Below are 144179 nucleotides of genomic sequence, written 5' to 3'. Positions count from 1 at the left end.
GTCTAGTTTTAAAAAATGTCTGGGTTTGGTAGGTTTCCCTAGATGAAGTCCGCACCCAGGACCAAAAACATAGGTGCCCCCCCCCAAACACAGGTAGTTTTGTAATATATCATTTTGATGTGTCCACATACGTCTGTGATGTGCCAAACACTAAAATTGTGAAAAGAAACGCACTTAGGTTATGTGAAAAAGACCCCTCATCCACCAACCAAGTTGGTGGCATGCTTCATCATCGGGGTCCCACCCGAAGCACCTAGCGTGTCACAGGTGTGCTGCGACGCCTGATTACAGCGGAGCAGGTTTTGTCATTTTTACCACACATACTGGTTGGATTTAGCACGAGGGTGAGTGATGGTTCAGTGGATCAAATTTTATTAACAAGAGATTTCACAAAAATGAAATGCACTGTTAATAACTGAAAGGCAAAAAATGGAACCAATGACTCACAGCTCGTGAGCTGTAAAGCCGCGACAAGACACCAACCGCTTTACAGTCCATTTACACACCTTTCATACATGACACGCACAAGACCATTCACACCGCCAGCCACGGACCCAGCACATTACAACACTCACACCGACAGACAGCGCCACTCAAGAGCCCATCACTTGCATACGTCCACATGCCTGATACAACAATCACACCAGCTGATGGGAGTGTGTGGACTGGTGTTTGGCTGGCAGTGTGTTGCAGTAGCCAACAGCAAGTCAATATGTACACTATGTACACCCTCAGCCAAGCCCCACTCCACACACAATGGCATCATTTTTTATTTATTTTTAAACAGAGGAACCCCTAACTAAGCAGAAATAATTACAAAACTACAAACACAAAAGCTCTAACTAAGTACATGACAGAAATGCTAACCATTAAACTGAACACTTGAAAATACAAAACAGACATGAGTTTACACTCATGGTTGTTCCCAGTAATTCTTCTGGGTGTGGTAATTCTTAAAACAACCATCCACACACAGCCCAGGCTTTGAAGCATAATCTGGGCAGTACATTCGAGTCTCCCTCCGGATACCTCTTCGAAAACACACTCTACATTCCTTAGCTGGAAAGTCTTTTTTGGGTGTGGGAGGAATGTGGTCAGCAAAGTGGCGATCTTTCAATCAAGCCACATCCTCCACCACTACTTCTCTAGGAACTCTGGCCTGTTCCACCACAATAAGGCTCTCTATCACTGACTCCTGAAATTTCACAAATGTCATCTTTGACTCTGGAGAGCTATCCTTAAACACAATAAACACATTAAAGGTTGCTAAGTGGAAGAGGTGAATTGCTAACTTCTTATACCAAACGTAAGACTTACAAATAGCAGTATAAGGTTCCAACCTCTGATCAACTCTATCTACACCTCCCATGTTCTTATTATAATCTAAAATGCGCACAGGTTTGCGCACTTCAGCAGCCTGGCCCCAAACAGTCACGGGGGAAGTACTCTCATCATGGATGGTACTTAGCATGTAGACATCCCTCTTGTCTGAAAATTTCAAAGCTAGCAGCTCATCATTCCGCAAGGCACAGCACTGTCCCCTCTCAGGTTTTTTACAAACAAGCTCCCTTGGATAGCCTTTCCGGTTACAACGAATTGTGCCTCAAGCAACAGTGTCCACTTTAAACAATTCCTTGAACAACTGCACTCCAGTGTAGAAGTTATCTACATACAAATGGTGATCTTTGTTGAACAGTCGTCTACCAAGATCCCACACAATTTTCTCAGTGGCTCCAAAAGTGGGAGGACAACCAGGGGGGTCAATATTGGAATCCCTACCAGTGTAGACACGGAAACTATACACATATCCTGTACTACTTTCAGACAGCATATACAATTTAATTCCATATTGTGCCCTTTTGCTAGGGATGTACTGCCTAAAAACCAAACGACCCTTGAAGAGGACCAAAGACTCGTCCACACTTATCTCTTTGCTTGGAACATAGACCTCCGAAAACCGATCTACAAAATGATCAAGGACAGGCCTAATCTTAAAAAGACGGTCAGAATCAGGGTGATCTCATTGCAAGGCTAATGCTTTGTCAACAAAATGCAGCATCCTAAGAAGAAGCAAATACCGATTATGATTCATGGTCGCAGGAAATATAGCTGTTGCCATCAAGGGACTAGTAGACCAATAAGAAGCCAGTGACGGCTTCCTTATCAACCCCATCAAAAAAGTCAAACCCAAAACTTTTTCATCTCCTCCAAATTTGTGGGAATCCACTGGGCAGCTCTAGAGTGTGGCCTGAGTCTAGCAGCGTTGTCCTTCAAATGCTGCTCCACATACAAATTAGTCTGCTCAACAATCTCTTCCAAAAACACATCATCCATGAATAACTCAAAGAAATTGACAGGCAAAAAGTTCTCTGTATTGGCGCTACACCCCGGGAGACCAGTAAAGGCAGGCAACTCTGGCTGCTCCATGTTTGGGGCAACCCAGAGATCAGGTCTTATAACGGGAAACCTTTCAGCCCCAGGTTGCTGCACTAATGGCACATCAGTGTCTTCATCTAAAACAGGCCCTTCATCTGCACTGAGTGTGGCTTCCTCATCAGAAGATTCCTCTCCAACAGAAACATCACTGCCAGAATCTCTCACTTCCTCCTCTGCCTCAGATGCAGAGTCCGTCTCATAATCATGATCAGACAATGACTCAAAAAGCATACCAACCACCTGCTGAGCAGTCATCCTGCGGCTAGCCATGATCTTTCCTACTAAAATTAACTGGACAAATTCACCACCAACAACCAGCACTGTGTAAGATAAGTAATAAAGTGTAGCTTTATTATTAAGAGTTATAAACTCAAAACCTATACCGCTCACTTGCCTGAAAAAGCTTGAATCACCAGCAACTACTCTGCACAGACACAGCAATCACCAATGATATCCCACTAAAAAGAAAGAAAGAAAAGCAAATTAGAAATAAGACAAAACAAATATCATTGTGCACAAATCTAAGGACAATTTCACACACAATCCTACATTTAGTACACCCCCTACAAACATGTCATTCATGCATGGCAACAATACTCCTTTGGAGTAAATTGTTTTTACTTACCTAAAACATGCAACTATGCAAACCACAGGTCAACCACTGCCAAAACTGCAAGGAGCCACAGCAAATAAAGCAAAAGCTTTGAACTAGAACAAAAAGGAGGAAAACATTTTTTATCACAAATGCAAATACTTCATCAGTTGACAAACACCCCACCATCAAACATTTAGAAATTGGTGCCTAAGTGGATTCTGCCATAGGGGCAGATGGGCCTACTAAATAAATAGGCCTATCTGCCCCAAGGAGGGCAGAAAATACCTTTAGTAGTGTGTCCCCATGGGGAGCGACCCTTGCCCAAGGGGACAGCCCCCAAACAAAACAAACAAAAAAACACACACACACTATTCCTGGTGCCTAAGTGGCTTCGGCCTAAAACAATAGGCCCACCTGCCCCCAAGGGGGGCAGAAATGGCCAACAGGTCAATGCCCCCCACAAAAATAAACATTTAAAAAATCCCTGGGGGTGCAGAAATGGCCTTGGTACATGTACCCCCAAAGGGGGGGTGACCCTTGCCCAAGGGCCCCCCCATCCACACACACACACTATCCCTGGTGTTTAAGCGGCTTCTGTCCCCCTTGGGGGCCGATGGGCCTAAAAAAATAGGCCCATCTGCCCCCAAGGGGGGTAGAAATGGCCAACAGGTCAATGCCAGCCTTGGGGGGTGGGGGGGCGCCCCTTGCCCAAGGGGATGCCCCCCACAAAAATAAACATATAAAAAAAATCCCTGGCGTTCTAGTGGTTTCTGCCCCCCTTGGTGGTGGATCAGCCTAAAAATAATAGGCCGATCTGTCCCCAAGGGGTGCAGAAATGGCCTTGGTACATGTGCCCCCAAAGGGGGGGGTGACCCTTAAGCAAGGGGCCGCCCCCCCCATCCACTAACACACACACACACACACACACTATCCCTGGTGTCTAAGTGGCTTCTGCCCCCCTTGGGGGCAGATGGGCCTAAAAAAATAGGCCCATGCCCAAGGGGACGCCCCCCACATAAATAAACAAATAAAAAAACATCCCTGCCGTTCCTGTGGTTTCTGCCCACTTGGGGGCAGATCAGCCTAAAAATAATAGGCTGATCTGCCCCCAAGGGGGGCAGAAATGGCCCTAAAAGACATGCCCCCCAAAGGGGAGTGACCCTTGCCCAAGGGCCCCCCCCATCCACTAAACACACAATCCCTGGTGCCTAAGTGGCTTCTGCCCTGGGCAGATGGACCTAAAAAAAATAGGCCAATCTGTCCCCAAGGGGGGCAGAAATGGCCATTAATAACTTGCCCCCAAAAGGGGAGCGACCCTTGCCCAAGGAGCCGCTCCCCGACACTCAACAAACACATCAAAATAAAAAAATAAAAAAATAAAAATCCCTGGCGTCTAGTGGCGGGCAGCAGGAATGCTCAACGAAACACCGGGGGAAAGGAAAACCCCTTTCCTTTCCCTCGGTGCCTCTTTCTTTCAAACCCCCTACCCACCGGGAAGAGAAACTCCCTCTTCTTCCGATCGCGTACAGGAAGCAAATGGTTTCCTGCGCGACCGGCACCCTGTACTGAAGTCAGCGCGAGGGCTTCCCCTTCCATCCCGGCCTTTAGGGGGTGGGGGGAAGCACACAGAGGGAGCGAGAGCGCTCCCTCTGAGCTGTGTGCCAAAGACATAATACTTATGTCCTCGGCACAGCAGCACTGTGCCGCAGGACGTAACCGTTACGTCTGCGGCACAGAACCGGTTAAGTTAGACGTTTAGAATGCTGCAACAACCTTAGCAAAACAGATGTAGCTAATTTTGACTCCACAAAATATTTAGTGTTATACAAATTCCTAATAGCATGGTTGTAGCTCTCCTATTAACATTATGCAATATGTATAGTCAGATTGTGCGTAATTCTGCATGGATCATACCTTGCATTGGCTCTACCCATTATTTTCTACCAATGTATGTTGTTGTTCTTCCAAAAACAGGTCCAAAACTACATCCATTTTCATGGGAAAGTATAGTGTTTCTAAGTGGTATTTTCTCCTAGTTACATTATATCCATATGTGTGTACATATCACAAATGTGTGTTGGATTTCTCAGCGGTGCCAGTAACCATGGTTGGTTAGGATACGCTGAGTCTCTTTCATGGAAGCAACAGATGAACGAGTTACTCACATATCAAGCCATTGTTCCTTCCTAAACTAGGATCCAGGCAAAAGATCATCAAGTCATATTGTACTTACCATCAAACCAGGCCCTTTCCGGTCTAAGTTGTGACATCTGCATGGGCATGTTGCTGTTCTATAGTGTGAATAAATCATGTGTTGACCCAAGGTAGAGGACACACACACTTGAGATGTATAAGCAGGCAACTTACACATGTTGATGGAATGGAAGTTCTTCCAACTGTGTTAGACCTGTTCTCTGTTGTGTGGTGGCACCAAGGCAATATGCGTGCCATCTGTTGTTTCACCCACTTGTGTTTTTCCACCCAAAGCATAAAATTCTCCCTTCACAGAGGACAAATCCTGTGGGCATGGAAATTGGATAGAGTTGTTTCCATCAAGGAAGCAAGGACTTCTATAGCACACCACTGAAAGTTGGCTGTGACATGCCCCCACATACTGCCACAGTGTCTTGAAAAGAGCCAGTGGGTACAAAGTGAAGTCCTGCCATGAGTTTTACTATTGGTGTTATGGGTGTTGGGTACATATTATGTGATCTGGCTCCAACTACTAGCACAAATCCAGAATAGTTTGCCTATTTAGATGATATTGCTTGATGACCTCACTTTCCTCAATGGTGGCAATGTATGTAAAGGACTGGAACAGTTGAGGGTGTTGCCCCCTACCCATGGCTTGGTTCAGACGTCTGTGTGTATGGAAAAGAAAATATCAAATTACATTTTCACACCATACATTTAATGTCAATACACATCTGGCTTCTTGGTAACAGTAGAAATGTCACTGGGTAATACATGTACACAAAATAACATCAAATACTTGGACTTCAACATTATAAATATTATTTTTATTTGTTTTGTATTTATGTGCAAATCATACATTCGACATTTAGAAATGCACTAGCCTCCATTCTGAGTACTGGTGACGCACTAACACTTGTAAAATGCATAACTTCACACCCTAAAATGGTGTCTGCTTGACCTGCCAAACTGATTGCCGTCAGGACATTGGCTTCCCGTCGGCCTTCAATGGAAATTGACCGAGTAGTAGGTGGTACCCTCCTTGACGTACCCTGCCATAGGCTAACGTGTGTGATGGCTACGCACAAAAGCCAATGATTTTGTCCTTCTCTGTCACAGATTGCATCTGCCGTGTACTTGTATGCCATGTTGTGAAAAATCACTTGCTTGCCTCTTAAAATGCAGAAATCAATACCACCTCGTTTTTGCTGCTGTTACCGGCCTCTGGGAGCCAGGAAGCCAGGCACAGCAGCTGGAGCTCCTTGTCAGGGATTTTCTGTCCTTGTACAGCCAACTCTGTGAGACCCCAGAGGAACAGGTAACTATTTGACTGGGGAATGTCTAACCTCTTCCTTTCAGTTCCAGAGGCTATTTTCTTCCTTTCTGGTAATGTGAGTAGTATTGTGCTGGAGTTGACAGAATGATGTAGCTGGGACAGATTGTTCCTGTCTACTGTCTGAACTGTCTTTGCATGGCAATGTTAAGTCACCTAAAAGTTGAAGCTGTACTGTGTCCATGTGTCCATGTAACACACAAATCCTATTTATTAACACACTAATCCTATTTCATCACACAAACAGCAGGCCACTGACTATCAGTGGCCAATAGACTGTGAATCAGCAGTATGACTGACAACATACAGCCAATGTTGTAATGATGTTGGGCTAGAAATGTAGGGGGCCTGGAGATGTCTGATGCTGCTCTGTCATGTGGGATTCCAGCAAATAATGTGTATTAGGTTGCTTTGTAAAGTTTAAACCTGTCATTGAGCTATGTATAGGTGAAGTTAGTTTGGATGCAGCAAGTTCAGATGACACTGGCTCACAATCATCCATCCCTGTCGGTCCCATTCCAAAACACGGTTGTTCAAACAACCCACAAATCCCTGCTCTCACTGACACATAGCAGCCCTTCTATCTTTTCCTCAGTCACAGAATGTGATGCAGCCCATAGTTTCTGACTCTTGGGAGTTGAGGCAGGAAGCAATGTTTGATTATGTGCAAGGATTGTAAGGTTGGTTTTGCTTTTAGTAGCTCACAATGATTGTGAGTTATCAGGGTTGGATCTCACAACAGGATAGTTTGCATAGCTCCTGCCAAGATGGTGTTATAAGCCTGATTAGGAAACATGAGAAGCTAGCAAGTATTGATGGTGCACATGAGATCAATGCAAATCAGTATTTTCGTTCTAGCTGTAACAATTTACTGGTAAAATAATCTAGTAGCTGTTTGGTGAATGTATGTGTGAATATCCAAAATGAAATGTCACAGCAGTACAGCCAAACAGTAACAATGAATTTTCTTTTCTTGTTCTTTTTTGTCATCTAAACAGGTCAGTGCCCATCAGAAGTGGGAAATCTGGGAGGCCATCTAAAAGAAGGTGCGGCCCATGGGTTCCACAAGCTGCACAACCTGCACTGTCAGATGAGGTTGGAGGACTTGCGTCAGGCAACATGAAAATCTGCTGAGAGCCAGGTCGGGCAGTCCTATCAGCGATCCAGGTAGGTGTGCTGCACCCTGACCCCCCTAATGACCTGAATCTTTGCAGTGGCTTACCCGGAGTTTGATGGGCAGTTGAGGGCCCAACAGGAGCAACACAGGAGTAAGCCATTGCCTGTAGATATTGTTGTGTTTTGACCTCTTTACTTTCCAGCTATGTTGTATGTCATCAACAATGAGGATGACACACATCCAAAGCCCATGGGAATTTCTGGAGATGTAAGTTGATTAAACAGTGTCTGATGCTGTCCGTGGTGCGCTGCTTTGTGCTGAAGGATGCCACTATGCTCCTCCTCACAAGGCAAATACTGTTGTGGGCAGACACTGTATTGATTGGGTGACTTGTGGGGCTCTGACCAGGTTCTGTTACCCAGAATCCTTTGCAAACCTCAAAATTTGGCAAAAAAAACACTTTTACCTGTCATTTCGGTGACAGAAAGTTCTGTAATCTGAGAGGAGCCACAAATTTCCTTCCACCCAGCGTTCCCCCTAGTCTCCCGGTACAAAATGGTACCTCACTTGTGTGGGTAGGCCTAGCGCCCGCGACAGGATATGCCCCAAAACACGACGTGGACACATCACATTTTCAGAAAGAAAACAGAGCTGTTTTTTACTAAGTCCCTAGCTGTGGATTTTGGCCTCTAGCTCAGACGGCATCTGGGGAAACCTAGCAAACCTGCGCAGTTTTGAAAACTAGACACCTAGGGGAATCCAAGATGGGGTGACTTGTGGGGCTCTGACCAGGTTCTGTTACCCAGAATCCTTTGCAAACCTCAAAATTTGGCTAACAAAACACATTTTCCTCACATTTCGGTGACAGAAAGTTCTGGAATCTGCGAGGAGCCACAAATTTCCTTCCACCCAGCGTTCCCCTAAGTCTCCCGATAAAAATGATACCTTACTTGTTTGGGTAGGCCTAGCGCCCGCAACAGGAAATGCCCCAAAACACAACATGGACACATCCCATTTTTTGACAGAAAACAGAGGTGTTTTTTCCAACGTGCCTACCTGTAGATTTTGGCCTCTAGCTCAGCCGGCACCTAGGGAAACCTACCACACCTGTGCATTTTTGAAAACTAGAGACCTAGGGGAATCCAAGATGGGGTGACTTGTGGGGCTCTGACCAGGTTCTGTTACCCACAATCCTTTGCAAACCTCAAAATTTGGCAAACAAAACACTTTTTCCTGTCATTTCGGTGACAGAAAGTTCTGTAATCTGAGAGGAGCCACAAATTTCCTTCCACCCAGCGTTCCCCCAAGTCTCCCGATAAAAATGGTACCTCACTTGTGTGGGTAGGCCTTGCACCTGCGACAGGATATGCCCCAAAACATGACGTGGACACATCACATTTTCAGAAAGAAAACAGAGCTGTTTTTTTCCTAAATGCCTAGCTGTGGATTTTGGCCTCCAGCACCTGGGGAAACCTAGCAAGCCTGCGCATTTTTGAAAACTAGACACCTAGGGGAATCCAAGATGGGGTGACTTGTGGGGCTCTGACCAGGTTCTGTTACCCAGAATCCTTTGCAAACCTCAAACTTTGGCTAACAAAAGACATTTTCCTCACATTTCGGTGCCAGAAAGTTCTGGAATCTGAGGGGAGCCACAAATTTCCTTCCACCCAGCGTTCCCCAAAGTCTCCCGATAAAAATGATACCTCACTTGTGTGGGTAGGCCTAGCGCCCGCAACAGGAAATGCCCCAAAGCACAACGTGGACACATCCCATTTTTTGACAGAAAACAGAGGTGTTTTTTTCCAAAGTGCCTACCTGTAGATTTTGGCCTCTATCTCAGCCGGCACCTAGGGAAACCTACCAAACCTGTGCATTTTTGAAAACTAGAGACCTAGGGGATTCCAAGATGGGGTGACTTGTGGGGCTCTGACCAGGTTCTGTTACCCAGAATCCTTTGCAAACCTCAAAATTTGGCATAAAAAACACTTTTTCCTGTTATTTCGGTGACAGAAAGTTCTGTAATCTGAGAGGAGCCACAAATTTCCTTCCACCCAGCGTTCCCCCTAGTCTCCCGATACAAAATGGTACCTCACTTGTGTGGGTAGGCCTAGCGCCCGCGACAGGATATGCCCCAAAACACGATGTGGACACATCACATTTTCAGAAAGAAAACAGAGCTGTTTTTTACTAAGTCCCTAGCTGTGGATTTTGGCCTCTAGCTCAGATGGCATCTGGGGAAACCTAGCAAACCTTCGCATTTTTGAAAACTAGACACCTAGGGGAATCCAAGATGGGGTGACTTGTGGGGCTCTGACCAGGTTCTATTACCCAGAATCCTTTGCAAACCTCAAACTTTGGCTAACAAAAGACATTTTCCTCACATTTCGGTGACAGAAAGTTCTGGAATCTGAGAGGAGCCACAAATTTCCTTCCACCCAGCGTTCCCCCAAGTCTCCCGATAAAAATGATTCCTCACTTGTGTGGGTAGGCCTAGCGCCCGCAACAGGAAATGCCCCAAAGCACAACGTGGACACATCCCATTTTTTGACAGAAAACAGAGGTGTTTTTTCCATGGTGCCTACCTGTAGATTTTGGCCTCTAGCTCAGCCGGCACCTAGGGAAACCTAGCAAACCTGCGCATTTTTGAAAACTAGACACCTACGGGAATCCAAGATGGGGTGACTTGTGGGGCTCTGACCAGGTTCTGTTACCCAGAATCCTTTGCAAACCTCAAAATATGGCTAAAAAAACACATTTTCCTCACATTTCGGTGACAGAAAGTTCTGGAATCTGAGAGGAGCCACAAATTTCCTTCCACCCAGCGTTCCCCAAAGTCTCCCGATAAACATGATACCTCACTTGTGTGGGTAGGCCTAGCGACTGCGACAGGAAATGCCCTAAAACACAACGTGGACACATCCCATTTTTTGACAGAAAACAGAGGTGTTTTTTACAAAGTGGCTACCTGTAGATTTTGGCCTCTAGCTCAGCCGGCACCTAGAGAAACCTACCAAACCTGTGCATGTTTGAACACTAGAGACCTAGGGGAATCCAGGATGGGGTGACTTGTGGGGCTCTGACCTGATTCTGTTACCCACAATCCTTTGCAAACTTCACACTTTGGCTAAAAAAACACATTTTCCTCACATTTCGGTGACAGAAAGTTCTGGGATCTGAGAGGAGCCACAAATTTCCTTCCACCCAGCGTTCCCCCAAGTCTCCCGATAAAAATGGTACCTCACTTGAGTGGGTAGGTCTAGCGCCCGCGACAGGATATGCCCCAAAACACGACGTGGACACATCACATTTTCAGAAAGAAAACAGAGCTGTTTTTTACTAAGTCCCTAGCTGTGGATTTTGGCCTCTAGCTCAGACGGCATCTGGGGAAACCTAGCAAACCTGCGCAGTTATGAAAACTAGACACCTAGGGAAATCCAAGATGGGGTGACTTGTGGGGCTCTGACCAGGTTCTGTTACCCAGAATCCTTTGCAAACCTCAAACTTTGGCTAAAAAAACATATTTTCCTCACATTTCGGTGACAGAAAGTTCTGGAATCTGAGAGGAGCCACACATTTCCTTCCACCCAGCGTTCCTCCAAGTCTCCCGGTAAAAATGATACCTCACTTGTGTGGGTTGGCCAGGTGCCTGGAACAGAATAAGGCCCAAAACTTGTAGAGATAGAGGGGATAGCACAGCGAGTTTATAAGGACATATTCTTCTTTTATACATCTTTAGGCTGACTCTGCTTTGGGGACCCACATAAGTGAGGTGTCATTTTACTTAGGAGACTGAGGGGAACACTGGGGAGTAGGAATTTTGTGCTGGAGCGGTGATCGTACAAACGAAAGTCAGGAAAATATGCTTTTTTAAGCAAATTTTGAGGTTTGCTGAGGAGTCTGGGTAAGAAAATGTTGGGGGATTCACGCAAGCCAGACCTCCCTGGACTCCTTGGGGTGTCTAGTTTTAAAAAATGTCTGGGTTTGGTAGGTTTCCCTAGATGAAGTCCGCACCCAGGACCAAAAACATAGGTGCCCCCCCCCAAACACAGGTAGTTTTGTAATATATCATTTTGATGTGTCCACATACGTCTGTGATGTGCCAAACACTAAAATTGTGAAAAGAAACGCACTTAGGTTATGTGAAAAAGACCCCTCATCCACCAACCAAGTTGGTGGCATGCTTCATCATCGGGGTCCCACCCGAAGCACCTAGCGTGTCACAGGTGTGCTGCGACGCCTGATTACAGCGGAGCAGGTTTTGTCATTTTTACCACACATACTGGTTGGATTTAGCACGAGGGTGAGTGATGGTTCAGTGGATCAAATTTTATTAACAAGAGATTTCACAAAAATGAAATGCACTGTTAATAACTGAAAGGCAAAAAATGGAACCAATGACTCACAGCTCGTGAGCTGTAAAGCCGCGACAAGACACCAACCGCTTTACAGTCCATTTACACACCTTTCATACATGACACGCACAAGACCATTCACACCGCCAGCCACGGGCCCAGCACATTACAACACTCACACCGACAGACAGCGCCACTCAAGAGCCCATCACTTGCATACGTCCACATGCCTGATACAACAATCACACCAGCTGATGGGAGTGTGTGGACTGGTGTTTGGCTGGCAGTGTGTTGCAGTAGCCAACAGCAAGTCAATATGTACACTATGTACACCCTCAGCCAAGCCCCACTCCACACACAATGGCATCATTTTTTATTTATTTTTAAACAGAGGAACCCCTAACTAAGCAGAAATAATTACAAAACTACAAACACAAAAGCTCTAACTAAGTACATGACAGAAATGCTAACCATTAAACTGAACACTTGAAAATACAAAACAGACATGAGTTTACACTCATGGTTGTTCCCAGTAATTCTTCTGGGTGTGGTAATTCTTAAAACAACCATCCACACACAGCCCAGGCTTTGAAGCATAATCTGGGCAGTACATTTGAGTCTCCCTCCGGATACCTCTTCGAAAACACACTCTACATTCCTTAGCTGGAAAGTCTTTTTTGGGTGTGGGAGGAATGTGGTCAGCAAAGTGGCGATCTTTCAATCTAGCCACATCCTCCACCACTACTTCTCTAGGAACTCTGGCCTGTTCCACCACAATAAGGCTCTCTATCACTGACTCCTGAAATTTCACAAATGTCATCTTTGACTCTGGAGAGCTATCCTTAAACACAATAAACACATTAAAGGTTGCTAAGTGGAAGAGGTGAATTGCTAACTTCTTATACCAAACGTAAGACTTACAAATAGCAGTATAAGGTTCCAACCTCTGATCAACTCTATCTACACCTCCCATGTTCTTATTATAATCTAAAATGCGCACAGGTTTGCGCACTTCAGCAGCCTGGCCCCAAACAGTCACGGGGGAAGTACTCTCATCATGGATGGTACTTAGCATGTAGACATCCCTCTTGTCTGAAAATTTCAAAGCTAGCAGCTCATCATTCCGCAAGGCACAGCACTGTCCCCTCTCAGGTTTTTTACAAACAAGCTCCCTTGGATAGCCTTTCCGGTTACAACGAATTGTGCCTCAAGCAACAGTGTCCACTTTAAACAATTCCTTGAACAACTGCACTCCAGTGTAGAAGTTATCTACATACAAATGGTGATCTTTGTTGAACAGTCGTCTACCAAGATCCCACACAATTTTCTCAGTGGCTCCAAAAGTGGGAGGACAACCAGGGGGGTCAATATTGGAATCCCTACCAGTGTAGACACGGAAACTATACACATATCCTGTACTACTTTCAGACAGCATATACAATTTAATTCCATATTGTGCCCTTTTGCTAGGGATGTACTGCCTAAAAACCAAACGACCCTTGAAGAGGACCAAAGACTCGTCCACACTTATCTCTTTGCTTGGAACATAGACCTCCGAAAACCGATCTACAAAATGATCAAGGACAGGCCTAATCTTAAAAAGACGGTCAGAATCAGGGTGATCTCATTGCAAGGCTAATGCTTTGTCAACAAAATGCAGCATCCTAAGAAGAAGCAAATACCGATTATGATTCATGGTCGCAGGAAATATAGCTGTTGCCATCAAGGGACTAGTAGACCAATAAGAAGCCAGTGACGGCTTCCTTATCAACCCCATCAAAAAAGTCAAACCCAAAACTTTTTCATCTCCTCCAAATTTGTGGGAATCCACTGGGCAGCTCTAGAGTGTGGCCTAAGTCTAGCAGCGTTGTCCTTCAAATGCTGCTCCACATACAAATTAGTCTGCTCAACAATCTCTTCCAAAAACACATCATCCATGAATAACTCATAGAAATTGACAGGCAAAAAGTTCTCTGTATTGGCGCTACACCCCGGGAGACCAGTAAAGGCAGGCAACTCTGGCTGCTCCATGTTTGGGGCAACCCAGAGATCAGGTCTTATAACGGGAAACCTTTCAGCCCCAGGTTGCTGCACTAATGGCACATCAGTGTCTTCATCTAAAACAGGCCCTTCATCTGCACTGAGTGTGGCTTCCTCATCAGAAGATTCCTCTCCAACAGAAACATCACTGCCAGAATCTCTCACTTCCTCCTCTGCCTCAGATGCAGAGTCCGTCTCATAATCATGATCAGACAATGACTCAAAAAGCATACCAACCACCTGCTGAGCAGTCATCCTGCGGCTAGCCATGATCTTTCCTACTAAAATTAACTGGACAAATTCACCACCAACAACCAGCACTGTGTAAGATAAGTAATAAAGTGTAGCTTTATTATTAAGAGTTATAAACTCAAAACCTATACCGCTCACTTGCCTGAAAAAGCTTGAATCACCAGCAACTACTCTGCACAGACACAGCAATCACCAATGATATCCCACTAAAAAGAAAGAAAGAAAAGCAAATTAGAAATAAGACAAAACAAATATCATTGTGCACAAATCTAAGGACAATTTCACACACAATCCTACATTTAGTACACCCCCTACAAACATGTCATTCATGCATGGCAACAATACTCCTTTGGAGTAAATTGTTTTTACTTACCTAAAACATGCAACTATGCAAACCACAGGTCAACCACTGCCAAAACTGCAAGGAGCCACAGCAAATAAAGCAAAAGCTTTGAACTAGAACAAAAAGGAGGAAAACATTTTTTATCACAAATGCAAATACTTCATCAGTTGACAAACACCCCACCATCAAACATTTAGAAATTGGTGCCTAAGTGGATTCTGCCATAGGGGCAGATGGGCCTACTAAATAAATAGGCCTATCTGCCCCAAGGAGGGCAGAAAATACCTTTAGTAGTGTGTCCCCATGGGGAGCGACCCTTGCCCAAGGGGACAGCCCCCAAACAAAACAAACAAAAAAACACACACACACTATTCCTGGTGCCTAAGTGGCTTCGGCCTAAAACAATAGGCCCACCTGCCCCCAAGGGGGGCAGAAATGGCCAACAGGTCAATGCCCCCCACAAAAATAAACATTTAAAAAATCCCTGGGGGTGCAGAAATGGCCTTGGTACATGTACCCCCAAAGGGGGGGTGACCCTTGCCCAAGGGCCCCCCCATCCACACACACACACTATCCCTGGTGTTTAAGCGGCTTCTGTCCCCCTTGGGGGCCGATGGGCCTAAAAAAATAGGCCCATCTGCCCCCAAGGGGGGTAGAAATGGCCAACAGGTCAATGCCAGCCTTGGGGGGTGGGGGGGCGCCCCTTGCCCAAGGGGATGCCCCCCACAAAAATAAACATATAAAAAAAATCCCTGGCGTTCTAGTGGTTTCTGCCCCCCTTGGTGGTGGATCAGCCTAAAAATAATAGGCCGATCTGTCCCCAAGGGGTGCAGAAATGGCCTTGGTACATGTGCCCCCAAAGGGGGGGGTGACCCTTAAGCAAGGGGCCGCTCCCCCATCCACTAACACACACACACACACACACACACTCTCCCTGGTGTCTAAGTGGCTTCTGCCCCCCTTGGGGGCAGATGGGCCTAAAAAAATAGGCCCATGCCCAAGGGGACGCCCCCCACATAAATAAACAAATAAAAAAACATCCCTGCCGTTCCTGTGGTTTCTGCCCACTTGGGGGCAGATCAGCCTAAAAATAATAGGCTGATCTGCCCCCAAGGGGGGCAGAAATGGCCCTAAAAGACATGCCCCCCAAAGGGGAGTGACCCTTGCCCAAGGGCCCCCCCCATCCACTAAACACACAATCCCTGGTGCCTAAGTGGCTTCTGCCCCGGGCAGATGGACCTAAAAAAAATAGGCCAATCTGTCCCCAAGGGGGGCAGAAATGGCCGTTAATAACTTGCCCCCAAAAGGGGAGTGACCCTTGCCCAAGGAGCCGCTCCCCGACACTCAACAAACACATCAAAATAAAAAAATAAAAAAATAAAAATCCCTGGCGTCTAGTGGCGGGCAGCAGGAATGCTCAAAGAAACACCGGGGGAAAGGAAAACCCCTTTCCTTTCCCTCGATGCCTCTTTCTTTCAAACCCCCTACCCACCGGGAAGAGAAACTCCCTCTTCTTCCGATCGCGTACAGGAAGCAAATGGTTTCCTGCGCGACCGGCACCCTGTAATGAAGTCAGCGCGAGGGCTTCCCCTTCCATCCCGGCCTTTAGGGGGTGGGGGGAAGCACACAGAGGGAGCGAGAGCGCTCCCTCTGAGCTGTGTGCCAAAGACGTAATACTTATGTCCTCGGCACAGCAGCACTGTGCCGCAGGACGTAACCGTTACGTCTGCGGCACAGAACCGGTTAAGTTAGACGTTTAGAATGCTGCAACAACCTTAGCAAAACAGATGTAGCTAATTTTGACTCCACAAAATATTTAGTGTTATACAAATTCCTAATAGCATGGTTGTAGCTCTCCTATTAACATTATGCAATATGTATAGTCAGATTGTGCGTAATTCTGCATGGATCATACCTTGCATTGGCTCTACCCATTATTTTCTACCAATGTATGTTGTTGTTCTTCCAAAAACAGGTCCAAAACTACATCCATTTTCATGGGAAAGTATAGTGTTTCTAAGTGGTATTTTCTCCTAGTTACATTATATCCATATGTGTGTACATATCACAAATGTGTGTTGGATTTCTCAGCGGTGCCAGTAACCATGGTTGGTTAGGATACGCTGAGTCTCTTTCATGGAAGCAACAGATGAACGAGTTACTCACATATCAAGCCATTGTTCCTTCCTAAACTAGGATCCAGGCAAAAGATCATCAAGTCATATTGTACTTACCATCAAACCAGGCCCTTTCCGGTCCAAGTTGTGACATCTGCATGGGCATGTTGCTGTTCTATAGTGTGAATAAATCATGTGTTGACCCAAGGTAGAGGACACACACACTTGAGATGTATAAGCAGGCAACTTACACATGTTGATGGAATGGAAGTTCTTCCAACTGTGTTAGACCTGTTCTCTGTTGTGTGGTGGCACCAAGGCAATATGCGTGCCATCTGTTGTTTCACCCACTTGTGTTTTTCCACCCAAAGCATAAAATTCTCCCTTCACAGAGGACAAATCCTGTGGGCATGGAAATTGGATAGAGTTGTTTCCATCAAGGAAGCAAGGACTTCTATAGCACACCACTGAAAGTTGGCTGGGACATGCCCCCACATACTGCCACAGTGTCTTGAAAAGAGCCAGTGGGTACAAAATGAAGTCCTGCGATGAGTTTTACTATTGGTGTTATGGGTGTTGGGTACATATTATGTGATCTGGCTCCAACTGCTAGCACAAATCCAGAATAGTTTGCCTATTTAGATGATATTGCTTGATGACCTCACTTTCCTCAATGGTGGCAATGTATGTAAAGGACTGGAACAGTTGAGGGTGTTGCCCCCTACCCATGGCTTGGTTCAGACGTCTGTGTGTATGGAAAAGAAAATATCAAATTACATTTTCACACCATACATTTAATGTCAATACACATCTGGCTTCTTGGTAACAGTAGAAATGTCACTGGGTAATACATGTACACAAAATAACATCAAATACTTGGACTTCAACATTATAAATATTATTTTTATTTGTTTTGTATTTATGTGCAAATCATACATTCGACATTTAGAAATGCACTAGCCTCCATTCTGAGTACTGGTGACGCACTAACACTTGTAAAATGCATAACTTCACACCCTAAAATGGTGTCTGCTTGACCTGCCAAACTGATTGCCGTCAGGACATTGGCTTCCCGTCGGCCTTCAATGGAAATTGACCGAGTAGTAGGTGGTACCCTCCTTGACGTACCCTGCCATAGGCTAACGTGTGTGATGGCTACGCACAAAAGCCAATGATTTTGTCCTTCTCTGTCACAGATTGCATCTGCCGTGTACTTGTATGCCATGTTGTGAAAAATCACTTGCTTGCCTCTTAAAATGCAGAAATCAATACCACCTCGTTTTTGCTGCTGTTACCGGCCTCTGGGAGCCAGGAAGCCAGGCACAGCAGCTGGAGCTCCTTGTCAGGGATTTTCTGTCCTTGTACAGCCAACTCTGTGAGACCCCAGAGGAACAGGTAACTATTTGACTGGGGAATGTCTAACCTCTTCCTTTCAGTTCCAGAGGCTATTTTCTTCCTTTCTGGTAATGTGAGTAGTATTGTGCTGGAGTTGACAGAATGATGTAGCTGGGACAGATTGTTCCTGTCTACTGTCTGAACTGTCTTTGCATGGCAATGTTAAGTCACCTAAAAGTTGAAGCTGTACTGTGTCCATGTGTCCATGTAACACACAAATCCTATTTATTAACACACTAATCCTATTTCATCACACAAACAGCAGGCCACTGACTATCAGTGGCCAATAGACTGTGAATCAGCAGTATGACTGACAACATACAGCCAATGTTGTAATGATGTTGGGCTAGAAATGTAGGGGGCCTGGAGATGTCTGATGCTGCTCTGTCATGTGGGATTCCAGCAAATAAAGTGTATTAGGTTGCTTTGTAAAGTTTAAACCTGTCATTGAGCTATGTATAGGTGAAGTTAGTTTGGATGCAGCAAGTTCAGATGACACTGGCTCACAATCATCCATCCCTGTCGGTCCCATTCCAAAACACGGTTGTTCAAACAACCCACAAATCCCTGCTCTCACTGACAAATAGCAGCCCTTCTATCTTTTCCTCAGTCACAGAATGTGATGCAGCCCATAGTTTCTGACTCTTGGGAGTTGAGGCAGGAAGCAATGTTTGATTATGTGCAAGGATTGTAAGGTTGGTTTTGCTTTTAGTAGCTCACAATGATTGTGAGTTATCAGGGTTGGATCTCACAACAGGATAGTTTGCATAGCTCCTGCCAAGATGGTGTTATAAGCCTGATTAGGAAACATGAGAAGCTAGCAAGTATTGATGGTGCACATGAGATCAATGCAAATCAGTATTTTCGTTCTAGCTGTAACAATTTACTGGTAAAATAATCTAGTAGCTGTTTGGTGAATGTATGTGTGAATATCCAAAATGAAATGTCACAGCAGTACAGCCAAACAGTAACAATGAATTTTCTTTTCTTGTTCTTTTTTGTCATCTAAACAGGTCAGTGCCCATCAGAAGTGGGAAATCTGGGAGGCCATCTAAAAGAAGGTGCGGACCATGGGGTTCCACAAGCTGCACAACCTGCACTGTCAGATGAGGTTGGAGGACTTGCGTCAGGCAACATGAAAATCTGCTGAGAGCCAGGTCGGGCAGTCCTATCAGCGATCCAGGTAGGTGTGCTGCACCCTGACCCCCCTAATGACCTGAATCTTTGCAGTGGCTTACCCGGAGTTTGATGGGCAGTTGAGGGCCCAACAGGAGCAACACAGGAGTAAGCCATTGCCTGTAGATATTGTTGTGTTTTGACCTCTTTACTTTCCAGCTATGTTGTATGTCATCAACAATGAGGATGACACACATCCAAAGCCCATGGGAATTTCTGGAGATGTAAGTTGATTAAACAGTGTCTGATGCTGTCCGTGGTGCGCTGCTTTGTGCTGAAGGATGCCACTATGCTCCTCCTCACAAGGCAAATACTGTTGTGGGCAGACACTGAATTGATTGCAACAGACAGGAATGTGTTCACATTGATGAGAGAGCTGTACGCCCCACAGACAACATTTATGTGTCTTTAGTTCTGCCCAAAGGCAGAGGAGAAGTTGATGATGGAGAGCAATGTGATACTGCAAGACACATTTCATACGCAGGGCCACATCAGATAGATGTTGTGGTGTCCCATCTGGAGCAGCCAATTTCCATTCAAAAATATTACCCTTTGGGAGAAGTGATTCATTTTAGCACTGTACTGTGGTGTTTCACAGCTGTAGCCATTCCTAATTGTTTACTCATGCTGTTGAAATCCTTTGTAATGCAGTGAACTTCAAGTGTATAAGTGACAAAGGCATATATGATATCAGAGCTGAGATGGATATTACTGAACTTTTTGCAAATGTTGTGTGATGTACATTGATGCCCAATTGTATTCTCACAGAGACAACAGTTGTACCTGTTTTTTTCAGCACCAACTGGGCAAGGTTAAGGTGAAAGCGGCCACATCAGTGGGGATGAAGCTGTCCACTGGGGATCAGGTATGGACATCACAGACACTGAGAGACCCATTGGCAAGGAAGGGGAGGGGACCGGCCAGGTGGCCATGAGTGATTCAACATCTTCCTTGGAGACTAGTTCTTACTGGGGGCGGACCCTGGAGAGACTGTGACACCTGCATCTTTGTCTGCCAGCCCCCATTCCAGGCTTCACCCTACTTCTTGGTCCCCCTCAGTTGGCCATAGCTGCCCCCCTAAAAAGGTTGGTGTCACAGTTGCTGCAGGCACCTCTGCCCCTTCCCCAGTGTTTCAGGCTGTGCTCAGTCAGGAGGCTGTTGATCTTTTGAGAACAATTGCTATAGACCAGACTGCACTTCTGAATGCCATCCAGGGGCTGGCTGGCCCAGACCGCCCAGATGCTGGCTTACCTGGATGGCATTCAGTGTGCCCTGACTGGCCTACAGCGGTCATTCCAGGGTCTGGCCTCCTAATTGGACACAGCCTTCCACCCACCCCATAGTTGTGCCCAGAACCCCACCCCACCCCTTCCCCATCCCAAATCCCTCAACCCAGTCCTATCCAAAGCACACACAAACATACACACTCACCCATAACAACAAATACAAGCAGCACATACAGGCACAGCAAAAAACACAAGCACAGGCATGCACCACACACACACCACCACAAGCATACCCACAGGCATCACACCCACCACAACCACACCCCCACCACAACCACACCCACAGACAAAACGCGCACTACTACACCAAACCCACACATGCCACAAGCACACCCCCAGTCAGTGCACCCACCATGACACAACCACACACCCATACCACCGAACCACACAAAACACCCACAGCCACAATACCCACCAAACCCCAGCACCCACACACAACAGGAGCACACCCCCAGTTAGTGCACCCACCATGACACATCCACACCCCCAACACCACACCCACAGATACTACACCAACCACTACACCAGCACCTATACACAACACAAACACACACTCAGTCAGCTCACCCACCACCACACACACATGCACCAGCAGAACCATAGACACCACACCAACACATACCACATCCACTACACACACATCCACATTCACGCACACATACTTGACACATACGCCCACAGGCAATCAGTAAAAGACACAAATCTAAAGACACAGCACATACACCAGACCCTCAGGCACCCACACTTCCAACACACACATGCACAACCGATGCAGCCACTCCTTCTACCTCCCAAACCCAACTCCCTCCCAAACACTCTGCCCACTTTTCTAAGGAGAGCCTACTTTTTTCCCTGGCTCTGACCTCTATCAAAACCCAAACCACCCCCCCAAATGTCTTTTCAGCCCTGCCACCTCCCAAACCACCCCTTCCACATCCCACCTCACCCCACCCCTTCCAAATACCAAACTACCCCTACCAAACCCACCCCGCCCCTCCCTAATCCACCACTCCCAAACCATCCACTCCCAAACCCAAGAACAGCCCCCCCAATAACAACATTGAGGTGCCTGCTCACTGCCCCTTCGATGTCCCGTCCAGAGGAGATTTATTCTGGCAGTGAATGTAGGAGGCAAGTAATGGGCCTGGCCGCTGTTCTGGCCCACATGGACTAATGCCTTTGTCTACTACTCATGATTGACTTTACATCCTTATCATTGAGAGACATCTCATGAACATATAAAGAACTTTAGTTTGAGAATACCTTTGTCTTGACCTTATTTTATAGTTGTATCTAATTGTTTGCTGATGATGTTATTTCTGCTAATGTGTGAGCCACGCACTTACTCTCATTTGTGACAGTAACAAACACTGGTTGTATATTTCAGTTTTTTTTTAAAATGCATAGATTATTGTTGTACATCAGTGATGCACATATTAATTTTGGTGCAAGCATTTGTGTTGTTACTGAACACTTACACCATAATTATATGTGTTTCTATTATTGTAACTTGAAAATACATGTGTGTTTATTTTTACACTATGTGGCAATATTATGCACAAATGCATTACACAGGGAACCCACACTTTACAGTTAACTGGGATTTTATGTTTACGATATGTTGCACACACCAAAAGGACATTTGACCTTCATACATCTCTGACATGTTTGCAGTTCACCAGTAAAAACTTGCAGTACAATCTGTGTACACCCACCTGTAGCATGTTGTAGTATAATTGCTACATTATCATGGGATTGTTTGGTTCCGATTGGGTGTACTGTTTCAGCTTATACTTTTGATATTTTGGGGACATTTTTGCACACACCTGTGCAGAGACATTTCTATTTGTGATTTTTGAGACTTTTTGTGTAGGTGTCCATTGCCATGAAGGCAGTTTGTGGGTGCTACTTATATCTCAAGGTCTGTTCTGATACATTTTCTGACTACAACATTACACACTTCAGCATTGCGCAACATTATGGTGGTGTTTACACAAATTAATGAGGCATGCATGAGTCCAGAATTAATGCTACAACTCTAAGGGTAAAAGGAATGCCTGTGACTTACCTTCTGTTCCGGCAACGCCAGGGTTGATTACCATCTTGGACCTGACCCAGAAGCAATGGGAGGACTGGTAGCAGCGGGTTCATGGCGGAAAGAAATGTGGAAACCATGGAAAGGCTGAGTTTCATGTTTATATAGCTCCCAATATGCCAACTCAGGTGTGGAGGTTTAGCTGCACAGTTGCGTCAGTGGGACTGCACATTGTGATTGGCTTGGCGGGAAAAGGGTCTGGAGTCCTGATGCCAGCCACTTTTGCATACTGGGCTGTCGACGCTGGTGAAGTTTCTTGGCAGTGATTGGGGACCATTGGCGGTCTTTTGCCTATGCTCGCACTGACATCTAAATACGACGGGGGACCATTACAGTGGCGGGCGGGTTTCCCATTAAAAAGTTGATGGTGAGACCATTACCGTCAACATCTTAATCAGGCCCTTAGTTTCTTCACTCCACTGGACAGCTCCATTAATTGCAGAGAAATCTAGGTTTCCAAGACTGTGGCTTGTTAGAAAGCAACATGACTGACAGTTGATTTTTAAAGTTCCAAAGTTTACTTCTACAATCTTCAATAAAACTACTTGACTTTTCATCATACAACCATGTTCCATATCCACGTAGTCTTTCTTTCTCCTCTCTAGATGTGTGCCCTCTTGCACTATCTAACTGTATACGCTCATTCTACCTTAGGCCAAACTGTTAATACCATGTGTTTTTTTCTGAATGATGTTCAGACAAGCCTTGGTCCAATTGCACCACTAACTCTATGAGCTCTTAACACTTAGCAGGATTAACCTTTTGTGCACAGGCATCCTTCAATTCACTTAGCAACCCTTTATGGAATAAAGATACCTTTTCTTTTTGTCTCTTGCTAAAACGTTTCATGTTCTAAGCGATTAAATGTGGTGTAATGTAATAGATCTTAATGGCCCTGTTTCAAAGTTAACAACTAATTATGCACATCTGTGTGTTTTCCTGTCAAACACTTTCTGCATCTGAACTCAGAAAATGGAAAAATATAAAGCAAATCATAATGTTTCTCTTACAATCCAGTGTTCCTGTTTACAGAATTCCCTGCTACATACTACAATAAAAACACACCAGGAACCATCGTAGATTAAAAGGGAAACTGATACTGATAAGGGAATAATGCAATGGTGATTGGAGGAAGTGGAATTAGGCATTCCAAGGCGTGACGTGCCTTCTGATATTGGAAAAGTCCACAAACATGTACATTTGTGGTCATTCAAGTCAAGTCAAAGGAAATTTATTTCGGCTACAAGAGCCATAAAAGCGCAGAACACCAATAAATAGAAATAAATACACAATGTAATAAATGTAATAATTCATATAATGATAAAACGGAATAAAGATAAAATACAGTCACACAGTGTGATGGAACAGTCTTGTTGGAATCATTAAACAGATAAAACTTTCCCTCTAGCAATCCAGCTAGCTCTGAGGAACTTGGCAACGGCGATCACTAGCGTTGGCCTAGTGTCTGATCTGAGGATTCGCAGGGCTATTTCAGAGCTGCAGACTCCCAGCAGTCTGCATGCCGCGACCAGCCATTTCCTACGTTAGGAGGTGTACGCGGGGCAGGCAAATAGGATGTGAGGGATGTTCTCAATGGGGGCTTTGCAGGCTGGACAAGCGGTTGATTCTTTGTATGACCAGCGGCTGGTAAAAAGTCTTAGTGGGAGCGTTCCAATGCGGAGCTGAAAGTACAGTTTCCTTTCCCTTGGGACTGGGATTATGTCCCAAAAAGCCTCATATTTGCATGTCTCTTTTAAGTTAACAAAGTCACAAGATAATGTAGTGTGAAGTGCGGCCCCTAGATCTTCGTGATCTACCATTTGCCAATATAGTTTCTTTAGTTAGCTTTTCGAGGGAAAGGAGGAGGTGGTTGGTGAATTCCAGAGTTCACTGAGCCTGAGTGAGTAAAGTGACCCCTTGATGTATCGTAGCCAGGGGATGCTGTGAAGATGATCAGCTTTTAAAATAACCTGCAGGGCTACAGTAAAGGTTTCAAGCTCTGGGGTAGTCCAGAGACACCGCCAGTACATGAGAGGGCGTAGGCGGGCTTTATGACCGATGCGGTTTATACCAAGATCCTTAAAAAGGGGGAACAGTGGAGTGCTTGGCGGAAGGGACACAAGGTTTCTTAGGAAGTTGTTTTCAGTGATGGTTAGGTCTTGGATTTTGGCATAACCCCATAGTTCAGCCCCGTAAAGTGCTGAGGTCACAGCCTGGGCTTCGTATATCTGTATTGCTGGGCGAATTGGTTTTGTGTGTGAGAGGTGAAAGTTTTTTAATAGTACCCCTGTTTGCTTTAGTTTTAAAGCTTGCTTTCCTATGTGTGATTTCAAAGACATGTTGTCAGTCAATGCAATACCCAGGTAGCTGAAAGTGCCCACCTTCTCAAGTGTGATGCCCTCTTGTGTAAACTTCCCTCTAAAAGATCTATAGGGATTGAGGGTCATTAGTTTTGTTTTAGAGGCATTGATTTCAAGTCCCCGCGTTGAGCAGAATTTCTCAAAGCACGTGAGGAGTTTCCTTAGTCCACTAGGGGTCTTGGATATCAGGAGAGTATTATCTGCAAAGAGCATGACAGGGATTTTTTGTGTGCCAAGTAATGGTGCATCAGCCTCCACTCTAAGCAGGGAGGGGACGATTTCATTGATATACAGAGAGAAGAGGGTCGGGGCAAGGACACACCCTTTCCGCACACCCCTTGATACATGGATTCTATCAGTTAGTTGCCCCTTGTTCTCCCATCTGACTGGTGCGTAGTTGCCCTCATGGAGCCGTATCAATAGTGCTAGGATATGCTCCGGGATTCCCATTCGGGAGAGAGTGTCCCATAGTTTGTTGCGAGGTACTAGGTCAAAAGCAGACTTTAGATCCACAAAAGCTACATATAGGCTCCCTTTACCAATGAGCACTGTTTTCCAGTATAAAAATAGGAACCTGAGGGCTTGGTCAGTGGTAGATATTTTTTTCCGGAAACAGGCTTGGAGGGGACTAAGGATATCATGTTCAGTCATCCAGTCTTCGATCTTTCCCAAGAGGCAGTGGAAGAAACCTTTTTGCACACAGTCAATTAGACTAATTAGTTTGTAGTTGCAGGGGAGTGATCTGTAGCCCCTTTCCAGGACTCAGGGATAGGCGCCCCAGATGCTATTGCGTTCGCTATGATGGTGAGGTATCTTGACAAGGATGCAATGTCGGTTGAGAACAGGTCTGCTGGAACACCATCCGAGCCGGGGGCCCTGCCGCATTTTATGGTGCCTAGGGAATATATTATGTCACTTTGAGAGAACAGCTGGGGCACTTCGGTGGTGGGTGCTAAAGAAGTGTTTAGGCAGGGGTCCATGTGAACAGGAGTGGGGCTATCATGGTCATGGGAGTACAGCCTACTAAAATGGTCTACCCAGTCTTTCGGGGCTATGTTGGTTGTAATATTCAATCCACTGCTTTCTGGGCCTCGTGCTGCCAGGGACCAGAACAGACTACAATTCCTCTTGCGCACAGAGTCGCTAAGTGCTGTCCACCACTTATCATCTTGGTCTCACTTGGCTTTGCGTATGGCTGACTTGTAGGACTTCCTAGCTAAGCGGATGGCGTTGGCATCCTTGGATTTAATGGCTTGGAATAAATGCTTATTTAAGGACCGACACATTTTATTGAACCAGCGGTGCCTACCTTTGGGTCTCTTGCCCTCATGGGCTGTGGATACTGAGAAGTGGGCTGCGATATCCCTGAAGCATGAGGTGTGGATTAAACTTAGGGCCAGATGTAGGTAGCCTTTTGCGCCTCGCAAATGGCGAAAAACACCGTTCGCGAGGCGCAAAAGGCCTCACGCGATGCAGAAACACATTTTGCGAGTCGGTACCGACTCGCAAAATGTGTTTCCGACTCTCAAATAGGAAGGGGTGTTCCCTTCCTATTTGCGATTCACACTGTGATGTAGAGTTGATTTGTTACCGCGAAAGCGGTCGCAAATAAACTCGCAGTTACCATCCACTTGAAGTAGATGGTAACTCATTCGCAAACGGGAAGGGGTCCTTTCCCCTTTGTGAATGCTCACAAAATTCTTTTTTCAGAGCAGGCCACTGCCTACTCTGAAAAAAACGAAACAAAAAGGTTTCCGTATTTTTTCTGTTTGCAGCTCGTTTTCCTTTAAGAAAAACGGGCTGCAAAGAGAAAAAAAAACTGCTTTATTTAAAAGCAGTCACGGACATGGTGGTCTGCTGTCTCCAGCAGGCCACCATCCCAGTGAGTGCCTAGACTCGCTATGGGGTCGCAAACTGCGACCCACCTCATAAATATTTATGAGGTGGGTCTTTGCAACCCCATAGCGAGTCGCAGAAGGTGTCTAAGACACCTTTCTGCATCGCAAATTGCGAGTTGCAATTTGCGAGTCACAATGACTCGCAAATTGCAAGTCGCTATGACTCGCAAATTGCAAGTCGCAATTTGTGACTTACCTACATATGGCCCTTATTTCCTTGTAGGGGATTGCGGGACCCACCTCTAGGTCCATTAATGTAGTGTTTAGGGTGTTATTAGCTGCGTTGATGAGTGCGGGCCGAGCCGCAACCTTGTCCCACTTTAGGTGTCGTTTGTCGTTAACCAGGCTAATGCCCTCTGGTGCTGCTACTGAGGAGTTAATCGTGGGCGAGTGGTTGCCCAAAGCTAACATATGGACAGAGAGAGGATTATGATCACTTTCAGTTCTTTCAATGATCGTCATGTCGATGACTAGGGGCCATAATCTTATGTCGAATAGACAGTAGTCGATTCTGCTGGTGTGGTTGGTTTTGTTGAATGTGTGACGGCCTTTGGCTTCTGATTTGGTTCTGCCATTTAATGCCCTGAGCCCAAATTCCATGGTCAGTGACTTTACTTGGACAGCGACCTCCGTCCATTTCTTGGTGGGTGGAATGGACAGGGCGGGAACCGACCAACCTCGATCCTCGTTTGTCTGTGGATTGAGATCATCCCAGTCTAGAGGTTCGAATGTGACATTAAGGTCACCTGCCACAATGGTTTTATGATGGCGGGGACAGTTTTACAGGAGGGCCGCCAGGACACAAAGGGGTTTGAAGACTTGACCCCCCCCCCTGACCCCTCGAGTATAGATATTGAAGATGTTCACAACAGTGTCAGGCCCGAATGATAGGCGAAGACCTAACAGGTAGGGAGAATCGGTGGGTAGCTGTGATATACGACAGTTAAGTGATGTTCTGATCCAGATGGTCAAGCCCCCAGAAGGCCTACCTCTAGTACTGGGCATGGCAGGGATGTGGAAGTTTGAATAGCTTGTTCGAAAAAGTGGATCAGTTGAGCATGTCTCTTGAAGAAGGCATATGTCGTGTTCTTCAATAAAAGAGGTAAAGGATGGAAGAGGGAGAATAGATTGCAAACCTGCCACGTTCCATGAGACAAGTCGTACCCCAGTAAGTGGAGGAGCTGTCCTGTCTAGTGGCCTGGTATTTGCATAATTAGCTGCCAGAGGTTGGTTTGGCAGGTGAGGTTGAGTGGGAGGAAGTGGATCAATACCAATGTTGGTCAGTGAGACCTGGGGTGAGTGGTGATGTTCCTCTAATGGAGTTGACCTGGCCCTGGTGAGGGAAGTGCTTCCAGGCTTAGCTATCGGTTCTTGATTTGGTGGACAATATTCCTGCAAGGTGAGAGATGCAATATTGTCATGTTTGCACAGTATGTCATGAGAGGGAAAATAAGTACTTGCACTGACAGTGTTAGGGATTGCAGCAGGCCCGGAGGTGATTGATATATGTTGGTTGCGTGGTTTTTCAGCATAGATTTTAGATGAAGCTTTAAGTCAATCGTTCTCACCAAGGGTAGATAAATTGTTTGCAAGGCAGTAGCTCAGGTAATCCCCGTAGAGCGCGGGTGGCCTAGGGCATTTGAACTGGATGCGCAAGTGTGCTGGTGGGCTTGTTCTTGGATCTAGGCCACCAAATTTCCACCATGGTCCCGCCCTTGAGTGTCAGTTTTAAAATGTCAAAATGTGTTCCCGGGTCAGGCCATCTTGCTACATTAATTATGTCCTCACATATTACAGAGCGACAGCCTCTTACATGGCGAATCCAGAGAATTGCCTTGTTTCCGATAGAGTCTGCCCTTTACTTTTGTGTTATGGGTTTTTTAACTTGGGAATGTTGACCATTAGAACTACATTTCCTGATTGAGACCAATCAATGGCATGCTGTACAGAGTATTTTGGGGCAGTATTGCTCATGAGTTTGGGGATTTTGTGATGGTCGTCTAGTGCATTTCCTGAGCCTAAGCTGTTATGCAAAGGAGGCTGGTGGAAGTTCTTGGTCTTAACACTGGCTGAGAGGAGGCCATCACAACTGGGTGCTGAAAAAATGGGCAGATTTGTTGCGGTGCCTGCTAGGGTTGGGCTTTGGGTAAAGTTCATGATGGCCGTTTCATCTGAAAGAGTTAACTGTTTTACTATTGCAATTAAGGAGTTAACCGTAAGCTTAAGTTCTAATACTTCCTTTTTTAATTCTTGTATGGATTGAATGTGCTGTGGGTTTATGTGAGTTGAGTGTGTGTTTGCGGCTACTAGCCCATCCACCCTGGTACCTGGGTCGCGGTCATCATGTGATTCTAGGGCATTAATTAACATGTTAAAGCAGTTGCTGCACTGAATGGAATCGTTAGAGCCCAGTGGTGGCTTGTTCACTAGAGATGGAGCAGTGTGGGTGATAACATTCCTGCCCTCTCCCTGGCCTGTAGTGGCTGTGTCCTGTTGCCCACGTTTCACAAAAATCTCAGCAATTTTCTTTGCGCCAGCCCTCCTTTTGGTTGGGGAGCGCTCCCCCCCAGTACCGTTAAAGTTATTTCCCTGAGGAGTAATTAAAATTACCTCACATTCACCCAAAAGAGTGTCAATTCTGTCCATAACGCAATTACTAGCTGCATGCTGGTGCCTTTTCCGCTTAGCTTTTAGCACTGCCCCTGCCCCAGCCTCTACTGCTTTCCTTTTACCCATCTGGGACTGTTATTGGTGATAAAATGTTCTATAGAGTATCAATATAACGATGCAACCTACGGGATGGTACAGTATTAGCAATAACGCATAGAGCTAAGATCAATGATGCTACTTGAATGGTCAATGTTAGGGGCGGTGGCCCAGCCCGGCCTCTCCCGGGCTCCGATGGGCGTGGACAGGCCAGCCCTTGGCCAGGGCGCGGCCCGGGGGCGGCCCACGCATGTCCCGCGAATGAGGTGCCCCCACGCGTTTTATAGCGCTCGTTGGTGTCAAGTGGGTGCAGGTGAAAATGGCCATCTCCTGGGGCCTCAAAGCAGCTTGGGATATGTAGTCCCTCTCAAGTCTTTAGCGCGTCCCACGCAGCGAGGTGCCCCACGCGCTTTATAGCACTCGTTGGTGTCAAGTGGGTGCAGGTGCAGGTGAAAATGGCCGCCTCCTGGGGGCTCAAAGCAGCTTGGGATATGTAGTCCCTCTCAAGTCTTTAGCACGTCCCGCGCAGCGAGGTGCCCCCACACGCTTTATAGCGCTCGTTGGTGTCAAGTGGGTGCAGATGCAGGTGAAAATGGCCCCCTCCTGGGGCCTCAAAGCAGCTTGGGATATGTAGTCCCTCTCAAGTCTTTAGCGCGTCCCACACAGCGAGGTGCCCCCACGCGCTTTATAGCACTCGTTGGTGTCAATTGGGTGCAGGTGAAAATGGCCGCCTCCTGGGGCCTCAAAGCAGCTTGGCATATGCAGTCCCTCTCAAGTCTTTAGCGCGTCCCGCGCAGCGAGGTGCCCCACGCGCTTTATAGCGCTCGTTGGTGTCAAGTGGGTGCAGGTGCAGGTGAAAATGGCCACCTCCTGGGGGCTCAAAGCAGCTTGGGATATGTAGTCCCTCTCAAGTCTTTAGTGCGTCCCGCGCAGCGAGGTGCCCCCACACCTTTTATAGCGCTCATTGGTGTCAAGTGGGTGCAGGTGCAGGTGAAAATGGCCACCTCCTGGGGCCTCAAAGCAGCTTGGGATATGTAGTCCCTCTCAAGTCTTTAGCGCGTCCCGCGCAGAGAGGTGCCCCCACGCGCTTTATAGCGCTCGTTGGTGTCAAGTGGGTGCAGGTGAAAATGGCCGCCTCCTGGGGCCTCAAAGCAGCTTGGGATATGCAGTCCCTCTCAAGTCTTTAGCGCGTCCCGCGCAGCGAGGTGCCCCACGCGCTTTATAGCGCTCGTTGGTGTCAAGTGGGTGCAGGTGCAGGTGAAAATGGCCACCTCCTGGGGGCTCAAAGCAGCTTGGGATATGTAGTCCCTCTCAAGTCTTTAGTGCGTCCCGTGCAGCGAGGTGCCCCCACACCTTTTATAGCGCTCATTGGTGTCAAGTGGGTGCAGGTGCAGGTGAAAATGGCCACCTCCTGGGGCCTCAAAGCAGCTTGGGATATGTAGTCCCTCTCAAGTCTTTAGCGCGTCCCGCGCAGAGAGGTGCCCCCACGCGCTTTATAGCGCTCGTTGGTGTCAAGTGGGTGCAGGTGAAAATGGCCGCCTCCTGGGGCCTCAAAGTAGCTTGGGATATGTAGTCCCTCTCAAGTCTTTAGCGCGTCCCACGCAGCGAGGTGCCCCCACGCGCTTTATAGCGCTCATTGGTGTCAAGTGGGTGCAGGTGAAAATGGCCGCCTCCTGGGGCCTCGAAGCAGCTTGGGATATGTAGTCCCTCTCAAGTCTTTAGCGCGTCCCGCGCAGCGAGGTGCCCCCACGCGCTTTATAACGCTCGTTGGTGTCAAGTGGGTGCAGGTGAAAATGGCCGCCTCCTGGGGCCTCAAAGTAGCTTGGGATATGTAGTCCCTCTCAAGTCTTTAGCGCGTCCCACACAGCGAGGTGCCCCCACGCGCTTTATAGCGCTCGTTGGTGTCAAGTGGGTGCAGGTGAAAATGGCCGCCTCCTGGGGCCTCAAAGTAGCTTGGGATATGTAGACCCTCTCAAGTCTTTAGCGCGTCCCACACAGCGAGGTGCCCCCACGCGCTTTATAGCGCTCGTTGGTGTCAAGTGGGTGCAGGTGAAAATGGCCGCCTCCTGGGGCCTCAAAGCAGCTTGGGATATGCAGTCCCTCTCAAGTCTTTAGCGCGTCCCGCGCAGCGAGGTGCCCCACGCGCTTTATAGCGCTCGTTGGTGTCAAGTGGGTGCAGGTGAAAATGGCCGCCTCCTGGGGGCTCAAAGCAGCTTGGGATATGTAGTCCCTCTCAAGTCTTTAGCGCGTCCTGCGCAGCGAGGTGCCCCCACACCTTTTATAGCGCTCATTGGTGTCAAGTGGGTGCAGGTGCAGGTGAAAATGGCCACCTCCTGGGGCCTCAAAGCAGCTTGGGATATGTAGTCCCTCTCAAGTCTTTAGCGCGTCCCGCGCAGAGAGGTGCCCCCACGCGCTTTATAGCGCTCGTTGGTGTCAAGTGGGTGCAGGTGAAAATGGCCGCCTCCCGGGGCCTCAAAGTAGCTTGGGATATGTAGTCCCTCTCAAGTATTTAGCGCGTCCCGCGCAGCGAGGTGCCCCCACGCGCTTTATAGCGCTCATTGGTGTCAAGTGGGTGCAGGTGAAAATGGCCGCCTCCTGGGGCCTCGAAGCAGCTTGGGATATGTAGTCCCTCTCAAGTCTTTAGCGCATCCCGCGCAGCGAGGTGCCCCCACGCGCTTTATAGCGCTCGTTGGTGTCAAGTGGGTGCAGGTGAAAATGGCCGCCTCCTGGGCCTCAATGTAGCTTGGGATATGTAGTCCCTCTCAAGTCTTTAGCGCGTCCCACACAGCGAGGTGCCCCCACGCGCTTTATAGCACTCGTTGGTGTCAAGTGGGTGCAGGTGAAAATGGCCGCCTCCTGGGGCCTCAAAGCAGCTTGGGATATGCAGTCCTTCTCAAGTCTTTAGCGCGTCCCGCACAGCGAGGTACCCCACGCGCTTTATAGCGCTCGTTGGTGTCAAGTGGGTGCAGGTGAAAATGGCGACCTCCTGGGGGCTCAAAGCAGCTTGGGATATGTAGTCCCTCTCAAGTCTTTAGTGCGTCCCGCGCAGCGAGGTGCCCCCACACCTTTTATAGCGCTCATTGGTGTCAAGTGGGTGCAGGTGAAAATGGCCACCTCCTGGGGCCTCAAAGCAGCTTGGGATATGTAGTCCCTCTCAAGTCTTTAGCGCGTCCCGCGCAGAGAGGTGCCCCCACGCGCTTTATAGCGCTCATTGGTGTCAAGTGGGTGCAGGTGAAAATGGCCGCCTCCTGGGGCCTCAAAGTAGCTTGGGATATGTAGTCCCTCTCAAGTCTTTAGCGCGTCCCGCGCAGCGAGGTGCCCCCACGCGCTTTATAGCGCTCATTGGTGTCAAGTGGGTGCAGGTGAAAATGGCCGCCTCCTGGGGCCTCGAAGCAGCTTGGGATATGTAGTACCTCTCAAGTCTTTAGCGCGTCCCACGCAGCGAGGTGCCCCCACGCGCTTTATAGCGCTCGTTGGTGTCAAGTGGGTGCAGGTGAAAATGGCCGCCTCCTGGGGCCTCAAAGTAGCTTGGGATATGTAGTCCCTCTCAAGTCTTTAGCGCGTCCCACACAGCGAGGTGCCCCCACGCGCTTTATAGCGCTCGTTGGTGTCAAGTGGGTGCAGGTGAAAATGGCCGCCTCCTGGGGCCTCAAAGTAGCTTGGGATATGTAGTCCCTCTCAAGTCTTTAGTGCGTCCCACACAGCGAGGTGCCCCCACGCGCTTTATAGCGCTCGTTGGTGTCAAGTGGGTGCAGGTGAAAATGGCCGCCTCCTGGGGCCTCAAAGCAGCTTGGGATATGCAGTCCCTCTCAAGTCTTTAGCGCGTCCCGCGCAGCGAGGTGCCCCACGCGCTTTATAGCGCTCGTTGGTGTCAAGTGGGTGCAGGTGAAAATGGCCGCCTCCTGGGGGCTCAAAGCAGCTTGGGATATGTAGTCCCTCTCAAGTCTTTAGCGCGTCCCGCGCAGCGAGGTGCCCCCACACCTTTTATAGCGCTCATTGGTGTCAAGTGGGTGCAGGTGCAGGTGAAAATGGCCACCTCCTGGGGCCTCAAAGCAGCTTGGGATATGTAGTCCCTCTCAAGTCTTTAGCGCGTCCCGCGCAGAGAGGTGCCCCCACGCGCTTTATAGCGCTCGTTGGTGTCAAGTGGGTGCAGGTGAAAATGGCCGCCTCCTGGGGCCTCAAAGCAGCTTGGGATATGTAGTCCCTCTCAAGTCTTTAGCGCATCCCGCGCAGCGAGGTGCCCCCACGCGCTTTATAGCGCTCGTTGGTGTCAAGTGGGTGCAGGTGAAAATGGCCCCCTCCTGGGGCCTCAAAGCAGCTTGGGATATGTAGTCCCTCTCAAGTCTTTAGCGCGTCCCGCTCAGCGAGGTGTCCCCACGCGTTTTATAGCGCTTGTTGGTGTCAAGTGGGTGCAGGTGAAAATGGCCCCCTCCTGGGGTCTCAAAGCAGCTTGGAATATGTAGTCCCTCTTAAGTCTTTAGCGTGTCCCGCGCAGCGAGGTGCCCCCACGCGCTTTATAGCGCTCGTTGGTGTCAAGTGGGTGCAGGTGAAAATGGCCGCCTCCTGGGGCCTCAAAACAGCTTGGGATATGTAGTCCCTCTCAAGTCTTTAGCGCGTCCCGCGCAGCGAGGTGCCCCCACGCGCTTTATAGCGCTTGTTGGTGTCAAGTGGGTACAGGTGCAGGTGAAAATGGCCACCTCCTGGGGCCTCAAAGCAGCTTGGGATATGTAGTCCCTCTCAAGTCTTTAGCGCGTGGTCATTCATTGACTTCAATCTGATCTTTTCCCTCTTTGGAAATGGTTTGAGATTTACCCTCACCAAGGGATGGAGGAACTGCACTTCCAGGATGAGAAGAAGAAAGGATCACTCTCAGGTTTCTCAACCGTGTAGAGGAAAAATGTTTTCCCCCTGGAGAAAGAGAAATGTGCATCTGCATAGAAGAACATGCCACCCAACCAACACTCTCCAAATGCCAAATCCTCAACCATGTCTACTCAACAGCACCAACAGCAAGTCTCCCATAACCTGAGACTGGACAAACTACATTACATCTCCTTCACTCAAACAATTGTCCAACCATCACACAAGATCAACACAAAAAAGAATAACAAACATTTAGGTACTTCATATACTTTTTCATCAACTACCTAATACTGATTCCTGTCCTCCCCATAACAGCTATACACTTACGTTTAACATACTTTAAAAAAACATGTACATGATTCTGGACAATCATATGTACACTCATATTCCAACTAAAACACACAAGTGCACACTGGACCATTTGGCACCTGGGCATTTTAGAAGTTTCACCAACAGCAAACGTCCCACCGCCAGACAGAAAAGCAAAGTAAAACCTCTGATAGCCTCACACCATTAAAGTCCTTCTGCTCAACCTGCAAAGATCTCATTACATGAGCCAATGCCAACCACTATACCAACACCATAAATGAAGTTGATAATAAAACCAGAGAACCCTCAAGGCAGTCAAGCACTGAATCAGCCTCTTGCCTTACCTTCCATTCTCAAACTCCACTGACAAGGGCACTACAATTAACCTCTTTGTTACTGAAAAATGCAAAGGATCCAACATCATATTCACAACACTGAGCTTGGTCTCCTTTGACATCCACCTTTCCCACCCACCTCTCCAGGCTGCATCCACAAGAGTCTTTCTTCATATTCCTATCAGTCCCGGACTCACTTACATCCTCAAATCCCTTAAAGCCATCTCCTATATAGGTGATGTTTTAGCCTAATTCTTCAATAAAAACCCTATCCTGACAATCTCTATCCTACCCACTAACTATTGTTAATGCCTCCTCACTCCTCATTATGACATCCTCCAAAAAGTTCTCAAGATAGGCAAGATCCAACCATTCATAATTACACCAACAAAAGGCATGAAGATGCTTCCAACTGCAAGTCCATCATTCACTTACCTTTTGTAGGCAAATATCAAAAAGCAGTCTAGCATAACTCCAAAACCACAGTGACACTAAGCATCTACTTTCTGCAGCCTTCACTGGTGTCCTATTCATGGGTTTGAGATGGCATGATCTGCTGCATCAAGGGCAGTCAACAAGCCTTACAAAACTCACATAGACAATTAGTCCCTTTCTGCTGTGTATAAGACCCTTAGGTGCCTAAAACATGATGACAAAAACTACCAATCCCTTTTGCCTAAACCACAGGGTACCTTCGTGTAGGTTTACATCCCAATGCAATACCATCCTATCGTCATGAAGTTTTGGACTCAGAATGAACAATAGCAACAGAATCTGGTGTTTGCACACTGTTTTCAGCTTGCTATCTTCATATTTGGAGTGTTGTTCACTATTCACTTTTCTCCAGGTGCAAGTTTTACTAGGCAAACAGGATGAGAAATCACCTAATGGGATATTGTTGCGTAGAAACACTTTTAATACAAATATAGGTAGAAATAGAAGTTTCCATCCAAACTAATAATAACTCAAAATGTATTATGGGGTATTAGTGCATAACCCTACTGCGGCAAGTTTACAAAGAAAGATAGATTCCACGGTGCCAAAAATCCCACTGTCTTCTGTGAAGTTTTACTACTTCATTCCAAAGAGGGTGCTACTTACTGATTGCTCCCCAACTGCTTGCGTTCCGGGTGCCTGCATGATTGTTTTGTAGGTAAAGCCTGACACAGAGCCTGTAGGCAAGTAGTGCATGAGTGCTCATCTCAGAATAGAGAATAACAAGACCTGCACATCTCAGAATAGAGAATAACATGAATTGCTAATGTGTTACCCCCAATCTGATGTGCATAATTTAGAATGTGGCACATACTTACACCTGGTATATACCAAACTCTATGCAATTGATGATTGCAATTGGTAATTTGCAAATTACACCCTGGGTAAAAGCATAATTTACAGGACTCGGACAATGAGATTTTACTCTCTTTTCAACATTCTCTACACTCACTGGTTGGTTGCATTTCGGGAACTTACTTAAGGCAGCCATTTTTCAGGGGGTGTATTGGATTTACAATAATGAGAGCATTTTGTCATGGTTGGGGAGTGGACAGAAAGCTCATTTTATAACTAGACATTCATTATTGTTCAATCAATGTTATCCCTACACTCATTGAAATAGGCTTGGAGTTAAAATATAAGGGTCAGCAGATGAGCACAGAGATTTATTTCAGAAAGAAATTGCAAGCATGGTGGACACTCTTTAGAGGAACTCCGATGCAATAACCTAATTGCTCAGCCATCCGTCTACCTTCCAGCCTTACCCCCACCTATCAATGCCAGACACTGCAGAGGACAGTGCCTGGCTCTGTTGTGACACCCTCCTGAGAACTCTCCACGCCGAATCCTTGCCACAGATGCTGGGAAATACCTGGGGGCAGCAGACACTAGGGACCTGCCTGCACCGGCTAAGAACCTCACGGCTGGGTGTGGTGCTGGTGTGCAGAAGCCTCCTCCCTGTGAGATCGTGAGTCAAAGAGGATGGCCTGGAACAGATGAATAGGGCATCGTGCCCTCGGGCTGCTTGGACCCTCTGGCTGAGAGTGTTGAGTGTGATACCGGCTCTGTGAATATTCTGGGGGCAAGGAGGCCGTACATCCCTGGGCCTAATGCAACGGAGGACGGGAACAGAGAGCACAAGAGGAAACAAGGAGGACTGCACAACAAAGGCTGCAACTGCACCTCACAGGGGAGCAGGGGAGGGGTTGAGACACTGACACATGGTGGAGAGCCCCACTCAGCGACTGACGGGATTTGCAGAGACATCCTCACAGCCTATAAACCCATAACGCCATAGGAAGCGACCGTCATCACTCGATGAAGGTTTGGGCACTGGAACCAACTATTTGGCCTGCTCTGGCACCACAAAATAGGATAGCTTTGAATCTGCAATGAGGAAAAAATCTACGTGTGAACACTAAAAGGCTGCAGGTATGGGTTGGGTTCCCTCTTCTCCCCAGACAGGCAGCGGTGAGTAGCGCCCCATCGTGCACAACCTACAAGCCCTGCTGGAGTGAACATGCTGCCCGGTCATAGAACTCAACATGGTGGGTAGCAAAAGGAGTAAAATGACCCAACAGAATAAAACTGGACAAATGTGCTATCCTAGCAGCCTTGTTGTGTGAGCCTGAAACTGCCCCACAAGAAACTAAACTAGACTCCGCCACTTTAGTGCCAAAGCCCACCCTTAAAGAGATAATGGCAGCCATCCGGGGAATAAAAAGCAACTTAGGAAAGAAAATAGACTTCTTTGTAATATTGTGATAAGGTTAAACGTACTGCAACCACAGTGGTGAAACTTGAAGGCTCCACTGCCGAGCTCATACAGCAGATAGATCACCTGCAAAAAGACAATGCCCTGATGCAGGCCAAACTGGACAATATAGAAGGGAGGTCTAGGAGGAACAACCTGCGCAAAGTTGGGGTGCCAGGTAGGACAGAGGGGCCCAGGGTCAACCTATCTGTGGAGGACTTAATCTTTAACACACTGCAACCTCGGGCCTATAAAAGTTATTTTCTGTTGAGAGAGCCCACAGGGCAACCATGCCTCCACTCAAACTGGAGGCACCCCCAAGAACAATTATCACTCATATGTTCAACTATAGGAACAGTGAGTCTACACCAGGTGTTCAGACTGAAGCCGGCTCTAAAATTCTAGAACACTACTGTCAGCGTCTACCCGATTTTACTCTCAAATTCCAGCAGCAAATGTGTAACTTCATGAAGGTAAAGAAGGCTCTCAGTGCAAAAGAATTTAAACATATGATGACCTTTTGAGCCAAGCTGTGTGTCATTGCAAAGGGCAAGACTTGGCACTTCACTTTCCCTGAGGAGGTCTTGGGGTGGTTGTTCGGTTGGCACCCATCAACCCACAAGCAGACATGGATAGACTCTGAGGGTGCAGGCAGAGGCAACAGCTGGGAGGCTAGGCACAAAAAGAACCACATATCCGGTGAGTCTGGAATGGGACCGCATCGAGGATGCTTTGGACCAAACTGATGAAGGAGAAGAATTAGAGGCCTGTATGGGGTCACGGACCAACCTAACACATGTCTAATTAAATTTGGGGGGAGCAGCTTCTTTAAGCTGCATCATGGACTGTTTGGTAACGCCTGTGTGGGGGCACAAACAAATGTACAATATTCTGTGGCTGAGACACACTGGTGACTTCGTCCGAATGGCTGAGCGCTCTCCCCCAGTTAAGAGTTACACTACCAGGTTTTTAGGGGTGACAGGTACTGCAAGAGTCTCATCTCCTGAGTAAGTCATGCAAGACCATGTCCAGGTGTGGCTACAAGATATCGGCCCATGAGGGCTTCACTTCGGACTACCAGGGAGTGGGTATACTACTTAAGAACACTGCCCTGTTCTTCACTGCATGAGACCTGGGCTGACCCTCAGGGCAACTATGTGGGCCAATCAGGCTCCTGGGTTGGCTTAGCTACTAACATATGTTCACTGTATGTTCCACCAAGGCACCAACAGGTGGCTCTCCCAGCACTTAGTGCCTTGAGGATGCAGTTACAGGTAGGCATTTTAATAATGGGGGAGACTTCAATGCAGTAATGTTGGAAGACATGGACATACACTCGACAGTACAACGGGCCAGGTCGGATACCACTCTTGCCACCTTTGCAAGGGCTCTCGTCTTGTTGATATTTGGTGATTCCACCATCCGGAGGACTGTCAATACACATTTCTGTCTGGAGCACACATCAGCTGCGCCTGTCTTGACTACATATTTACAAAACAATCTCATATGGCCCAAAAAGTAGCAGTTAACGACTTAATGAGCGGCATTTCTGACCACTCACCAGTATGACTTGAGCTTCGGGGGGACTCAGGGGTGATGTGAGATCATGGCCCATCTGTGTGTGGCAACTGAAAGACCGAACAATCATGACAGCACTAGGGAAAATGACAGATACATACTTCGAAGCGAACATAGGGTCGGTACCTTCAGACATGAGGCTGTGGGAAGCCTTCAAAACAGTGATTAGGGGCCACACCTACCCACTCATTGCAGGGAAGAAAAATGAGACAAGGGAGGAGCTATATCAGTTAGATGGTGAGCCGAAGAAAGTACAAGAATGTCCTACATAATGTCTCAAAGGAGACTGTATGATATATGAAACAAGGCCAGGAAATTATTAGCATGGTTGGAAAAGCGCAACCAAGATTGGAACTGGGTGCTTAAGATAACAAATGACAAGGGGGTGACAAAAACAAACCCTGACGAGGTAACAGAAGAATTTGCCAGCTATTATATGAATCTGCACTCAGTGAAAGGACGCCACACCATAAACTACATCTGAACTTTCCCACATTAAGGCCTCTAGGCTCTTGGAAGAGCACAAACAAATGCTAGACAAGGACTTCCAGCCCAATAAGATTGAGCAGACTCTCTGGTCACTCAACTCAGGAAAGACAATGGGGCCCAACTGGCTCCCCATTGAACTCTACAAGGACTGGCCCCCAGACTGGGACCCCGGACTCCTGAATACATCGCAGGAAGCCAAGGCCATGGGTCAACTCCGAGCTGACCAGAACAGTAGTAATCAATAAAGAGAGTAAGCCCCCTGCCAGCTGAGGCTCCTACCGACAGATATCCCACCTTAACGCAGAAATAAAAATCTTATCACAATATGCCAAATTATTTACTAATAGACTCAGACATGTATTTACAACCCTGATCCATTTGGATCAATTAGCCTTTGTACCCAACAGGGGACCAGGCTCAGCCTCCATCATCTTTTTGAAATGATGGCCGGTGCAGTGGTTGATTCAGTGTTCACAGTGGTTTTGGTCAAGCAATCAACACCCAGCTCCGACAACACATAGTGGACAACAATATACTGGACATCTTCCAATTAGAATTCAGAATGAATCACAGGACCAAAACCACCCTGCTTGCCTCCACAGATGACATCCGCTCTCTCCTCGACCGTGGCCAAACAGCAGCCCTTGTCCTACTAGACCTATAGGCTACCTTCAATACAGTGTCCCACCACACTCCATGCACCAGACATCACACAGCAGGAAGACACGGCACGGCAATGGATACACTCCTTCCTGACAGGCAGAATGCAGAGAGTCAGGCTCCCGCCACACCTTTCAGAACCTACAGAAATCAGCTGTGGAGTATCCCAAGGATCCTTGTTAAGCTCCATGCTGTTCAACATCTTCATGACCCCACTTGCCCCAGTAGTCAGGAACTATGGTCTGAACATCATCTCCTACTCTGATGACACCCAGCTGATCATCTCCCTGACTGAAAACCCCTCAACCGCCAAGAAGAACTTCAAAGACGGGATGGAAGCAGTGGCCAACTGGATGAAGGAGTTCTGCCTTAAGCTGAACTCTGACAAGACCAAGATCCTCATCCTTGGACATCAACTGATGTACCTCAACGTTTGGCTGACCCCCCACCCCCACAGGCCACACAGGAAACCTGGGCTCAGCACTCACCATGACAAGACAGGTCAATTCCGTCACCTCCACCTGCTTCCACATCCTCAGACTCCTACAGAAGATCTTCAGATGGATCCCTAGCAACGTCAAAACCATGACACATGTCCTGATCACAAGCAGACTTGACTGCGGCAATGTCCTCTATGCCAGAACCACCAAGAAGAACCTGAGCAAGCTGCAACAAATCCAGAACACCGCCGCCAGACTTATCCTGAACATCCCCTACCGAGAACACATCACAGAACACCTGAGAGACCTCCACTGGCTCTCCGTCAAGAAGAGGATTAATTTCAAACTCCGAGTACAAGCCTACAAAGTCCTCCGCAAACTTGGACCCAGCTGCCTCAACCACTGCATCACCTGGTACTCCCCTGTCAGATCTCTCCGCTCCTCTCAGCAGTCGTACCCCACGTAAAGAAGTCCTCGGCTGGAGGAAGATCGTTCACCTACCTCACACAGAAATGTTGGAACACCTTACCTCTCCACCTTAGACAGTCACCATTGCTACCTCAGGAAGGACCTCAAAACCTGGCTCTTCGACTAAACCCTGAGGACATACCCCACAGCGCCTTCAGACCCTATGGGTGAGTAGCGCACTCTAAAAATGACTGATTGATTGATTGATAAATTACTCGAGCTCAGAGCTGAAGTTTGTCTAGCACCACACATTGCCAACCATTGCTATTCAAATCCTCCCATTGAAAATAATGGTGGTACAGACTTTAAATAAGACCCCGTAGGAAATAATGCTAAATTACATTCAATTATTTAAACTAATTAAAAATATACATAAATATAATATAATGCTAAATAAATATATAAATATATTTTAACCTTTTTGGAATTCAAAAAACTTGATGTAAGTTTACACTTAATACATTACTTTTAAGTAATAGTTTACATAGCTATTAATAATTGTTAATACATAATAAAAAATGTAAAGTTTTACTTTAGCTGAACATTTGTTTTTTGTTTAAACTTTTGAAAAAATCATTTCAATTTAATTTAATAGATTTTAATTAATTGAAGGTTTAATTCAAATAGTGCCGCATTTGCTTATTTTATTCTCTTTTAAAATAAATATATACAATTATTTTACAATACTATTTAATACAAAAATATATTTACAAATGTTTCTTCAATACCACCTATTTACTTTTCCCTCTACTTTACAACAGGGAGACTCCACTGTGTATGCAAAGTGTAGGGAAAACTAATTAAATTCAATACACATTTTTTGAAAAGCTAAAAGTAGTAAAGTTACTCAAACGGGTAAGAGTAAATTATGCATGTGAGCTACTCACAAGTGTAAGTTATCATTGTGAATAGCCTCAATTGTGCTTATTTTTCTGGGACTTGATGTATCATATGTAAACAGACGTTGATGCCCCTGCTGTTTAACAAATTTTACTCTTCCTGCAGCTTCATGTGAGAAGAAAAGGAGAAAGATTCATACATGCTTAGACGAGGATCGTTGGGGACATTAAACTACAGAGGTTCTGACTTGAAATCTTAAAAGAATCCTTCATGTTTATTTTTGAGAGGACAGATGTATAGTTTAATTGAAAGCTAAACTAAAAATATCACTTTGTTTAACTTGGAAAAGACTACTACTACATGTGTTTACATTTTGGTTTTTTTTTGAAGATTTTATTGGCTTCATTTCTAAAGCATCTGTTACAGTTTTTAGGGTCTTGACCTCTGTCGAGATTCAGTGGGTGCTGGCTTTTCCTTTTACTGTTTTTGCGAGAATACCCATGAGCAATGGTGAGATGTAGGCAGCAATGATATTAACAGATGTTTTGTAAATAGTCCCAGTTCACTAAAATGTAACAGCACTCATAACACACTCACATCAAACTCTCAAATCAATACACTCATTTTCATTGGTTTCAGAAGACCAAAAGTTGGAGCTGCTCATGCCAGTATTAGAGTGTTTGGTCTGAAGGCTATTGCACACGGCATATATTTTCCTATAGACTATATAAGCAGTAAATGTGAAAAATGATTAATGGAAGAGTAAATCTTTTCATTTGTAGGATTACTGTATATATATATATATAGATAGATATATAGATATATAGATATATATAGATATATCTATATATATCTATATATCTATATATCTATCTATATATATATATATATATATATATATACATATATATATATGTGTGTGTGTGTATATATATATATATATATATATATATATATATATGTATGTATATATATATATATATATATATATATATATATATATATATATATATAGGGAGACAGCCCTGTGGAAGGAATTTGGAGGCAAAAATGCACAATCCAAGTAATCACAAAATTTACCAAACAGTGATCCTTCCTCTAGAGCTTAAGATAAGCATGGGTCGTTCAGTGTCGAAAGTAAGATCTGTGTTTCACAGAGTGGGAAATGGAAAGAGGGCATAGAGCAATTTGAAGAGAACACACTCTCCCTCACATTATTGTTTCAGATTAATCATTGGATTTTGTTGTGAGTTTCCGAAGGATGTGTATGTCAGGGCATTGTCGTGTGCCCTGTGTCTACCTCTATATTCTGTTTCTTTTGCCTGGGAAAATCCAGACCAATCTGCTACACAGGACTCCTCTGATAGCAATACAAGTAACCCAAAACTAAATCAGGCCTTGATGAGCCTCATCAAGGAGGTGCAGCTTAAGTATTAAAGTACAGCAAACTTGGGACCTTGGTCAGCACTCCCTTAGAAAGGACGAAAAATTATTGATACAATGGTTGAATTAATCACAGTTCAACTTTGCAAATCATGCTTGGCCAAGAACAAAAAGGAACAGTCCATATCATACTGATAGACCTGGCACCATCTATACAGAATGACAAGGAATCCCACACTGGGTTCACCTATATTGGGACTCATCATTGGGGTAGCGCTTAAGTCCTATAGCATAGCATGCTCAAGAGCCATATCTAGGTGTACCCCTCCTGCTTACAGAGATGGAAGGCTTCAATTAATCGTAGCCACTGGTACTTACCTTGGAACTTATTCTTGTCTAAGGTGGATGTGCTTAAAAACCCACGAGGAAGCCGGCTCCGAATGGAGCCGGAGGAGTGGGTATGTGCGACGGGTGCAGTTTGCACCCGTCGCGTATTTCAGTGTCTGCGTTGCAGACACTGAAATACACAGTGGGGCCCTCTTACGGGGGCCCCTGCAGTGCCCATGCCATTGGCATGGGCACTGCAGGGACCCCCAGGGGCCCCGCAGCACCCCCTACCGCCATCCTGTTCCTGGCGGGAGACCCGCCAGGAACAGGATGGCGGTAGGGGGTGTCAGAATCCCCATGGCGGCGGAGCGCGCTCCGCCGCCATGGAGGATTCCCCCGAGCAGCGGGAAGTCGGCGTGAGACCGCCGACTTTCCGCTTCTGACCGCGGCTGAACCGCCGCGGTCAGAATGCTCGTGGGAGCACCGCCAGCCTGTTGGCGGTGCTCCCGTGGTCGGTGGCCCTGGCGGCCACCGGCCGCCAGGGTCAGAATGACCCCCTATGTCTGTTGTTTTACCTTTTTTTCCAGGGATGAGGTGCTACGGCCACAGATGCCGACTTCGGAATCGAGGAACCAGCTTTGAGTCTTAGCGTCAGCTCAAAATATTCTGATTCTGGACAATTCACTTAATCTCCCGGTGCCAAAAAAAATAATAAAGAAATTAATGTATCCTTGTGTAATGTAACTGGTGCTCATGTAAAGCATTTCAATACCTTTGGGTTGAGCTTGCTCTATATAAAACTGCAAAAAAACATCACTTGTTGATAAGGTTACCAGATGATCCATTGTCACCAGGAGCACTATTTCCAGGCTTTTGCTTTAAAATAACAAATTGATGCATCCTGGGTGTTACAGTCTTGGTTCCACAACCAACTGGATTAACACACCTCAAAACAGTAATTTATTAAAAGAAATCCTGGGACTGGAACATGGTGTCACTTATGATCCGGAGTCACATTGTTGCCTTACTTATTGCCATTGATGATATACATATCAAACCAAGATTGTGGGATGTTCTTATATTCATCACTGGGATTTGCACTACTAAAATGACAGCACAAATACATATGTAGAGGTTCTCCCTCACTACTCTCTATAGTGAAAAAGGATGACTTCGAAGGGGAGGTGATAATATACTTCCAAACAATTCTCATGGTGATCTAAATCTACTGTATGTGATGCAGGCTGAGAGCTCTGAACCCTCAGAACCACCATCATAAATATAAAACATCAATGTTTAAAATGGTAAAGTGTACGAACAGAAGCCATTTTGATCTATGCCTGCTATACATTTAGCAGTGAGAGAATAGCTACTGCTTATTTTGCAATACCCAGGGACAATACAGAGCAGTGGCATAGTAGCAAAAGGGTTATATTAATTTAAGGCACTGCAGGTCTAGTTTTAGATCTGAGTGATATTGGAATGTTGTAAGGAATTAGGTTGTTGGTTGACTGGGATATGAGCCCTGGTCAAGCAGCTACCACACTCCTTGTGAGGGCAAGGCACAAGCAAACCCCAAATTAACCTGTGCTGAACAGTCAGGCTTAACTTAGAGGCAATGTGTAAAGTATTTGTGCAACTCTTCAAAAAGTAACACAGTGAAAACACACCACAAAAGGAGCCCACATCATAGTTAGAAAAACAGAGTCGTTTTTTAATAAATAATACAAGACCAAAACAACTAAATCCAATTAATTGAACTGGAGATATAGAATTTTAAAGTTTGTAGAGACAATAGCATCAGACGGGATATAGCGCCAACTCTGGATGTCGCCGGACCAGAACAAAGTCACAAGCTCAGGCCAACCACGATGGAGTGCCCAGTTAGGCCTGCTGAACAGAGTACCTTAAATCCAGGGTTGCAAATCACTGTGTGGATCCGTGTCAAAGATGTGTCACGAAGCCAATGCAATGCTTTGGTTCTGAGATGCGGCGAGGCTGTGGTGAGAGGTCCTGTTGAGTCGATGTCCAGGATTCCAGTGACGGGTCTTGTGATGTGAAGTCCAACATCAAGGATGCAATGCGTAGTCAGGGTGATGCATCAGATCCGAAGAACTGCTATTCTGCGATGCAAAGTCTGGCGTCATCGAGGCTGCGTTGATGAGACATGCGAGGACCTGCACTGAGGATTCATTGCGCAGTGGTGGTTTTGAAGAAGGAGTGGGCTGAGGCTTTGATGCGAGTCTTTGCGAAGGATCCAATCCAGGCAGCAGTGGCAATGCTTTGGTTCTGCTTGGGGTTGCAGGTGCAGCAGAGGTGATGAGTTGGTTCCACTAGATCCACAGATGCTGGCTAAACACCTTAAGCCCACTTCCAAGTGTCCAGGACTGGGGTAGCACCACTTGGGAGAGCAGACTCACAGATGGCAGAGAGCAGGTACAGATACAAGGTTGTGAGAAGCCTGTTATGTCCCTGAGGCTTTGGGTCAGGAGTCCAGCCAACTAGCCCATGCAGTCACTCTGGGTTGAAGAGAAGCATTTCCAGTCTTCCTCACCCAAGCAAAAGGGCAGCAGGCAGCAGGTCAGCACAGCAAAAAAAGAGTCCAGCAGAGTGGCAGTCATTCAGCATCACAGCAGTCCTTTTTCCTGACAGAGTATCCACAGGTGGAGAAGTGTACTGAAGAGAGCTGGTATCTGAAGTCTCTTTTTATATCTTAGTGCCATGGTTCTGGAAGATGGGGAAAACGTCTAAAAGATAACTTTGAAGTGCAAGGAATTCCCTGCTTCCCCTGCCCTGGCTCAAAGGTGGTGGAAATGACAATGCAAGGCTGTTACACCCTATGTGGGGACAGGACACAGCCTATTCAGGTGTGAGGCTGTGCCCCGCTCCTCCCTCCCATCCTGTCACACCTAAGCTCCTATTGTGTGTTGCTGTCTAAGAGGAATACACAAAGACAAACTGCCAACTGCACCCAGTCATGTGACCAGAGACAGACTGCAGGCACTAAGGTCCACATGTACTAAAGCATTTTCTCATAGACACAGAATGGGTAAAACCCTTTGTTACATCTGCCCCTAAATGGCTAAGGAAAGAACATGCCAGCCTTCTAAAGTGGCATTTTCATAATTGTAATTTAAAATCCGACTTTACCATAAAGTTAGGATTTTAAATAAGGATTCCAGATATGTCAACTGTGAACCAGTTATCTCTTTCAATTTGGAAATTGCACCTATAATAGTTAATAAGGTAACTTCAATGCTGTCCTATGGGAGAGATACTTATTGCAGTAGTGAAAAACAAATTAAAGAGATTTTCACCACCAGGATTTGTAAAACTTAAAAGTAAATGTCCTACCTTTTACATGCATTGCACTCTGCCCTCTGGGCTGTCAAGGGCCTACCCCATGGGTGATTTATGGGTATAAAAAGGGAAGGTTTGGGGCAGGCAAAAGGTGTATTTTACCAGGTTGAAATTGCAGGCTAAGCTGAGCAAACAGCCTCTGCAATGGCAGGCCTGAGACTTACTTAAAGGGTACTTAAGTGGGTTGCACAATCATAGCTGCTGGCCCACTATTAGTATTTCATTTACAGGTCCTGGGTATATATAGGACCACTCTGCTAGGGACTTATAAGTCACTTTATTATGCCAACTGGGTATAAGCCAATATTACCATGTTTAGAGGAGAGAGCACATGCACTTTATCAGTGGTAAAGTACTCAGAATCTGAAGGCCAGCAAAAATTAGGTCTGAAGAAATGGAGGAGGAAGGCAAAAAATTGGGGGGGAAGACCACCCTACGGCTAACAGGTCTAACAAATATCCTCAGATCTATAGAGGAAGTACAAAATTCTGCTGGGAATTGAATGACAAAACTTTCTCAACAGCACTGTGGGCCAGAGATACTATTTATTGGTCTCAAAATACTGGTTGCAATTTGTGATTTGTATTTTTGCAACCAGTATGTAGTTTTACAAATTGATCTATGTACCATTAGGTTGATTTGTGAAAAAACAGAATTGGATTGAATCACAGTTCAACCTGCCTAATCAATGGTCATTACGTAGGTCGCAATTGTGAATCAATTTATTCAACACTATCAAAGAGATCGTGGCTTGCAAAGGTTAGCAGGCCACTGTGTCTGTGAATGATTTACAATAATGTAAACTTTTCTTTTTAAATACAGACTGTTTTCCTTATTGGAAGCAGAACTGTGTTTAATAAAATGTTTACTTTTTTTTAAGTGTTGACGGTGTTTCCATTGACCACTGCCTGCTCCCTACCAATTTTTTTTAATGTTTACGAAGGGAAAGGGTTTCCAAGAGGACCCTTACTATTTTGGGTACTACCGCAACCCGAGGGTCGGAACGTTTCGAATGGTTTATGACTGCTATTTCAGTACTAAACCATTGGTTCAAACGAATTGTAATCACTAGTTGATGGGATACCAACAACATGCCACTTCAAAACAGCAAACCCTGATCTATTTCTAAACCCTTTTTAGGAATCAGAAAAGTTACCAACTTCTAAAATAGGCGCACTACATTGCAAAATATATTGTTGCAGTTGTACTCTCTGAATAGTAGCATTTTCATCCACAAAGATGCTCTGTATATATGTCCCTTTTTGTCTGGTCAAGGAAATCTGATCGATGGATTCTCCGCTGGATTTAACACTTACTTAATCAAGCCAGTAGGTCCTTTTCAATTGAGATGTTTGGGGTGCTTTGAGCTCTTGGTGCTGTGCACAATCTGCTCAACCTAGGGGGGCATATACAAACTTTCAGGAAAGCATATCCATTGACACATTGATCAAAATGTGCAATTGGATAATGTTAACCAAAAGGCCAGGGTAGATGCAGACTGCTTTTGCCTAGTCTGAGTAGACACAGGGCATGATTACATGTGGCCCTAGTGATATTCGTGATTTTTCACACCTGATAAAATCTGACACCTTGGGGTTTAGAATATATCAGATGTGATATATAGCGCCTAGCCTGACTTTTCCCTAGTAATGGAGAATAACAAGACGATTTTAAGTGTTTACTAAACCAAAATCTGCATGGCTCAATAATTCCTGTATCTTTTCCCCCTGCTTAATGTTGTTAGTTGCCGAACTTTAACTGGGGTACGGGATTGAACGCAATCAGTGATAAATGGTAATCACAACCCCATAATCATCTGCACAAACAGGGGTTCACACAGGGGTTATAATTATTCGGTCCGGCTGTAATCGTGGCAAGACAACCTGTATAGCTCTGAGCTAAATTCGAAGCCCTATTAGCTTGCAAACGCCCTTTGGAAGACTGCCGGTCTGGTACCAGCATGCCACAGCCTTGTTTTTGTGTTCTGAATGTTATTTTTAATCTTTTGAAGCGCTGGTACACCACTAGAACGAACGCTTCATAGTATGCCTCATGAAGCACACTGGTGACAGAGACACTGCGACTATATTCAAATGGCAAAATACCTCTTCCTCCATGTACGCGGGTTCCTTGATGGAAAATTCAATTTTGTACTGGATTTAGAAATCACAAAGGCAAACTAGCATTTGCAATGCAATCGTTCTCGCATTTGCTCCAGTTAGAGCTATTAGCAATGTAAATTCCTAACTGGACTTTTCTTGCCACATAAATTGAAAATGAAAAGTAAAACAGTTGACATAAGCAAGCCGATTCAAAGCATCATGGCTGGCATGAGCATGAGCGTGAAGGAGAGACACAAAAGGAAAAAGAAGTTTGCTCACAATCAAACATACCGGCAATCGTTCAATTATCCCTGCAACAGGGTCATTCTGCAAGGCGGTAACAAAAACTCCCCAAGGAGGGTCAAATGGAAAGCATTTACCAATGATAACAAAGGATTTTGAAAGGCAAGCCCACTAACAAGTGAAATTGATGGGCGTGAGACAAGTGTGGTTAAAAGCCCACAATACTTACAACAGGTTAAAGCGCTTGTGAGCTCAACCTAAAAATGTCTACGGCAGGCAGATGTCCTAGTCATACCAATAGCCACCAAAGAAGGATTTCACATAATATTAACCTCTTGGACGATTACAACAGAGCAGGGGCATAGAGTATGGTAACCAGGTGTTCCTGATTTGCCAGGAGTTTTCACCAGCTGTCCCAGAATATTTTATCAAATTTGGCTGATGTCAGTTTTCCGCGACACTCGGCTGGAACAATGGGGGCACGTTTCGGTGTTCCAAAGAGAGCTAATTAGCAGCTGTTATCAGAAAGCAATTTATTTAACAGGTATGATACTGGGCTTAAAATGTGCATTTTATTTATTTACATGGTGCCTCCTCTGTGTTTCTGTGTTGATGAATGCTGCCATTCTGTGCCTTTTGGTTGATGTAAAATTGTGGTCCTTTTTTTTGCAAAATGTCCCATATTTTGGATTTTAAAATCTGGTCACCCTACCTGAAGGGCCCAAAAAGACCAGATTTATGATATTCCAGAAAACACAGCAGCAATTTTTAACAACGCAAAGACTGAACCCACCACAGAACTAGTCATACCATGAGTACACAATAAATGCACCTCGAAGATTTAAATGGGCATAGACAAGAAAGACATATAAAGAATATGTGTTTTCTATGCCACCAAGAACATTGAGCATACTTAACCCACCAGCCAGATTAATGCTAAAACTGTTTGATAACATCATGACTCTGGGCAATTTTACTTAATTGAAACAGCCTAGAGGATGGCTTTTTGGGCAAAATGTTTGCCAAATTGTTTTTTTTAAGAGTCTTTGAAGGCAAATCAGTGTAAGAGAACGTGTCTCCCAGTCTCTACTTCCATTCCTTCTTTTTGCAGTCTTGCTACAAACAAACTATTGTTGCTAATGTGCCCCGTTCTTAAAACTTAAAGTATCATTTTAATAGAACTGGATAGCGCACATCTGTAATTTCATAGCATACCACGAAAAACAACACTCGCATAAACCAGGGTATAAGTCCTAAAAAAAGAAGTGGGAGGACTAACGATGTTAGGCAGTCTGCAAGTGACATCATGTAGCAAGACATTAGAGAGTGTAACATTATAGCTCATGACACTGCACATGGCATCACAGGAAGTGACATCAGAGCTTAAGCCCTCACACATGTTTAGCAGGTCTATCATGAGTAAATTTAAGTGAATTAACAAGATTTAACAAATGAGATTTTTCATCTGGGTTGTGCCAGAAAAGTGATGCAAACCTGATGCAAAATCTGGGTCTCAACGTATGCATTTATTTTGTTTAAACTCTGTCACAAAGAAATTGGCAAGAATGAGAAACGTGGCAGTAAGTCTGTTCTGCTCAATTGGCTGAAAAGTCTGCATTTTGAAATATCTTATGGGGTTAAGGCAACTGTTGCAGACATCTTTGTGTGCTCAGTAAAGCTCAGGAAATAATAATAATGGTAAAATAACTCTAGTGATTAACGCATTTGCTGTAGAGATCTGTGCTAGTCCCAGTTTTCACTCAAAGTAGCATTGAGGGTTAATGCGTCTCGTGCAAAGCACAACATGCAGATGACATTTTGTTACTTGCAGTTCATAAATTATAATCTTTCTATATAGCACAGTGATCTATGAAGGACGATATGTGACTCCTACACCTTGTAACCCTCACTTTCTTATGTAACAGATCTTGTATATTGCTTTGCACACTTGTATGAGTTGACAATGTCTCCGTGTGATGTAAGGTGCTCTGATACCCTGCATTGGGATGAGTAGCATTATAAAAAATAAAAACAATTAGTGGCATTTAAATTGTTATTTATGAAAATAACGTGACAGACCAACACAGCTGACATTCTTACAGTGTATGACTATCTCTTATATACAGGGACTGAACTAAGTAAAAACCATGACTTTTTAAAGTACTTGTAAAGTAATAACAAGCTGTGTGCATTTTCCCCCTCCAGTGCATTTGCATCTAGGTTTGAGACTCCATATTGATCCCAGCTAAGGATACGCTAACAAAAGAAGGCCCGATGGCCCCTTAAATTCTGCCTTTTTTGTGCCCCGCTGGATTTTAAAATAACAAAGCCTCTTGCCCCCGTCTGCAGGTTGGTGATGCTAACGAAAGCAGACAAGAAGCAGGTGTTGCTAAATGTGTCCTGGTGTCTGAAAATTTGACCAGGAGTTCATTTCAGTGAGGCTCAACTTCTTGGCAGGGTAGAAAGTATCCACCCTATGTAAATAGTCAGTTGACGCAGTATATCAGCGTATACCCACGACTTGTGCCCTGGCATAAACCACGTTCTTCGAAAAATCCTAAAACAAGCAATACTGGACAGGTTGTAATAAATGTATTTTACGTGTTTATTGTGGCAAAGTGTGTCTGACTAGCCACGCCAATGCAGTAATTTGTATGGTACTAGCGTACTCTGTGTTGTGAGACATTCAGCATCAGCCCGATGGCTAGTGTTAGTCTTGTGGTACTGTCAGCTTAGAATGTCACTGTGATGGAGGATGGTGAACAAGGTCAGGCAGAGACTGCGAAGAAGGGGGTGGTGGACTAGAGGTCACGGACACAGCCACTTCTGCACACGATGCACAGCTGGGCACATCTGCAGAGCTCTAGCAGCACCCACACTTTCATACTGCCTCCATTACCCACTCCTCTTAGGAAAGCGCCACAAACGCCCCCCCAATATTACTAAAGATGGTCATGAGCCCATTGTCTGATGCTGCACCACGGATAGGCGCATGCGCAGCTTCTTTCTGCGCCCCTCTACCTCCTCCACAGCGCAAAGCTTTTGGGGCGGGGAGGAGCACGGCGGGGGGGCATGGTTGCTATTTATAACTAAATTCAACATCAACGAGCATGTGCACATATACTACTGAGTACTCACGCGAACAATCTCGAAGAGACGTGCAAAAAGACAGAAACCACTTCTAAGCGCAACACAAGCATTCAAGTAAACAAGAAGCATTTGAAATGCAACGGGTCTCGCGTTTGCTCAAGTTAGAGCTATTAGCATTGTAAACTCTTAACCGGACTTTTCTTGCCACACAAATTACAAGAAAAAAAAAAATGCGCGATCACGCTATGCAAAATGCAGCGCGATTGTCCAGAAACCATGCTAAAAACATTGAGCCTTGAATGGTTTCAGTAGTTTGCTGGTGCTGTGTAGGTGGGCTAAACACTGGAAAAGGCATGACTTAAGCATGCCTTTTACAAATGAAAGCAAGCGGATTTTAAAAGGCAAGCCCACGAACCAATGAAAGTGACTGACGTGGTTAGAAGCCCAAAGAGAGATTACAGCATGAGACGGAGTGCTTTGCGCTCGCCCATAAAAAGGGGCACATGAAAAAACAAGAACACGGTTTTTAAATTTGTGGCTTTGTGGATTTGGCAGAAACACAGGCAAGAAAAATGGACAAGAAGAAAATGTTCTCGACATTTTTCACTCAATTGAATCTCTCTTCCGAGAAGTTACCTTTCTTAACCCAGCTTTCAGTTGTACCTGACTTCCTTCATGAATTCATTGCCTTTGTGCATTTCACGTGTCCTGCATCATGCCCTGCCCACATCACTAAATATGTGAAAGAAAATTACTGGAATTTTGTACACCCATTCATAAGATCCCTCTACCATGCTCCTTCTTCGCCTTGAGAGTTTCAGTAAACTCAAAGCAAGTTCATTTTTTAGGTGTCGCCTGCACAGCGCTTGCACTGTGCTTGTGAAATCTATTGTATTTAATATAAATATTAAAAGGGGCTTGCATCCTGCCCCCTTGCTTTCCTTGCTTTTCATTGGTTCCTGTGCTTACCACTTACTTTTCCTACATTTCTATTGGCAGTAGCACTATTTCCTGAATTTACCAATGCTTGTTCCTTGTGTGTTTGTCTTTTCAGTGTCCTGAGGCCTAAGTGCTGTGTTTATCTGCTTTGGTTTTGGAACTTCTTTTCTTAATTGATTTGCTACTTTACACATAGCGTGAACCTCAAAGAAGGTATCGGATCGCTTCACAGGCACAGAGAGATTAAGGGCCTGATTAGGAGTAGGGTGGTTGGACCACCACAACTCCAATAAGGAGGTGGTGAAGTGGCCATCAAGCCGGTGGCCTCACTATCACTGTATTTCAATGTTTCCACCAGGCTGACTGGGAGAAACCTCCGTATTACTACGTTTTCACCAATCAGCCCAGTGGAAACAGTGAGGCGGCATTGGTCTCAGCTCCCTAAGGGAGCCGAGGCCAATGCCGTCTCACACAGCACCCTCAGAATGCGCTCAGTCTGCCATAGCACCTCCCCAGTACTGCCTTTCCACCAGCCTTTCATGGCGGGGACCCGCCATGAAAAGGCTGGCAGAAAGGGAAGTTGTGATCAGCACAGCGGTGCTGAACTCCACACCGCCATAGCTGACCAAGACTTTGATCGTCACCAACCCATCGGGATCCCTGATCCCAGCAGAGGCAGCGGTCTCCTTCCACCAGGAATGCAGTGGTCCAACCACCACCACGAGTTTGGCATCAGTGGACCACCAGACTCGCAATTAGGCCCTTGGTGATTTACATAGAAATATGGATGTTGTGCCTCACACCTGCACAAACCCTGATCTCAACTGTACTCATCAGTCCCCCACGGGCAATGCGCACTCACCAGTTCCCCCAGGGCCGAAGCAGGCACCCTCTCTCATGCTCCATTTTGTGGTGGAGGCTGCTACTTGTTACTCTTTGCTTTCTCCTCAGCAGTCTCTGATCAGCTTCTGTCTCTGCGCTCTTTCAGCTCTTTTACCATTTCCTCTGAATGTCATTCTTTTCTTAACCCTGCATGTTCTCTGCTTTTCTTTGTCCTATTTGCCTTCTGTATAGCCTTCTCTCCCTCCATTTCCCTATCTAGCTACTTTAAAGTCGGCATCGTCTGCCCTCCCTAATTCTTTCGGACGTTTGTCACTCTTTACCCTTAGCAGTATTTTGCGCTCTAAAGTTTCATCCGACTTCCTCTCCTTCTCCTCAGTAGGGTCCGATTTTCATATTTTTTCACCAAGCTGCTAAACTGTGAACAGTGCAAAATTGCAGGGTAAAGCATAATTCATCCATGTGACCAGGAGATGATACCTGATGATGATTCTAAAAGTAGACTCTCTGAGTTACACTGTAATTGCTCTGCATAAAGTTGATGCAGGTTCTCCTCTTCCCTCAGAACTGAGAAGAAAAGATTCATCAGACTCCAGATTTATAGATAGGGCCCAGTAAAATTTCAAATGAGAGTAACATTCAGCTCATTTATCTAGATTGCTTTAGATTGTTACTTTAAACCCACTTACCTCCACTCTGCCAAAGAGAACGCCTGCACAAACAGTAACCGCCTTCATTAATAGTGAAAAAAAGTATAAAACGCTGTTTTTCCACAGTCTCTTTCAAGCAACGCCATTATTATCACCACAGTGTCCCCTTTGATTTTATTTACTTTTATTAAATTACTTTTACTGCACTTTTTTTCTCTTAATGAGAGATGCAAGATCTTCAATCCAAACTGTATCATGTTGCACAACTGCTCTCCAAGCTACAACTTACAACAAAAACAGCTTATTATTAATCACATAAGCAAAACGTATTGCACTTATCAATGCTTGTACTGACTACTTCCATTCTTTCTCGTTTCATACAGTTGCTAATTCATTTCCTCTTTCTTTTAAGAAGGTCATCATGTAATGGTGTAAAATTGCTTACATTTCATACGCTGTAATTTTCTTGTTATGTCAGGAACTGCAAAGAACCACATTCAGGGCCTGATTTTGAGTTTGGCAGATGGATTACTCCCTCACAAACGTTAGTGGATACCCCGTCCAGCGTATTATGATTTCCATAGGGTAATATGGAATCGTAGTACAGTGGACAGGATATCTGTCATGTTTGTGATGGAGTAACCCCATCCACCAAATTCCAAATCAGGCCCTTAGACTGAAACCTAATGAAGTCAGCTTTTTTTGGATGGTGTTTCATTCTCGCCCCATTCTTTCCTCCACACAGTATCTGCTTTCCCTGCACGATTACACTCTTGCAACTTGCACCTTTTCAAAGAAATCTGAAAAGCTCTGCCACCCAGCTGTCTACCTCACATCACTTTTTCATGATCCCTTTGGCTCAAATAGTCTTTCAGCTAATCTTGACAATCTCTCCAACCAGCATACTCCCTTTTTATCTTACTAAACCTCATTCTCCAACACCTTGTCTTAGCCTTGTTAATTTATTTACTTGATATTCGTTTCTTTTATCTCTTACTGGGTCATCTTCCTTCATGGCCAGATACCTTTGTAGAGAAAACAGGCCTTGCACCGTGGAGACAGCTGGTCCATTCTGTATTTTCTTTTATCCTTTGACACTGTGTTTTCTGCAATGTCTTGGAATCAGCAAGCTGACTCAAGGTGATCCTGATGTTTATGCGCAGCTTAGATTTGCGGTACACCCAACCTGTAACGAAGGGTGGCTATTGTATCCCTACCAGCCTATGGAGAAACTGATGGTTCATGCCCTCTGAAATTCTAAACAAATACACAGACCTTTTCACGTGTGCCCATGTGCAATCTACAATGATCCCAGTGCAAAATTCAATTAGGCCTGAAATAGGTATGTTTCATTTTCCACTGAGTGTCTGTAGTTGAATATAGGCTGTGTGTGGCAATAGTGTGTTTGTGAGCAATCCTGTTAGGTACACATGTGCTGTGTGGATGGTATCCTTCATAAGAATAAGGTAATTTAAGCTCAAGATGAAGGTCCATATTTCTTATACTTTATGGATGTTCCATTTTTCATGCATTTCCATCTTACAGCGCCCCAAAGGAGAACAAAGAAATGATCAAATAATCTTGTTGTTTCAAAACGTTACCAAAAGATTTACACTCCAGTGATTTGACTCACAAAATCTGCATTCTTTCAATTGGAACACACATTCCTTTGACGAGCTGGTGCTGACATCACAAGCCCCACCACTCCTGAAAGCAGAGGAAGATGGAAGGCCAATGGAATTGATTTTGAACATGTCACATTTTTGGATTGTTCATGACATAATAGCAATGCCTCCTGGAATGTATTAGAAATGGCCTTCTAGTAGAAGCTCTTGGTAGTCATATGGATAGTCACATGGACAACTGAAGCACGTCATGAGTCACCTACTCAGGACCAGGACTCCCTTTATTGATGTTCTCCCAGGCTACAGCCAAAGCTCAGCCCCAGATCAAAGCTGCTGCTGTGTCCTGCTACATTTATTGGAGGTGTACTGCCCTTGTTGGAAAGGAGTGCCTTACCGTTGAATCATGTGCAAGACCATATTATATGAATCTACATGGAGGATGACTAAAGTAATGAGTCTGCTCTTTAGCCAAAACATTTAGAACAAGCATATCTAAACCACTCAATACATTTGCTTCATTTGTGGGTTAATGTCATATTTGGACCAACAAATGACTGTGCCTGTACACCACCTTGACCAGCCGGACTTTTTGAAGGCTGTATCCCACCATTTTCTAGCCAAGAGGGACAAAAGATGTTTACCTTTCACCACAGTCTTAGAGTATACTCCAGTTTTCTGAGGCTGGTTGTGTTCATTCTGGGACTACTTGAATTGTTTCTCTAAACTTTATGGTTTCACAGTTTCACAGTTTAAAGGTATGTTAGGGCACTGTCTCTACACCAAAATGTGCAGATTCCTAATAAGAATCCACTGGATATTCCCAGTGCCATGATTTCACATACACATGATAATTGGGACCATAACCATTGATTTTAGAGATATGGGCTCTTAAATTTTAATACCAATGGGATATCTACTGTGGATGTTAAGTCCATTCCTGCACCTGTCATTCTGTTACAGCACTGGCTTTGGTGGCCAGTTGAGGTTGTTATGTTCTCCTTCTGAACTTCAGAATTATGACCCTGTCTCTAGTCATTGGATCATTAGTAGCCCTGCTAACTGGATACAGCAACTTTGACTTTGTAAATCTCCCTTCAGGCAGATGCTATTGTTCTTCATCCTTGCCCTGGCATGCCAAGCATCACATTGAGAACTTGGGATGGCAAAATGAATAACGTTAGCACTGTCTAAAGCAGTGCAGACAATCACAACAGTCAGCTGGTGGAACTGTGATTGACAGGGTGTGCGGTCAAGGGTTTCCTTCAGCTGAGACAGCTGCAAATGATTTAGAGTGGGCCCCGCGCTCTACCAGACTGTAAAAGACCCACTATGTTTTCCTTTCTTGCAGCCAATGCCACAGAAAAATAAGAATAAAAGGCAGCTGTTTCGCAGAAGTCTTGATTTAATGGTGGCATTCTCTCTGGAACCTTTGATAATTGAGAAGCACGGCATTAATAAAATAGCTTAGATCCAAGTGTGCTTGAAAGTAGCATAGAGTTCCCAATCCTATTTTCATAAGTACCAATGTTATGTCAATTGTAGCATCTTGCTGTGTAAGCGCTAAAACTGCCCCCTGGTGATTAAAGAATATTGCAGTTTTACTTTTGCATGGTACACAATTATTGGCTACCAAAGCATGCTTTTATCTAGGGAAGTACGAGAACATTCCTCAGAGGATGAAGGGTGAAATAACAGTGTGCCGCCGCCACCTTGACCTGAACAGACAGGAAGGCTTCTATTCTATTACTACTCTGAGAGATTTCCCTTTTACCGTTGGGGTTAGTAGCTCAGTCAGGTTTCACTGATGTCAGTGTATCAAGGTTAATGTTTTCATAATCAATTGGGAACTGATGGAGCATTTTCCTCCTTCGCAGGAATCAATGCCCTTCGAGGTTGATTAATCTTTGGACCCAGAAAGTGGTGTAGTAGAACCACTAACACAATTTCAGTACAAACCCAATTATTTTAAACATCATGACCAATGCGGGCAAGGAAGAAAACCTCCAGTTGTAAATAATGATAAGTGATTTATTACAAACTCAAGCTCAAAGTCATGTAGACAATTTGCAAGATCAAGTTATGAAGATACATAGGGTCTGATTACAACTTTGGAGGAGGGTGTTAATCCGTCCCAAATGTGACGGATATACCACCCGCCATATTACGAGTCCATTATATCCTATGGAACTCGTAATACGGTGGGTAGGATATCCGTCACATTTGGGACGGATTAACATCCTCCTCCAAAGTTGTAATCAGGCCCATAATCACCAAGGGTTGCACAAGGTGGCGAAATAAGTTCAGGAGGACTAACATTAACAAAACTAAGCATTCAAAAAGGACAATACTTACCATCAAAAGAAATATTTGAGATACAGAAATTAAGCATTGCTTAGGGTTAGCAATCATAATTCAAATTTAGCAGAATCATAATTTTAGCTGGGCACTGAGAAACCCGACACCTAACCAAATCAGGGAAATACATGTGTGTGGCAAACCACATGCAGGCAAATGACAAAAATACAAAAAGGACAAACATAATTTGGAAAAGGATAATCTTGGACTGGAAACTGGTAGCTAAGGTGGGCAAAATATAGGAAAAAAGGGAAAGCATCAGCATGTCAGAAGTTCAATCAAAAATCTTCTGCAGGGGATTGGAAGAACAATTTTTTAAGTCTCAAAGGGGCATTCCAAAAGGGCAAAGGCAGAGAGGAAGATACCTCATCAAGGGACACAGCATAAGGGGAATCTTCTTGAGCAAAACATCTGGGTTGGGAATCCGGAATGCATCTTCCTAAAAATCTGACCAAAGTCCAAATGGCCGCAGTATATTATATATACTTCATAAATCATTCTGATTCACCAAAGATATCAGTCCAATTTACGTTGAAGGGGCATCATCCAATAGAATTCTATTACACAACTCCAAGTTTCAACATCCACATCCTTTCCCAAGTCTGTCATGGGAACATCTTCCATCTGTGTGACTACAAGTAAGTTTGAAACTATTTTATGCAGTGTCAGTCCATGTTCCACAATGTTCCGTACTCAAGGACGCTATGATACATTGTCTTTATGTCTAAATAATAGAGCCTATTACTAAAATTTAGGGGCATATTTATAATCTGTTTGCGCTCGATTTGGATCACTTTTTTTTACGCAAATCCGGCGCAAACTTAACTCCATATTTATACTTTGGCGCTAGACCCGTCTAGCGCCAAATTTATGGAGTTTGAGTCATTTTTTACTGTGGAAACCTACCTTGCATTAATGAGATGCAAGGTAGGCGTTCCAGGGCAAAAAATTACTCTAAGGCCTTTGCGCCTTATTTACACTCCTGTGCAAAAATGACGCACGGGAGGGAGAGGGACCTAAAAAATGACTCTAAACCAGTTTAGAGAAATTTTTTAACTCCTGGGTCAGGGCAGGCGTTAAGGGACATGTGGGCTCATTTCTCGGGTCTCTGACCATGGAAGCAGTCCACAGGTGCCCTTCCCTGCCCCAAGGGACACCCCCTGCCACCCTCGCCCACCCCTGGAGGACACCCATGAACGGGGGGACCCATCTACGGTAAGTAAAGGTAAGTAGAGGTAAGTATTTTTTTTTATTTTGTAAAGTGGCATGGAGGGCCTAACTTGGGCCCCCCTACATGCCATTGTGCCCAATGGCCATGCCCAGGGGACAGAAGTCCCCTGGGCATAACCATTGGGCAGGGGGCATGACTCCTGTCTTTGCTAAGACAGGAGTAATTTCCATGGGGGTTGTGCATCACAAAATGAGCCTAGTCAGGTTTGAGTCAACCATTCCTTGATGCACAACCCCCATTCTTCCCTACGCCGCCGCTGCCCGGTTAGAGTCATTTATTTTGACACTAACCAGGCCGCAGCGCCGGCTAACGTCATTCCATAAATAAGGTGCCCGGCTGGCGCGTTGGAATGGCGTTAGCCGGCGGTAAACCTTTTGACGCAAATCTGCGCTAGCACTGATTTGCGTCAGAAAGTATAAATATGGGCCTTAGTGTTCTCATGGGAACGTAGTCTGAAAGAAAACTCATTTTAAGGAATAAATCAGCATTTCCTTCACAGTTAAGTAATTCAAGCTTTAACAGGCCTCACTTAGGTTAACACAGGATAATTACAGAACTCGGAATTAATAATAATTAATTATTATAAATAATACATTTCTTTTTAAATATGGAAAACATGTTTAGTGCATTTCATTGCATATAATAGAGAAGTTCATTTCTCTCATTTTTGCACACATTTTTAATTAATTAGAAATTCAATATTGTTTCACTACATTCTTTTTAGTCTAGAATCTAAATTATTCAGTTTAATCCTTCTAACATTTGCTTTAATTGAAATACCACCTAAGTTGAACTCTACCGTGTAAACAAATGCACATTTAAGTTGTGCATCAGTGCAGCTTCTGCATTGCAACCAGTGCTTTAATTAACACAAGGCTTAAACTGTCACCTCTTGATGACTTTTGTGACACAGGGGACTCTACTAAAATTTAGGCTACATCAGTATCACCATCTAAGGCGATACCCCTCCTGCTGAAAGATCTTATTAGAGAAGACAGAAGGTGTACAAAGATTTTTGATAAAATTGGTAACATGAATGAGTCTTTTGTTACGTTACTGGCCACTTCTGACTTGTTAAACCTAAGGGGGCAGTTTTAAAGGAGGCAGAAAGAGTGTGGTATCTTCTGATCAAAACGATTTCAACAAATTATACATGATATCTTGTATGCCGATTCCCTCTACCCCCTGAAGAAAGACAGATACACATAATAGTCTCATAAAGGCCCTGATATAATAAACAACAACAACAAGGGTGGATTCAGTGATTTAGCTGGATGATATACATAGCATCTTCTTGAGAGATCTTTTACTTTCAGGAAAACCAGTTTAATTTCTATTTTCTATACTCATAAATACTATATTTATGTATTGGATAAGTTTCATTTGGATATACTTTCTCTGATGAAACCTTATCTCACCACAATAATCCTGTTCTAGATAAACCTGTTTGGAGTGTGCTTAAAATAACTCAGACTGATCTTGGCAGGGAGGGGAAGTGGCAGTCCTTTTCTGAGAGATGATTGATCCTCATTATGACAGCCTTACCCTTCTACATGGCCTGACCATACTCATATCATGTGTTTATTAGCAGAAGGCCCCAGAAACCCCAATTATCTTACTCAACTTAGCGAAGAGAGTACGTCTTTATGCCTCCAAAAGAATCACTCATTTATGAATGAGGTCTTAAATCTTTGGCTGGATAACATTTAAACTTTTAAAAAGACACTTGATAGATTTAAAATTCGTCTGATAGCATCTTCACTTATACACTCAGCCAGTCGATTTGTTTGCACATATTTACAGCTTTTGATAAAAATGGACACGCCTGTATTATTAATAATATAGATGATATGGATGGATCATTTTTGCAATCCCTTTGTCTTTCAATCTTCCTGTCTCTCCTACAAATATGTCTATTATAACCACTATGATGGAAAGATCTTGGAAATAATTTTCAGTCGCTTGAATCACTCTAAAAACCTAGAAAACATAGAAATTAGATTCTGAAGTAGGTCTTCTAGATCTTCTTAACTCGTTTACAATTCCCTAACTCAGACTTGTGATGCTGTTTTACCCACACAACATAAGACAAGAACACTGGGTGAAAAGATCCTCCGTTTTCTACAGAATTATCAAAATGTAGACCTAGGATTGTATTGATTAGTACACCAATCTCACAGATTACATGCAAAAGAACTACAGTTAAAATATACCACTAAAGCTAAAGAATACCATCAAATAGTTACGATGGCCAAGCGAACATACTTTTCACAGTGCCTAATTACTGCACCAAACAATTTAGAATAGTTAATGAACTGAAAGAACCTGAGCTCTATCAACAAAACATCCAATATATGACACATTTCATCCAACTTTGTGGGCATCTAGCATCCTTCTTCCATTAGAAGGTACGGGTAATAGAATTAATTCCAACAGAAAGTCAATGTGGCCAGCATGTGGAGACATCATCAACACCATGGAAATCCCTCCTGTTATCTTAGATAAATTCCAACCAATCTCTAATTCACATGTCATTGAAGTTATCCCCAAAAGGATCACCTTAGGGCCCATGCTCCGCAAAGTTTATTCAAACGCTAGCTTTATCCTTGGATAGTGAGAATCTGTACATTTTTAATTATTCCTTTTAAACTATATAATTTGTAGCGAAGGGAGGGATTTGTCAAACCTTTATTAACTAAATCCTATAGGGATCGTTTTGGTCATAATGATATCCAGCCTATGTCACTTTTCTCATGCCTATAAAAACTGGTAGAAAAATTAGGAACTGGTTGTGGTCTCAGTTTTAAATGATCTTGAAAAGCTAATACATTCCAGAGGTTCTGGGACTCTCATTCTCCTTGATCTCTCAGACGTCTTTGGTACCATCAACCACATCATACTCATTACTAGACATGTAAAAACAGAGATTATTGGAACAGTTCTGTGGTGTTGAAAAGCCTTTCTATCTGAAGATCAACAACTTGTAATCCTTCCATCGGTTTCCTCCCAACCCAGAAATATTGACTGCAGCGTCCCTCAGGAATCAGTTATATCACCCTTGCATTTTAATATATACACGTGCAGCTATTGGCACAGCTATTATATCAGATTGTTATGTTTTCATGTACACTGATGATACCCAACTTATTTTGGGGTTCTTGACCCTTTGAAACTGAAGCATGAAATCTTCTATACTGACTGAAACTCAGTCCCCAAAAGGGGAATTGCTGTTGCCTTCCCCAAAAATGACTGTAAATTACCATCTTTGGCCAGCCTTTATGGGTCCCCCCATCTTCTTCTTCTAGCATGTGTAACCTAAGTGAATACTTTCATTCCAACTTGGAATTGGCTATCCAGGTTTCCACATCAAACTGGGCATGTTTCTTTCAACTTAAAAAACTCTGCATTATTTTTTTCCTTCATTGAGAAACATTTTAGAATCTGCATAGTCAATACACTGATCCAATAGATATTAGGTTATTGAAATGTCACCTTTCTATCAGCCCCAGAGAAACATATTTTCCGTACCTAAAGTCATAGAAAATGTTGAAGCAAGGCTTCGACAGAGGTGCATGAAAGTTTGATTCTATAATGCTCATCTGAGAAATCTTCATTGGCTTTAAGTCCACAGCAGAATAATATTCAAAGCAATAACAACTGTTCACAAAGCAATTTATAGGAATAACACAGAGATCATGACCAAAACAATTATCTGATATCACCCAACTAGACTAGTGTTCAGATCATAAGCCCCTAGTACATTTGTCAAGATCACACACCACAACATATGTTGCTAGAGCTGTTGAATCACTTCTCTAATAAAATGGAATTCACTTCCAATGGATAACACAGGGGGTGTCGGCCAGGACTCTGAAACCCTTCACTCTTGCTGGAGCAGGGAAGACTTGATTCAGGCCCTATGACCCTAGGCAAACTTGCTGTTAAATGAAGCGTGTGTGTGCTGGAACACTATTGACTTTAAATCAGAATTATAGTGGACTCTAGAGACTTGGACTACTAGTGCACATACCTTAGATCTTGCCAGTAGTGAATCGGGAATAACCACGATCGCTAGCGTGGGACAGAGAATCGCCACAGAGACACTAGAGCCCTGACCTCAGGGAAGGACTGTAATTGTTTGTGAATGTCATAATCTCTCTTTGTGTAGGTAGAAGTTGAAATAAAATGCTTTTCTTTTTCCTTAAAAGTTAGTATTTCACTGGGCAATGATTTATTGGTGCTACTGTGTGCATTTTGAGTTATGAGCCTGTGTTCACTAATCTGTATCCACACCTCGCCTTTGAAGGAGCCTTGGACTCCTCGTCCACATTCACCACTGAGAGTCAAGTGCAGAAGGGGTACTTGGACCAGTTGCTTCAAATCCATAATAGGCTGGGCCTCAGGACATCAGGAGTAAAAGGCCTCAACAACCATGGTTGGGCCCAGTAGCCCCTCCGTGCCCCATTGCCCTCGGAAAGGGGTTTTGACACCATTGAATCAAAAATGTACTTTGTGGAGTATCTTCTCAATGTCAATGTTTGACTCATTTGGAGTAAGAATTGACATCGGTCTACCCAGGGAAAGTGGCTGTAGCATTGGTAATCTGGGCTTCTGAATTTAGTATAGGAAATGCCTCACCTTCTTTGTCTCAAGGTATTATACTGCCTTTTTTTTTTTAAAAAGCAGACAAACAGGATCTGGCATGGCACATACCTTTCAATCTAATCATTATTACTTCAAAGTTACACACAATTTGGATCCTGCTGAAGATCAATTAATGGCCCAAGTTTATGGAATCAAAATTCTCGAGTTTTGTAAAAGCTTTTCACTCAGTGAATTTTACATTTTCTATGGATCAAGCAGTGCAATCTTCAAATGGAATGTTCCCCTATACACCTATTGTAAAAGGTGTATTGGGAAACCGGGAAACCAGGGACAGAATGTGAAACAGCTACTGAGGCTCAACAGCCTAGGAATTTTTGTAAAACTGAGTGATGAAGCAAGGATGTTCTCTGCCTTTCATTCGGTTCAATTTATTTCACATATGTTAAAGTTCGATAGCTCACACGGTTTGCGCAAATGATCGTGTGCATTTTCCAGGAAAACTAATAAAGGAAAACCGACAGAGGAAGATCTAAGAATTAGCAGCCATTATGATAAAATGGCAACAGTGAGGAATTATGAGTCACTCACCAACTTTGAGTGAGAGAATTTAGATTGAAATGAAATAATTAGAAATCAGACGATGTGCTAGGCTGGGAACCTGATCGTCATATTTCTAAGAAACACACGTTGGGAATGGTCAATGGAGAAGAGGGATAAATTGTATTTTATTTTATGGGGGAGTGAGTGAATATCTTGAACATTTCTACTTTTTATGACATCTGTAAGGATGAGACTTTTACAACCATACTTTATGAAGCAGTGTTGTTGCTCATTAACAGAAACTAAACACCCTCTAATGAAATTACTATATAATGAAGGTTTTAATTAAGAGTGGGTGATGACAAACCTGTCACCAGCATCTTTATTACATTTACAGATCCTTTCAGTATTTCAGTCCCTCTGGCATTTCCCTAGTAGGCTGCAGGAGCAAGGACTTATTTCAGAGCAAGAGCATCTGCTATGCCTCAACTATACCCCAATGAGCCTATTTAGTGGTGGCTTCATGAAGTATTGTGCTAGCTTGAACATTTTTGCATGGTCGGATTCTGGTTGGCATTCTGCCTTGGGACATGCATTAAGGTAACACGAATTAATGATGAGATTTTATGTGAAAGTGGTGACCTTTAATACCAAATAATGGATAACATGCTGTAGCTTTTGTTGTGATGTGCGGCGCTGCGCTTTATTTGCCCTAAACACATACAGGGCTCATGATTCTTTTGAAAATATCAGTGAGATCGTTTGCAAATGGCTCAGCGCAAACTGATTCTCTGCTTTGTAAAATATTGTGCTTGTTAAGGTGTCATCTGTAATGACAGCTACTTGATATGGCTTGGCATTGTGTATCATGCTGTACCACAGGACGATGAGAAAGTAATTTACATTTCATGCATGGTAATCGGTTGGCCTTGATATTGCTCAAACTTGCAATAAGATCCGCTATGTGCAGTTTGTGGGGTCCTGACTGAGACCATCAAACCTTTCTACGTGAGTTACTAAGCGAACCAACAAATGGTAATACTTTTTTCTCACTATCGTCATATGTTGGGGAAAACCAGGGAATCAGATATATGAATGTCTCTTTAACTCATAATACAGTGCTTAATTTGTGCTTGTTGTTTCCGGTACGGAGCACAGGCACGCATTTTTGAGGGCCTGCACTTTTTTTTGCCTCGAGCATTTACTGCGAGCAAAAGGCACATATGGGAAAGACATAGGAAGAGAAAAATGAAAAGGCGTCACAAGTGGAGAAAGCAGAAAGCTGCAAGAGTGAGCTGAAGGGGCAGGAAGTGGCTCTAAATGGATTGAAGGGGTCTGAGATGGCTTCAGAATTGCGCTGCCCCAATATTCTGTGTTCGCACATTTAATTGCAGCAGCCGCATGTTTAAGAAGGATTTGCGCACCGACACGTTTTTTATTTGCAAATTAAGCACTGCCCTAATAAAAACATTAAGACATCAAGACCCCCAACACGAGCTGCTGTTAAGACAGATAAGTAGCTCTCTGTCCTCTGACCTCGCCCAGGGTGGGATTGTCCATTTATTTCTCTGGACATTTCCTCAGGTGATGAAAGCATTTTTCAAGGCCGATGGCTGCTGCCGCTCTTAGTTCTTCGTGACCTATTGCGAAAGTCACGTAAAAGGCAGTCAAAAGATACTAAGAGAAAGAGACAGAGAGAGATTAGAAAGTAAGAGACTGCAAAGAAAGAGTCATGAGGGAAGCAGGGTCTGGTTTCAAAATTTTAGCAGACACTGGTGCCACTGGTAAGTAGACTGGTAAATGAATGGAAAGCTGCTAAATGAGTTCACTCAAGTGGCTACGCTCTGGTACCTACCATATCTACTTACTCCTAGTACCTATATCATATGTCAAGTATGGCAGGTTGGCAATAGTATAACAAGCATTAGCGAATTCAATAGTTGTCGCTTGTGAGATTTAATGACTTTTATGATTTTTTAGTTATACTGTACAGCAGCACGGCTGAAAATAATGTAAAAAAGCTCTATTACAGAGTCGTTGGATCATTTTGTAGACTTGTACCAACACGGATGTGCGCCTACAAAATAAGCTGAGCATTTTTCTTGTAAAGACTAGTAAATAAAATGTTGTGCGAAATTTCACATCAGCTATCAGGACAGGCAGTGACATCACTGAATCTCCCATCATCTACCTATAGACCGAGTGACATCGCTGAACTACTCATTATCCTACTGGACAGAAAGTGACATTACTGTTTTTTCACCCAAAACCATCTTTAAAAGAAGAAGCCAAGCAAGAGACCTTCATTGCCATCACCTATCAGAACAGGAAATGGCATCACAGCACCCTGCACTCCTCGCCCTTCAGGATCTACTGAATGGCAGCTCAACATGGCCAAAGGCAAGCCTGTCCATGCCCAGCACTAGGAACCATGGTCCAATCACTGACAGCAGTCGTCCACAGCACTCCTTAGGTCACTAGACACCAGACGCCACTACCTCAACTGCTAATATGCTGCGCTTTACACCACGGTAGGAGATTTCGCTTGCCACCCACTGACAGTTCTCCAACAGCCACCCACCCAAGCCCCCATGAAAATACTAACAATGCCCTCAACACCCCCTCCAACACACCTGCCACAGAAGCACTAACACCTACACCCCCACCCTACACCACATGTCACAGCAAGCTAGCGCATCAACACACACTTGTATGCATGCTTCTCAACACACAATCACTCAGCAAAAACACAGCAAAATATGTGACCTGCTGAGTAGCAATGGACCCAACACCCTCTTCATCACAGAGACCTCATTCAACCCTTCATCAGCTGCCAACATTGTCATTGCAATCCTAGTGGGCTTCAAGATAGTTCAACAGGACTACCTCTGCAAGCCAGGAGGAGGACTCACTATCATCTACAAGGAATCCATCAAATCCACAACATCCCATCATGGAACACCTGCACTTCAGGCTACAAAACTCTGAAAACTTCACCGTGACTGGAACCCTCACCTACGGACTACCCATACTCAAGTCACCTTTCTCAACCTCATCACTAACTTCGTTGCTCTGCTCACCATCAACTCTAGAGCCTACATTCTCCTTGGTGACCCCTGCTCCACAGCACTCCTCGACAGCTTGAGCAACATTGAACTCACCCAGCGTGTCCCAGAACCAACACACACTGAAGGACACACACTGGACCCCATCTTCATCATAGGAGAGAGCCTCAAATACAACTCCACCACACTACTCACAATAACCAACCACTTCACCATCCACTTCCAAATCAACACCCAAGTCAACACCCCAACCAGGTTCAGCATTCCAAGCCGTAGCGGGGGAAAAATCACAGAAGCAGGCTGGCTTAGCACATGGCAGAAGTGCAGACTAACCTGATGCAAGTCACAAATCCACAGGAGCAGAAGCAGATTTCCCAATGCCCCTATGCTACTACACCTGTCCCAAAACTGTGCTCTGGTAAGTGTACCAACAGGGTGAAAAGCTGAAGTTGAGGAAAGAGAGACTGCCTCAGGAGTAATGTTTTCACACCGGCTCTGGTCTGTCAATAGGGTTCTCTAGTGAATATGTGTTCTTTTCTCACTACTTCTTCCATGAGGTTGCCTTACAGGTGGTTTACATAAGGGAAAATGAAGCTCAATATACATTTATTACCTAACTAACATTCTCTAATTCCATGCATATTCAATAAGAAAATGAATATAACAATAAATGTACAAAGGGTGGTTCTAAATCCTTTTCCTAGTGTAGTACCCAGTTATGTCTGAGATGTAGCTTCTCTCTTGGGAGAATGAAGACAGTTCTTGATTCTCTTCACATTCTTTTCACTTGAGTTAGTTTGAATCCTTTAACACAAAGAACTAGTCGAAAAACTGGAGACCAATAACCTTGCTGAGGTAGGATTGTCTCTATTATCTGAACCTTATAGCTTAACTGAAGTCCTCTGAAACTTTGCTTTCTGTGAATACTAGAGAATTGACAAATAATAACAGAAAACCAAATGTTAAAGTCTCTTTATCGTAGTCACATCTCTTCCATAAGGTGATTGTAACTTGTTTTTTCCTCTCACATGAATTTAAATCAGGAATTCCCATACATTTCTGCATGCCAAATAAAAACTACCAATGAGGCTCACAAAAATGAGGAATGCCTTGGTTTGCACACCAAAACTGAAATGAATAACACTAGGGTGCTTAAGTTATTTTCTTGGAGCGTACTCAAAGTGGTAACACTGCTCTTTCTCCTCAGACGACAGCTGAAGTGCAGAAAGTAGACTCCGCTCATGCACAGTGGTTCCTTCACAGTTGCTCACGCTGGCGGCTGAAACACTAGACTGCTGAGCTCCCATTTTCACATAGCACGTCTAACATCTTCTGCATACCGTGAAGATTCAAGCATGTTTCTTTCTCCAGCGGTTCTTGAATAAGTGGATGAACTTGATTTTTCTGTTTCCCAAACATTGACCTTCTTCTGTACACTTGGGTTTGCAATGCATGCAGGCTACTAAATTCGTGACACACCCTATGCACAGATCAACCTAGCCACATAGACAACCTCGACAAGGACATCAGCAGCTTTAACAACTGGATCAAGAACTGTGAGGACTCTCTCGCACCCATGAAATCTAACAAAGCATAGTAGATCAAGCAAGCAGGCAAGCTGGTACACAGAAGACCTCCAAGACACCAAAAAATACTGTAAACACCTAGAAAGGAAATGGAGAGACTGCCACAACACCACTGATAGAACTACCTACATGGCTGTATTCAGACGCTATCACCAGCAAATAAGAGAAACTAAGACAAAAAAACTAGTGGACCTAATCAAACAAAGCACCAACAGCTCGATGGAGTTCTTCTCGATTGTTAAGGATTTCACCTTGCAATCAGCCACTGTCAACAGCATTGCTTCCTCCCAACACCTGCTTTGCAACACCCCATCCAACTTCTCTCACATCAAAATTACAAACATCTACAGCAACTTTGCACTCCAGCGCTATTCCAGAGAACTCATTCCTAACCTACCGATCACCAACCAAGAAGACCACTTGACCGAATGGACAACCATCACCAGAAATGACATGGTGGCAATCATGTGGAACATTCACTCAATGGACCCATACTCCCACTACACCTACAACCTGGGAACATCACCTTTCAGCACCACACTGTCCAAAATCAACAACACCTCCCACTTTGTGACCTTCCTGGATGAATGGAAACTGGTAGAAATGAATGCTGTCCTCAATAAGCCCTCAGCCAACTTAAATCAAGTGAGCAACTTCTGACCCATCACCCTGCTCCCCTATGCAGCCAAGGTGATTGTGAATGCCATCAGCAACCAACTCACAACCCTCCTCCAACTTCACCATCTTCTAGACAACAATCAATCAGGATTCATAAAGAACCACAGCACTTAAACAGCACTCATTGTGACCACCAATGACATTTGAATCATCTTGGACCAAAGAGAAAGAGTGGTGCTCATTCTTCTCAACCTCTCTGCAGCCTTTGACACTGTCTCCCATAACACTATCATCAGAAGACTCCACGAGAATGGCATACAAGTATCCGCTCTCAAGTCTATCTGTTTCTTTTTTCACAGGAGAACCCAAAGGGTTAGGCTACCACTCCTTATGTCAGAGACCAAGAAATTGATCTGCAGAGTCCCACAGGAATCATCCCTCGTCCCCATCCTTTTCAATACGAACTTAGTAATGGTAAGCCAGATACACCCTAAAAGATAACCTGTGTGCACCCTCTGGTAGCTTGGCACAGAGCAGGCAGGCTTATCTGAAGAGGCAATGTGTAAAGTATTTGTGCAACACAACACACAGTAATACAATGAAAACACAATGAAAAGACTCCTCACAGGTTAGAAAAATAGACAATAATTCTATAGACAAATCAAGACCAAACCAATACAAATCTAATAAGCAGAAGTCGAGTTATGGATTTTAACGAATAAAAAGAGTTCTAGCGCTTAGAAGCGATTAGCACAAATGTGGATAATCTGGTCGTGCTGGACCAGGGCAAAGTCAACAGTTCAGGCTGACCGCAATGGTATGCAAGATGAAGACAAGAGCCATGCAGCTTTGGTGCACAGAGTACCTTGATACCGGTCGCAAAAGCAAGATGCAGGGTGCAGGCGAGTGATGTGTGAGCGATCTGTCGTGGCCTGGTCCGCAGTTGAGGTGATGCATTGATTTTTTTCACGCAGTGGTAGTGATGTGTCAGTTCCGATGATGGGGGACCGAGTCGAGAACACTGGTTCACAGGTGCGATGCACTGGGTTTCTCCATGCAGTCAAGGGGATGAGTCAATCTCTCTGCTGCGACAGCAATGCGACACTCCGAGCATTGGCCTCTCCATGGCGAGGCTTCGATTCTGAGAGCAATGCGCCGGTCCTACTCCCCGAACAGGCACGTCAATGTTCCAAGCAGACTTGGGATGCATCAATTTCTCTGGTGCAGGTATCTGGGTCCACTTCCAGTGTCAGGACCATTTTTCTGATCTCGTTTTTGCTGGTTTTAGGACTCTGTACACTTTACCATTGTCGACCAGTGCTAAAGTGCTTGTGCTCTCTCCCCTAAACATGGTAACATTGTCTCCTATCCAACTGGCATATTTAATTTACCTATAGGTCCCTATTAAAGTTCACTAGATGTGCCCAGGGCCTGTAAATTAATGCTACTGGTCGGCCTGCAGCACTGATTGTGCCACCCACATAAGTATTCCCTTAACCATGTCACAAGCCTGTCATTGCAAGGCCTGTGTGCGCACTGCCACTTAGACTTAGCATATAAAATTACTTGCCAAGCCTTAAACTCTCCTTTTATTACATACAAGTCACCCATAAGGTAGGCCATAGGTAGCCCATAGAGCAGTGTGCTGTGTGAGTAAAAGGCGGGACATGTACTGGTATGTTTTCCATGTCCTGGTAGTGAAAAACATCCAAAGTTGTTTTCCCTATTGTGAAGCCTTCTCCTCACATAGACCAACATTGGAAATGCCCTTATATACTTTGCATTACAAATTTATGATCTGAAAGGAGTGGCATTGACATGTTGGGTGTGGTTGGAATGGTAGTGAGAAATGTAGTTCTAGAAATGCCACTTTTAGAAAGTAGGCTGTTCTCTGCATTTACTTCTATCTGTACCTGACAGCCTGCCTTCAATCCATGTCTAGTCTGTGCAGTTCACCTTCTGCATCCCACCCAGACAGCCAAAAACACAGGACACCTAGCTGCACCCGCATTCAACTGATTACTGAAAGGTCTTCCTGGGCAGGAAGGGTGGTGCAGCTGACACTTACCAATCAACGGTTAGTGGTGTGACCACTCACAAAGCACTGATAAGCCCCCACAGATCTCCTGGCAGACAGGATTTGGTTGAATGGGGAACTGGTGCACTTCAAAACCACTCTTTGAAGTCTCTTCCACTTTAAAGGCACATTTGGTTATATACGCTGAGCCTGTGACCCACTCAAATCAGACACTTCAGGAGCTACAGCTGTTCTCTATCAGAAGGACTTCAGTGCTGACCAAAGAAACTCATATAGACTGCTTTTCTGGAAGGACTGCGCCCCTAGTTGTTGCCCTGCTGTATGCTGCTCCCCCTACAAGTGATCTCCAAAGGCTTCTCAGCTTGCCTTGTGTTAAGAAGTCTCAGGGACATCAAAGACTTCACCTAAGAGAGAAAATCCAAGGAACCGGAATAATCTACACAACCCCTGCAGAATCAACTTAGAGGTTGCTTTGCAGCTGAAAAAGTGACACAGCACCTGCATAATCGATGCTGTGCCTGTTTCTTCATCACAACATGTTTAGGTTTTCCATGCATCGTCTATGGGTGTCAATTTGGCATCAAACTCCGCACCACAGTAAAGAACCGGAGCTGCATGCCCAGAAATCAATGCATAACCTTGCCTGCGAGGAAAGAATTGATGCATCACCTCTGCTGCACCAGAATAATCGATGCATTGCTTTACTTTCCCAAGCCTCATCTCCTCTGGGGCCTGCAGCGCCGTTATTGTTGACACATCCCAGGTACTTTGTGCTAAAGAGATATAACCATTGATTCCTATGGATAAGGCTGTTTAAACCTGTAAAAAGTTATATTTTGACTTGTGCATTTTGGATTTTTGTCATTTAGGTTTTGTTTTATTCTGATAAAAATTATTTATTTTTCTAAACTGGTATGGAGTACTTTTTTGGTGTTTTCACTGTGCTTCTGTATGAGTTATTGCACAAATTCTTTGCACATTGCATTCTAAGTTAACCCTGCCTGCTCTGTGCCAGTCTATTGGAGGGTGAGCACAGGATAACTTATGTTGTGTTGTGACTTACCCTGACTAGGATTGTGGTCCCTACTTGGACAGAGTGCATACCTCTGCAACTAGAGACCCAATTTCTAACACCATTCCAATGAAATGAAACTTGACATAGCTAGTCCTTCTCAATCCGGAATTACTACTTAAAGTGTAATATGCAATTTCCAATGTTAACCTATGAGAGAAGTAGGCCTCACTGTAGTGAAAAATGAATTTAGGTGTTTTTCACTAATAGGACCTGCAAAATGTAAAAGTACATGTCCTACCTTTTAATTACACAGCACTGTGCCCTATGGACACCTAGGGCCTACCTTAGGGGAGACATATGTGTAATAAAAGAAAAATTCAAGGGTTGGTTTGTTCTAAATGCCAAGTAGAAGTAGCAGTAAAACTGCAAACACAGGCTTTGCCGTAGCAGGCCTGAGGCATGTTTGCGGGGCTGCATGCATGGGTGGCACAAGCAGTGCTGCAAGCCCACTAACAGCATTTAATTTACAGGCCCTGGGTATATGGTACACCACTTTACAAGGGACTTAAAACATTAAGGCCCTCATTATGACACTGGCAGTAAATCCCGCTTACCACCATGCAGACTGCCGCCAACATAACGCCGCGGCAGCAGATAACCGCCAACCATATTATGACACACACATACCAGTTTGTCACTATACAGCCACACACACAAGTCCGCCAGCCCAAAGGTCAGTGATAAACTGACAGTATCCAAACCCACACCGTTACGCCAACAGAACTACGCCCACAGCATTATGACCCACAAATCACCTCGGCGGACATTCAATGGCGGTAAACCATTGGCGGTACATACCGCTGCACTCAAAATACACACACTCAAACAAAACTACACCACATTAGACAATTCAAACTACACACAACTGACTCCCATACACACACCACACCCACACCACTATAAAACACACACCCACATTACCCACAACCCTTTACCATTACGAACAATTGCCAACAGAGAGAGACAGCAAGACCACAGACAAGACCAGAGACACATACCACCATCACCTATACACCACACATGCACCTTACAGCACACACCCCAACACATCACCCTACACACCCTCACCCACACCACTCACACTACACCCATGGCACCACAACGACACCCCAGATTCTCTGCGGAGGAGCTAAGGGTCATGGTGAAGGAAACCATCCGGTTAGGACCACAGCTCTTTGGAACACAGGTGCAGTAGACATGCATTGCTAGGAAGATGGAGCTCTGGTGGAGAATCGCGGACAGGGTCAACACTGTAGGACAGCACCCAAGAACAAGGGATGACACCAGGAAGAGGTGGAACAACCTACGGCGGAAGGTGCGTTCCACAGCAGCAAGATACTAACTAGCTGTACAGAGGACTGGCAGTGGACCCCCCACCTCCTCCCCCACAACTAACAACATGGGAGGAGCAAGTCTAGGCAATCATGCATCCTGAGGGTCTGGTAGGAGTAGGAGGAGGACTGGACTCTGATAAGTCAAATCTCCATTACTATCACCCCCCCTACCTGCATGACATCACAAACCTCCACCCGTACCCTCACTCCCACCACTTCACCACCTTCCACATACCCCACCATCACAACCCACTCATCCCAATACAAAGCCGTTCATGTAACACCAATGCATGGACACCCCTCACAGACCTGCATGGACACACTGGAGAGAATCACCTAGCCCACCAAATAACAACTCACACAAAGACAAATCTGCCAGGGCAACTACAACCATAGAGGGCAACACACCCATGCACATGATGTCACACGCACAAACAATAACACTGCATTTACATCCCCACAGGTCCTCCAGCGAATGTCACCGGAGAAGAGGTGCCAGCAACATCCAGTTCCCCCCCAGAAGAAGCCCACAGTGATGACAGCAGCTCTGCTCGCCTGGATCTGGATGACAACATGGCCTATCAGGAATCTCCAGACAGTCGGTTACCCAGGCACCCTCACACCACCACAGAGTCTCCCCCCTCAGGAAACACCACCACAGCACCCACCCAATGGGCCCATACCTCTGTCCCCAGGACACGTCAATAGCAGTGTGTCCACCACTACAGGGACCCCAGGCCACTCCACAAACACAGGACAATCAGGGACCTGGGGTCAGTGGCAGTGGGCACACGGTTCAGGGGATAGAGGCACAGGACAACAGGGAAGGTGGGAGGACTGCTGTGCGACAGGGGGAGGACAGGCCCAGGGAACCAACTCTCCAGGAGGCACTCACTGTGATCCTGGGAGCATACCAACATTCCCAGGAAACGCCCAAGATACTGGACAAGTTTCAGGAGAACATGCGGCTGCAGGATGAACAGTACCTGGGGATCAGGGAGGACTTGAAGGACATTAACACTACCCTCCATTGTGGGGATGCTGGCAGACATGGCCAACACTATCAGGGAGGCAGTGGCACCCCACCGGACTTCTGCCACTAGCCAAACCGATGAACAGCCCTCCACCTCGGCTGCCGCTAGTGGACAGGAGGCCCTGCCACAGGGGCAACAGGCCACCAGCACCCCTCTCCCTGCAGAGGGAGAACCAGCCCGCAAACGTTCCCTGCGATTCAAGCAGAACCCAGAGACTATTGCCAAGACCCCCGCCAGGAAAAAAGACTCTCCTGATTGTCACCCTTGTGTCCCACTCTGTCACCCTGTCCTCCTTGAACTGCCATTGCTCCCCTTCCTATGACCCCTTGGACAATGCACCTATGATGCAAATAGACTGGACTCTTACCTGGACTTTCCTCTACCATCACCCCCAGCCCATTGCACATCCCTCTCTACATCTTAGCACTTAAATAAACACCTTTGTAAAAAATACAAGTATGTATTCGTTTAACAAGGTTTAAACATTGAAAATCAACTGTACAGGAATGTATACATTGGAATGACCTGTAGTTGGCTGAAGTCAACACACCAGGAGTGATAGTGGGGCACACATATCTGCAAATAGAGATGCCAAAGGGTACAGTGAGTGGCCACAGAAGTGGGAAACCAGCCTGCCAGTGACAATGTCAAACACAAAACTGCCAATTAAATGTGAAGTTACACTGTCTTACCTGTGTGTCATTGGAAGTATTGACAAATTGTTGCACTTCTGTTGTCCTCATCCTCATCCTCTGCCTCCTCATCTTCACTGTCCACAGGGTCCACCGCTGCCACACGGACATCTCCAGCCTCATCCTCCTGCAGAAAAGGCACCTGGTGACGTAACACAAGGTTGTGCAAAATATAGCATGCCACGATGATCTGGCAGACCTTCTTGGGTGAGTAGTACAGGGATCCACCTGTTAGATGGAGGCAACGAAACCTGACCTTCAGGAGGCCAAAGGTCCTTTCTATAATTCTTCTTGTTTGCCCATGTGCCTCATTGTAACGTTCCTCTGCCCTTGTCCTGGGTTTCCTCACAGGGGTCAATAGCCATGAGAGGTTGGGTTAACCAGAGTCACCTGCAAATATCGAGGGACAACTGTTAGCCACACACCAACCCTTAGGGCCCACACCATACCCATACAGTAACATATACTGGGTGGGAACCAGGGCTCACCTTTTAGCCACACCCTGTGCCTCTGGAGTTGAGCCATCACATATGGGATGCTGCTATTCCTTAGGATAAAGGCATCATGCAAAGACCCAGGATCTTTTGCATTGACGTGGGAGATGTACTGGTCCGCTAGGTACACCATCTGCACATTCATGGAGTGAAAGCTCTTTCGATTTCTAAACAGCTGTTCATTTGGCCGGGGGGGGGGGGGAATGCAATATGTGTACTATCAATTGCCCCAATAATGTTGGGGATATGACCTATTGCACAGAAATCTGCGCATGTGTTTAATCAGGGCAGACAACATTCTGGTCAGCACGTTTGAGAACATTGGGTGGCCTGAGAAATTCCTGCTGCCAAGCCCATTGTCACTTGGAAGGAGCCAGTTGCCAGGAAGTGGAGCACTGATAGCACTTGCACAAGCGGGGGGATCCCGGTGGGGTGACGGATAGCAGAGATTTGGTCAGGCTCCAATTGGGCACACAGCTCTGTGATTGTGGCCCTGACAAGTCTATAGGTGAGGATAATGTGCCTGTCCTCCATTGTTGCCAAGTCCACCAGGGGTCTGTACACGAGGGGTGTCTCCATCTCCTATTCATCCGCAGCAGTTGCAATCTATGGGGCAAAATGATGAGCAGCTGGTTAGTATCTATTATTTCCAACCACTATACTTCAATGCACAGTGTCATTGTAACAGTATTTTGTTGGCGAGGTCCAAGTGGTGCATATGTGTACTGTGACACAGTTAGGAGCCATGGCCTGCACCCCCCCCCCGAAATGGCGTCTGCCTGTCCTGTTTGGAGGGACAGGTGGAAATGAGGTAATTCCGCTGACGTTGTGCGCTGTTGCGGGTAGCAGTCGAAAACTGCTGTGCAATTCCTCATTGGTTAACATTGACCACTATGGGGTACAGTGGCCAATGGTGATGTACGACGGCGGTGACGGCATGCACCACCGCGGACATCACCGCCATTTTCTATCTGTTCACTCACTTGCTAGCTGACCTTCAACAGGAGAGGATCTACAATGCATGTGCTGCTGTGACTTGTGTCTGGAACTGACCACGGCTCGTGTCACTGGGGAAAGGGCCCCTGCCTTCACCTCGGCGGAGTTGGAGAGACTGGTGGATGGGGTCCTACCCCAGTACCGAATGCTGTATGCGCCCCCAGACTAACAGGTGAGTGCACCACAACTACAATGCATGGGGCGTGAGTGCATAGAGTGCTGTGTGTGAAGGCCTCATGTAGGGAGGGGTAGGTGGATGGGCCCTGGGCAGCGTAGAGCAAGTATGGTGGCCCATGTTTGTGCTAATGGGGATTGGAAGGGGCTTGGTGGGCCATGAGTGTAACAGGCAGGACGGTCAGACTAATACCTTTCCCTGTGTCTATTTCCCTGCAGGTCAGCGCCCATCAGAAAAAGGGTTTATGATGTGCTATCACCAAGGATGTGAGGACCCTGGGGGTCTACAGCAGGCGGAGCACCCACTGGCCGAATGTTGTGAGGATCTGAAATGCTTAGCACGGAAGACAGCGGAGGCCCAGCTGGGGATGCCCTCCTACCGAGGAACGGGGTGCCATCGAACCCTGACCCCCCCGATGGCCTGCTTACTAGCAGTGACCTATCTAGAGCTGGATGGGCACCTAGGGGCATCACAGTAGCCACAAGGGGGTTTGTACAGTGCCACAATATACGACTTGCACCTGGTGGGGTGATATCCTGGTGGGGGATGTGGGCCTGTGGGTTCCCTAGGTCAGGCTGGACATTGCAGAGTAGGTCCCATGTTGGGCAGGGTTCTGATGTAAAATACCTCCAACCAAGCTAGTAGGCATCCACTACTGGGCAGGGGTCTGTGGGTCTCAGGTATGCTGCAATTGGCATTAGGTGTCCCTATCCATGGTGTGGTGACTAGCTTTGTGACTGGTAGTGCAGTGCCTAGTGCGTAGGGCTATTCCCTGTGTGTGTGTGTGTGTGTGTGTGTCATGTACGCCAACGGTGATGTTGTTGGCATCATTGACCAAGTGTATCCTTTGTCTCTTCCCCCCCCTTTTTGTTTTGTCACCCTGTCCTTATGTGTATTAGCATCATCTGGCGGAGGAGCAGAGGCACTGGCGACGGAGAGAGCTGCATCCCACAGGACCCAGGAGGCCGAATCAACCAACGGTGAGGGGACAATTCGGACACAAATACCTCCTTCGATGGAAGCTCCCTGGTGGTGGCGGGCACCTCTGTGCCCACCCCAGCTCCAGGTAGAGCCGCCACCCCGTACCAGCACCGCCCTCCCAGCAGCCCCTCAGCGAGATTCCTGTGCCCGCTCACCCAGGAGGGTGGGCATCTCCTTCGCCCTAGGTGCCCCAGGCACCTGAGGCCCTGCCTCAGTTAGCTCTGCTGCCCTGAGTGAGGAGGCTATTGTCCTCCTGTGATCCATCTCTGTTGGGCAGCCAACCATTGTAAATGCCATCCAGGGGCTAGCTGCCCAAATGCAACAGACAAATGCATTCCTGGGGGGCATTCACACTGGCATGGCAGCCCAACAGAGATCAATCAAGGCTTTGGCCTCCTCTCTGATGGCAGCCACTGTCCCTGTTTCTAGACTTCCCCCTCCAACTTCCTCTACCCAATCCGATTCCCCTCAACCCCAACCTATCCCAAGCACACAGGCAGGTGAGCATGCACCCAGGACAACACACAAGAGTGGACATGGCAAACACAAGCACCACACTTCATCCCACAGGCACTCACACAAACACCATCCAGATGCAGACATACCAACATCCACTGCCTCCATTGTGGCTCCCTCCTCCTCATCCTCCATCTCCCTCCCAGTTGCGTCTCCACTCTCACCTGCATGCACTACATCCTCATCTACTATCCCCATCACCAGCACAACCAACACCACACGCCCCTCACTGTCAGTCACCACACCCACTTCCATGCACACGTCCACTGTGTCCTCTCCCACTGTGTCTGTGCCCCCTCCTCCCAAAGTACACAAACGCAAGCACTCAGACACCCAACAGCCATCCAACTCACAACAGCATCCAGCCCATGCACCTGCACCCAAACACAGCAGACTGACACCTCCTACAACCACTCCCTCTTCCTCCACTCCCAAACCATCTCCCTCTTCCCGCCCCAATGTCCCTAAGAAGCTTTTTCTCACCAACATTGACCTCTTCCCTAGCCCTCCCCACCCCGTCCCTCATGTCAGCCCAGGGTGGTCAAAACCCAGGCAAGCACCTCAGCCAACCAGTCCACGGGCACAGTAGTGTCCACAGCCACACCAGGTGGGAGAGGATCCCGGGCACCAGGCAGCCACACTGATTGGGTGCCTGCACCAAGTGCTGCAAGGATGGGCAAGGAAGCACCCCCAGCTGCTGCAGGGGAGGGCAAGGAGGCACCCCCAGCTGCAAAAAGGCAGGGCAAGGCGGCACCCCCAGTTGGTAAAAGGAAGGTGTCAACACCAGAGCAGTGCGCGCTCTATTGGCGACTAGAATGCAAAAACCCAGCACTCTCAAAACAACGTAATTTATGCATTGTGCTGATATGTTGTTGTTTAACCTTTTGCATTGCAGAGTTTAATCCTGAAGGCTTATTTTTAATGTGTTTACAAATACTGTTAATTTGCAATGTATTGCTGCAGGCTTTCAGAGTGTGTTAGGGTGTGGTCCCTTTCCAGGGCCTTCCAGAGACTTTCCCTGCAGCATGCCTGGGTGTGGTTGTGGGCTGGGCCAAGACTCTATAAAAGGGAGCCAGCCCAGCTCCAAGTGCTCACTATTCAGAGGTCCCGGTGCAGAGCAGCAGCTACTTCCTGATCTCCTGTCCCGGTGGCCTATTTGATCTTCCGGGCCTCTGCCCTTTATTCTTCATTGGTGATCCTTGTTCTGGGCGGTAAGACGGTGGTTGGGCTAGCCTCCCGACGCCGTTATCGAGAACTTTCATATTCTTGGCCTAATTCTTTCATGATTAACTGATTACTTTGCACGCTACCATTTCTTGACATTTGTATGGTGGCTTACGAATCGGCAAGACGCGCAATTTGTTTCATGCTGATTTGATCTTGTTATTCATTGCGTGCTACCATTTCTTGACATTTGCATGGTGGCTTGTGAATCGGCAAAACGCGCAATTCGTTTCATGTTGATTTGATCTTGTTATTCATTGCGCGCTACCATTTCTTGACATTTACATGTTGACTTACGAATCGGCAAGACACGTGATTCGTTTCATGATGATTTAACTTTGCTGTTCATTGCGCGCTACCATTTCTTGACATTTACATGGTGGCTTAAGAAGCGGCAAAAGACGCGCAATTCGTTTCATGGAGCTTTAATCTTGTTATTCATTACGCGCTGTTATTTCTTGGCATTTACATAGTGGTTTATGAATCGGCAAGACGAGCGATTCGTTTAATGGTGATTTAACCTTGATATTCATTGCGTGCTACCATTTCTTGACATTTTACATGATGGCACTCGAATCGGCAAGACACACGATTCTCTCCTAGAGCTTAATTAATGTTGTTCATTGTATGCCACTATTCTAAGACATTTATTGGGTAATATTTGAGTTGACAAGTTGTGTGATTTGTTTCCTGAATCCATATTGTGTTATTCATGGTGCACAATCCTTTTATGGTGCTTACTATATATATTTATATGAAAATCTGCAATGTGCACAATTCGTGTTGGAACATTTCAAGAGAACACAGAAGGCCAGATTTTCTAGATGCAATATTGCATGGTCCTAGTATGCATTTTAAAAAAAGGATTCATATGACTGGTTGAGAACTTATTCAGAATGTTTTCCTGATTCTCATGTAAAGGAAAGTACTTGAATTTGAAAGTTTCATTTAATCCATCTTGATTTCCTTACAGGTATCAGGCCATCTTAAAACTTAGTCATTTTAAGCCAAATTCCTAGGTTGTTCATGTTTTCAGAATGACTAGGCTTAGAGTCATAGGCCCTCATCCCGCCGTCAGGTTACCGTTCCGCGGTCGAAAGACCGCGGCGGTAATTCTGACTTTCCCGCTGGGCTGGCGGGCGGTCGCCTTCAGACCGCCAGCCAGCCCAGCGGGAAAGAGGCTTCCACGATGAAGCCGGCTCGGAATCGAGCCGGCGGAGTGGAAGCTGTGCGACGGGTGCAGTTGCACCCGTCGCGTATTTCACTGTCTGCGCAGCAGACAGTGAAATACATGTAGGGGCCCTCTTACGGGGGCCCCTGCAATGCCCATGCCAGTGGCATGGGCACTGCAGGGGCCCCCAGGGGCCCCGCGACCCCCCTACCGCCATCCGGATCTCGGTGGTCCGACCGCCGGGATCTGGATGGCGGTAGGGGGGGTCGGAATCCCCGCGGCGGTGCAGCAAGCTGCGCCACCGCGGAGGATTCAATGGGGCGGCGGTACACTGGCGGGACCCCGCCAGTGGTGCCGGTCCGACCGCGGCTTTACCGCCGCGGTCAGAATCCCCATTGGAGCACCGCCGGCCTGTCGGCGGTGCTCCCGCGGTCCTCCGCCCTGGCGGTCAAAGACCGCCAGGGTCAGAATGACCACCATAGTCTAGTATTGATTTCATGAGATGTAATTTTCATATTGTGTGTTTTAACCTTTTTCTTATTACAGGTCTCCTTCCCAGCTGTTCCCTTTCTAATCCCCTCTTCCCCTCTTGAACTCTCTTAGCCTCTGTGATTTATCTATCAGAGTCTTGGAGCTGTTCAGTGGTGGATGTGTTGGGAACGTGCGCAAACCCCGAGGATCTGGTGACTCTGACAGAAGGGCAAGGAGCAATCCCCAGCTGCTGAGAGGAAGGGCAAGGAGCAGTCCTCAGCTGCTGCCAAACGGAGCAAGGAGCCATCCCCAGCTGCTGGCAGGAAGGGCAAGGGGCCTACACCAGCAGGCAAAAAGGACAAGAGGCCTGTGGCTGGGACCTAGTCGGAGTCCCCACCACCAATCATGGTGGTTCAGCCGTCCGAGACTGCGGGGCAAGGGCTGGAGCCTCCCCCCCACCACTGCCAGCACCGCCACCAGCACCACTGCCAGCAGCAGCAGCCCCAGTGGACAGCTGTCCGAGGTGTCAGGGGAAGGTTTGGAACCTCCCCCCCCACTGCCAGCACCGCCACCAGCACCACCACCAGCACCACTGCCAACAGCAGCAGCCCCAGTGGACAGCTGTCCGAGGCTGCAGAGGAAGGGCTGGAGCCTCCCCCCTCCACTGCTAGCACCGCCACCAGCACCACTGCCAGCAGCAGCCCCAGTGGGCAGCCGTCTGAGGCTGCAGGGGAAGGGCTGGAGCCTCCCCCCACCACTGCTAGCACCGCCATCAGCACCGCCACTAGCACCACTGCCAGCAGCAGCCCCAGTGGGCAGCCGTCCGAGGCTGCAGGGGAAGGGCTGGAGCCTCCCCCTACCACTGCTAGCACCACCATCAGCACCACTGCCAGCAGCATCAGCCCCAGTGGGCAGCTGTCCGAGGCAGCAGGGGAAGGGCTGGAGCCTCCCCCCACCACTGCCAGCACCGCCACCAGCCCCGCCACTGCCACCACTGAGCAGCCTTCACCGCCGGCGGACATTGTGTAGTCCTGCATCCATGGGCTGTAGTGCGGCCTGGCCCAAGCAAATGCTGTAGGTCTGACACCTAGGTGAGCTCACTGGGCACAATGCCTCCTCCAGAACCAGTGGAAAAGCCATCCACTCACCCCATCCTTCCCAGGATGAAGCTCACTGGGCACAATGCCCCCTCCAGAACCAGTGGGCAAATCACCCACTTCAGAGACTGTGGTCTTGCACTCCCCCGGACCAAGCAGTGGGAAAATCAATCAGTTGAGAGACTGTGGCCTTGCACTCCCCAGGACCAAGCAGTGGGAAAATCACCAACTTGAGAGACTGTGGCCTTGCACTCCACAGGACCAAGCAGTGGGCAAATCACTGACTTGAGAGACTGTGGCCTTGCACTCCCCAGGACAGAGTGATAGGCATGTTGCCCCCTTCAGGACCAGTGGCGTTGTACCATCTTCCGGCTGAGGTGTCCCCCCATTCCCCGTCCCTCTGAGGTGCCTGTATATTTTCGACCTGATGCCCCTGCAGTGTTCTCTCCGTGTTGTTGCAGGAGTGACGTTGGGCCTTGGACTTTGTGATGTGGCCCTATGGCCCACGGACATAGAGGACTGGGCAGTGTCCCTTGAATTGTAAATATGTATATACTTTTTGATTTGGATGCTCTTATTTCACCTATATTTATCTTATTACAGCCTTCTAACACTATAATAGTTGTCCTTGCATTATTCCTGAGGGATACGGGGTGTATATGTTATGTTACTGCATCTGGTTGTGTGTGTTGTGTTGGGGGTGGGGGTGTTGCGTGTGTGTCACTCTCTTTTTCCTCCCCCCTCGCCTGTGTGCTAGGCGGCAGTACTCACTGTGGTCGTCTTCGCTGGCGTTTGTGTTCATAATAGAGCAGAAGGTAGATGAGCATGGGCAACACATGCAGCTCGGGCTCCATGGTGGCATGGTTCTTCCCTGAGTGTGCAGAGGTGAGTTGTTTCCCTTCTGTGCAGTGTTTCCACCAGGCTTTTGATGTCGTTGGTACTGCCCCGGAAAAGGTGGCAGATAAGTGTGTCATATTACTGTGGGAGGTACATTGTCTTCCACCTGGCTATTAGCGGTTACCACTGTGGTGCCTGTTGGTTTCGCCCTGACGGTCGGTGTGTTAAAGTGGCTGTATGTCTGAGCGGTTTCCACTGTGGTCATAATTTCATATTTATTACCGCCGGTCTGTTGACGGTATTACCGCCACTTTATCGCCGACCGCCAGGGTTGTAATGAGTGCCTAAGTATGCCAATTTTGTATACACCAATGTTACAACATTTAGGGGAGAAGCACATGCACTTTAGCACTGATTAGCAGTGGTAAAGTGCTCATAATCTTAAGGCCAACAAAAAGAATCAGCAAAAACATGAGGCAATTAGGCAAGAAGTTTGGTGTGAGACCACCCTAAGGCTGACAGGTCTAACAAACATATACATGGCACTGCTCATCAACATCATCATATCACAAGATGTCACCGCCATCTCCTACACCGATGACACCATACTCTTCCGTTCCCTGACAGACAAGACAACCACCACCAGAACCAAGTTGCCCAGGTGCATTACCATGGAAGCATACTGCCTGCAGCTAAACTCTGACAAGATGAAAGACCTGGTCCTCAGCAAAAAGGCTTCCCCATTGACCCCACCTGGAGGCCATTGGAGCTAGGACCAACACCCACAGATCATGCAAGATATCTAGGGATCATCCTTGATGACAAGCTCAGCATGATGGCTCAAGTCAATGCAGTTTGCACCTCCTGCTTCCCCATCCTATGCATGCTGCAAAAGATCTTCCAATGTTTACATCCGAACTCCACATGGACATTCATCTAAGCACTCATCAGTAGCAGCCTGGAATACAGTAACACACTCTATGCGAGAATCTCCAAACAACTCCTACACAGACTCCAGACATCCAGAACACTGCTGCAAGACTCATACTCAACCTCCCACGTCACACTCACAACACACCACACCTAAGGAAGCTTCACAGACTACCCCGTCAAAATTGCGGCTATCAGAAACTGGGCCTCTAGTTGGCAGAGGTTTGCATTCTGCCCAAGTAGGGACCACAATCCTTGTCAGGGCAAGTAAGATACATACTTAAAGTTTACCTGTGCTAACTCCCTGGTAGCGTGGCACAGATGAGTCTGGCTAAACTAAAGGGGCAATGTGTAAAGTATTTGTGCATACACACACTCACAGTATCACAGTGAAAACACCACAAACGGACTCCATACCAATTTAGAAAAATAGCCAATATTTATTTTAGTCAAAAAAGACCAAAACAACAAAAAGTCAACATACACAAGTCAAGTTATGAATTTGTAAAGGTTAAATCAAAATGCAGTGCTTAGAAGACAATAGCTCCAAACAGAGCTATCAGTTCATGCTGCACTGGGGCAAATCCAAAATTGCAGTCTGACTTTGATAGAGCGCAGGCCTTTTACAGGAGTCATACAGACGTTCTGATAGTACCTTTGTTGTGCCGATGCTTGGTGAGGCTGCAATGAACCAGTGGAGGGGATGTGTTGGGCTGGCAGGCGATGCAGTGTTTCCTGATCGGGCAGCGTAACTGATGTGTCAATGACTAGAAATGATGAGTACTAGTTCCAATGTGTCTGTGCTGTGTCCACAAGCTGGGGCTGCATTGTAAATCATTGTACCATGCAGTCAGCAAGTGGTGTCCAAGGCTAGGGTGCAGGCTCTGGCAAAGAAGTGTTTCTGCAGCAGGATGCAGTAGTTCCTAGTGACGCACCAGTGTCACAGCTCCAATGGCCCAGGGCTGGATTTGGCACCACTTAGCAGATCAGGACTCACAGCAGGGGAGCCTAGGTGCTGGTAGCAAGATGCAGGTGAACTCTTTGATGTCCCTGAGACTTCAGGAACAAGAGGCAAGCTCAATCAGGCCCATGGAGAAACTTTAGATTGCAGGAATTATAGAGTTAAATTCAGTCTTCTCATTCCCAGGCAAGAGGTAGCATGCAGCAGGCCAACATAACAGAGCAAACAGCAATGTGGCAGTAGAAAATTACATCACAGCGTTCCTTCTTCCTGGTAGAATGTCCTCAGTACAGAAAGTGTTCCGAGTATAAGGTGTCAGAGGCCGAGTACTTATATCCAAAAAGGTTTTTGATGTAGTAATAACTTCCAAAGAATTCTCTGAAGTGCATAAGGTTCCATTTCAACCCAGCTCTGGCTCCAGACTACTAGTTGGGGCAATCAGCCCTTTGTGTGAGGGCAGGACACAGCCTATTCAGATGTAAGTGTGAAATGCCTCTGCCTACCCAGGATGACTATCACTATGCAGGTGTATGCAGATGTATCTCCTGTCACACCCAGCACTTTCTGTTTGTGGCTGTCTGGAGAGAATGTGCAAAAGTAGCTGTCACCTAAACCGAGATGTGTAATCAGAGACAGGCTAGGGCACAGAATGGTTAAAGTAAGGAAATGACAACTTTCTAAAAAAATTGTATTTTCAGACCTGAAATTTAAAAACACCTTCACCAAGAGATATATTTTTAAATTGTCCAGAGACACCAAACTGCACATTTCTATCTTTTCCCCATAGGAAATTACACTTACATTATGTTTTAAGGCAACCCCAATGCTAGCCAACGGTTGAGATAGTTCTTGCAATGGTGAAAAACACATTTAAGAGTTTTCATTATCTGGACGTGTTAAACTTAAAAGTACATGTCTATTCTTTTAAATACACTGCACCCTGCCCTTGGGACTAACTAGGGCCTACCTTAGGGGTGTTTTACATGTAATAGAAAGGAAGGTTTGGGCCTGGCAAGTGGGTCACTTGCCACGTCAAAATGGCAGTTTAAACTGTGTACACAGGCTCTGCAGTGGCAGGCCTGAGACATGTTTTTGAAAGGCTACATTAGAGGTTTGTCAACACCAGGACAGTGCGCGCTCTACGGGCATCTAGAATGCAAAAAAACAACACTCGCAAGATAATGTAATTTATGCATTGTGATGATATGTTATTGTTTAACCTTTTGCATTGCAGAATTCCATCCAAAAGATTCATTTTTAAGGTGCTTTTAAATACTGTACATTTGCAATGTATTGCTGCAGACATTCAGAGTGTGTTAGGGTGTGGTCCCTTTCCAGGGCCTTCTAGAGACTTTCCCTGCAACATGCCTGGGCGTGGTTCTAGGCTGGGCCAAGACTCTATAAAAGAGAGTCAGCCCAACTTCCAGTGCTCACTATTCAGAGGTCCCGGTGCAGAGCAGCAGCTTCTTACTGAGCTCCTGTCCCGGCGGCCTATTTGGATTTTCCAGTCTTCTGCACTCATCTCTCATTGGTGATCACTGTTTCCAGGCGGTAAGACGGTGTTTGGACATTTTCCAACACCGTAATTGAGAATTGTTATATTCTTGATTTTAATTCTTAAATGAATAACAGATTACTTGTGCGCTGCCATTTTTTGACATTTGTATGGTGGTTTGCAAATAAGGAGTACGCGCAATTTATTCCATAAAGATTTGACTTCGTTATTACATTGTTGTTCATTGCGCTCTGATATTTCTTGACATTTACATGATGTTTTAAGAGTTGGCAAGACGTGCAACTCGTTTCATGAGCATTTAATTGTGTTGTTCATTGCGCGCTACCTTTTCTTGACATTTACATGGTGGCTCACTTCTCGTGTGTAATTCATGCTGTTCATTGTGTGCTACCATTTTCTGGCATTTACATGGTGGCATTTGAATCGGCAACACGCGCGATTCTTTCCTTGAGTATTTTTTCATGTTATTCATTCTGCGCTACCATTTCTTGGCATTTGCATGGTGGCATTTGAATCGACAAGACGCGCAATTTTTTTCCTGAGTGCTTTTCATGTTGTTCATTGTGCGCTACCATTTCTTGGCATTTGTATGGTGGCATTTGAATCGGCAAGATGCGCAATTCTTTCCTCGTGTATAAATAATGTAAATTAATGTGCGCTACCATTCTAAGACATTTTCTTGGTAGCATTTCAAGTTGACACGTCGCGTGATTTATTCCTTGAATCTACGTTGTGTGATTTCATGGTGCACAATCCTTTACGGTGTTTAATACTCATATAAAAATCTGCAATGTGCGCAATTCACTTTCCAATGTTTTTTCTGAGATGAACACAACAATACCAGAGTTCTAGATGTAATGCTGTGTGTTCCTGATATGTATTCTTAAAAGGAGATTCATATGGTTGTTTAGAAATTGCTCAGAGTGTTTCCTGATTCTCTTGCTAAAGAAAGTACTTGAATCTGAAAGTCCTATTTAACTTTTCCTCCTCAGGTATTCGGTCATCTAAAGCCTAGTCAGTTTTAGGACTATTCTAGGGTTGTTCATGTTTTTTTCGGAAAAGACGAAGCTTAGAGTTGTAGCATGGTACTGATTTCATGAGATGTAATTTTGATGTTGTGTTTTAACCTTTTGCTTCCTACAGGTCTCCTTCCCAGTTGTTCCCGCCCTAATCCCCTTTCCCCCACTTGGACTCTCTTAGACTCTGCGATACATCTAATCAGAGTATTGGAGCTGTCTTGTGGTGGAAGTGTTGGGAACGTGCACAGACCCCGAGGATCTGGTGACTCTGACAAGGTTGGTGCAATCAGTGCTGGTATCACTAGTAGCATTTGATTTACAGGCCCTGTGCACACATAGTGCACTTGTCGAGGGACTACTAGTAAATCAAACATGTCAATCACAGAGAAGCCAATGTTACCATGTTTTAGACAAAGAGCACATGTGCTTTAGTACTGGTCAGCAGTGAAAAAGTACACAGGGTCCTAAAACCAGCAAAAACGAAGTTCAGCATACAGTCAAAACAGGAGGTCAGACACCAAAAAGTTAGGGAAAACGATAACATAAGATACCAGGTCTAACAGCAGCCACTTCAACTTCTCATGCACACATACAAAGCCATATGCAACACAGGACCAGAATACCTAAACAGTTGCACACACTTTCACCAACCCACCAGACACCTATGCTCTGCCTCACTCACACTGTCACACATTCCTCGCATCTGCAAAAACAAAATTGGAGGTCGCTCATTCTTCTATATCCTTGAGACCCTATGGTGATTAGCCGTGCTTTACCAATCCTTGATTGATTGATTGATTGATACATTGTACCCAAGACAAGTAGCGACCTCCCTCAAACCATCAGAGCCTCTTTCTCACTTCTTGAATTCTGCTAGAAGCTGAATACCTGCCTCTTCGTATAACCATCTCGGGGACCACACACCTGCCCAAGTGTCTGGTACCTTCTTGGCTGATTAGTGTGCTATACAAATCAATGTAACATAACTGTGCTTTTTTGATTTAACGCTAATGCACTTTTTCAATATAGTGCTAATGAGGTTTTTCAAAACAACAAAACAAACAAGAGAATGGATTGACGTGGGAGGGGCTGGGAATGAGGTAACAAGAGGGGAAGAAATGCAGGAAAGAAGGATGTAGGAGAGAAGGACATGTGAGAAACAGCAGTGGGGAAGAACATGGATAACAGAGGGGGAGCAGATGGGGAAGCACATGGAAAAGAGGGTGATTGGGTGAAAATGGGTAAGTAGGCTGACTACGGATGAGGAAGCAAATAAACAACGGATGAAGAGGAAGCAAAGAGACAATGGAGGGTGGGGATGGTAAGCAAATAGACAACAGAGAAGGTGTGGGGAGGTAAGAATGACAATAGAAGGGAGGTGGGAGCAAATGAAGCAAGAATGGCAATTGAGAGGAAGAGAGTGAGGGAAGAAACAAATGGCAAAGAAAGAGGAAAACAATGTAAACAAGGGAGCCAGATAGAAAACAAATGCAGTCTTGTTGAGATCTTATCTAAAAATAAAAAAGTAGTGTCTGAAAAGGAAGCAATTGAATGAGACAAATAACGTCTCGATACTCCATGGGAAGGGGAAGGACAAACACTGGAAGAGGAAGGAAAAGCCAATGTAATTGACAAATAAGAAGCTAGCAAATGAGTATGACAATAAAAGCCAACTAATGGTAAGCAGAAGGCGGGCTTTAAGGCCTCTGTAAGTTGACAATGTATCTTGTAACAGACAGCGCACACACTGTCTTACACACAACCTAAGTAATGCCAGTATGGGAGGTATTTACTGAGATGGTTGAAAATGCTTCTCTGAGTTCTGCAGCATCAAAGAAACAAGAAGTGCATTAAAATAGTTTGAAACTATTTGTGGACCTAAAAGGGGGCTCTTTTAGTGTTTTGGAGATGGATCATATCAGTTCACCATTCAACTTAGCTTGTCACTGTAAAAATATTGTTTTCATTTTAAAATAATACTGTGAGTGCGGACGATCACTAGAATACTTCGGAAAATCTTCAGAATAACATTTTAGGCTTTTCTTGCTCAATGGGTGCTAGACTGTGCTCGATCGAATTGACCTTCTAAAGATCTGATTTTAAGTGACTCACATGAATCAAACCTTTTTATAGGTACTCATAGAGATACTGTTCTACCAGTTCTATTGACATGCCTCAAGGATCCCATTCAGCTCTAAGCATATTGACAGGCGTGAATGTGGTCAAAATTCAGAGTGCAAAAAAGACTTTGTAGAAATGCTTCGGCTGTTCTGCTTCAAGGGTCAAAGTAGGTCTGACAGTCTCGGTGCCGGATAGTGATGTGGAACTACTCTGCTTTCAGGCTGTCAAAAAGAAAAAGGTTGAACCAGATTTTTTAAAAGCTGATCCTAAAAGCAAGCAATAGGAACATTGTTTCATTTGATCAAATTAAGCAATTTTAATAAGTATCTGCGCCATCATCTGGGTACAATCCCGGGTCGATTGCAGGTCTTAAGTATTATTTTTCTTTTCTACATGTAAAACTTGAAGCAAAAAGAGGTTGAGTTTTGAACTTGTTACGAAAACCATTAAGTCGAGACACATACATCCATACTTTAGGTCTGCAATGTGCATAATGGATGGTGTAAACAATTTAACTAATTGGAACTGTGCCAACATTTAGGGTAGCGTACATTTAATTAAATCAACCAATAGCGTAAGGGCTGCAAAATTCAGATGCGATATTATATTTTTAGGGTTAAAATATAATGAATGAACCTTTTCAAACAAAACGATTTCATGAATGGACAAGCACTGAAAACGACAGGGATAAACGATCTTAGCCTTTACTTGACAATTATTAAGTACTTTTGTAATGTGAATCGAAGTTATTTACCAAACTTAAACAGCTCTGAGAATGCCTATTACCAAGGAAAACAAACAACCTTAGTATGAAGGAGGCAAAACCCTCATACCGCCTCGATGTGATAGTGCAGGGCAGCACACTAGCGCTACCCTGTGCACTGAGGTCAGTTCTTTTCTCTCTGCACCCTTTGATGCAGATTAGGCGGTCCGCTCCCAACTATGTTGGTTTTTCAAAAAGTCCAAGCAAGTTCTACCCAGTGTGCCAGGGAACATGTCTCCCTGACAATGACATGATTCAAGTTGTGCAGCAACTGCAGGTAGCAGATGTCGTTCACGGACCTCTATGACACTTGGAATCCAGTCACAAATCAAGGTAATGTAATAAGCGAGTCTTGATGCACCCAAAGGTGATCGGGGAGCAGGAGGCAAAACTCTACGCCATTGAGCTTAAGAAGAGGTCGCTTTTCAAACAGAGCTGTCGCTACAGGTCAGAGCCATTTCAGTCACTGGAAAGTTCTTCCTCAAGTTCAGGGCCATTTCAGTCACTGGAAAGTTCTTCCTCAGGTTCTTGAGGTCGATCCCACACAAGGTCCCAGTTGAAGTCTTCCACTAACTCAAAGTAAAAAAACATGCAATAAGCCAAGGGGGGCTAAACCCAAACTTGTCATTCAAAGTCTGGAGAAAAGTTGCAAAGGGGACACTGGAGGGGTCCTTCGTCTTCTGACTCCAAGATGTTCCCGCATTTGGTCTCAGTGTGTCCTGAATTTCCTAGCAAATACACCAAGCAAATAATGGCGTTCTGGAGGCATTGCTGCAATTTTCCAGATGTTACTGGCTCCCTCTCCCATACCATCAAGCCCCCAGTGAGACGCAGAAGCCTCCGCAGGGACCTCTGCTGGCAGACCACCCACCTATGCTGTTCCCAAATCTGTGCCACACGCACAACATTAGTTCCTTCTCTGCTGGTGCCAATATTGAATTTGCTGAAACCAGAACTGGCCCGAATCTCAAAGCCAGTCTCTGATCTTAAACTGCCATTGGCCTGTGCCAGGACTATGAAATAGTTAAGGTGTAACCCCTGGTTGTACATCCAGACTTTAAGCCTTGCCCTCTCCCTCAATGGTAGTAATCTCCATCAATTGTATTACTATTTCAAATATAAGAAACAAATGCCCTATCCCGCTCCGATGAAGTCCAGTGAGTACCTACTATCTCTCCCGACATGAATAATAACAGAGCAGTGGACGGGGTACTCCCCATTCATGACACCTGATGAAGGGCAGTACTTAGACTTGCAAAATGACAGTGGGCTAAGTATTTCACCTGAAACAGAGGTGAACTCACCACCTGATCCTCCAATGGAAGAATGTATCTGTTTTTATGTTGGAGTTTTAGATTTGCAATTGCCTTCTCAGAAAACTAAAATCAAATCATTGTTTAAAATTCTTCAACAAGGTCATACTTCATCTGAACCATTATTGCCATTTAAAGAGACCCTAAAAGACACTCTGATGGCTACTTGGTCTACGCCCTGTTCAGCCCCCACTGGTCAGGTGAAATTGTAGCCAGACAGCACAGACTGACTCTGGTAGTATTGAGTCTTTGACAAAAAATCCAGTGGCTGAAAGTGTTGTGCTGCAGCAATCCTTAAGGAAAATCACTCCAAATGCATTTTCTTTGAACTCCCCAGAGAAGGAGTTGAAACATATGAATGCCTTTGGCAAGAATATGTTTAACACTGCCAACCCAGATTTATTATATTTGAATGCAATGTGCTTTCTGGTCAGGTACACCATGCATATGGGGCATAGCCAACAAGGTCTCGCCAACCGTCCCAGTAGACCTTAGGGCTTCACTGGCCAATAGATCCAAGCTGAAAAGGATACAGCAAAGTATGTGTTGTGCGCTGGCCTGAACACCACAACTGCAGAAGCCATCCTACTGGCATCAGTATAGTGTTTAGAAGTCAGACTTGGATGTAATCAATTAGATTTTCAGGGGATGTCCAAGTTCCCCTTCAGGACTTGTCATTTGATGGATCTAGAGTATTTGGAGAAAAGACTGACTCAGCACTGAAGCAATTCAAAGATACTTGCACCATTGTTCATTCTACGGGGTTTTTGTCCCTAGGCAGAGAATTCAACCAGAAATATGGAAGATTTAGAGGGTATTCCATATGCTTAGCTCACCATCAGCATCAACGTTCTCTCTATGGGTGGGCAGTAAACTCAACTCCTCCAGTGGAGTTTGCAAAATTTTGCCCACTCCAGGATCTGAGTGGCAGAGTTTTTTCTCATGCGTGGCTTGCCAATGCTAAGTAGCATGAGCGAGAAAATTGAGAGCTAGACTGCTTCCCATCGAGATTTCTCAACATGGGCGGTTGTGGCAGGTCGCTATTGCTCATGTTGAGAAAGCTGCCACTCGAGTAGGAAATTTACTCGAGCCCCAGAAAGAAGTTGCGCCCTCTGGCGCGCCACATGTTTCACTTCATGCTGATTTTACAGCCCGAATAAGCTTCCAGTGTTAACAATTGTCAAGCACTAACCTATTTGTCCCACGGAGACACAATGTTGACCAAGCTGCTTGTTCCCAATTACACCTAAACGTTGTGTGCCTCCCACTTACGTACACATTTTCGGCACCGCAACGTCCTGTGGGAAAGGGGCTGGATGAGAGACGGAGAGAGACACTGTAGTCATAGTGGTGTATCTGGACATCTAGTGATGGTTCTTGAAGAGCCGGTCTTTCCTCCTATAAATTAGACATCAGTCAAATAACTAATATCTCGTAACCCATGTATACTCTACTGTTAAACTATGATGTGCAAGCTAGATGTGCCTTTTGGGGTTCCCTTTCCCACTTTTGATGCCTCTCCTGCTCTCTAGGAATTTTCAGAAACAATGTGGGTTACCTGTTATTAAATAAGAGCCTTGAACCTCCCATACGGTCTATAACGTCTTCCACTGTGATCCCAGATTAGTCACTCATCACCTTAATTAAGCCAACATAGATGTTCCTTGACGTTCAGTGGATATCTTGCGTGTTCATCTTGATGAGATTTACCAAGATGCTGACTCACTCGACTCAAAGACATTTACATAGGCAACAATAATAAGAACAAACTCTCAGGGAATTAGATTCTCCAGATGTTCATGGGTTCATCATTGTACTGTGCTAGCATTGCGAGGAATGCAATTCAGTGTTTAAATCACACTGAAAACATAGGGTTAATATCAAGGATTACGGTTCATGTTGTATTACTATGAAAACATAGGGTTAATCAATAGCGTTCAACTTCATGAACAACGGCTTATCACTGTTATATCACAGCATAATTTTGAGCATGTCAAAGATAAGCTTTAACTTCAATTAAGCGCCAAACACAGAATGTTCCGCATCAGCAGCAACAATTTGAAATAATGCAAATGTCACTTTAAACTCAGCGATAATAACTGTATTCACAGTACATCGTATCGCTAACAACAATAGTAATGCCACATTAAACTCAGCAATAATAAATGTATTCACAGTATACTGTTTTCATAATAATTGTTCAATAGAAACTCCTTTCTGTGGTATAATACAAGCAACCACAATAAGCGTTATAGCATGATAAGTGGCGAACATCCCAATGACCTTAAAACCCAAAGATGTGCCCTTTTAGGCCATTGCATCCTGAAACATTCTCTTATCAAATTTCAAATCAGCAATTATCAAGTTTTAGCAATAAATGTTCTTAAATCACGCACAGTGCATTACTGCCTTTTTAAGGGTTAATTCTCTCTGCCTCTCCTTCTTCCAAAAGCAGTCTCCAAGATGCTGGACAGAACAGAATGTGAAGTTCAAAGGTGGGGGAGAAGAGATTCCTTCTCTGCAATCGGTGACCTTTACAACAAGCAATTCTGGGTGTGGTTTAAATACCTGCTGCATCCAGCCACACCCAGTCTGAGTTATAGGGAACCACATCCAGTCATAGGGATGATTGAGGCTTGTGCAACATATGTTCCCAAACAAGCATTGGTCTCTAAGAAGCACTAGTTCCAACAAGCATTGGTCTCTGTAAAAAAGCATGGGCCCCTGCAAAAGCAAATGATCAACACAGAAGTTTTTTACTTGGGCATATCTGGGTATGCAGGCCCGACAAAAATCAGTGCAAGAAGTGCAGCAAACCGAAATTCTACCACTCGTGGAACTCTGCAGAATCTCATGGAGTTTTTAGGGTGAAACTCTGTGAGTTCCACCCAGGTCTACTTCTCACATGGTTCCACAGAAAACTGTGTGTGATCATTGCTGAAGCAATAGCAGAGACAGCAATCCCCAACTCTTCCTTTCCTGTTGAAGTGGTGCCCAAGCTGCTTTGATTTGCCCTTCCAGGTATACAACCAGCCAGTAGGAGGCAGAATACAACATTATCTGCCTTGCTGGAAATACAACGTCAGACTGATGTAATTTACAAAGAGGCTATGCTCTACCTTTCATTTCATCCCCATCTCTTATTCAACCCACTCCAGATTGATTTTTAGCAGGCAACGTTTTTATCTTGATGCAAAAAGCTAATCTCCTACTGACCACAAGTGCCACTGAGTGTATGCCACACTCAAAGAGAATTGCTTTTTGTGCTACTTTTCTTTCTGAGGAAGAACAGAGATGTTGGGCTTATGCTAGACATCTAGTCATTGAATATCTTTCTGAAGCTGAGCAAATGCACAATGCCGACTCTGGCTCAGATCCTCTCTGCTTATTATCCAGTGACTGGATGGTGCCCTGGAACTTGCAAAATGTGTATTTTTATACATCCATCATGCAGTTCCACAAATGTGTCCTTTGACCTTACCTCGGCCTCTCAGGTGTTCACAAAAGTTATGGCATGGTAGAGCTAATTGTCAGAGATCAGGAATACATGTATTTCAGTACCTTGATCACTGTCTGCTCAAGGCAGTCAGCTGCAGACATTTTCTTGACAAGGGTCAGCTCTTGATCTCCTTGGGAATATCCAAAAATGACCCAAAGTCTCACCTGAGGCCTAGGAAGAATATTCCATTCATAGTGTCTGTCCTACACATGGTGGCATTCAGTCCTTTGCAGCACCACAGCAAATCCAGGATCCTGATATTTTGGGCTCAATCCTGGGTTTTTGGTGTGAATGTTTCTGTGGTTTCTTGGACTCTTGACTGGATGAATTCCCTTTCATTATTTCAGATTTCAAATGCAGACCCTGCAATGTAACCTAATGTTTATCAGGCCCAGGACTGTTGTAGCCTCTCCTACTCTGCCTAGATCAAGCAGAAGATGGCTCAGAAAGTCATGTGGTGGTAGACAAGTGAAAAGCAAATCTTCCTTTACCACTTGAATGACACAGTTGTAACAGATGCATCATTACTGTGTTCGTGAGGCCATTTGAAGAATGTGGAAATCATGGGATTCTGGTCTCCAGCCAATAACACGCTCCACATCAACTCCTTGGAGCTTCGGATGATCTGCTTAGCCCTAAAAGCCTTTTCACTGACCATCAAAGAAAGACTGGTACAGGTCCCAAATGGACAACACAACTGTCATACGGTACTTCAGCAAGGTAGGTGGGATGGGGTACTTGATCATGTCTTAGGAGACTCTGGGCCTGATTACAACTTTGGAGGAAGGTGTTAATCCGTCCCAAAAGTGACGGATATACCACCAGCCGTATTACGAGTCCATTATATCCTATGGAACTCGTAATACGGCTGGTGGTATATCTGTCACATTTGGGACGGATTAACACCTCCTCCAAAGTTGTAATCAGGCCCTCTATGTCTCTGTAAGTAGGTGGACCAGGAAAATATGTCTTTGGTGGCCAACTACTTAAGGGTTCCTCTAATACCAGAGCAGAGAAGCTGAGCTGAAATCATGTTGTGGACCGTGTAACCTCAACCATGCACATGCAACCACCAGCTCAAGTTAAGCACTGCAGCTACTCTTGCAGAAGGTTCTCCTGTCTCATGGAAAGGTCGCCCCAAAATACACCTCCATGCATGGAGGATGAGCCAGGATAATTGAATTATTTTGATATGCTGCCTCAAGTAGTAGATGTGAATCTTGCAACCAGATGCCTGCCCACTAAATCTATGGGGGGCTCTGTGAAAAGTTTGTAGCATGGTGGTAAGTCTGTCACCTCACTCCTCTACAACCCAAACTTTGGTCATTGTCCCAGCATGACATTGCAGTAGGAACAGTTAAGGGTTACTTGCCGGCCTTTATAGATGTGTTTTGCTTGTGTGATAAACTCTCTCTCTTTAAATTCCCTGTTCTGATGTCTTTCCTGTAGGGCCAGACTCATCTGTTCCAGCCAAAGCCATTCGTCATGTCAACATTCCTTATGTACAAGCTGTCCAAGACCATGCACAGTTATTCACTGTGGTATGTGACAATCAAGACAGTCTTTCTTATTGCCCTCATGAGAAACAGACTCTCTGTGCAACCTCCTACATCACTTTCTTCCCAGACATATTGGTGTTGAGGACTTGGCTTCATTACTGCCAAATGTGGTATCACCTTTCCATGTCTGTGAACAGATTACCCTGCTGACGTTCTTTGCTAAGCCACACCCCTTGAAAGAGGAGGAGCTTGATGAAGCAGAAAATGAAGGTTTTCATTTATTAGCGCTTAAACGTAGTACTGCAATAATCATGTGTTACTTTAACCGAACTAATAAAGATTGTACGGGGACAAAATGTGCCCTTAGAGTAGTTTGCCAACATTTATAAGCGTGCTTTATATAACGTGATGTATTAGAATTGCACTAATCCGACATAATCGTAAACGTGTGCTATGATTTGCTTGTTTGAAATGTTTTAGCTTAGCATAACTTTAGTGCAGGCTTCGGCCTAGTTGCCTGGTCTCACGATTTAGATGCTCGTATTTTTCCAATGTGCTAATAAACGTGTATTTTTGCTTGAAGCTGTACTTTTCCACTGAGATCGTTCACATGCTTATCTTAAGGTTTCGTGCCAGCTTGGCATTTTTTTCTCTTTGCTCCAAGGTCGATCTGCAGGTGCGGACAATGGAGGCTCTGAAAGTGAGCTAATTGGTATAAAATGTTGCAACTTGCGTACCCATCTCCAAGGATAATGTATGCTTAAGTAAAAGCTTGAGAACTGTCGTTTTTGATTGGACAATTTGAAGCTAACCTATGAACCCTCCAATGGAAGACCCTACTGGATTTGAACTGTTGTCTATTTAAACCAGGTGCACGAGAAGAAAGTAGCCATTGCAGCCATTACAGCTATTACCAGCTCGATACCCGCCATTTTGCAGACTTCGTAGCTATTATGGCCCACCTTGCTGCGACGCCATTTTGAAAGAGACTTTGATGTTTTCTCTAATCGAAGAGAAAGAGACTTTAAATGATTCTTGCCCTAGAGACTTTAACTTTGATCCCTTTGCATGAAATAGTAGTTTTATTGTGCCGCCGTGAGGCAATTGCCCCGTCCACCCCTGCCCCTTTGCCCTGTCCCATGCTGATCGAGAAACGGTACCTGTGAGACGAAGACTTCCTTGTATGCTGATCGTAATTGGTAAATATGAAAGGAAATTGTACAATTGCATTGTGTTTCTTTTAGGTAACCAACTGCTGATTTTTGACAAGATCCCTAGTTAGGAGTTTTTCCAAATTAATGTTGCTAAATTGTTTTGCTTGAAGTCCCACATGCCGATGCTAATTTGAGGTTAGATGAGGATTCCTTCTGTTGCACGATGCAATTTGAGACCTTGTTATGCTGACTAAATGTATGCAATTAGCTCGTTACAGATAATACTATTAGTGATTTGCATTGCTATCATCGAATGCCTTGTTATTCAAATGCTGCATAGATTGCATTTGTTTCGCCGCTATGGACAGCTATTAATGTTCATTTATGTTTATCATTTGGTGTTGAGACACATTTATATTGTGCTAGCTTTGTTAATATAGGGAAATAAATTCACTAACTTTGAATAAACTGGTGTGGTTATTCCTGACTGAAAGGTCAGGGTTCGCCGAAATGTATTCTGGACTAATTGTCAAGTGTTACGTTGATCAGGGTATTGCTTATGTTCGTTATTGATTATTGATTTAACGAAATTGACTGATTAAGGGTGTCGTGGGTCCCACTTAGCCAAAAGATTCATTGGCCTAAAAGAGCGTCCAAATACAGGTAAATTACTAATTCGGAACGCTCTACCAGTAGATGGTAGCAGAGGACGGTTTCGCCTTTTGGGACCCTGTACTCTTAAAGTACATGGTGTTGAATTAACGGTTACGCCCTTTGAGACCCCATTCGAGAAGTTGAATTAGATTTTCTTGGGTAAAATAGATTGACAGAATGATGATGGGCTAGGTCCACCGCGACTTTCCCGGGATCTCGGAGCTTGCGAATGGAGAGAACGGAGGTGTGGAATCAGCGTTGGCGGTACTAGGGATGATATGAGTGAAATTAGGGTTTTGCGCTTGCACAGCTTATTGCCGCAGATTGGGTGAAAAGGTTGCGAGGAATTTTTTTCTTTTTAGAGGATAGCAGAGGTGCGACTCCGAGTGTAGAAGTAGAGAAGTCGTTGAACTTCATAGAAATAGCGGAGGTGCGACTCCGAGTGTGAGAGTAGGGAAGTCGTCGAACTTCATGTGCGTGTGGCGCTTTGTGCATAAAAAAAAGGTCCACGTGGTTGTTGTTGTTGAGACGGGCCCTGCGAGGTCAAGAGACTCCGGAGTATGTTGATTTATGTTGTGGTCTGGGCGGTTTAGTAGGTTGATCGGGCGTGGTCAACGAGTCGGTACGTGTGTTAAGGGAGTGAAAGGAACTTCGACTTCGGGCTTTGACAAAATTCTAAGTGCACTAGAATAGATCATTGACAAGTTGAGAGTAGGTCTGCGGGTCAGATTTGCTTGCGAAAGTGGGGACCGAGAAAGATGGAATAACTGCCGAGGCTAGTGAAAAATCCCTAAGGTCCTGAAGCGATTGTGTTACCCTTCCTGTAGTAAACCGACAGATCTGTTTTATTTTTTGGTAGCTCGCGATACATGCAAGAAGTTGTTTCGAGAGGAGCTGAGTGAAGGAGGACTAGCCGCGAGGCTTTGTCAGCCGCAGTGTGTGTGAGTGTGACGTCACTAGGAGCCGCGCTGGGATAGGTTGGTTGCAAAGAAGGGTCGCGCACGGACTGGACGCAGTCCGTGGGGCTCGATTGGAAGGGGAAAGGCAAGCGAAGAGTATTCCGGGAATTAAAGTCACCTATTGATTACAAATTTTGTGAAATAAAAGACGAGAAAAATGAAATTTTTTAAAGCATTAAGGAGTGCGATGAAGGGGGAGTCTTACATTAAAGCGAGCGTAGGAGAGGAAACGCCACCCGAAGGCACACCAGCTTACATTGTAATGGAGGAAAAGGGGGTAGCTCCGTGCCTTTGGCTAAAGCAATGGCACAAGTTGACAGAGAAACATGGGAGCGTAGCGTTCCCGATCCATGGGACGTTCAATATAAGGATCCTAGAGAATTTGAGATTCACGATGTACGACATGAAGGTACCTCCAAGGCCAGCACAGTTTGAGGCTCTAGCAATTTGGGAACTGATGGCTAGACAGCAACAGCAAAATAAGTTCGAGAGCAGGATAAGAAAGGTAGAAAAGACACTAGCGGACGCTAGGTGGGATAATGCACAGAAGGTGTGGAGGTCAGATGTACTGCAGGGGATAAAATTGTTTCCCGCAATTACTAAGGAAGAAGAGGAGACAGGTAAGAAAGCTACCTTTAAGACAAACAGGAGGTGTTCCAAGGATAGAGAGGACGAGGAAAAGTTGAGAAGGGAAGAGGAGTTAGAGGATGAGGAGTTAATCATGCAATTGCTGAACGACCGTCCACCACCTTATGCAGAGAGTGGACAAGGTCCAAGTACCAGTTCTGCCCCTCCGGCATCGGTACAGAACGGTGAAACTCAGAGTTCAGGAGCATCATCGGGATCTAAGGACCCGAGTTTACTGTTCACCCCGCAGATACCGCAGGTTAGGAGAATATCTCCAGATGTGCCCATGTTGAAACCGGCAGAAAATTATCAGCCGCAGATCCCAAGGTACTACAGCAGTGACAATAGTACGGGAATGATTCTAGATCCAGCCACAATGGGAGGACAGAATGGTCACAACCCAACAATGGCACAAGCTGAATCAACCCAGTTTTTGATGCCTCAAAAGCAGATGCAGGGGGGAAACGCACATGCTCAGATGACGGGGAGTCAGATGGGCATGCCGGCAATGATGACCCATAGTGTGGGAATGAACATGAATCAGAACATGGGAAATGGACAGAACCCGGATGCGATATCACTACCCATTACTGTAGGTCCACCGGTACCTTTGTACAGTCAGCCTAATTCAGGTATGAGCAGTCAAGGATCAATGCTGCAGAATGGGACAGAAAGGAGGTGCATAGAAACACTCCAGGGATAACTCCGATAGCGGCTCAGCCAACTGGATCTGGGTCCTTGATGGAGTTTAGTCCCATATGTGCTCAGTCAACACTGGTGAGGTCGAGTCCCCCACTGGTGATACCGCTGTCATCGAACACTGAAAAGTTGCCGCAACCATCAATGGCAGTCGATGTGAATGCTACACTGATGGGGTTGAATGCGCAACAGCTAACACAGTGGTTTAACAGTCTGAATTCCACACAAAGCTCAGCCAGTGGGAAGGGAGAAGACTATCTGAATAGGGTCAGGTTGAACATGGAAGCACAAGAATTGGTGGAAGGGACTATGGGTGTGAATAGGTTAGAGTCCTACTCGGAAGAAGAGCTGAGATATCTATGTCCCAGGATTACGAGAGAAGTGAACAAGGTACACAAAAGCTTGCAAGAAATAGCTGACAAAAACGGGGTTGATATAGACAAGACAAAACACTTGAGCAGGAGCTATAGGTTGGATTTTGGGACCACAGATTTTGAACACATGAGGTCAGCAGGTATGAAGGCCCACCTTAGAGAATTGCTGCAGAGTGCACAAGTGTGGAGGTGCTTAGACAAATGGGAAAGCAGATGGGTAAAGAGAAAGGAAAAGAGGAGGGACAGTGCTACAGAGCTCAACGAGAAAAGACCACAGAGTAGCGAGGCAGTAACCATGTTACCAATGAGGGAGACAGCAGGGGGAAAATTAATACATGTACCATGGCACAGAAGCGACATTCAGTCATTTACGGATGATTTTCCCAAACTGAGAGAGAAGCCGATTGAATGGTATCAACAGACTGATAGGTTTGTGAAGCTTGCAAAATGTCTCTGGGAAGACCTGAACACCCTCTTTGAGATTGTGGTTCCAGCAGATTTGTGGGAGGATTGCAAAAGAGCTGTAGGTTGGCCGACAAGTGAACCAGAGAGAGACAGGGATACGGGTGCACCATCACCTATGGTGATGAGCTTGTACTACAAGGTGATTGAGCATTTGAAGACGAAGGTTGCCGCGAAAAATGTGGATTGGCAGAAGATCGATCGAACGGCCCAAGAGGCTAAAGAGTCGATTCATAGTTACTATGAGAGGTTGTTGAAGGCGTTCAAAAACTACAGCGGCATGGAAACAATAGAGGCGAAGGATATGCTTCATTTTGTGTTCAGATTTGTGGAAGGGCTGAGACCAGAGATAAGTCAGATGATAAAGTCGCATTTGATTTGTTGGCAGTCGAAACCTATTGATGAGGTGTTGAATTATGCGAAATACTGTAGCGACGAAATTGAAGTGAAACAGAAAAGGTTGAAAGAGAAGGTGATGATGATGCAACTTAAAGCAGCCCAGACAGGTCTTCAAGGTTTGCAAGGGATGCAAGGGTTCCAACAGCAGGTACCGCAACCGCAGCCGCAGTTGCAGGGAAACATGGCGTTTCAGCCACAGGCCAGAGGCAGAGGCAGAGGAGGTTTTGTGAATAATGGTCCGGATTTGAACACTGTTGTGAATGGTGTGCAGGCAATGAAGAAGGTGATGCCGTGTCACGTTTGCGGAATAGTCGGTCATTGGAAACGCGAGTGCCCGATGGTGGTGCAGGAAGGTGCAGGTGCAGGTGTTGGTCAGCAAAACAATGATGTCAATGCATTTCAGACAATGAGGGGACCGAAAATGAGAGGTCCAAACCCAAATTTTCAAACAGTAAATCAGTTGCAGGGATTACAACCTATGCAGCCGCAGCAGATGCAGATGCCCCGTATGCAGATGACGCAAATGCAGCCAATGCAACAGCAGTTACCCATGGTACCTAATCAGCAAAAATGCAAATACCTTTGGCACCAATGAGTCAGCAGCAAGTGATGGTTCCTCCACAGGTCTCGGGTCAGGTAATGAGTACAAATGGCACAGTACAACAGTTCCCACTACACAGTGAGAGTGGAATAAACAATGTATGGGAGAGTGAAAGTTCAGAAGAAGAAGGAGATTGTGTGCTTGCAGCATCCTTGGAAGTTGATCAAAAGGGTCCGTACGTAGAGGGAAGAGTAATGGGTCATCGTGTTTCATTCTTGGTTGACACAGGAGCCACACGTTCAACTGTTAAGAGCAGTGAAGTACCAAATTTGCCACTCTCAGGGAGGACAGTTCAAGTGGTGGGAGTAGCAAAGAGGCACCTGACGAACCCAATAACAGATCCGGTACCAGTCAGCATCGGTAACTATCAAGGGGTACATCAGTTTGTGGTATGTGACTCAAGCCCGATAGCACTGTTAGGGAGAGACTTGTTGTGCAAATTGGGTTGTTCGATTATGTGTTCGAACAAGGGAATAAAAATTCAGACGAGCAGTGATGGGGAAGAAGAGGACAGTGTAGAGGGGGATGAGATGGAAACTGTCGATGAAGAGTATCCTCTGATTTGTCTTTTCCCGATGATAACTGAAGAAGATATTCCAGCTGAATTACGGAAAACAGTCGGAAAGGAAGTGTGGGATATGACAGGGAAAGAGGTGGGATTGATGAAAGGAGTGGAACCAGTGAAAGTGACTGTAAAGCCCAATGCAATCTTTCCCCAGACCCCACAATACCACATGGCACAAGACACCCTCATGAAAGTTGCCCAACTTATTGACGAATTTGTAAAACAGGGAGTACTGAAAGAAGTGTTAAGCAGTCCATGTAATTCACCAATAATGGGACTAATAAAGCCAAGTGGAAAGGTCCGACTAGTGCAGGACTTGAGGAAAATAAATGACATCATAGTCAAGTGTTGCCCTGTCGTACCAAATCCAGCTGTGATAATGTTTCAAGTCCCTTGCGATGCCGAATGGTTCTCAGTCATCGACTTGTCACAAGCATTCTTTTCTGTGCCTCTTCATGAGGACAGCCAATTCCTCTTTTGTTTCAAATTCCTAGACAGAGTGTACAGTTGGTGTCGAATTCCTCAAGGGTTTTCTGAGTCACCGTCAATCTTCAATCAAATTCTAAAGAAAGATTTGGAAGCATTAGAATTGCCATTCGAGTCAACCCTAGTACAGTACATTGATGACTTACTGGTTGCATCAAAGACAGAAAGTGGCTGCACAGCCGATACCATTGCTCTGTTGAACCATTTGGGAAGGAATGGACACAAGGTGTCTCCTTCCAAATTGCAGTTCTGTCAGAAGAAAGTGAAATACTTGGGTCACCAAATAGAGAAAGGGTCACGGAGAATAATGAAGGAAAGAATTACAAGTGAACTTCAAATGAGTCCACCAAAGACAAGGAGGGAGGTGAGGAAGTTTTTGGGAATGGTGGGCTACTGTCGCCAGTGGATTCCCAACTTCTCAACTCTAGCGAAGCCTTTACTGAAACTGACCCAGAAGGATGCATTGGATCAAATTGAGCTGAAAGGAGATGAGATGGATGCTTTTATTGAACTAAAGGAATGCATGTGCAGGGCTCCAGCTTTAGGTATGCCTGACTACACAAAGCCTTTCACATTGTTTTGTCATGAACGTGATGCATGTTCTCTGTCTGTCTTGACTCAAGCCCATGGTGGCGTAAACAGACCAGTAGCGTATTTTTCAGCTACTTTGGATCCGGTCGCAGCAGCACTTCCAGGGTGTTTGCGCGCCGTAGCAGCAGTTGGTATCAGCCTCACTCAGAGTGAAGGAATAGTGATGGGACACCCAGTAACAGTCATGGTCCCTCACTCAGTTGAGATACTTTTGACCCGCTCCCGAACGCAACACATGACCGGAGCAAGACTCACAAGGTATGAAACGATAATTCTGGGCTCACCGAACGTGCAGCTGAAAAGGTGCACTACGTTGAATCCAGCAACCTTGCTTCCTGGCGAAAATGCTGAAATTGAGAACGCTGAAGACGTCGAGCATGACTGCCTTCAGGTGACTGAATTTTGCACAAAACCTCGACCTGACATTAAGGATACTAAGCATGATGAAAATGACCAAATTGTTTTTGTTGATGGTTCATGTCTAAGAGATGGGATGGGAATTTTGAAAGCAGGATATGCTGTATGTACTGTAACAGGTGTCTTGAAAGCGGGCTGGCTTCAAGGAGTCTATTCTGCACAAGTAGCAGAACTTGTAGCCCTTACAAGAGCATGTCAACTGTCTGCATTGATGAAAGTCACCATTTACACTGATAGTACGGGTTTGGGATTGTGCACGACTTTGGCCAACTATGGTCACAGAGAGGTTTCCTGACTTCTTCAGGATCCCCAGTGAAAAACGGGGAGAGAATAAGGGAATTGTTACACGCCATTCAAATGCCAGCCGAAGTTGCAGTGGTAAAGTGTAGTGCTCATACAAAAGGACAGGACTATGTTTCTCTGGGAAATGCATATGCGGATCAAGTCGCAAGATTTTGTGCCTTGAACTGTATATTACTCAGAGATGAATGGAATTCAATAAATGAACCAGAACTCGAACCAGCTGAAGCATTTGCCTTGAAAGTTGTAGATACAATAGATGAATTAAAAGCACTACAGAATAACGTCAGGGAGGATGAAAGAGATTCCTGGATTAAATCACAATGTATAAAGAGACCAGACGAGTTATGGGTTTCAAATGAGGGAAAATTTGTTTTGCCAAACAGTCTCTTATCACAGCTTGCGCGGTTCTATCATGGGCAAGCTCACCTAGGGAGAGATGCCATGATAAGATTGTTCAAAACTGATTGGTTTAACCCCAGATTTCGTCAAGCTGCAGAAGCAGTTTGCCATCGATGTGTCACTTGTCAGCAGATGAACCCAGGAAAGGGAACAGTTGTGAACGCGAGCCACATTGGTAGAGCAAGTGGCCCGTTTAGTCGAATGCAGATGGACTTCATTGAGATGCCTGTGCATGGAGGTCTGAAGTATGTGTTGGTGATTGTGTGCATTTTTAGTCACTGGATTGAGGCATACCCCACACGTAGAAATGACAGCCTTACAGTTGCAAAGATACTGTTGAGAGAGTTGATACCACGTTTCGGATTCCCGATCTCTTTAGAATCAGATAGGGGAAGTCACTTCAATAACGAGGTGATAAAGTTACTCTGCGAAGCGCTGAACATTGAGCAAAAACTGCATTGTAGCTATCGCCCTGAAGCATCAGGACTGGTGGAGCAGATGAATGGTACACTGAAATCAAGAATGGCGAAAATATGTGCATCGACAAATTTGAAATGGCCTGACGCATTGCCCTTGGCGCTAATGTCAATGAGAAACACCCCTGATAGAAAGACTGGATTGTCTCCGCACGAAATCCTCATGGGCAGGGCCATGAGACTTCCTGCAGTTCCCGCAAACGCGCTTTTGAATATTACAGATGATATGGTGTTAGACTACTGCAAGGGTCTGGCTGATGTGGTTCGCTCTTTCTCTCACCAGGTGGAAGCGACCACCTTGCCACCGATCCAAGGTCCAGGACACGCACTGAAAGCAGGTGACTGGGTCGTGGTAAAGAAGCACGTGAGGAAGTCGTGTCTGGAACCCCGTTGGAAAGGCCCTTTCCAAGTGATCCTGACGACAACTACCGCTGTGAAGTGTGCGGGGGTTCCCAACTGGATTCACGCCAGTCACACGAAGAAAGTGTTGTGTCCCACACATGAGGAAGTTGAAGCGCTGAAACTGCCAGTGCCTGATAAAACAGTGCTGAGTGCTGAGACAGAACAAAACCGAACTGAAAGCGAACAGGCAGAAACAGGAGAGAGAGAGATATTCTTTGAGAACGAAGAGACTAACTCACTTGGGGAAGACCAAGGAGAAAGTTCAGACAGCGACGAAGCAGCTGAAGGTGACAAAGAACCTGAAGCAGCTGAGGGTAGCAAAGAGCCTGAAGCAGCTGAGGGTGACAAAGAACCTGAAGCAGCTGAAAGTGATACAGAGCCTGACGAAAGTAAAGGTGACGAAGGGCTCGAAAAAGGTGAAAAAGCAGGAGAGCCTGATCAGAGGAGGGCTTTCCCAGAAGCAGACGATACAGAAAAAGAAAAAGAGAACGTGATTGATTCCCCAAAAGGAGGGGACAAGGCAGAACAGAACGAAAAGGTTCAAGCTTCCACAGAAAAGGTCGCAGGTCCATCAAATGGACATGGTGCAAAGAGGAGACTAAGTATATCACCAGTAAAACAAAGGACTGAAGAAAGTTTGAACGACAGAGGAAGGCCAAAAGTGAAAGAGAAAAGAAAGGAAGTGTCTGTCGTGGTACCAACCTCAAGTGAAGGGAAAGACTTGGCCAAAGAGGAAAGTACCAGCGAAGCGGAATCGAAAAGAGAAGCAAAATTGAAAAGGAAAAGGATACCGAATAGGAGATATTCCGGTCCAGAATGGGCCTATGCAGTCAATGACGATTGGACTGACGAATTTGTATCTCTAAGCCTCGAGAACGAAGAAGAAGAAATACCAATAGAAAAGAAAAGTTTTATGGACTCTGTTGATTGAAAGGGTGATAAATGATATTGCTTGCTACAATCCAACGTGATACAAACAACCAGCTGAGACATTGCTAAACCGGATGAGACTTTTGCTGAACTGATAAAAGAGTTATTGCCAATTTGAGACAAATGCTGCTAACCGATAAGTGACTGGCCTCCTGAAGAAGACGGTGTGAACATTGCGCTCGTTCAGCTTTGTAACTGAATTGCTAAATAGTTTCATTTATAGGTGCTTCTAGCTCTCTGATTCTATACAGAACATGACGCAAAACAGTAGAAAGAAATATTGTAAATATGTGTGTATAGGCTTGATAATTGCATGTGTACTAATAATAATGGCAATAGTGCTTGCAATGCATGGAAAGGGTGAGAATGAGAAAATTGATGCTTCTACTTTTGCTCCTGTTACTGTCACTGAACTAATCGCATTGAAAAGATTAGAATTAGATGAGAGACACTTGCATGATAAGAAGGAGCTTTCGTATAACGTTTTCTATCGCTTGCTAACAGAATATGTTGAGACTATGGATGCGAAAGATTGTTATGTGTGTACACAGATACCGACATCAGTAAAGGAAGGGGTGACATATCACCACATGCCTCTTACCTACGGGATTACATGTAGTATAGTAATGTCTAGGTTTTATGGTCAAACTAACATACAGTATTTTTACTCGAATTATGATGTTACCTTTGCATATGTTCCTATAATAGCGCAGCTAAGCCAGATTGCTAAAGATTGGGATGCTAAAATAATGAGGGAATTTTTCGAGCCAATGCTACCTTTTGAAACGGCTCACGCTCATAGGGAAAACCTTACCTGCTCGCTCTCTGCAGTAGAAATAAGCTTTTTAGATCGCACAGATGATAGAAGGGCACAAATGAATGCGAAATTAGAAAGAGAGCTACATAAAAGGGCTTCAGTAGATAATTATGATTTTGCCGCAATAAAGACACAAGGGAGAATAGCTTTAGATGCTTGGCATGTAGGGAAATTTTGTATATATCGAGGTGAATCTTATTATGACAACATTTTTGTAGGAGCGAGTGAGTGTAAACATACGTTTATCTTTAAGGCCAAATGGACATTCATGATGAACGGACTTGACCCTGTCATTCCAGGTGTATATTACATTTGTGGGTATAATGCCTATTATCGTCTTCCAAAGGGATGGTGGGGGAGATGTTATTTGGGTATAGTGTTCCCAAAGGTTTATCAACTGGATGACCTATCGATGATTTCAAAGACATCTGGATCCCATCGTATCCAGAAAAGAGAGACCGCAGCTGCTGTGGTAGGAGATATATTTGGAGCCATGATTCCTTAATTGGGAGTTGTGCTGAATTCCATCAAAATGAGAAAGTTGTCTACTATAGTGGACAACATGTTGACAAAGTTTTCAGGTGCTATAATCCTGATAGATGCTGAACTTGCAGCGGAAAGAGCTATGACTCTTCAAAATAGGCTTGCTTTAGACATTCTTTTAGCAAAGGATGGCGGTGTTTGCAAAATGCTTGGTGCACGACACTGTTGTACGTATATTCCCGATAACAGTGTAAAAATTAAAACTATGCTTGCTAATCTAACAAAAGAGAGTGCAGATTTGAAGGAATTGAAAGAACCAGGAGTGTGGGAGAAAGTTGGAAAAGGACTTGCTTCAGTGGGAAATTGGATTGGGGGAATTTGGAATGGAATATTGCTAAAAATAATACAGGGAATTCTAATAGTTCTGATTTGTATATTTGGAATTTGGGGAATAAAAAGGGGAATAATAATGATTATGGAAAGAATTCAAAGAAGGAAGGAAGAGAAAATGATGAAAAGAATGGCAGAAGAATACAAAGCGAAAACTAGGGGAATTAAAAGGAAAAGAGAACTCACAGAATTTTAATGGAATAAAATTTGTGGGAATAGTTTGTGTGATGACAAGTAGTCATCAGAGGAGGGATTGATGAAGCAGAAAATTAAGGTTTTCATTTATTAGCGCTTAAACGTAGTACTGCAATAATCATGTGTGACTTTAACCGAACTAATAAAGATTGTACGGGGACAAAATGTGCCCTTAGAGTAGTTTGCCAACATTTATAAGCGTGCTTTATATAACGTGATGTATTAGAATTGCACTAATCCGACATAATCGTAAACGTGTGCTATGATTTGCTTGTTTGAAATGTTTTAGCTTAGCATAACTTTAGTGCAGGCTTCGGCCTAGTTGCCTGGTCTCACGATTTAGATGCTCGTATTTTTCCAATGTGCTAATAAATGTGTATTTTTGCTCGAAGCTGTATTTTTCCACTGAGATCGTTCACATGCTTATCTTAAGGTTTCGTGCCAGCTTGGCATTTTTTTCTCTTTGCTCCAAGGTCGATCTGCAGGTGCGGACAATGGAGGCTCTGAAAGTGAGCTAATTGGTATAAAATGTTGCAACTTGCGTACCCATCTCCAAGGATAATGTATGCTTAAGTAAAAGCTTGAGAACTGTCGTTTTTGATTGGACAATTTGAAGCTAACCTATGAACCCTCCAATGGAAGACCCTACTGGATTTGAACTGTTGTCTATTTAAACCAGGTGCACGAGAAGAAAGTAGCCATTGCAGCCATTACAGCTATTACCAGCTCGATACCCGCCATTTTGCAGACTTCGTAGCTATTATGGCCCACCTTGCTGCGACGCCATTTTGAAAGAGACTTTGATGTTTTCTCTAATCGAAGAGAAAGAGACTTTAAATGATTCTTGCCCTAGAGACTTTAACTTTGATCCCTTTGCATGAAATAGTAGTTTTATTGTGCCGCCGTGAGGCAATTGCCCCGTCCACCCCTGCCCCTTTGCCCTGTCCCATGCTGATCGAGAAACGGTACCTGTGAGACGAAGACTTCCTTGTATGCTGATCGTAATTGGTAAATATGAAAGGAAATTGTACAATTGCATTGTGTTTCTTTTAGGTAACCAACTGCTGATTTTTGACAAGATCCCTAGTTAGGAGTTTTTCCAAATTAATGTTGCTAAATTGTTTTGCATGAAGTCCCACATGCCGATGCTAATTTGAGGTTAGATGAGGATTCCTTCTGTTGCACGATGCAATTTGAGACCTTGTTATGCTGACTAAATGTATGCAATTAGCTCGTTACAGATAATACTATTAGTGATTTGCATTGCTATCATCGAATGCCTTGTTATTCAAATGCTGCATAGATTGCATTTGTTTCGCCGCTATGGACAGCTATTAATGTTCATTTATGTTTATCATTTGGTGTTGAGACACATTTATATTGTGCTAGCTTTGTTAATATAGGGAAATAAATTCACTAACTTTGAATAAACTGGTGTGGTTATTCCTGACTGAAAGGTCAGGGTTCGCCGAAATGTATTCTGGACTAATTGTCAAGTGTTACGTTGATCAGGGTATTGCTTATGTTCGTTATTGATTATTGATTTAACGAAATTGACTGATTAAGGGTGTCGTGGGTCCCACTTAGCCAAAAGATTCATGGGCCTAAAAGAGCGTCCAAATACAGGTAAATTACTAATTCGGAACGCTCTACCAAGCTTGACCCCCATAGATGTTTGAAATTTCACACTGGTCATGAAAGAGACCATTGTAAAAACTAACATCTCTCCGTGGGTTTCACAAGAGCAAAGCTGTGCAGAAGATAACTCTTTCAGGGTTGACAGTCCTCTGAATTAAGATCTCCCATGTGCTGACTTAGAAGGACTTCCCCAGAGTGCCCCAAGCCCCGGCCCCAAACGGCCTGCATGCTTATTTCACCAGGGCCCATGCTTTTATGGTGGCTTTGACAAGAGGCAGTGTTGGTTTTGGATGTCTGCAGGCTGAGAGGCAGACGTTGGTGCACAAATTCCAGAAACACTACTATCTGACATTCAGGTCCGACGGGAGGACCATTCTGCATACTCAGTCTGCCTAGACTCCTATTCGAATTCCGCTCCGAACACTCATCACCTGTGGGAGGTATGTATGTGGTATCTATTCTAACAGTGAGGAATATTTATTCAGGAATACCCATCAGAAGAATAAGTTGCATGTATTCCTTAACGTCCTTTATGTTGTATACTCTGTCTAATTGCAGATTCCTTAGTGCCATCATACTTCCCTGTTCTGTGGAGTGGACTACTGAACTTAATAATAAGATTCAAAGATAGATTGTGTTGGACTGTCACCTGCAATTTGTTTGAAATGCTCCATGTCAGAGGGTGTGTAAGAATAAAGATTAAGGAACTGACATCAGCATACAGGGGTGGCCTCCTGCATCCAGCTCTAGCACTTCTGGGACAGTTGGACATCATCATGGAGACATACTACACCACCTGCTGGTGCACGGGGAGCATTGCTGAAATAATATCTGGATCTATTCTGGTACGTTAGAATAGTTTAAAAGTGAGGACTCTGCCGTTGGTGTGTATCGACCAGAAAGAGCATAACTGAAGGTAAATAACCTGTCCAGTTCTATTACAGATGCTTCAAACGTGCTCTCTTCACCTTCACGAAAGACCTAGAAGCTCTTTAGTTCAGATCTTAATTTGAGGAATAAATGAATACCATGATACTTCCCCTCTCTTTCTCTTTTCTTAATGGCGCTTCAACATTTCATATTTTTCCTATGTTTTGGAATGCATTAATTCCAGTTAGGGGTAAAGTATTCCTTAGATTTTCAAGAAGGGATGAGTTCTGGGTACAGAAATGATAAACGATATCACTAGATCTATCCTTTGGCACTTCCTGCCTTCATGCGAATTAGTATGTTGTTCCACTGGTATTCTGTGGATCAGTGTAAGAATGGCATTGTAATTTTATTTATGCAAATCATGCTTTATCATCTAGTAGGACGGGCTCCTGTTTCACTATATGAAGAGTGGCAGGTGCGACCTCCTGCCAGCGGAACAAGAGAAATTCTGTGAGGGGATTATTTTGGAGTACATTGTTATGTGCTGAGAGGTACACGAATAAGAGGACACAGACTCAGGTAGTCTGTATTGTTTATTGTACTTCCCTTCACAGTCAAATTCTTCACTACCGATGGGTTTATCTCCACCGATGCTGTCACTGTGATGTCCTATGCAGAATGAATGTCTTGATACCCCTACACTTTTTACCCAGTTGTAGGGACAGGAAGTAGTGTTCGGTGTTTTTGGATGATCACGCCCTGCAAGTTCCTAGTGTCTTCATCACATGACACATGGTCCTAGGCCACCGCCTGTCATCCAGCTCACTGCTAGGGGAAAGACAAAACAGAGCAGAGCAATTTTACCACATGCCTCCCTGTGGTCACCATAACTCAACTATTTCAACTCCAAACAGCTGTTCATGACACAGGAGCTACTAAATTATGGTAGGTAATGAGACTGAAGCAAATCTGCTATATAGACCTGCAGTGATGCTCCCTCTAAACATCACCTGGCTTGCCACCACAGGTGCACCACAAAAACTCTACAAAAAATATGAGGGGCAAAAAGACATACAGCCTGATTTAGATTTCGGTAGATGGTTTATTCCGTCATAACAGGGGACGGATATCGCGTCCGCCGACATAAAGATCCCATTATTTTCTATGGGAGTTATATTTTGATGGACGGGATAACCGTCACCGTTGTGACACAGTAACAAGTCCACTGGAATCTAAATCAGGCTCCGAATGTAACTATCTGATTTATTGTACAAATATCGAACAGCCAACACATGTCCCTGTCTTTCGTATAGATAGTGTTTCCAGCTCATGAGACCTTTAATGAAAATGTGGTGTATACCTTTACATTGTTAAAAAGTTATCAAAATAGTGCCACCCTGCGTTCACTGTGTCTGCAGCTCTAATTATGGTAGGGGCTTCTAAAATATAGCACCCTTGAGGCACTTAACATGATGCTAGCCCAGTGCCATTAGAAGTAGCTCTGATGTTGGAACAATTGATTTTGAAAGTGGAAGTTGTAATTGGTATTCTCCTCAACATTATCTATTGTTCTTGACATAGACCAGGAGAGCTGCAGCCATCTTAACTAGACATTGGGCTGCACATTAGGAAATGTAGCCCTTTGGACGGGAATGCATGTTCACATTATATGGTACTTTTTTGGGTGTTTATAATAGATATGAGTTTTGTAACAATTTTGCAGCCTCCCAGCAGACTGGGCTCAAGCCCACTAGTATTGTAGCATGTTGTCTGCGCCATTGTCTTGGTAACTGAGAACTGAAAATAATCGTCAGTTAGAGACTGAGGCCCAGATTTATGAGTGTGTCATACAACGCAGCTCAGTACCCTTAATTGCTTGCAGCACTGTGTGAGAGGGAGAAACGAAAGATACCTACAGTGATATGACACTATCTTGCTCTCTTCCTAGCGCTGGTGCACAATCAGGGCGCCGAGCACCACGCACACACCTTTGCAATATAGTGCAAAGGTGTGTGTCTGATGTCCAGCACAGGTATTGTACTGGAAGGATATCCTTCCAGTAAAAAATACTATGCTTAGACAAACTGTAAAACGTTTACCACTTTGCATGTGTGAGGTTCAGTGCAGCACACATGAAAAGTAGGAAAGGTTAGGAGAAATAAAAACATTTCTCCTTTTTGATGCCTACTTAAAAGTGGTGTTAATGTTTGGCGCACAACTCTGTTTACTACTGTTAGTAGACAGGGTTTTGTGTCAAAAACAATGGGTGGTTATGCACAGTAACGCAAAGCAGCACTTTGTGCTGGTTTGTGTTACTTTTTCTTACAAACAATTTTACGTTGGTGTGTAATCCTTAAAAGGATTTTCCAGTGGGACTGCAATATAAAAGATATAAAAGTAGCTCAAATTCTGTACAAAACCATCATAAATCTGGCCCTGAGAATCAAATGTTTCTGAGGATAGCTAAGAGCTCACACAAGCATCTCCAGTAGGATAACATTTTCCATAGACACCCACTATTTCCATTGTTGCACGTTCCATGTAAACATTTTTAAATCTGCTCTAGCTTCCTAAAATGGAAATAAAAACATATTCTGTTTACAAGATTTACCTGTGAATGGGCATTGCGTTTTCTGTGTGATTAATATTTGATTATGTATGTGAGTTCTAATCTTACCTCCACGTCCTTGAGCAAGCTTTGAACGTTTGACTTTGCTAACTTTGGAGAGTCAAGGCTTACAATGAGAAGAACATTTTTTTATCCACTGGAGTGCAGCAGTAGCCCTGTATACCACTGGTAACAACAGGGCCTGCGAGGAGAACTAGGCAGAAACCACAGACACATCTAGGCCCATATTTAAAAGAAAATGACAGAGCATGATGACACGCCAAATATGGCACATTAAGGAACCGGTCTCAAAAAATGACACAAAGTCCGATAAGCGTAAATTTTTAATGCATGGTCAGTCCAGGCGTTGAAATGAGGCCCACACACTACTACTTAAGGAAAACACACAGAAGCAGCATTGGCATCCTCCTGGACAACATGGAACCGGTCCCAAAAAATTATGCAAAGTCTGATTAGCATCAAATTTTAACACCTGGTCAGACCAGGCAATTTTTCAATGGGCAACTCATAGGTAAGCCACCATATCAGTCATTACACAGACAACACACCAACCTTGTAGGACACACAATACATACACCACACTAAACACACATGGACAGGGGAACACAGATGTACAGACAACAACACATATGCCACATGTCACACTACACCGCATTGATTGCACATTACACACACAGCCACAACCTGACTGGCACACCACATGAACATCAGGTGGAGCTTACAGAAGCTGGGACCAAACCACTACAAGTGTCCACTGGTTGACAACTAAATACAGAACCCACACACATAACAGCTAACAATGAACAGCTCAGCTATGTGAATGACATTGGCCAAGTCAATGTAAAGAAAGACACATATTGGCACAACCCCATATTTGTCATGTTTTCAAAGTCTCTGGTGGCACCAATATCAAATGCCATCCAAGTGTTGCCATTGCCAACTACATATCACCAAAACATACCAGACGTACCTGTTGTGTGCACCTTCACATGTCTGGTGCATTATGCCGCACACATAGGAATACAACATCACCAGCCATGAAAGACCCTGGGGCAGATTAATGAAAAGTGGTGCAGCACCTAGTCCAGTGCCACTTCATTTGCGCCCCTTAGCGCACCCCTAATGCCACTATGTGTGCACCAGATACAAAAAACGGTGCACCATGGTGCAGAGTTGTAGGTGCAATACTATCAAGATAATAAATATCATAGTAGGACTCTGTAGGATAATTGAGAACATACCTGACCTTTCATGCACCATACATAGGGACCCATTCAAAACTATGGTGCCCCCTCCTAATGCCTACTCTGTGCAGGTGTTGAAAGTGTCTGTAATAAATCATGTCTAGGAACCTTGGAGAATCCTCTGCACCAATTTTGCAACTCCTCCAATTGTGTGAATCTCACCCTTATACACATGATGGCTGGCACAGGCATAATCAACCACAAAGGGTCAATAAGTGTTGCATTGCATGCGTAGTGCCACATGGTAACATGGAGGCCTGCATTTGGCCTTGTAGGGCTACCATGGTGCCAATATAAATGACACCATTGTGGTGCAAGGAGGTGGTAGGTTCCACTAACATTAGGACACAGCCTCAAATATGGCCAACACAACACATATTTGGTACGGGTGAACTGTCAGGCCATAGCACATACGAAACCACAAATATGCATGATTACACATGTTCTCTCATTCCTTTGAAGCTGACCAAGACTATGGCATTCAGCTATGGGTGATGACTCCTTTTGGCAACCCGACAACGGTGGAAGAGCGGGCATACAATAAAGGGCACATAAGGACATGAAATGTGGTGGAAAGGACATTTGGGCTCCTGAAGTCAAGGTTCAGATGTCTGGACCTGACAGGAGGAAGCCTGCTGTATGCACCACCCCTGGTATGCAAGATGATCGTAGTATGTACTATCTTGCATAACATATGTATTCGGACAATGAGGTGGTGGATGACAATGGTCCAGCACAGGTGGAGGGGGAACAACATAACACTGCAGCTGGCGTTTGTGGGAGACAACACATTGTAAAGAACTTCTACCCCTAGAAACTGTACAACTAATATCACCTTGTAATTATCACCAATAAATTGCTTTGCACCAGAACGTCCATAGTGTACTCATTCTCCACTACATATACCATTGGAATGTTGCTCCTACCTCATAGAGCAGGAAAGAAATACAACAGTTACAAAGATAGTTGGAACATGGGTTGTGATGTAAGAGGGTGTGGCACCTCCATGCCACACATCAGCATCAAATAACTCACGCTCATTTGGTTCTCAAAGGCCTAGATCCACACACCAGAAAACAAAGTGGCGATAAGTAGGCATAGTGCAAATTCCTACCCCTTACCACACATCACCCAGGCCAGGCAAGATGCATGCAATGGGGGCGTACATCTTCCCTGGTGTATTTGAAAACAAGCGACTAAACTGTGTCACAACTCAGGCGGGTTTCTGTAACACCAGCACTGAGCACGTGTGACAAGGGAAAACACCATTGATTTCAATGGACCTTAATGGACTGTCCAGGGTTAGGAACAAAAGTTTGAGCCTAAATCTGCACCGTATATCTATGGCATTACGTACCGTCACTACTATTGGCCCCAACCCTGGCACATGGTGTGCTGTACCTCAAATATAGCACACTCATGTTGGCTGTGGAGTGTGCTGGGGGGCTAGACAAGTGAAGCAGCAATGGGTGCTGATCCACTCTCCACGCAGATGCCCCATATCCTGGAATTAACAATAACATGGAAGTATGCACCACAACATGTATGTGTGGGTGGAATGTAGGCAGAGTCTGTAGCGCTTCCTTTGTACATTCTAACGCACATATCACACAATTCTGCTGAATTGACACATGCCTGCAGCTAATCCGGATATACATGTGAAGAATGATATACCAGTGTATTGCCTAGGTAGGAAAGGATTTGCAATTACCTACAATGGTTGACATGTGTCAGCAAGGTAGACCAGTACAGTCTGTTTGATAGCATCACACACCACACATGAAAACACACCTCTCATTGACACTCACATGCAGACCAAGAGAAAGTTACCTACTGGGACTAAATCCCAAAATGTCTAGGTCTCCAACATGCCAATCTGGTTTGGGATGTGCATGTAAGTATAGCAATGTTCAGACATGTCACTGACCCATCCTAAATTGTATGGGTGAAGAAGGAGACAGATGTGTTGCATGTGGCAAATCAAAAATACAGAGCTGAGATGATTTCACACACAAACAAGATAAGATACACTCATGGTGATAGTGACATAGGCTGTAGAATGCAGATGTGAGTGCATCCTCATGTACACCAAAGGATGTGGATGAATAGCTGAGAGACTCCCACAGACACTTGGAGATACAACATGGGGAGGTCCTTGGACACTAGAAAAGTGCTGTGGCTGGTGTACTGTCATATATTTGTGGAAGTCATGAAATCTCGCAAAGCCTGGAAATGGAAGGGAAACTATCACATACCCAGTAGTAGAAGATGTGTACAGCTTCAAATTTCACAAGTCACACATAGCATTCAATCCATGTATGACCGGACAATGTTGTAGTAGAAGATTTGTACAAAGTGCAAGCAGCCTAAGTAATGCCAGCAATGTAGGACCAAATCTATTTCAAATAAGATATGCTGTTAATGTTGGACAACGTACACACATAGACCAATACTGAATGTGAAACACAACAATGTTACCATGTAATCACCTGACATATGTTCACAGAAGATGTCTAGGTTATTACATAACTCATTCACTTTATGCTACAACAAAGTTGTTGTTGTCCATTACATGCTATTCTGAGAGAAGGCAGTGACAGATGAGATCATCTGTCCCCTGGGTCGTAAAACATAAACAGGTTACACTAGAGATACATGCCCTAACCATGGTGCATATGGATATTACTATTCCAGTCAGACCATGCCAAATAATGAGACATGTCCTACAAGTACAAGCAGCCAACTCCCTGTACATGATAGGGAAAGCCTGACATCAAGTACCCCAAAGGAAATTGACAATCCCAGGCCTTGTAATCACATTTGTGCAGGTGTCTGTCTGCAGGGGACAGTGCATTGCTCAGCCGAAGAGCTATCATGATGAGGGTACATCCCCACCCAACACCCCCCAACTCCCATTCAGAGGCTACATAGACTCTTGACACAGTCAGGAGCCTGATGCATGTGCACAGTGGACTGAGCTGAGTGGAGCACCATCAACCTGTGTCAAAACATGAAGCCATGGGTCTTTGTGGGTACAAAAAGTCCCACAGTAGCAATAATGACTAGGGGGTCCATCATTGCCTCACTGTAACCCTGCTACACAGTTGTGTGCCATTGCATGTGACAGTCATAACAAACATGTTGCAGTCGGTTGTATATACCTAGTTTGTGCCTTGCACACATATGTCTGATTTCTCTGCCCACATGTACCACTTCAATGGTACAGGACTGGTATTGTGTATTGGAGTCTGCTGCACAAAAGTCAACTTACTACCAATGAAAATGCATATGTATCACATGATCTTTGACAGATTTAAATTACCTTCCGATGTGTTCACACATACGGAAACATAGGTGGACCTGAAATGACTACACAGCATTTAACAATGTCCAACAAATGTCCATGCAGGAAGATAGATTTGTGAGGTTTCATATTCCATGAACACACCACTGTGGCCTTTTTGTACATATATGACACTACAATTGTATTTCCACACACACATCACATACCAACCTTCATTGACACATGTGAGTACACCACCTCCTGCATCATAGATGCCTGGGGAAACGTGTTACACGTGTAGCATAGCATCATGAGCCGTGAACCATACAACACAGCACAGGGTGGAGACACATACACTCACATTGCCATGGGTTACGTGAAATCAACTCAGCCGTAGTCTACTTCATCCTCTGAGTGCGAGTTGTCAAGGGTATCACATGCATGACCAAGTATTGGACATAGCCCATCATATCTATTGTGTTGTTGTCAAACATACATTTGGAAATTAGACATGACAATGTGGTAGACCCACAAATATGTGTTACACCACATATGTATGCTCCTAGTACACATGTGGTAACATGTATGTAGAGAAAGTCTACCAACACATGCACCTATGCAAATGGCATCAGTCATTCAATGCATCACACACACATACAAACACATGGTACCACATAATTATGTTACCGTTATAATAAGAACGCACATGTACACACAGGTAGCCATATCATACTGACTACATACATGCATAGCCCCTGTGACATGGTATGTGAATCAGGGTGACCTGTCAGCCTTTCCAACAAAATCCACGCTTTCCCAACATGCGTCAACAATGTTAACGCAAACAAAATATTCCATACTATGCTAATCCAAAAAATTATGCCTGGCCCCTGCGTGTCAATTGCAAGTCCACAGGCCTTGTCAGCCTTCATGGGAAGGAATACCGCGCATGACCATCATGCGTCAAATTTTTTGACACAGACACCAATACTACATACTTAGCTAATCCAAAAAATTATGCCTTGCCCCTGTGCATCAAAGGAAAGTCGACCAGCCTTGTCAGCCTCAATGGGAAAAAATCTATGCATGACCGTCATGCGTTAAAAAACCCGACTAATATAACAGAAAATGTGACGCACACGCCCAGGAAGTGATGAAACAAGACTTCCTTGCTGCATACATGGTACAGTGATTTCACTTTTACTTTACAGTCTTTTTGTCTGTGATAGTGAGAGGGTGAGTGGAGGTGGTGCTGGTCAAGGAGTGGTGTTTTTTGGAGAGTTTTGTGCTGTGTCCTGTTGCTGTTCTGTGCTTTTTGTCTTTTTCCGTAGTCTTGTGTAGTTTTTTTGTCCTGCTATTGTAATTGCATTGTGGGGTGTTTGTCTTGGGGTAGCATAGTCTGTTGGGGTATTTGGAGTTCGGTGAGGTAGTTTATTATGATTTTTGGGGCTCTTTCATTTGCAGTTAAGTGAAACTACAAAACGTCTGGGAAAGGGAGAGCAATTAGGATGAGTGGAGATGAACTGGGAGGGCTCATCTGGCTGGTGAGACAGTATCTCCCCATGATGCTACGTTTGGGTGGCCAATGCATACAGGGCTATCCAATGGAGGTGCGGAAGCTGCAGTGAGGAAAGGTGCTCCACCACCTATGTAGAATTTTCAGAGTTGTACACACTGATCACCAGATTAAACACCATTGGGCAGACGTCATTGCATGGGAGCAAGATCAACTCGATCACCTGGGGATTCAGATTGTTGGACCAGTTGATAAGTAGCCCATTTGCATTGCAACATCCTCATTTGCATGTGCATGACAGGTGGACATCAGGGTTGACTACAGAATGTTTCATTAAGGGTCAAGACAGGAAGTTTGGGGGCTGATTTCAGAGCCCTTAGCACCAACTTAGCACTGCCATAATGAAAAAGTTTTTGATGCTAAGGCAGCGCTAAAGTGGCAATTTCCCTGTGCCATATTTACAAAGGGGCACAATGCATGCATAGCACCACTTTGTTAACCCTTGCGCAACATTATGCCTGCGCCAGGCATAAAGTACGCAAGGGGGAAGCTCCCCAGTTAGGGGGGCCAAAAAAATGGTTCTGGGAAATCTTAAAGATTTCCTTGCGCCATTTTTTTCAGCACTTTAAAGACATTAAAAGGGGGCATTCCATAATATATAATGGGACCCTATGTACACTGCCGGAGTTGCTCCAAACTTTTGGTGCTACTCCTGCAGATTACATCAATAGCATCAAAATAAAATCACGCTATTGCCCCCTACCCTGCGCCATGCTGCACCGTATTTTAACTATGGTGCAAACATGGTGGGGGCAGGGGGGGCAAAAGGGGCACAAGCAAAGTGGTGCTGCACTAGTTGCAGTTCTACATTTCCTAAATCTGCACCTTTGTGTCTTTAGGCAATGGCATTTAAGGGAGCTTAGCTTTGCACCGGGTCCAGACTACTTGCACATTTTTCTTTGTGTATATTGTCTATCACGTTCACCCAACAAAGTCTCAAATATCAGACACACATGTGCTAATTTTGTACCACAGGCCTGCCCGTATGACCAAGTGTACAGGGCAAGCATGCATCTGCCCCAGCACTGGCACATTACTCAGCAGCCAGCGCCAACGCAGGCATACTTGGACCGCAGTGCAAGTGTGTAAGTGTTGAGGGGAGTGTCTATGTGCAGGTTGGTATCCCTTCCTGGACATAAACAGTCTACAATGGTGACAATGGCTGCCCACATAGTAGTGGCAAGACATCTGTAATGTGATTCTGTTATTATGCATGAAGGGACAACTACTTGCACATAAGGAAACATCCATGGCATTTTAGCTCCACTGTGTGTGCCTTCTAATGGTGCCCACATAAACGAGAAACAAGGATGTATCAATGCATTCCTCAACACTTTGCTATGCTCACATCACCCCTCGGCAGTTGTTAGTCTTTTTGTGTTGATAATGAGTAAGATGTCTCCCACATCTGGGGCAGCATCAAAAGCAATGGGACTTACAATTTGATGACCACTTCAACAACCATTGCATGGCCCTCTGATGCAGAATACTGTGTCATGCTGCCCCATATGTACAAGGAGGCGTAACACTACAAACAGCTGCATATCAAATCCATGCACATATGGTGCAGTGAAATGCACCACAGGAGCGTCAGGGAAAGTGACGCTTTGGTTGTGTCAGGGCCTCCATTAGCTGGCCCTTTGTATTATAAACCAAATTTTAATATTTGGCAGTTGTTCTGTCCTACCACTAAGTTGACTTGCTTACTCAGCTTAACAAGTTGAATGTTTAACAGTTGTCCATGCACAGAAATGTTAAAAAAACTCACTAAGCTATGTTTTCCTGTCATGTCTTGCAGGTAGGCCTCCACCCTACACGACTGGAGAAATGTCCCTATTTGAAAACCGCGATGCAGCCAGTAAGGGTCACCTGGTGCATCTCATGTGTCATTCCAGGGTTTTGTGTGAGAGGGTATGATGTGTGCAATGATGAAGCATAATCTGTGACAAATGAGATGACATCATCTGAGTTACGATATGGACATCATGTCTGATGCTATGTTAATGATGGACAATGAGTTGATTTTTGCACAAGTGCCAACGTGTGCTGCTATGGAATTGTGGGTGTTATGAAAAGGAAAGTATGCCCACATACACAGTGATATCAGTCAAGATATGTGTCAGAGGTGCTGGTTATCTGAATAGCATGCCTGTTGCCAAAGTATTTGTCACAGCACCTTTTACAGCACTGTGTGCCACACGTAGCTTTCAGTTACTCAGGAAATGGTACAGATGATGACACTACTCTTCATATTTTAAGTGAGGCAGCAGCCGTGCAAGGAGCCTTATTGTGTTGGCCAACAGTAAGTTGAGTTCAGAATGAGAATACAACTCTTCTCCAGATGGATGTGGAACATGTCGACAAATTGTAGCTAACTAGATGTTTGCAGATTTACCAAAATTGTCCACCTAGCATGATATTTTTGAATGACAACACATGTGCATAGATTGTGAATGCTGAGTGTATATCTTGTACTTAGGAGATGTTTGACGTGTGTGCACAGGTAGTTCAATAAGTAGGAATACTGTAGCTGCACTCAATACAGTGCCAATCTACCAGTGCCCCTTAGGGCGCCCATACAGCCACCATGTGTGTGCTACATTACACATTTTGCACACCATTCCACAGGGTAGGGGGCAATAGGTACAAACTTTGCAGACAGTGTAGATGTACAGTTCAGGCTTAGGGCAATTATATGGGCACTAACCCCAAAATGTACACAGGGGCTGTTAGAAATTGGGTCTTTGGTTGGCAGTCAGGTTACCCCCTTGTCCAAGCAAGGACCCTCACTCTAGTCAGGGTAAAGGAGAATCACCCTTAGCTAACCCCGCAGTGAATCCACAAACAGGCAGAGTCACAGAATGGTTTAAGCAAGGAAATGCCTACTTTCTAAAAGTGGCATTTTCAAACATACAATCTCAAAACCAACTTTACTAAAAGATGTATTTCTAAATTGTGAGTTCAGAGACCCCAAACTCCATGTGTCCATCTGCTCCCAAAAGGAATCTACACTTTAATCACATTTAAAGGTAGCCCCCATGTTAACCTATGAGAGAGATTGTCCTTGCACCAGTGAAAAACGAATTTAGCAGTATTTCACTGTCAGGACATATAAAACGTATTAGTATATGTCCTACCTTAAACATGCACTGCACCTTTCCCATGGGGCTACCTAGGGCCTACCTTAGCTGTGTCTTACTTGTAAGAAAAGGGAAGATTTAGGCCTGGCAAGTGGGTACACTTGCCAAGTTGAATTGGCAGTTGAAAACTGCACACATAGACCCTGCAGTGGCAGGTCTGAACCATGTTTACAGGGCTACTGATGTGGGTGGCACAACCAGTGCTGCAGGCCCACTTGTAGCATTTGATTTACAGGCTTTGGGCACCTCTAGTGCACTGTACTAAGACTTACCAGTAAATCAAATACGCCAATTATGGAAATCCAATTACACATACATTTTACATAGGAGCACTTGCACTTTAGCACTGGATAGCAATGGTAAAGTGCCCAGAGTAACAAAAACAGCAAAAACAGAGTCCAGCACACATCAACAACCTGCGACACAGAGACAAAACGTTTGGGGAGACCACGCCAAGGATGCCAAGTCTAACAGGGGCCCATTGTAAGCAGTGGTGTGCCCCTTTGTAATGCATGCTCTGAGCAGGTATTAACCCAAGGAAACATGAATGATACATTGGCAAACTTTTGAACTGCTGGTGCCAATTTTCCTGTCCCCTTACCAGATGAACCCCACCTTGCATCCATGATGGGGGGGCCTCCGCTGGTCCTACCCCTCCACATCATCTGCACCTCTCCCCACTCAGGCACTGCAGCAGCAACCTGCAGCAGCCACATCCTATACCTTGGAGGCGGACATGAGAAGGGACATGGAAGCCATGATGGCAAGGTTGGACCGTTTGGAAAAGGACAATACCAGGAACTACAAGTTATTAAAGTACTGCAAGAAAAAGCTAAAGAAGAGTTAGACATGATGTTGCAGAGCCTCCCAGTTGCTTCCCTTCTCCTGTTTTCTATTGTTATCTGTTTTAGTGGGTTTTAGGTGGGTAGTGATAGGTTAGTTAAATAGTTTAGGTTAGTTATAGGTTATTGTAGGTATAGTTGGGGGCTTGGCTTTTAATATTTTCTTTATTTTTGAGGGGATGGGTGTGGGGTTATGTATGGGTTTCTATATTTATTAAATATATATATATATATATATATATATATATATATATATATATATATATATATATATATATATATATATATGTTTAGGATTTAATTAGATTAGTATATGTGGAGCCTTAGTTTATGTTGTCCTACTCGTACCTTGTCTCTTAGGGGGGTGGGGGAACAATGGTTAGTGTGTGGCGTTAAATGTTAAAGATAAGTTTAGATTAGGATAGATAGCTGCAAGGGTAAGTTAATTTTAGTTAGTATAGGTTAGTATAGTGTAGGTAGTGTATAGGTTAGAGTTTAATAAGTTGTTCTTTTAATGTTTAAATAAATCTAGTTAGTTTTTGATAATTATGTCTCCATGTTGATTGAGTGTCTGTGTGTTCTCATGTGTGCACTGGCAAGTTCGAGGAATGCCGTAATGTATGCTTTCTGTATTGATTCACATGTATGACAATGTGTATCCCCTATGACCAAGGAGCTTTCAAATTGGCTTCAATATGACATCAGCTACTCAAAACATTTGTCATCGCCAGTTCCAGACATTCACATTGTGTATGCATACGGAATATTTGACAGGTAAGTATGGAACTTCAAATGTCATCGCAGAGGTCTGTCAGAAATAACGTTGGAAAGTGTGGCAAGTATAACATCAACTAATTTAGGGTATGTTTCTTGGCACACTTTCAGCTGCCCATCAGATTTACCTCTCCTGTTCCACACGTATTAGTTGTACATGTGTTCTCATCTGGGAAGTTCCTGACACTTGGTTCTGACCCATACATGCCATATGTCAGCTTACATGGATGTTCAATACATGTTTTGAAGGCTCTGTAAGTTGGTTGTAGACAACAACACCATTAATCACCTTTTTCATGTTACAGTCCTAGTGTGTGGCTTTCTGTCTGACAGCAAGTCATACATGTAAATAGGGTATGTTCTTATTGACATTGCTTCACACAATGCATACATGAGTTAATGGATCACAGTAAAGGTTGACATGATACATTTGATTATGGTGATTTATTTACATGTGCAAGTGTATATTCCTATGCAATACAATGTCCAGTTCACAGACCTCATGAGAGATCCTGAGCCATTTGTTGCACATTCAGAGTCCAAGGGTCAGGGACATGTTGTGAGACATGGGTAGAAGTGTGCATTAGTGAGGAGGAATCCAAATTGGCAATAAGTATGAAATGAGACGACAGTCCACAACAGAAAGTCAACAGCGTTTGAGTGAAGAGGACACATTGCCTGCTGTCAGAACACTGGCATGATCTTAAGCACAGAACTACGGAGATACTGTCCATGTGGCACAGACTCGTTCTACCGGGTGGTTTTCCATGTGAATGTTGTTCCTTCCACATCTCCATCCTCTGATGTGTGTGGTGCCTCCTGTGCCATGGGTGGTGCTGTTGTTGATGTTGAGGGGACTACACACACATCAGGGGATAGATATGTGGAGTCAAAGGTCCCAGCCACTGCCATTTGTGGGAACACATAATGCATCACTGCAGCTAGGAGAAATTGCAGATTTCTCAACACCACAGCAACATCACGGTGGAAGGCAGCTATGTTTTCCCTGAGGGAGGCCACTTCCCACTTATGGACTCCAGGGTATTCTATATAGCCTCCAGCCTGTTGTCTATCATGCCACTGCCACTTTGGGAGGGCAATTGTTTAAGCCTCTGCCTCATGACAGCAGCTATGTTGGCCAGGGAGTGCTGGAGTCCACATAGAGGGGAGTGGGTGCCTCTTATGGCAACAGAGTTGCCCTTATTTTGAGTGAGGCACCTCTGCACTCCTTCTAGCCTGCCTCCCATGGTCATCATCCCCACTTCCACCTGCTTGGCCAGCTCCCACTGAGAACCTACCTCTGTCTTCTGAAAGGTGATGCCTGGCTCCTCGGAGTCCAGGGCTGTGGCAGGACTGGTTGGTGCTCTATATTGGTAGCTGGGTGGTTCATGTGGAGACCCCACAATGCTGTGTGTCCTCCCTGGAGCTGGAGGTGGTCTGGAGGGAACCTAGGACATCCTGGTGAGTCTCTTCACTGATGGTCGACAGCTGGTCATCAATGTAATCTCTAAAATCCAGGATAGGCAGGCCGGCAGGAGGTGAGGCATCATCCTCTGCAATGAGATAGTGAAATCTCAATATTTGACTGTGGAGGTTGTTGACATGGCTCGTCATTTACTTGCTACTGGAGACTCAGTGACATCTTACAGATCCCAGGCTGTAGTTATGTGTTGCATTGTGCATCACACATGGGGCAACCTTTCAAGGTATTTTGTGCATTGATCCCACACCACCAAATTCCTTGCAGGCTCCTTGCCCCTGCAACTGACACCATGGTGGCACATCATTTACCTTCCTATTCACCATAGTGGACATCCCCACAGTAGTGTAATGTGTGCTGTCACTCTGTTGGTGCTATGGTGCATTGGCACCATGTATGATGACACTAGGGCAGCAAAGTACAGATAGGCCCATTGCTTACAGTGCTTCAGTTACCTAGTCATCTGTCTTTAGCAGGCCCCACATGTGCAAATTGGATGGGACAGTGCAACCATAATGGATTATCTGCCCCATTAGTTTATTCCTCCCCACATTTGGGACATTTCCTTGCATACAGCATATCTGCCACAGGCATATGTTGGTGTAAGGATGTAGAATGTAGATCAATGCATCCATTTTGAGATTTTGTTGATGTGGCACTAGGGGATTGTGCAGCTTGAATCCACATGGAGAACTATTTGCATGATGGTACAGTTGCATTATGGGCTAGTGACAGTGTGCCTGTAGTGCAACTTCGATGCCATTTGTGCCAGTTCTTACACATGTGGACTCCTCATTATGTGGAACACCAACCATTCACACAGCACAGACGAGCTTGCTACATTGAAGCCAGTTGTACAGCAGCACAAATGATTTTCATAGGCATGTCCGATGTGTTGTATAAGTTTACTTTTGTACCCATTCCCAAATGGCGCATGGAGGTGTGTGATAGTTGTTGTTGGCCCACCCTGTGCGGTTTGTGTTCCACAGATTGTACACTTATGCCCTGATTTTTTCTCAAGTGGCACCAACCATATATGTTGTACGGTGCTGCGCCGTTTTTGAAAAGCAGGAATGTGCCATGTTTATTGGAATACCGCACATCCCTGTGTTTCCCCCAGCACCTGCACAGATTTGTTCGTCCTGTGCCAACGCAGGCATCATAGATCGTTTATAGACAGGAAGGTGTCCCTTCCTCCACATATACAATCTATTATGGCAAGTTGGCATTTTTATATGTGCTGCAGGATGCACACACATGAGAAGGGCAATGACACCAGGAGAAAGAAAAGCATTTTGCCTTGTTGCGCCATCCTGACACCACCCCTGGGGTGGTGTTGACTTGAGTCACAGTCTCTGTTGAACATATTGTATTGGATCTGGGGCACCAACAATATGCAATGGGTGTTTTGATGACACAGCCACACTAATTGCACGTCCCTTCAGGCAATGTGCTACATATTTACAAGGTGGTGTAAAGACACAGTTAGTGGCTTAAGACCATGTTGTGTATATGTCTCAGTGCATTGCACCACCAGAGCTTCACTAAAAGTGTGGCTTGGGTGGTGATGAGGCATTTTGATTCAGGGCTTATGTGTGCCAGTGTGACTCTTTGGCATGGATTGAGTGAGTCCTATGTGCCTCCCCCTTCTGCCGTTTATGAGATTCCAGATAGTCCCCCCCTGTAACTTGCCCTGCATTTGTGGTAGTTCTTGATAGTCTGCGCTGTCCTGTCCTGAGATTCCAGTGAGCAGCTCCTCCGGGATGACCACTGCCACCATCTCTTCCAGCTCATCCAGGTCCTCCTGGGGCGCGGGACTTCCACCTCCAGTCTGCATCGCTTCTTGCAATCGGTGGCAGTCCTCTTCACCTCTACCACGCTGTTGACTTTGTCTACTATTACCTACTATATGGCCTCTCCCCTACCTATTGACAATTTGGACATGAGGAAGAGCTAGTGTTGGTGCTATGTCACCTCTCAGACTAAGATGGCATGCTCTTCCTTACTAGAGCGACACTTCTGCTTCCTCTTCTCCTGTGACTTTTCTGGACCCTTCTGGCTTGTGCGTGGCTGGTTGGGATCTCCGAAGTGTCTCTCCTTGCCTGCATTCTCCATATTGTCTTCCCAAATGTTTTTTCTTGCTCATGCATTTTTTTTCCACTAATGCGGTTAAATATGGCGCTCAAAAAATGTGGCGCAAAATGGTCTTACGCCACTTTTACGGCCTTAGCGTATTTTTTCTTACGCCATGTCACAGTGGTGAGCGTAATTGTTTTTTTTTTTTACTCTAACCATTACTTAGCGCCACTGTGAGTCATTTTATAAATATGGGGAACAGGTGGCACTAGGAAATGGTGTTAGCTCAAGGTAAACTTTTTGATGCACAACTGTGCTAGCGCAGTTGTGTGTCATGTTTTTTCAAATCTGGGCCTTTGTGTCTGACTTCAAGGGCTGTCTTGGTCCTATACAGAGAGAATGTCAAATATTATTTACTCTTGTTCTAGAGAGACTTGTTGCTTGAGTCTATGAGCTGAAGATTTGCCAACCCGCAAAAAGGATCCTGGGACCTCTCAGACTTAAGATGATGGTGACAAGTTGCCACTTGAAATGAAAATCTTAGATCTCAAGTTTAGTTGTTAATCTCCATACCTGGGAACACCCACAAAAAGTAATCTAGTGGTCTATCTAACAGAAATTCCTTACACATAGCAGTAGGGACTCAGACAGTGAGATTTATAAGAGATATCAAGGGTAATGGGCTAGATAACAATATGGAACAAATGTCAAAGGTGACAAACGTAGATATTTATGTACTCCAAAAGTATTCGTAACATGAAAAGGTAGACGGAGGCGGAGGGGCCAACAAGATAGATTCAATCAGCATCGAGTAATATTTCTGGGCTCTTTTGAACAGTGCTGAAGAAGTGATAACTCAAAAAGCAGTGTGAATGAATGAATTAATGAATAGCTCATTTGTAACATACAACAGCTACCCAAAATAGGCATCTCGGCTCTACAATAAGTAGGAGGAGCACAATGAGAATATGTGCGCATTGGCTAAAGAGGGCTAGAGAGCCTGGTTTTCAGCTGTTTTTGAAGCCTTTAGAAGGAGCTCCAAAGGACGCTAGGAGAAACATGAAAGTAAGGTAGGCAGATGTCACCCTGTGAGAGGGAGTTAACCTGTCCATTGTTTGGTAAAGCGGGCTGAATAGTGAAATGGGTGGCTTTGAAAACTAAAAGGAATTGTTTGAAAAGGGTACCATGTCTCAAGGACAAAAAACGAGTTTGTTATCAGTAATGTGGTGAGGAGTCACTGTGTGTTCTAGAGTATTAAACAGGTTCCCAATGGAAAAGTGTATGAATTGGCATTGGGGCATCACAGTTGAGGTGATGAGAATCAGATCTAACAGTAAAATTGATCACCACCTTACTTCCTCTAGCGGTTTGACTACTACAAGAACTTACATTTGGGCCTCGTCAGTTTAGAATGGTCACTGAGTGGTGGTTGAAAATCTGTTTTCAATGTGATAATATGAATGCTCGGTTGAGCATTCAACATGAGGTTCTGAGAAGAATGCATCTTAGCACTGTCCTCTTTCACTATTATATCTCATCAAGGGGTGGCTCCTCCATTAGGGCGGAGGAGCATGCCCCCCCACCAGCAGTGGCAGCTGCAGCAGCAAACCTTTTTCCCAAAATTGATAATGAACAGAGTTTATCATCGTTTTTAGGTAAAAGGGGTGGAGCCACAGGCTGTGACAAGCACTGAGGGGGAGTGCAGAGCACTCCCTCTCAGTGCGCATGTATGTTTGACTAGTGCGCATGTATGTTTGACTGGCTGTCTCTGGCCGGCCAAACACACATGCGCAGTATGCCCTCTCCAGCCCAGCAACACAGTTGCCGGGCTGGAGAGAGCATGCACAGGCTCCAGTCTGCCAGGGAGCGCCCTGGCTGGGTGCTCACAGCCAATACTGATGGTGCTCTGAATAGCATCAGGATTGGCCGCAGGGCAGGCTAGGAGCCTGTGCCTGCAGACAGCAGAGGAGCAGAAGGAGCAGTTCAGCGACGATTGAGGTAAGTGGTTTTTTTTTCAATTAATTTAATTTCTATTTCCCCCTGCGTGCCGCCACACCCCTTCTGCTTGCTGCGAGCGATGACTGATCTCATGGGGAGGTAGATTAAACAAGCATTTGCACTGGGTCTCGCGCTACATTGAGTTAGAGCTATTAGGGTTGTAAACGCCTAATCGGACTTTTCTTGCCACATTAAATTAAAAACAAAAAAAACAAGAGTGATAGCGCTGTATAAAACACAGTGCGATCGCGCTGCGGAGTGCAGAGAAAAAGTAGTCCAGAAACCATACGGAAAACATAGAGCCTCACAGGTTTCCTGTAGTTTACCGGTGCTCTCGAGGAGGGCTAAACACTGGAAAAGGCATGACGTATGCATGCCTTTCACGAATGAAAACAAGCAGATTTTAAAGGGCAAGCCCACCAACCAATGTAAGTGACTGACGTAACATGGGCGTGGTTAAAATCCCCCTAAAGGGAGATTAGAAGAGGGATGGAGCGCTTTGCACTCGCCCCTAAAAATGCAAGCTGACAAACTCAGTATTTGCACTATTTTTCCACAAGAGGAATGAGGTGGCACATATAAAGTGAGCATCGTTGTTTGAAAGGACACCTCTGTTCTTTAAAGGACACCCTGAGCTCCAAGACCATCTGAACCTATTCAAAGTTGGCTAGGTTCTTGGTATTTTCCTAATAAAAGTTCAAAACTACAGAGGAAGGCCAGTTAATTGTTATAAATGAAGGCTCTTATAAACATGAGGCACTGCCTGTGAATTTATGAGAAGCAAATGCAAGAGCAAGCACACGTGCTTTCCATATGTTTGTCTTCTCCAGTTATATTTTTAGACCCATCTGCTCTCATGATAGTCTTTTTTTCTACCACTTTGCGGTTACAATTGATGACGGTGGTGGTTTAATTGTGCACTGGCCATTGTCAGATGCATAACACATGGGAGGGATGAAAGGAACGACGAGCAGCCAGATGTGGTTTCAACTGGGAACCTCAGGATGTGTAGTATTACAATACATTATAACAAATATCAACAGTATAATCAATATGCATTATTACGTGAGGAAATCCATCTTTGAAGGAGTCTCAATTTATTTATGGAGTTACAAATTTAGAGATCAATGTTCCTCTTCAGTGAGATGACTTAAGCTTCTGAAGATCACAGGCTCAGAATGTTAATGATGAGAAAGGACAGAGTATCATGACCTCTCAGCCCCTGGACTATAGCCATCACTATTTGAGCAAGAGAACTATTTTTGAAAGCAGCTCACCCCACCTATCTAAAATGCTGTGATCATAGGCAGTTCACTTCGTGCATCTGTACATGTATTTAAATGTGTGGATTTATAGAGCATGAACCTAGTTAGAGAGGGACAGAGAACAGTACAGAAGCAGGGAGGTGGTGGAGCGTGATTTATATGTAAAGAGATGGGAGAAAGGGTCTGGGTACGGGGGGGGCGTGCTCAGAGGGATGTTCATGAGAGCACTTTTACTGGGATTGAGAAAGATTGTTTAGGGAGGGTTTATAGTGTGCAGAGAATTAGAGAATTGGACTGAAAGAGCAGTATCTTAAACTCTTCTGAAGCAAAAGAAACGTTGCTTTTGGTGAACTTCGATTGTAGTGATGTTGCTTGGTGAATTTTGATTGGAGTGGCTTTTTTATATATTTAGAGCACAGCAGAATTCTTAGCATGCGTGTTTTTTCCTTCAAGCATTTCCTGAATTCTAGTCAGAGAAAGCTGTTGCCGCATGTGATGCAGAATCCACCAGATGTACTGATTTTGGCTGCCATGTAGGGTGCTGTTTCGTAATTGACCACCTTATAGATGATGCAAGAGATTTTGAAGAGAATGCAGCCAGACCATAGGAGACAGTGCAACTTTTGAAGATCATCGATGAGAAAGGCTGCAGTGTGGAGGACTCTTTTCAGAGGAGACGGGTCAGGGCAAGGCCAAGGAGACAAAGTCGAGACAGGTCCTGTTACTATTCACTAATGTCATCCTGTGAGGCAGGTAAGTGAACTCTTATAGACTCACCAATGGAACCTCGTAAGGGGGAAAAGGGTTAAGGGAATTGAGAAAGAAGATATAACATGGCTGTGGCATCTCTTCTATTTAACTCAAGGCCTTCAATAAAGTTCCCAGCCCATATCTTGCGTCTTGTTTTCTAATATACATTTTCTTTTGTGTTATGGGTTTTAATGTTACTTTGTATTGTGCTGTGCTATATTTAAAAGTGTTTTACATTGTGGAACTATTGTATTTTGAAAGTCGCTTGAAGAGTGCACCTAAATGATGATGGTGTCTTTCTCTCTGCCAAATTATCAGTAGATCTTTCTCTCTTCTTCCTGACCTGGCTACTCTAGGGTACTGTGATTAATCGTCTCCTGACACCAGGTGAGTGTCTGGAATGTTAGAGAGTAAAACACTGTCTCCAATGAGGTAAGATGAAACTTCTGCTCCTACATAGGTTCTGAAGTCGTTTTCTGGAGGCAGATCTTTACTTACGAAGCAGGGTAAATAGGTGATGATGAACCATGTTTTGCAACAGAAATGTGTTTTGAAGTTGAGATCTCAGTCTAACGGAAGCCAACATGTTTCTGTTTGACAAGACAAGGCCTGAAGTTTGTTACGTTCATTTCACCCAGCCAAGTCTGAACCAGATATTGTTTGCATGTGTTAGTGATGTGGACAAATGCAGTCTTAGTAACACTGAGTTTGAGGTGCGCGCTGACAGAAGCTGGACTTGGGCATCCATGTTAGGACAGTGTGAGATGGACTTCAGTCCAGGAATGTGAGGTTTATATGATCCTTAGGTGTAGTTAGTTATTGTTGTCAACATGGTGGTGGATATTGATGTCTATTACTGCCAGGAGGTTCAATGAGGTTTCATATATAGGTTGAACCATACTAGTGAAAGGGTTGATCACCACAAGTCATTGGGATGGATGTTAATGTTAAGAAATTCATCTGCTTACCGTCTAAGTTATTTTCTTGAGATATACAAAAGAATCGCAGGAGTGCATGTATGTTCAGCAGAGTTTGATGGCCAAAGGGCAGAATACTGTTGGAGACATTGAGACAGGTGAGAAGGCACTAGTCACCATTGTATGTGATGCCTGGCTTCACCCTGGGGGTGCTCAGGAGTGGGTGCCTCACAGGGAAAAGCCAGGAGGGGTTCCATAGCGGTATGAGTACAGCGCCTTGAGACCCTAACGGGTGAGTAGTGCACTATACAAGTGCTAATTTACATTATTTACATTTTATGTAATCCACAGGGCATCATCCATTCCTCAAATGACCAATGTTTCAGTTGTCTGCATACAGATTTGTAGGTCTGTATGAGAGTGTTCTTAATTTTGATGTGGAGCTGATTGGCTACGAATGTACAAAGAAATTGTAATTGTAATGTCTTTGGGGTCCACAATGGTATTTTGAGGGGTTGAAGGACTTGTTCAATCTGCTTGTTTCTTTGTCTTCAATTACCTTCCTGGAGCAGTACCAAGGCTGAGTTGTACAGGGGAGGATTCTATCTAGAATGACACAGTGGGTGAAAAACGATGTATTGGAATGCAGCACAAGGGTTTGCTAGCAGTTGAGATTAATTCAAGAATTCCTTTCATGGCTCTTTTGTTTTCTGCAGTAGATGCTTTAAGTGTCACACATTACGCATAGAAATCGTTTCTCTTCTAGCTGTGCCAAATAACTCATGATATACTTGATCTTGAGATACATACATATAGTCTAACTCAGCCAAAACCAGACTGGTATTGTTTCCATCAGGAAGGGATCTGGCTTGGAGGGGGGGCCTGGGCTATTTTTTGCTACTAGAGAAATATGAAGGCTGATTGTCATAGGGTTGGTCATTGTTTTGAGTAGCTTACTGGTTGGAAGATAATAGGCTGGAATGTGGCCACTAGAGAGAACCGGTGACTGAGCTGAATTAAAGCCTTCCTTCCATCACTTTGTAGTTTGTTGCAGCATGTCCGAGGGAAGTTTGCACTGCTGACGAATGCACTATGCCTGATTAAAGTGTGTGTTCAACAATCTACACTGATCTTGCCCATGTCTCAACTGTTTAGTGGTTATTAATTTGAGGTGTGTGTGCTGTCTCCACCTGCCACATGACACTGTATCATGTGCGAGGGTCAGCCACTCTTTTAAGTCCGTACTTTAAAATAGTAATTATGAAACTAAAATTATCAGAAAGCAGAGGGCTTCCTAACACGCTAAGGACATTTGCCAGCAATGTCTGTTTGGGAGGAGCTTTGATTGCTGCTTCTCTACTGTATCCGTGGACCTTCCTATGCTGATTCCAAGTTCTGGGTCTGTTTTGTATGTCTCAATGAAATCCATTTTGTTTGTGCCTATGCAGTACCTATTCTGCAGCGGACTGAGGGTTGAAGTCACATAATGAATGATGCTCTTATGCTCACCAACACCTCAACCTACACAGGCCTACTCTTCACCTAGTCCTGGGGTAAAGGAAACGTTATGGTTTCAAAAGGCGGTAGAAGTGAAAACTCGCCTATAAGTTGTCCCCGTGGTCTATGCATCCTTTTTTGGTGGCAGTGCATTTCAACGGGTTTGGTTGCAAATGTACCAAATGAACGCCCCACTACCGAGCCTAATATAAACTGTAAATATGACTCAATGAATTGTAGACGTATATTTGTACCACATCATTGAAACAGTGCCTCACTAGAATGTCAGTGCCCCTTCTCAATTCAACTGTACCTCATCCCAGCCTCATCTCAAACAAATGAAGTGGGAACCCCATTCTCCTCTACTAATGATGCCCTAGTTTTTCTTGCATATCGACGCTGCAGATGACTCCACATGTGGGCCGAGTACTCCAAACAATGCTTTCAGAATTGGAGACAGCACTTTAAATGCAGCTTCTAGAACTGAAGCAACATGCGAGATCTGCCCTGCAGGTCTTAAAACAATATGACGAAGATGGCTCAGGAACCTGACACAAACAGACCTTAAGAAAAGAGCACAACACTTCAGATAACACTCCAGAACCGGTCACAATACCCCAGTGGTAGTTTACAAATCTACACACACATCAACCAACATGTGGCCTGAACAAGAACATAATACAATGGAGATGGCTTTTAGACAGTGGCTTAACAGGTCAGAGGTGACATTTAAAAGTAGTAGCAATTCTCCAGCTGAGGCACGTAGACTCAACCACAATATTATAGGCGAGCCTTGACGTTCTAGATGTTATACTTGAGACGAGGCCTTGCAGATTAAATGCACACTGCACAATTGTTAGGCAAATCAAATTTGTTTTGCATTATATCTCCTTGTGCCCACAGCATTCAGCTGGCTCTCTCTGTGAGGTTGTCTTTTTCTTTAGCCATTTTAAGGTCATCTAATAGGGAAACTAAAGATGGACAAGGGAAGCGTATTTTGCTGCTGCCTCTGGTGAAACCATTATGTGTATGTGAATGGAGCTTACTCCAGGAGTAAGAAAAATTTGCAAATCAATTGAGGCTTATATGTTCAAAGGAAGATATCAAATGCAAGATCTCACAAAGGAATTGGAAAGAGCTATCAATGCTATCCAGTTGGATATGCGTTTTTCGTATTGTTTTTAATATCGATTTTGGGCAGTAATTTCTGTTACTTACTGACCAAGTCGTGGTGATGAGTCATTCTACGTAGAGAAAATGATAATTGTCTTGTTATTGATTAACTTTTCTATTTGCATACTACGTCCTGCATGTGTGACTTACAAAACAGTCACAAATTGGTATTCTCATTTATGCTTGATGTCTTTTATACCTAGAAGCTGACTTCGTTGTGACTTCTCTAGTCATGAAGCCAGTGGCGTAACAAAGGTCCCCGCAGACCTCGCGGTGCTGGGGAGTGAGCACCAGGGCCCCCGTCAGCACAGTACTTGGGAGCTCTAGAGTAAGTCCGGGGGAGGGGTGGGATGAGGCTCCAAGTGTTTTGCAGGAGGGCACCTGAGGTTTCGTTACGTCACTGCAAGAAGCAGTTACTTTAAAGCATCTTCCTTGAATGATACTATTTAATTGGATGCCTGGGCTGTACACACATTGAGTTTTATCCACGGGTATTACGAAATTCAGATGGCCCACCCAGTTTTAAAAGCGGCGGTTACATACTGTTAATAAACCAAAGTTAAACAGTACGTTTTTCTCTCAAAATAACTGTTTGAAAACCATTCGTGTTGATATTACCACACAGCGTGACTATGACTTATTGACTACAGCAAGCATTCGCGCATTCGCGGAATGAGTTACTTAAAATTTACTTAACTGAAAAGCAGAGGTTTATTTCTTGCATGCCCGCCCAACTGGGATTTTCAAGACATTTAGCAGACTGTCGTCCGTATTTGGCACACATTGGTTAAAAGTAAGTCTTAAAATGTGCTGCGATGTTCTTTTGAAAGTTCACTAAGATTATGATTTTGTTAACACTCGGGATAGTACCAAAATTGCCAAGAACGAGCATGAGTATTTTCCATTTGGGCTACTTCTTACGACAGTAGATGAATACAATATTCAGTTACCTTATATACATTTGATGCTGTGGAAGAACCCCAACCGGCTGAAACCTTAAGTGGGCTTAGGTTCCACAGGGCCCAGCTGATCGGAATGCAGCTCTGGATCATGACAAAACTTATTGTATAGGGTTCGTCCCTGTCTGCAGTGACACAGTGAGAAAAAAAAACAATACAATCGAATTGGGTTTGGAGATCTCTGAGGCTATTTAGCAATACCTTTTACTTTCACTCATAACAAACGTGCACTACAATTTGCAAAGACACTGTTGGCTCATTCTATACTTTTTATACTTAATGTGCGAAAACTGGCAAAGGAGAGAACATTGTAGACGGAATAATAGAATATATGTTCCAGTACAACGTTTATGAGGATAGGTTGGTTTTACAGTATGGCAACATTTCTGAAACAGAGTTCAAGTTCAGCAGCCGCTGTGACCACTTCTAGAGAAGATGAAGGTTGTTTCAGCAGTTGTCTCCAAAACAAGGTTTAAAATCATACCTCGAATCTACATGGTGGTAGTTGTTAAATGAATCTTTGCAGTACTGTTATTTAAGTTTCTTAAAAATGGGTCAACAGGCCATTACCATAGACTAAAGACTCATTGAAATAAAAGTTGGACTTCGAATAACTGCAGCCGAGCTTGGAGGTGCTGTCAAATTTGCCTTTCTATGTACTTCTTTAATTGAAAAATAACTTAAACAAATCAGTTTGTAATCTAAACATCACCGTTAGTGATTAATGTTTACATTATATCAACAGGAATTTGAAGAGCTGCTGATTAAACAGTAACTGATCAGCTGTCAGGCTAAAGTAAGCATTTGGAGAGTGGGTAAGTAAGCATTTACTCATCTCGAAAAAAGTGATTATTGCTTGTTGAAATGCCCATGAGACACCTACTAGACATGTTCAGGCTTTTGTGAGCATCGCATAGGCATCAGTGGCACACACGCATTTAAAAACTGACATTTTAACATTTTAAATATTGTGAGCCTTCTAAAATGCAGGGCTTGGGTTATGCCCAGAGCCACTAGAATTATGCACTGGAGAATTCCGTTATGTGGCGTGGTTGACTAAATTGTGTGGCAAGAAAAGCAAATAATGTTGCATTGTGGAAAACATTTTATGCCAGGACTGGTTCATTATTTTGTCATTTTTTCACATGTTAAAACTATCTGAGCAAAGGTTTATCCTCGTTAGTGCCAGTGTGGCACCCAAAGACATAAATAAGCAGCTGAAAGGTGACCAGTCTCCCTTTGCAATGGGCCTATTTGTGAGGAAAATGCCACAGCCTCAAACTTAGATAATTCCAGTGGTCCTGCTTATGCTTCATATTAATATCTTCAGCATCGAAAGTTACTACTCAAGTGTACACCTCTATTAAGAGTTATAGATTTAGACAAATTAATGCCCTCCTTTTTTTACCACCAATGAAGCTCGCTCTCAAATAAACTGCCAGGGTCATCCATGCTTGAATATGTAGTAAACATGGACGACAAAAGCTTCTGTATGAATACAAATGTGATAATGACACATTGAAACAAACATGCCTCATATGGTTGTATTTGTATCCAGCCAAACAGGACAGTCCGGTGTTCCATCCGCTGTTTTCAATTGCATTTTCCCTTTGAAAACAGGCATTTTCCATGCTAACAGCACAACATTAGCATGTACAAATACTTGATGGGTAATGTGGTAAAAGGTCCTATTTTTCCATCTACGGGTTCTTGTGGCATTTACAAACCATTCTGACTTTGGCCTCGTAGTCATTAGGCCATAAGAGCTCATCTATCTATCTATCTATCTATCTATCTATCTATCTATCTATCTATCTATCTATCTATCTATCTATCTATCTATCTATCTAGCTATCTATCTATCTATCTATCTATCTTGATTAAAACCTGTGCGCTAAAGACCTTGCCAAGACATCTCTTCTAAGTACTCCTAGTAGTAACATGACGTCCAAATCATAAAGTTCATATTTTTAGAGAAGAACAACTTTCAGAGACATACCAATATTTTAAGCAGGTGCTGGTATTAAGAGCACCTAGACTGCAATAAAAAGAATGATCTTCTCCTCAGCTTTGGCTACAAAGTGCATACACAGTATTTTCTCAGTGGTGACTACAGGCCTGATGTACCAAGCAATTTTACGGGCACAAAGGACTAATTTTAGCCTTTAAACCACAAAATTGCTTTTTTGAATGTACAAAACCCAAAGTGTTGGATTCCTGAATTTTTAGCATGCAATAGTGGGCATAATATGGGTCATGCACCGGGCATAGTATGGATCATGTTTAAGGCAAGTAGTGGGGCAGAGACTTTTAGCTATAGTCTGAGTAACCAAAAGTCGCACATTCAGCTGCAGCAAAAATTGTATAGAGAATTGGGGGAGGTTCAGGCTCAGCTAATTGTGGCTGCCTCAGAGGTGGCCGAACTAGTAGTAATTCAACAAAGGCTGTCGCTAGGTAAATCGTCCATCAATGATATCTGGGCAAAGAAAGCCGCTGAGAAGTACATGGCCCCCAAGTAGGATTGTTATGAGTGTGTGGGTCATTTGCTGCCGGTACAGACCAGACAAAAAGCAGTGGGAGGGGAGATCACAAGACATTTAGAATTTCTTTTCAGTTTTAGGCGACGACCTGGCCAAGATTTTCCTGGAGCCCCAAAAAGGCCAGTATGAACCAGAATCATGGGCTCTGACTGACTTAGTGGTGTTTCTTAAAAAACGGAAGCCCCAACAAGACTCTAAGTCACATAGACCTATTACTTTAATTATTAGTGACATGAAGCTTTACTCTAAAATTCTATCTACAAGGCTGGAAAGTTGTTCTCTCCTAGACAGCATGGCTTTATGCTAAGGAGGGGAACCACTCACCATATCCGTCAGATCATAATGCTTTTGATTCAACAGCTGTTTCAAAAACCCCAATGGCTCTTGCCCTTTTAGATGAAAAAAAGCATTTGACAGGATAACCTGGAACTATCTCTAGACAGTCATGAGGTGGTATAGAATTGGGACGGTTTCACCAGGACCATCCAAACAGTGTATGAAATTTCTACTGCTATGCTCCAAATTATGGGGGAGGGGGAAATCTGACTCTATTAAACTCGTGAGAGGAATAAGACAGGGGTGCCCCTGCTCTCCTTTACTATTTGCCCAATATATAGCTCCCTGATTAGAAAATTGGAACCTAATACTGTAATCCTACCCATGTGATTTCACAGCAATAGCACTAAGGTCTTGGCATATGCCGATGACATTGCAATTGTGATGTGGATCCAGAGGCGTCATTGCTGGAGATAGAAAAGAAGGCCTTAGGCTTTGGGAACATATCTGGGTATTGCCTGAATCAGAACAAGACTCAATTTGTTGTTAATAAACAAATACAACTTGTTCATGCCCCCGTAGTGGAAAAAGCTGTTTACTTGGGAATCAATATTGAGCAGATATAGAACAGGTCCTGGAATCTTACTTGGCTCAGGTAATCTGTAAGGCAAAAGGGGATCTATGGAGGATGAATAATCTACATCTTTCAATTATTGGCCGATGTAATGTAATTAAGATGTTATTTTTACCCAAGGTATTCTAAATGTTTTAGGACAATTCCACTGGAATTTGAAAAATGATAGTTCAAAATGATGGAAGATATGGTGAGCAGTTTTATCTGGTCATATGCTGTAGCCTGAAGAGCTGTCTGACATATGCTGTTACCTAGAGTTCGAGGTGCCTGGGCAGTCCTCAATTTCAAATACTATCAGTGGGCTGCAGTTCTACAATATATGAAATTCCTTATTGGTGCGATTAAGGGAGACTGTCTGATGGGAGAGAGTATTCCCCCATATGCAAATTATTAATAGGACAAGCTGCTAAGAGTGGCTTTTGTTGAGCTAAGCTGCTGTAAGAAAGTCAGGTTCAAGACTCTTTTGGTAGCCTTTGAGATTTGGACGTTTATGAGAAAGAAAAGTGGCATTGAGAAAGTCAATCACTATACCCCAGTACGAGGGTCTCAAATCCTACCCTCAAAACATTTAGGGGGTCATTCCGACCCCGGCGGGCCGGGGTCGGCGGTAGCCCCGCCGACAGGCTGGCGGTGCACCGCCGGGCATTCTGACCGCGGCGGTTCAGCCGCGGCCAGAAACGGAAAGTCGACGGTGTACCGCCGACTTTCCGCTGCCCATGGGAATCCGCCATGGCGGCGCAGCTTGCTGGGCCGCCATGGGGATTCCGACCCCCTCACCGCCATCCTGTTCCTGGTGGTTTCAACCGCCAGGAACAGGATGGCGGTGAGGGGTGTCGTGGGGCCCCTGGGGGCCCCTGCAGTGCCCATGCCAGTGGCATGGGCACTGCAGGGGCCCCCGTAAGAGGGCCCCACAAAGAATTTCAGTGTCTGCTCAGCAGACACTGAAATTCGCGACGGGTGCAACTGCACCCGTCGCACCTTCCCACTCCGCCGGCTCCATTCGGAGCCGGCTTCCTCGTGGGAAGGGGTTTCCCGCTGGGCTGGCGGGCGGCCTTCTGGTCGCCCGCCAGCCCAGCGGGAAACACAGAATCACCGCGGCGGTCTTCAGACCGCGGAGCGGTGTTCTGTCGGGGGAACGCTGGCGGGCGGCCTCCGCCGCCCGCCAGAGTTAGAATGAGCCTCTTATTGTCTTGGCTTGGAAAGTAGGAGACTCAGGAGAGTAGGATATTTTTTGTGGGGGTTAAACTTGCGTCATTTGAGGAATTGCAGTTGGACAATGAAATTGGTAAGAGGGATTTTTTAAAGTATGTTCAGGTTCAGGACTTTACTTTAAAAAAGGGAGGGGTATCAAGTTGGTTTGCCAAATAAACTCCATGGAGATGTTGTGCAATAGCCCCAAATGTACACTTAGTCAAATCTATTATTTCTTGGGCTTCTTTACGTCCGATGACTTGAAGAAACATTTAGGCAAGTGGCAGAAGAAGCTCAATAT

The sequence above is a fragment of the Pleurodeles waltl genome, chromosome 9 (genome assembly GCF_031143425.1).
Source record: "Pleurodeles waltl isolate 20211129_DDA chromosome 9, aPleWal1.hap1.20221129, whole genome shotgun sequence".
In the NCBI taxonomy this organism is placed as follows: Eukaryota; Metazoa; Chordata; class Amphibia; order Caudata; family Salamandridae; genus Pleurodeles; species Pleurodeles waltl.
The sequence above is the reverse complement of the archived record's forward strand: the minus strand, read 5'-3'. Positions refer to the sequence as shown.